This window comes from Dendropsophus ebraccatus, chromosome 1 (genome assembly GCF_027789765.1).
Source record: "Dendropsophus ebraccatus isolate aDenEbr1 chromosome 1, aDenEbr1.pat, whole genome shotgun sequence".
In the NCBI taxonomy this organism is placed as follows: Eukaryota; Metazoa; Chordata; class Amphibia; order Anura; family Hylidae; genus Dendropsophus; species Dendropsophus ebraccatus.
The window spans coordinates 13,505,921-13,646,774 of record NC_091454.1 but is presented as its reverse complement, the minus strand read 5'-3'; the positions used below and the strand labels follow the sequence as shown (position 1 = coordinate 13,646,774).

The window sequence follows — 140,854 nt, the reverse complement described above, 5'->3', positions numbered from 1 at the left end:
ATGTACAAGAATATAACTACCATAATACTGCCCCTAAATACAAGAATATAACTACTATAATACTGCCCCCTATGTACAAGAATATAACTACTATAATACTGCCCCCTATGTACAAGAATATAACTACTATAATACTGCTCCTATATACAGAAATATAACTAGTATAATACTGCCTCCTATATACAAGAATATAACTACTCTAATACTGCTCCTATATACAGGAATATAACTATTATAATACTGCTCCTATATACATAGATATAACTACTACAATACTGCCCCCTATGTACAAGAATATAACTACTATAATACTGCTCATATATACAAAAATATAACAACTATAATACTGTTCCTATATACAGGAATATAACTCCTATAATACTGCCCCCTATATACAGGAATATAACTACTATAATACTGCTCCTATATACAGGGATATAACTACTATAATACTGCCCCCTATATACAGGAATATAACTCCTATAATACTGCCCCCTATATACAAGAATATAACTACTATAATACTGCTCCTATATACAGAGATATAACTACTATAATACTGCTCCTATATACAGGAATATAACTACTATAATACTGCTCCTATATACAAGAATATAACTACTATAATACTGCTCCTATATACAAGAATATAACTACTATTATACTGCCCCCTATATACAAGAATATAACTACTATAATACTGCTCCTATATACAGGGATATAATTACTATAATACTCTTTCTATATACAAGAATATAACTACTATAATGCGGTTCAGGGAAGAAACAGAGTGCTGCACCTCACACCTATGGCTGATACTAGTGCCGCTTGGCTAAATAAAAAACACATCAGAATTTTGTGTATGAATTGATCAAGCCATACTGCCCCATGTACCTCGTGCCGGTATCTGATACACATGGGTCCCTACACTAAGTCCACACCGTGCCAGTCAGTGGCCACCAACCCCGCAGGCGTGCACAGCCAGGGAACGGGGGCCATGGGACGGCCCTGCGACCCCCATGCCACAGGACCAGACCCAAAAACACCACACCAGAACCCGGCCAGCACCGCCGGCGGAGAAGGTCGCCCCCAAGCAGCACAAGTCTGGATAAGGTATTGCGCTCACCATAGCTGCAGCAAACAGAATGGGAAAAAACAGGAGGGATTAAAACCATGTGCACTCAGGTGTCTCCTGCTAATTGCGGTCATGTGGGTCTCACCAGGAGGAGTGCAAAACACGGAGAAAAGAGAGAAACAAAATGCGGTTCAGGGAAGGAACAGAGTGCTGCACCTCACACCTATGGCTGATACTAGTGCCGCTTGGCTAAATAAAAAACACATCAGAATTTTGTGTATGAATTGATCAAGCCATACTGCCCCATGTACCTCGTGCCGGTATCTGATACACATGGGTCCCTACACTAAGTCCACACCGCGGTGGTACACGGGGCAATATGGCTTGATCAATTCATATACAGACACTCTGGTGTTGATTTTTAATATAGGCCTAGCGGCATTAGTGTCAGCCATAGATGGGATGTGCAGTGGTTCCATTCTCTCCAGTTCGTGTTTTACAGTTCTCCCTCTCTGAACAGCTAGCACTCCTTTATAAGACCCACATGACCAAAATTAGCAGGATATGCCTGTGCTCACATATCTGGGTCCTATGTCTTCCCCATTCTGTGAGAGCAGCAATGGTAAGTGTAATACCATATCCATACTTGTGTCGTTTGGGGGCAGCCTTCCCCGCCGGTGGTGCTGGCTGGGTCTTGGTGGGGCTTTTTGGGTCTGGTCCTGTGACATTGGGGTTGCAGGGCCGTTCCATGGCCTCCCTTCCCTGCACGTGCACGCTTTGCGGGGTTGGCGGTCGCTGACCGACACGGTGTGGAGTTAGCGTAGGGACCCGTGTGGACCAGAGGACCTGCGCGGTGGTACACGGGGCAATATGGCTTGATCAATTCATATACAGACACTCTGGTGTTGATTTTTAATATAGGCCTAGCGGCATTAGTGTCAGCCATAGATGGGATGTGCAGCGGTTCCATTCTCTCCAGTTCGTGTTCATAACTACTATAATACTGCTCCTATATACAGGAATATAACTACTATAATACTGCTCCTATATACAAGAATATAACTACTATAATACTGCCTCCTATATACAAGAATATAACTACTATAATATTGCTCCTATATACAGGGATATAATTACTATAATACTGTTTCTATATACAAGAATATAACTACTATAATACTGCTCCTATATACAGGAATATAACTACTATAATACTGCCTCTATATACAGGAATATAACTACTATAATACTGCTCCTATAAACAGGAATATAACTACTATAATACTTCTCCTATATACAGGAATATAACTACTATAATACTGCTCCTATATACAGGAATATAACTACTATAATACTGCTCCTATATACAGGAATATAACTACTATAATACTGCCCCCTATATACAAGAATATAACTACTATAATACTGCTCCCTATATACAAGCATATAACTATTATAGTACTGCCCCTATATACAAGAATATAACTACTATAATACTGCTCCTATATACAAGAATATAACTACTATAATACTGCTCCTATATACAGGAATATAACTACTATAATACTGCTCCTATATACAGGAATATAACTATTATAATACTGCCTCTATATATAGGAATATAACTACTATAATACTGCTTCCTATATACAAGAATATAACTACTATAATACTGCTCCCTATATACAAGAATATAACTACTATAATACTGCCCCCTATATACAGGAATATAACTACTATAATACTGCTCCTATATGCAAGGATATAACTACTATAATACTGCTCCTATATACAGGGATATAACTACTATAATACTGCTCCTATATAAAGGAATATAATTACTATAATACTTCTCCCTATATAGAGGAATATAACTACTATAATACTGCTCCCTATATACAAGAATATAACTACTATAATACTGCTCCTATATACAAGAATATAACTACTATAATACTGCTCCTATATACAGGGATATAACTACTATAATACTGCTCCTATATACAAGAATATAACTACTATAATACTGCTCCTATATACAGGGATATAACTACTATAATACTGCTCCTATATACAAGAATATAATTACTATAATACTGCTCCTATATACAGGAATATAACTACTATAATACTGCTCCCTATATACAAGAATATAACTACTATAATAGTATGTGGAGAGTAAGAGACCTCAGCACAGCCGATGAATATTACACACAACCAGTGGGAATGGAGCACGGATATGGGCAGTAGGAGTAACCCCCTGAAAATAAAGGCAGCCTAGGCGGCGGTGCAGGGGAATTTCTGGGGGTTATAAATGGTATCCAGTGGGAGGCGGGTATGGCCCTTACCTCTATAGATGTGGAGAGCCTCTACACCCGCATCCCCCACGATGCGGGTGTAGAGGCTGTGGATTGGTTTCTGGAACGAGGTGGTAATCCCATGACCCTGCGTAACTTTGTTAGAGAGGCCCTTCTTTTTATTTTGAGAAATAACGTGTTTCAGTTCGAGGGCAGATGGCATCGACAGGAGATCGGCACTGCCATGGGCACGCCGGTCTCCTGTACGTATGCCAACCTGTTCTTGGCCAAACTTGAGCACGACCTGGTGTATGTATCCCATAACCCCTTCATCACATGCATTAAGGGGTATCATCGGTATGTCGATGACATTTTCATTGCATGGGGGGGCTCCTACGATAGCTTCTGTGGCTTTGTGGATTACCTTAATTGTCAGAACAACAGAAATATGTTCTTCACATACAAATACGGGGGCCCCACACTTGAGTTTCTAGATGTGCTCGTTGAGGTGGTGGAAGACGGCATAAAAACCTCCGTGTATAGAAAACCCACTGCGTGTAACTCCCTTCTCCACTTCGCCAGCTCTCACCCTACCGTTGTTAAAAAAGCAATACCGTATGGGCAAATGTTGCGCCTACGGAGGGTTAATAGCCATGATGATAGTTTTAGGGCTCAGGCTGGCGATTTGGAGAAGAGACTTACACACAGGGGTTACCCTAAAGGCATAATACAGAATGCCTATAACCGTGCTGCCAGTCAAGACAGGACCAGACTCTTAAATCCCTCGACCCAAGACAGTAAAAAAACTTTAGAGAATAGGTTTACGTTTATATTCCAGAATTCACCACTCAATGACGTTATTAGACAAGCCATAAATCGTCACTGGTTCCTCTTAGAAAATGATCCTGATTTGAGTACAATAGCAAGTCGTAAACCGTGTATCACGCATAGAAAAAACAGAACGATAGGGGATGCGCTTAGCAATAATTCAGACCGTGTCACTAAGCAAAAAACGCACTGGCTTAATACATCCCTCCCGGAAGGCAATCACAAATGTGGACAGTGTAATTACTGTCCACAGATGCTGAATACGGCATACATCCATTTGGGGGGCAAAGATTGCTTCGTTAAAGATTTTATTACCTGCAGAACCACATACACGGTATATGCCCTGGTATGCCCGTGCAAAAGATTTTATATAGGCAAGACAAAGCGGCCCCTCTGGAACAGGTACAAGGAGCATGCATACTCCGTACGTACAGGTAAAGGGGTACCGCGCCTAATAGATCACATCCGCAAAGAGCACGGAGGAGATACCAGGGTTTTAAAGTTTTTAGGTCTAGAGAGGGTTAATCCCAAAGCTCACGGCATAGACCAGCACCAGACATTACTGAGAAAAGAATCTCTGTGGTTTGCGAGTCTAGAAGCCACGGGCCCACTTGGCCTGAATGAGCGAAATGATCTGACAGTGTTTTTGTAACGTTTTATTGTCTAGACAATCTTTTTAATACCACTGATCACGTGTGTTACCTGTGTCTATTTTACACTCCCCTTTGTTACACGGCGCATGCTCCTGGCTAGACGACAGGCCCGAGAGGCCAGAAACGGCCGTCGCCATTTGAGACACGCCACGCACCCTCCTCCTCCCTGTCTGCACATTTTATGTGAAATAAAGAAACAAGCGTGATTTACTGTTACCGGTGAGTGCTGAATACATTTTCTCGCTTTGGACTATAACTACTATAATACTGCTCCTATATACAGGAATATTCTTTCCAGTCTGACACAGTGCTCTCTGCTGCCATCTCTGTCCATGTCAGGAACTGTCCAGAGCAGTAGAGGTTTTCTATGGGGATTTGCTGCTGCTCTGGACAGTTCCTGACATGGACAGAGGTGGCAGCAGAGAGCACTGTGTCAAACTGGAAACAATACACCCCTTCCTGCAGGACATACAGCAGCTGATAAGTACTGGAAGACTGGAGATTTTTAAATAGAAGTAAATAACAAATTTATATAACTTTATGGCACCAGTTGATTAAAAAAGTAAATAAATACAATAATATACCACTAGTGGGTACTGTATGGCTATATATTCAGAATAGGAGGCCGCTATACAGAAGTATATTTTTATACTCTTAATATTTGTAGTGTGTATGGCAGAGCTATGTGCTGTGTTTGTGGATGGATCAGAAAGTGCCGTGTATTATAACCGGGTGAGGATGAAATCAAGCAAATGGGAGGGGCTTAGGATATATTGTATCTATAGGAACCTAGGGGGAGATTTATCAAACATGGTGTAAAGTGAAACTGGCTCAGTTGCCCCTAGCAACCAATCAGATTCCACCTTTCATTTTCCAAAGAGTCTGTGAGGAATGAAAGGTGGAATCTGATTGGTTGCTAGGGGCAACTGAGCCAGTTTCACTTTACACCATGTGTGATAAATTTCCCCCTAGTGTCTCCTCTGTAGACCAGATATAATGAAGAGAGAGGTAAACGATTACATAATGGTTTATTGTATATACCGATCAATGTTTGTTAATATATGTCTGAGATACAGGACAGATAGTCCATGGAAAGTGCTGTCACCGCTCACACCTGATAATGATTAACCATAAGCACTTATACTGATGATATATGCCCTTATGGCTTGAAAATCGAGTTTATGTGTAAATCGTGAGGTTGTTTCTTCTGCTATAATACTGCCCCTATGTACATAGGTAACATGGCAACGGGTGTGGACACACTGGGCTACCCAACCGGTTTGACCAAGATCTAGGTTCAGGAGTCTAAGCACCCTCTAAGTTGTCACCCTTTATCCCTCTCCGGGATGTGTAAGCTTCTAGAGAATACCAGGCCACATCCCATGTGTGGGTAGCAGGTGGTCCAGCAGGCCATAAGGCAATGTAGGTTAGTATCCAGGTATCCATCATCCATTTCACACCCCTCGCCCTGGCAAAAAAGAGGGTGACGTTTTGATCTACTGCTATCGGACCAATGCTTCTTCAACCCATCTCCACCTATCCCTACCCTCACCTCCATCCGTATCTACTCCCCTTCATTTACCAACCACCAGGCTCCGCAACCAACTTCTTTGACCAATTGACCATTTGGTTATTGCACGTCCTCTCTTCGGACATTCCCACCATCATCATGGGTGACTTAACCAACCCCATCAACACATCCCAAACAGCTGTCTCCAAACTCCTATCCCTAGCCTACTCTTTCACCCTCACACAGTGGTCTTCTATGGCCACTCACACAAAGCACACCTCTCCACATCCCTGACAACAACCTCTTAATATTTTCTTCTCTCTTTTCTCTAACTCCTCCTCAGTACAGAACCTTGGCTACCCTCACAGGAATCTCAAACACCTTAACACTCAAACACTCTCCGACTCCCACCTGCCACTCTCCGGCATATCTCTTCTTATTGACACAGATGTGGCCGCGACCTTTTACGACTCCAAAATTACCTTGGGTCTTGACTATGTCGGCCCTCTCACACACACAACAGAAAACAATGCATCCACAGATAACCCTAACCAACCTAACCAAACCACCAAGGCGTGTGTCCAGGGCTACTGGGAGAAAACATGTTCCAAGGACGACCTCCAGACATACAAGCAAGCGGTCCCTAACTTCAAATCTGCTCGTACCTCTGCTAAACAGGGTTATCATCTTTATCTCACAGCCCCAGACAACAGTTTAATTCCCCTCTTTGCCCCTCCACCCCCAAATCTCTCATCTCTCCTAAGGACTTTACCACTTTCTTCACCTTACAGTCCCCTAACCCCACCCCCCACCCCCCGTTCAGTGCTCTTCCACACTAGCTCCCCTCTCCACCATCACTGAAGAACATCTCTACAAACTACTCTTCACATCACACCTCACCACCTGCGCACTTAACCGAATCCCATCCCACCTTATCCCCAACCTCTCCTTAGCACTTGTCTTAGAACTAACTTATCTCTTGACTAACTACTGGTATCTTTTCTTCTCCATATAAACATGCAACCATCACATTCATCCTTAAAAAGCCATCCATTTACCCTGCCTCCTTATCCAGCTACCGCCCCATTTGACTTTGCCTCGAAAGTGCTCGAACAAAATCTCTACCTTGCCCTCACCAAAGTGGCCTATGGCCAGTAGACCATTCCCCCTCCCAAACTCTTTCATCCCTTGGTGTCACCAGCTCAGCCCTCTCCTTGATCTCATCTTACCTCTCCTATCTCACTTTTGGTGTCCCCCACTCCCACACCGCCTCCTCTGACTCATTGTTGGTGTCCTCCAATGCTCTGTCCTCGGCCTCTTCTCTTCTTCATCTATACATTTGGCTTGGGACACATTATAGAATCCCACAGCTTCAGGTACCACCTGACACCCAAATCTACCTCTCTGGTCGAGATATCCACTCTCTGCTATCCCGGATCCCAGAGTGTCTATCAGCCATATCTTCCTTCTTCTCCTCCCGCTTTCTAAAGCTCAACGTGGACAAAACAGAACTAATCATCTTCCCCCCATCTTGCTCCACCCCTCCATCTAATTTCTCAATCACAGTCAATGACTCCACTCTGTCCCCTGTCCCCCAAGTTTGCGGCCTTGGGGTCACCTTTGACCCTGACCACTTCCTGCCGCCTTCACCTTAAAAACTATTCCCGAATCTGCTCTTTTCTCACCCCTGACTTCACAAAACTGCTGGTACATGGTCTCATTATATCTCGCTTGGACTCTCCCCTCCCTTTGCCTCTGCATCTTTCCTCTGCCAATCCCTTCACTGGTTCCAGTATACTAAATCCAATAAAACACTGTACCAGATAACAAGTAACAAATATAACCACCACATACAAACTGACACCACCACATACTGACTAATACCACCACATACTAATACCCCCACATACTAACACCACCACATACTAATACCACAGCATACTGACTAACACCACCGCACACTGACTAACACCACCGCACACTGACTAACACCACCGCATACTGACTAATACCACCACATACTGACTAATATCACCGCATACTGACTAACACCACCACATACTGACTAATACCACCGCATACTAACACCACCGCTGCTACTGAATAATACCACCACATACTGACTAACACCACCACATACTGACTAACACCACCGCTGTTACTGAATAAAATCCTATGTACACAGATCACTATAGAGGTAGAGCCAGCCCTACACAGGTTCTGTACGCCATATACAGTGCAGTTATATCCGGTGACTCACAGGGGTCGTCTTCTGAGCCACAAACCCACAGAATCTGCCAGACAGACATATTAGGCTCCTCACTCTGGCACCATCCTCATCTCTCTACAAACTGCACATCTGTATTGGCCCCTTTACACCCTCATTTAGTGGATAGGCTAACTGTATGTGACCCCCTTATAGTATATGCCTCCCCCCCTCTGTGTAGCCTCCTTATAGATGGCCCCTTGTTTAGTCTTCCCTATATATGGCCCCATGTGCATATCCTTAAGAACCCCCCTCTGGGAAGTTCCCCTATAGTATATGCCCCCCCCTCTCTGTAGCCCTCCCTTATAAATGGCCCTATCTTTGTAGTCCCCCTTACAGATGCCCCCCATGTCGTCCCCTCTGCCCCTCCTACAGCTGCCCCCCCTAGGTTGTCCCCTCATACAGATGTCCCTCCATGTTGTCCCCTCTGCCCCTCTTACAGCTGCCCCCCCTGTGTTGTCCCCTGTGCCCCTCTTACAGATGTCCCTCCATGTCGTCTTCTCTGCCCCTCTTACAGATGTCCCTCCATGTTGTCCCCTCTGCCCCTCTTACAGATGGCCCCCCTGTGTTGCCCCCCTTATAAATGGCCCCTGGGTTGTCCATCCCCTTATAGATGCCCCCTGTATTGTCACCCTTATAGATGGCCCCCTTGTGTTGTCCATTCCCCTTACAGATGGCCCCCTTATGTTGTATCCCCTTATAGATTGCCCCCCGTGTTGTCCACCCCCCTTATAGATTTCCCCCTTCCGTCTCCCCCTTATAGATTTCCCCTTTATGTTGTCTCCCTCCTTATAGATTAACCTCTTATGTTGTCTCCCCCCTTATAGACTGCCCCCTTATGTTGTCTCCCCCCTTATAGATTGCCCCTTATGTTGTCTCCCCCTTATAGATTTCCCCCCTTATGTTGTCTCCCCCTTAAAGATTGCCCCCTTATAGATTCCTGCCTTATCGATTGCCCCCTATGTTGTCTCCTCCTTATAGATTGCCCTCTTATGTTGTCTTCCCCCTTATAGATGGCCCCCCTATTGATTGCCCCCTTATGTTGTCTCCCCCTTATGTTATCTTTCCCCTTATACATGCCCCCCTATTGATTGCCCCCTTAAGTTGTCCCCCCTTATAGATTGCCCCCTAATGTTGTCTCCCCCTTATAGATTGCCCCCTTTATGTTGTCTCCCCCTTTATAGATTAACCCCTTATGTTGTCTCCCCCCTTATAGACTGCCCCCTTATGTTGTCTACCCCTATAGATTTCCCACCTTATGTTGTCTCCCCCCTTATAGATGGCCCCCCTATTGATTGCCCCCTTATGTCGTCTCCCCCTTATGTTATCTCTACCCTTATACATGCCCCCCATATTGATTGCCCCCTTGTTGTCTCCCCCTTATAGATTGCCCCCCTATGTTATCTCCCCCCTTATACACACTCACACAACTCACCCAACACCTCGCTCCCCCGCCGCAGCTCTCGTGAACGCAAGTGGTCACAAGATTGATAGGACATTAGCGGCGCCTATGGGGAGGGGAGGCAGGGGGAAGCCACCACAGGAGGGGGGCACCGGGCAGCCAGCTAGGGGAGCGCTCGGGCAGAAAGAGAGCTACACAGCTGTCTCTCTGCCTCAGTGCCCCCCTGCTGGCCGGGAGCGTATCCCTGTGCAAGCGCACAGGTCGCACACCCCAAAGGCCTTCTCTGACTACAACATACAATAATAAATAGTCAGGAACAAGCAGAGTAGACATGGTAGGTGGCACAGGTTTAAATAAACCTACTATATAACTACTATAATACTGCCTCCTATGTACAAGAACTATGATGTGTAACTACCAGGCCTGTATCTGCCATGAGGCGAAGTGAAGTCTTCGCCTCAGGCGGCAGATAACACAGCCCTTGAGGGGGGCGGCATCAGCATCCTGTGTCCTTATCATTACAACTAGTTCAGGCTCAGTGCCCGGCCGTGTTTCCTGTCAGTTGCCTCAAGAGAAGCGCTGAGGAGGCACCGGAAGCCTCGTATTCACATCACATAAGACATAGATATAGTGTCTCCTGCTGTTAACCCTTTGAATAATGCAGAGTTATTATACTCTGCATCACTTACACAGAAAAAGTTAACAGCAGCGGGGACGCTATATTATGTCTTCTCTGCACTGCCGACCTCGAGCTGACCTCAGCATAGTGCAAGAGCAGGAGAAGAGGTATCAAAGTAATGTTCTGCTCTGCTGTTAACTCTTTCTGTATTGCAGAATGTAAGTGATGCACAGTAATACTCTACATTCTGCAGTACTGAAAGAGTTAACAGAGCAGCCCGTTTTATGGCTCTTCTCCAGGCTCCTGAGGTCAGAGGTCAGCAGTTGCAGATTGTTGTTTGTTTTGAAGCTCTCAGGGGGCCCATAGTGGCTCAAACAGTTAAAAAATCTGGTCACCGCACACTGTTATCTATAGTACTGTCCCATACACACTGCGATGCTGCACTCTGCCTGTCCTGGATCTTCTCTCCCTGACTATTGCTCTGAGGTCCCTGCAGTTTAGACTGCTGTCAGGTCACAGGATAGGATACTCAGCTGAGGCATTCATCATGTTGAATGGAAGGACCTGGGAGTGCTGGGAGCGCTTTGTCAGTTCTCGCCTCAGGCGGCAGAAAAGCTAGAATCGGCCCTGGTAACTACAGAAAGAAGTAAAAGTTCTGCTCACACACAATGTATATATAATGTGATGCAGGGCTCTGGCTGTTACTGGCAGTAGAGTAAATACATGTCTGATTATATCAGTATAATGGAGGGGTAAGTGTGGTCATAAAACTCCATCCCGGCCTGTGATAGAAATCCTGTTGCACAACTGAGATCCTTATCTTGGGAGTTGAGATTCCTGTGGCGGTATATAGGATATATAAGATACTTGTCTCCTTATATACGGTATATAGTGCACACAACCTTTCTGAGCAGCTGTAAGGCAGATCTGGTATATATTGCCTTTAGACATTTCCCTGCATATGTAGTCAGATTCCTGGAAACTTCAGGAACACGAGGACACAACCCCCGCAAATAGATGAGACTAAGAGCAGCGGAAGATAAGAGAGAACACCGCCCCATGAAGGACGAGCCCGTACCTGTATTACTGCTCCACATTCCTGAAGACTGCAGGTATATACACAGCCCGCCCCAACAGCTCCTCCCCCATGTTTACCTGCTGTGTATATCCCATGTGATCTCTAATTCATCTATCTCCTATCTATCTCCTATCTATCTATCTCCTGTCTATCTATCTATCTATCTATCTATCTATCTATCTATCTATCTCCTGTCTATCTATCTATCTATCTCCTATCTATCTCCTATCTATCTATCTATCTATCTATCTATCTATCTATCTCCTATCTATCTATCTCCTATCTATCTATCTATCTATCTATCTATCTATCTATCTATCTATCTCCTATCTATCTATCTATCTATCTATCTATCTATCTATCTTCTATCTATCTATCTATCTATCTATCTATCTCCTATCTATCTATCTCCTATCTATCTATCTATCTCCTATCTATCTGTCTATCTCCTATCTATCTATCTCCTATCTATCTATCTATCTCCTATCTATCTATCTATCTATCTATCTATCTATCTATCTATCTCCTATCTATCTATCTCCTATCTATCTATCTATCTATCTATCTATCTATCTATCTATCTATCTATCTCCTATCTATCTATCTATCTATTATCTCCTATCTATCTATCTATCTATCTATCTATCTATCTCCTATCTATCTATCTATCTATCTATCTATCTATCTATCTATCTATCTATCTCCTATCTATCTATCTATCTATCTATCTATCTATCTATCTATCTATCTCCTATCTATCTCCTATCTATCTATCTATCTGTCTATCTCCTATCTATCTATCTCCTATCTATCTATCTCCTATCTATCTATCTATCTATCTATCTATCTCCTATCTATCTATCTATCTATCTATCTATCTCCTATCTATCTATCTATCTATCTATCTCCTATCTATCTATCTATCTCCTATCTATCTATCTATCTCCTATCTATCTATCTATCTATCTATCTATCTATCTATCTATCTATCTATCTATCTATCTATCTGTCTCCTATCTATCTCCTATTTATCTATCATCTATCTATCTATCTATCTCCTATCTATCTATCTATCTATCTATCTATCTATCTATCTATCTATCTATCTCCTATTTATCTAGGTGTGTCGTATGGTCATGATCACCCCGGCGAACGTTTTAAACGACCATGTAACACCACAAAATAATCGTTACACTACATATATCGTTCATGTTCCCACGTGTTGTGTTATTGTTCGCTAAAAAAATTGTTTAGTGATCGTTAACGAGCGGTCGTTGGAGCGATTTATGAACGATAATTGTTCCGTGGAATAGAGGTATTAGACTTGTGTGAAAACAGTTTAATTTCCCAGAGGAGAATTCCTAACAAATACTGTGTATATACCAGGCAGCTACACATCAAAGCTGGATATACTACTCAGATAGAGTGGGGGCCGTACAACTATTATCCTGGCATTTCCTGTTTGCAGTCAGACAGGTCTTTCCCAGACATTGGTAATTACGGTTGATGCCATCTGCAGATTTGGTTTGAAGATCTAATTAATATAATTAATGTGAAAAAGTTTTCAAAAAGTTCAGCTAGCTACTGACATCTAGTGGAGAAATACAATATCTACAGGTGGTGCTGCCTACTGTGCAGGTCTCAGAAGAATTTCTATTTTTGTCTTTGTCCTTTATGGCTATAGTTGGGAATTTCTGGCCTTATTTCTATCTCAGTAAAGTGATGGTTAATCTTGATGCCCATTTAGACGTAGGCTCTGTAGACGAGAATATGGCTGGAACGAATCATTTTAATTTGTGAAAGAATTACTCTCTGAAAGGGAATCTGTAGTCTGGGTTAGGAGGATTTTTGCGTGTCAGTCTGTCAGTCAGAAGGACTGATTTGCAAACAGATATAGTTGAATATCCTGGCTTGTGTTGGAGCTTTGGTCTAGGGGTAAGTCTCCTGTCTAGAGACCACCAGCAAGTTTTTCTTTGGTCCGATTCCCCTGATGGAAATGAAATATAGTTATTTATTTATTTCGTTTCTCATCATTGTATCATTTTTAATAGGCTGGGTTCACACTACGTATATTTCAGTCAGTATTGTGGTCCTCATATTGCAACCAAAACCAGGAGTGGATTAAAAACACAGAAAGGCTCTGTTCACACAATGTTGAAATTGAGTGGATGGCCGCCATTTAATGGCAAATATTTGCTGTTATTTTAAAACAACGACTGTTATATTGAAATAATGGCCGTTATTTACTGTTATATGGCAGCCATCCACTCAATATCAACATTGTGTGGACAGAGCCTTTCTGTGTTTTTAATCCACTCCTGGTTTTGGTTGCAATATGAGGACCACAATACTGACTGAAATATACATAGTGTGAACCCAGCCTAAAAGTGCAAAGAATTTCCAATCAGGTTTAAATTAGTTTTTTTTAATACAATGGTGAGAAAAAAATATATATTTTTTAATCTTTCTCAGCATTGTGTTTAACTATTTTGAACTTGATTGGGAATTCTTTGCAATTTTAAAAAGATACAATGATGAGAAAAAGTAAATAATAACTAGATTTTATTTCAATCAGGGGAATCGAACCAAAGAAAGAACTGGTCAATGGTCTCTAGACAGGTGATATACCCCTCTAGCTACAGTTTGCAGATACCAATTGAAAGCTGAGCGAGCAGGAGGCCGGAAGAAGAGGGAAGAGAAAGGAGTGGTTAGGCGTGCATAATTGTGGCACATACATTGAGCCACAACTCCTCTTTGACTCTTTATTACAGTAGGAGACCTGAGATCGCACATAATACACTCCACTAAAAAAATTACAAAAAGGCAACATACTCATTAGGGGACTGCCAGCTACAGCACACTGTCAGCACCAGTGATAGGGCCTGGTTGCTGACAGATTACCCTCAAAAGCAAAAAATTTGGGCTCAGACATTCAAAAGAACAAGCTCTACAATACACATACGCTTTAATTTCTCTCTTCTTACCTTTTGTCGATTCCATGTATCTCCCACGTACAACTGGCATACTACCCACTAACTGTCTGCAGTGGTTGTGCTCTATCCATTGTGACTTACTAATGTGAGTGGTGACCAGTGGACCATATAAACATCAGTGCCCTTAGAGGATTGGGGAGACTGGCACATAATCAGTAAAGTCAAGGTATTGCAAAGTTTGTCATTTTGCAGTTTTTATTACAAATTCACAGATTTAAAATTAAAATAAAAAAAAAAAATTAAGCGAAGATGGTAAACTACCGGATTGGTAAAAATCCCTGACTCTTCGTCAAGCTATTGGTTAAATATACCGTATTTTTCGGACTATAAGGCGCATCGGACTATAAGGCGCACCAGACTATAAGGAGCACCGCATTATAGTGTATAAGTTTGAAAGAACGAAAAACGTAAGTCACCTGCTGATCACAGTACTTACTGAGGCTCCTTACTATGTCACCTACTGATTACAGAACTGTATTTACTGAAGCTCCTTACTATGTCACAGTACTGAGGCTCCTAACTATGGTGGCCGTAATGCACCATGCAGGATAGGCAGAATTCTGCCAGCGAGTCCTGTTGGCAGAATTCTGCATGGAGCATTGTGGCCACCATAGTTAGGAGCCTCAGTACAGTGTTGCTCTATAACTTCCGGCCACTAGGTGGCGCTATTGAATGAAAGTCTATGCCTAAAGCCTATGCCTGAGCCTGTATCCGGGCTGCGGAGAGCAGGGAGAACGTAACAGCGGGAGAGCGGTACAGCGCTACAACGGGAGAGCAGTACAGCGCTACAGCGGGACAGCAGGACAGGCCTGCGGAGCCATGGGCCGGGAGTCCAGGTGAGGGAGCGCTGCGCTGTGCTGTGTGGCGGGGAGATGTGAGCTCAGCAGCCTATCTGCGCCATGGAGGCCGGAGCTGTCCCGGTCCATATATAAGGCGCACTGGACTATAAGGCACACTTACAATTTCTTAGAAAATCATAGTATTTTAAGTGCGCCTTATAGTCCGAAAAATACGGTAGATAATTTCTTAGAATTCAATCTCTTAGAATTATTTTTCATCTTCAATTCTAATGTTAAAAATCTAAAGAAAATAATAAAAAACAGAACTACATTTTAAAATTCATTATTTAATTTTTATTATTTTAACATTCCAATTCATTTTACCCAAAATTTGACTCTGTGCCGCACCATACAAATAGTGGAAAGATCATTTCAATTTCAAAAAAGCAAAAAAAAAAAAAAGAAAATAATATTAAGTGAACAAGACAAATATATTTTGTATTGCGGATTTTCTATAACAGCTGATACATATCCAAATAGTAAGGATCCAACTGGGGACAAATGGATAGTTTACTAGTATTAAAACTCAATGAGGTATTGTGGGTATAAAAGCATAAAATATTTTATACAATTCAGAATTACACAACTAAAAAGAAAAGTTTTGCTTGTTTAAAGGGGTTATCCAGGATTAAATAAAATTCAGCTACGTTCTCGGAAGAACAGCACCACCCTTGTCCTCAGGTTGTGTGTGGTATTACAATTCAGCTCCATTTACTTCAATGGAGCTTAGCTTCAAAACCTACACCTTAACTGAGGACAAGAGTGCTGTTGTTTTTTTTAGGAAAAAATGCCATGTTTTTTCTAAGCCTGTATAACCCCTTTACCAGACAAAAAAAACAGGATGCTTCAATATTGGAAATTCACAGAAATCGAAATTTGAACAAAAAAAATATGTGTTGGTCTCTTTCCTATAATGGCCATGAATAAAACAGAAGCAAATAATTTAATCAAATAAGACTTTTTGAAGATGCTTAAACTATAACTGAATAGTAAACAATATGACAAATGAATATATTTCTGAAATGAATGACACTGTCGACAATTTTCCACGGATCGATTGTAAATTTCATTGGAAAAAAAAGAGCATAAACCAGAAACTAAATACAAAAATGAACACATAAAAATATCAGAAAACAAGTAGGCTGGACTTATTATTTCTCCCGAAATTCTTGCAATGAGCACAGAAATATGGAAATTTATTTTTGAATATTTTGCGATTTCAGAAAACTAAAATTAAATTAAAGTAAAATATTACAACAAAAGTAAAGTCTAATTAAATTACAAAAATAAATAGAACTGTAAATTAATAATAAATAAATTAAATCTGTTACCTATTAGTAATAATTTATAAATAAAGAATACATTAAGATCCACATTTGTTATTGTTACTTTCAAAATTTAGGATAATTTTCAAAAATTTTCTTCCCTTTGAAACCAGATATGTCAGGTAAATGCTTTTCCAATCCTCTAACTACAAACTGCATTTCAAGAACACGTAAACTCTATGGTTTCCTTGGTAAATAACCTGCGTAATACTTAGGATCTTAGGGCTGGAAAAAAATATGAACTGTCATTTTTATTTTATTTTTTCATTTTTAGCATCACAATTTTGGTAAATTTGATGTAGGTCTCCCACCGTAACAGCCTGAAAATGTTTTACTTACAAGCTTGAAGAACCTGAGCCATAGGATGTTGGAAGGTCAGGAAAAAACGGTGGGTGACAGCTTCCATTTATTTATAACCAATTTTACATTTTTTAGAAAAAATTTTATGTATCCAATTTTTCATATTCTTCCCAATATTTGAAAAAGAAAAGTTTACAATAAAGGTTGTACTTACCTGTAAAATCTTACATTAAAGGAGTTTTATGAATGGGACAGCCCATTCCCTACAGTAGGAAAATCTTAATTTTTAGCCTCAGGTCCAAAGGGCCAGCGGCTAAAGTAAATCGACAACCATATAATACATGGCTGGGTCAAATCTGGCAGCATGGGAGCTACTTTTTCCTTGTGGCTTATAAATGGGGGTGATGAACTCCCCTTAATGAATATCCAATTACCTATTCTGGCCTCATATGAAAGCCTGTTGACCCACCATGACATTACGAGAGGTGGGTAGGATAGAATATTGGAATAGTATACAAGATGGCTGCCTGTATGTTGTAGGCAATGGCCAGATGACCCTCCATGACAGTTCCATAAGTACGTAAGATAGTATATTAGAATAGAAAACAAGATGGCCGCCTACATGTTGTTGGCAATGGAGACATCTAAAAGCTCTGTGCAAGTTTTAGCATAAAATATGTTTTCAGATTTCAGAGTTAATGCTATACTTGGTATGGATAGAATCAAAGTTCAACATTATCTAATGTAGAACAAGAGCTTAATGTTCATCCCTGTTATTGCATTGATGAAAATACAACCACCAACCCTTCTCGGGCGATGTAGGTGCCGTAACCATTACGTGTAATACCTTCAGTTTTAGAGGCCACTGCATTGACCATTCAATCTTTTTTTCCAGCCGCCAAAAGAAACTAAAATTACAAAAATTAAGTGGAATTTAAAAAATAAATAAATTAGAGAATGCAAAAGGTCAACATCAACCCATTCTTCTACAGAAATTAAAGGGGAACAACACCAAAATTAATTTCATCACACGTCACGTGGACCCCATATAATTTAGCTCTATAAAATGCCCAAACCACTTTTGTACCATATAAGACCTCAGTCCCAGGGAAGTAGCTATAGGGGGAGAAGAGGTAGTAGTTGCACCAACGTATTAGTGCCATAGAGGGCCGACAGACCCTTTTCCACATAAGAAGATACCAGTAGTATCGATGGCACAATGCACTGGGGCTCAGGAGCTTCCCATTCTACTTTTGCGCATTCCCTTTGCTTAGGGATTCGAGGGAAGCTCCAACCATGGACCATAACAATGTCAGTCAATGAACTTAGGTGGAATTCCCCTTTAAAAAATAATAAATGCCTTAAAAGATATAATTAAAATGGTTTGTTTATTACTCCAGAAATGTCAACACCCATAGGCTGTGTTTGGTATTACATTCACTTGAATGGGGCTGAGTTGCAGTACCAGGCACAGCCATTGGACTAGAGTGGTGTCATTTTTGTTTAATCTCAAACGAAAAAAGACAGAATAGGGAGGTCTTGGTGGTCTCAGGGGCATAACTCCTGATCCACTACATGGCTTTCAGTTTCCTAAAAGGGACAGCCACATGGAAGACCCCTTTATCAGTACCACTAAGAAGGTCAGTCAAGTAAACCCATTGCATATGTTTAGGCCACAGTAGTGAGTGGGAGGCAACTTGGAGAAGACCTACACATACATATTCCACAGTCAGTGAGTGCTATACCATACAACTGGTTTAATGTTTGGGGGTTTTAGATTAAAACTATAATAAGTAGCAATAACAACCTTACAGAATTAAAAAATCAAGTGAATAAACATATCAGTGCATGGAGACAACATGGTGTCATCGACAATCCAATCCACCTCAATCACAATCACATGTGCAGACTATTGTTAATAAGAAAGACCATTGTCTGGCCAAGTATATACTTCTTGATTTAAAAATAAATCTAAACTTATACCTAACTCCTTCAAGAGCAAGGAAAACCTTAAGAAGAAGAGCGACCGCGGTTCAAGAGAGGAGTTCCACCAACTGCAATCCAGAAAAATGGACACAATTATTCACTGATGGCTGGTCAACGTAACTGGTAAGACCATGAAACCGATCCTTAAAGGGATATTAGCACCTAATTTCGGAATAACCCATGATGTAGAATTATTCTGGCAGGTTAAAATATGGGGTCCGCCATATCTAGAGGATGCTCCATTCTATCGTTACTGCATGTCAACGAATAAGGTTTTGTTAGAGCTGGTGGTGCTGTTGCATTGGTGTCTATGGAAGGTGGTGGTCATTGCCATAGTGGCAAAAGGAGGTACTGAAAGTTGAAAAACATTCATTTAAACTGCAGTAACATTTGAAGAAAAAAAAACCCACCCATAACCACCCAATCTTATAGCGATATATAAAGGTGATACCTGTCCTTGAAAGGGGTGTAACAACTTTAGGCAATGGTAATTTTTTGGGTTTTAACATAGTTATTATTGGGTGTGCTTCATATACATCTGTACATGTTTGGAGTAGAGACACTAAAGCGATCCCCTACTGCTTACGATGTTAATTTTCTCAATGTGGGCGGAGTCATGTAAGAGTTCTGTTATGTACTGCTATGTACTCTGAGTTAGTGAAAGTATCAACCTAGTTACCCCCCCCCCTTAGAGATGAGCCAACCTCAAGCACATTGGGGTTCGTCTCGGCACTTGATTACCGATGACTTTAGAAGTTAAATGCAGCCCTAGGGAGTTATGGGATTTTTTCCAGGCAACCCTACTGTTTCAGGCACAGGTGATCAAATGCAGAGAGTTCGGGTTCGGATGAATCCAAATGTGCTCGAGGTTTGCTTATCTCTACTCCTCCTCTCTTAAACACCACCTGAGGCCTGCCACGTGCACCGTTCTACTCAATCGAAACTCTTTTACGGAGCCTATTACACAGCACTGTAATCACGTAATCGGGGCTTCGATCGGGGCACGAACAATCACTAGATCGTTCCCGTTGTATGGGAAGATGTGTGACTGACGGCCAATGATTTCTCAACATGCCCGATGAAGAAGGATTTGTTTGTTTGTTGGCTGTTTTTGGCGTAAACCAACTCTAACCTCTTCCTCTTCTTCTCCCATCCATTGTTTTACACTGGACGTATATAAATAGTGATAGCAGACAACTGCATGGTGAAATAATGTCTACTGAAAGGTAAGGGAAATGCTATCCGCCCCAGGTAAGGTCCGCTTTAAGCGAGTCTAGTCATTTTTAACCAACCAAGAACCACAAACCTATGCTTTATGCTGAACTCGTGTTCTACCCCACCATTACACTAGTACAATATCCCATAGTTATGACTACCTTACACTAAAAGAATTCCAAAATTTTGTCCATTAGACTAACCATACAACGTCCCGAAGAATAGTCCTCTCCTAAAGTGTTTAGATCACAGCAAAGGGTGCAAAATCATATAAAAAAATATAAATAGCATGCTCTTAACGACAAATAAAAATCAACCTATGAAGAGTGAAGAATTATGTCTAACGCGGCTTTATATATTGGCTTTAGTATCCTGGGACTCTGATGATCTTAAGGAGCAGTCCTTTATCTGCATACTTCCACGTCACCAGCATCTTCCCTGGTAGAGGTCACCAAAGAATCGTCCTTCGGTCTCCAGATGTTCCTCCTGTGCTTCTCTTTTTTTTGAATACTGAAACGGTAAAAGTCCAAACTTGTGGTCGCCATCAGTCATCTATTGTCCCACTGTAGCATCTCTTTCGAAGTCTATGGGTCGGGGGGTGTTTTGGAGAGACAGCTGAGAGGGGCGCACTGTGGGCTGGAATGTGGTCTCTCCTCTTGGAGTGCTAAATTAGGACTAAAAGATAAAAAAAAAAATGATTTTAGGAAATAGGTGAACAACATAAGAACAAGTGACAATTTCTAACAAAAGGACTTTGTTAACCAAAACTACTAAATCATGGGCGAAATAACTCAGTTAACAGTAAATATAACTGTATAGGGTAAGTCTAAAGGTGGTGTTAGTTTTTTTAATCAGTTTGTTATTTTTGTAACTATCCACATAAAATAAAATCTTGCTATAGTAGTTTTACCACTGGCAGTAGAGCAGTCACTTGTCAGCTTTGCAGTATAAACTGGGACAGAAAGAGCAGAGTCGTCTCATTATCATTGAACCTGAAAGGTTTAAGGGGTTCTCCAGCCTATAAAACGCTTTTATATACGGCTGCACTCTTGTTAAACATAATAAACATGTTATGCTTACCTCTCCGTGCTCCCCAGGTGTCCCGATGCGGCCTTCACCAGTGTCCTCCTGCAGCTCTGCTACAAACTACGGAAAATTTTTTACCTTGGGTATGACAATCCGCTCACCCAGTCATTGGCTGAGGTGGGAAAGCAATGTGGCTAGTGATTGGCTGAGTGAGCTGTCACTCCCGAAGGAAGTAGCAGAGCTGCCAGGGGAGAGGCCGCATCAGGACATTGGGGGAGAGCGGAGAGGTAAGCTTAACATGTTAATTATGTTTACCAAGAGTGCAGCCATATATAAAACTTCTTAAATAAAGGGATAACCCCTTTAAAGAGATTCTCATGTCTACAAAACTGATGAGTAGTGTTGAACGGATCTGTCAAAATGTAAGAGTTCGGCAAAGCTAGCTGAACCTAAAATTTGGCGTTTGAGTCCACCCGGCTGCAGAAGTTATATGCCGCTCTAGGGCTGCCAGGATATCATGGATACAGTCTATGGCCAATGGCTGTATCCATGTTTTCCTGGCAGCTCTAAGGCAGCATCCAACTTCTGCAGCTTCTAGGAACCAAACGTCAAGTGTTGGGGTTTGGATAACATTGCCAAACTCGAACATTTTTACAGATCCGCTCAACACTTCTGATGAGCTATCCATACAATAGTTCATAAATCACTGGGATCGGAAACTGAGACCATAGTCAAAAGAACCTCGCAATGGATAATAGCACTGACAATAGGCTATAGAGACAGTTTAGCTCCTCCTCGTATTCTTTTCCGAGCGTGCTCACTATACTCTTCTATACACTTCCCTATACAGTTTGGCTCCTCCTCTTCTCTGAGCATGCTCACTGCACTCTCCTATGCAAGTCTTAAAGAGGCTCTCCGAATATTATCCAGAGAATAGTGGATAACTAACTGACTGGTAGGAGCCTGACTGCTGGGACCTCCACCGATCACAAGGTCAACTGCCCCTCGAGTGATTGGAGCGGCAGCATGCATGCTCTGCATCCAACTACTGTAGCCACCGGGAATCAAGCGGCAAGCGTAGGGGTTCAGATAATGTTGCCGAACCTGTTCATTTTGACAGACCCACTCAAAACTACCGATGAACTATCCATACAAAAGGCTATCAATATCAAACAGGTGGGTGTCCTTCTTAGCCAATTGAAGGCACCAGTGTATATATTTTTTTTCTGTAAAACCACTTATGATGTCACACTAAGCACTGATTGGGGCATCTAAGGAGTAAATGTTTGGGTCATGGTGAGACCTACTTAGGTTCTGAGGAGTAACAACTGCTCATCTCCAAAATAATTAAAACAAAACCCTATAGAATTAGCTTCATCTACAATCACACTGTTGCCCGAGCTGTGGTTGGGTTATCCAGCTCGAGCATGGATCGGGACAAAATTCTTTGATCAGAATTTTCTCCAATTCTTGGCATTGCAGCCTCATTCCTGAAAGAAATGGTGGAGAAACAGTGGACTATATATCTGTAGGCTACACTGCTATAAAGAAACTGTATATCCCTATTGTATTGGATCATCTGCTCGTAAAGACGGAACACACTGACCCCAAAGGGTTCTACATATTCCACCTTTGCGCCTGGTCACACTACGGAATCCGCATAGATAAGCTTCGGCAGATTCTATGCGAACTCCCGCTTGAGCATTTGGCTAACCCATAGGCTCCATTCTATGGTCAGGTGGATGTCAATCTTTTTTTGGGCAGATGGTGGAATCTGCCTGAACCCACCGGAGTTTATCCGTAGTGTGACCGGACCCATATAGACCAAAGCCTGGTAAACTGAATTCAGGAGCTACTGCTGTATCTTTAAATAGATTCCCAACCCCTTTGACCCCTTATTTTAATGAGGTAAACAGATGGTTACTATGGCCGGGTCAATGTGTACACCAGCTGTCAGGAATAGTGAGGAGCTGATAATGTTCCTTGCCATGTGAGGGAATGAACCGCTCATTCAGCCAACGCTACTTACTAAGGAAAGTCACGATAGTAAATATAGTCCATGAAGTCAGAAGCTTAAAAAAGCCGGGAGTATTTTTAGCTTTTGCACCTTATGCATCCCTGTCAAGTAAATAACATTATCGTATTACTACGGAGACCTTTTAACTGGGCAGATGTTCATGTTTGGTGGACTTTATTTAATAGGATCCGCCATATTGCACTCACTCTCTTTTATTTCTGTTTTTTTTTTTTTTTTTTTTTAAATGTGTTGAATTTCTGATGCTCGAGTCTAGACCTATGATAAGTCATTGGGATCGGAAACCAAGACCCTGGTAAAAAGAAGTGACAACTGGCTATAAACAAAACTCCTCCACTCCAGTATAGGTATCGGACACCAGTCCAGGCATTGGCAGCTTGTATGAAATAAAATATTTGACAGACACAACGCGTTTCAAAGCCGTTCCTGCTTCTTTTTCAAATGTTAATGACACTGATGACACTTCGGCTTTGAAACGCGTCATGTCAGTCAAATAAATATTTTATTTCATATAAGCTGCCAATGCCTGGACTGGCCAATACGTATACTGGAGTGGAGGAGTTTTGTCTGTAGTCTCGATCCTTTGTTGGATTACATGGGAGTGGCTTGTGCCTCCAGTTCACACAACACACCCAGGTGAGAGCTCCATTTATTCTGTTTTTAACTTTGAAGCCTAGTCTGATCTATACCATGGAGCGCTGTCTTTTTCTTCATTGTCAACTGGATATAAAGACAGTTTGGCTCCTCCTCTTCTCTGAGCATGCTCACAAAATTTTCCTATGCAAGTCTTACTCTCCAATGCACCCCCTTTCACACTCCTGTTTTAATTATGTAAACAGATGTATGGTTACTATGGCCAGGTTTGGTGTGTTATTGGATCAATAAGTCATTGGGATCAGAAACCAAGGCCATACTCAAAATAACCTAGCTATGGATATCACTGAAAAAAATTGCCTATAGAGAGAATTTGGCTCCTCCTCGCCCTCTTCTCTAAGCATGCTCACTACACTCTACTAAACACTCTCCTATAGAGAGAGTTTGTCTCCTCCTCCTCTTCTCTAAGCATGCTCACTACACTCTCCAATAGTGAGAATTTGGCTCCTCTTCCTCCTCTGAGCATGCTCACCACTACACTCCCCAATAGTTTGCCACTGCCTCCTCCTCTTTTCTGAGCATGCTCACTACACTCTCAAATAATGAGAATTTGGCTCCTCCTCCTCTTCTCTGAGCATGCTCACCACTACACTCTCCAATAGAGTTTCCACTGCCTCCTCCTCTTCTCTGAGCATGCTTACTACATTCTCCTATAGCGAGAGTTTGGCTCCTCCTCCTCTTCTCTGAACATGTGCACTACATTCTCCTTTGCAAGTCTTAAAGAGGTTTCCAATATTATCTAGAGGATAGGGGATAACTAACTGATCGGTAGGAGTCTGACTGCTGGAACCTCCACCGATCACAAGGTAAGTTGCCCCTCGAGTGATTGGAGCGGCACCACGCATGCTCGACTACTGTTCCAACCTCAAAGAGAAAGTGTGGATCACCCCTTTAAATAGTAAAACCCATAGACATTCCACCCCAGGTAGAAAGGAAGAGGGGAAGTAGAACTACAGAGAAAAGGAATAAAGGTTGTGAAGGTTTGCTGGACTCTGCATGCAGTGAAGAAAAGATATATATAAGTGGGTTATCTGCATATTACCTGGCGGTCGGGCAGTCTAGCCGCCGGGTTAGTTGTGAGCAGTGTGGCGGTGAGGCAGCAGGCTGCTGACAATCTACAAGAAACTGATAAATTAGACATATATACAGAGAGATGACACGGTCCATGGTTATATAGAAGAGGAAAAGAGAGAAGAAAGAAAGCGTTGTTAACAGAACTTGGGGTTAGATGAGTTGTCCAAGATTTGAATTTTTTTCAACAGCGCCACCCTTGGCTATAGGCTGTGTCTGGTACTGCAACCCAGATAATAGGGAGGAGCTGCAATATCAGGCACAGGCTAGTACAATGGGGGCGCATTTCAAAACAAATAAAATCTCAAACAATCCCATCAAAGTAATAGAGGTAATAATTATACAGACACTAAGACCATTTAGTTAAAGTCGTTACAATAGAAAAAAAAATGCTTTCAAAATTGAAAAACAAAAACTCTGTTTAGACTAAGGCTGCGTTCACACAACGTTTTTTCATCCGTTGTGAATCAAGCCTAACAAAAATTGCATTTTTGACCATAGATTTTTTTTTTTTTAAATTTATACTATAGAACTGATGGGGCAATTCGCTCCTAGACTAAATTAAAATATATATGGACGTACAGTACTCATGTTTAACCGCCTGTATTCACAATGCACCACTGAATGGTGTAGTAAGTTACAGCTGGATATGGAATACAGATAGTTAAGCACAGGTAGAATACACTCTAGATTGCCGCAGTAGTCATTTCACAGAGTGCAGTACCTCCTTCTCTCCTGCAAGTGGCAGCAGCAGCACAGTTTACAATGATGGAGACAGAGTGCCGCATTTCAGTGATAGAATGGATTATAGACAAAGAATAGACAAGAATGACAAACGCACAAGGTTAACACACACGTAAGTCACATAAAGCCGACTCACTGTAGAACATTATAGCTTAACCCCTTAAGGACAGAGCCTGAAATGGCCTTAATGACAGAGACAAATTTTATGAATATGACCAGTGTCACTTTAGTCATTAATAACTTCGGGATGCTTTTACCTATCCGGCTGATTCTGAGATTGTTTTCTCGTGACATATTGTACTTTACATTTCTGGTAAATTGGAGTCGATACTCATAACAAATCTTTATGAAAAAAACCCAAATAAGGTGAAAAAATGTGAAAAAATGCATTTTTCCAACTTTGAAACTTCTTTGCGTATACAGAAAGTGGTTATACCACATAAATTATATATTAAATAGCATTAGCAACATGTCTACTTTATGTTGGCGGCATTTATTAAACTATCTTTCATTTTTTTTAGACGATAGGAAGCTTAAAACATTAGCAGCAAATTTCCAAATTTTCAGTAAAATTTCAAAATCAGATATTTTTAGGGACCTGTTCAGGTTTAAAGTGTATTTGAGGGGCCTGTATGTTAGAAAGCCCCACAAAGCACCCCATTTCAGAAACTGCACCCCCCAAACTCTGCAAAAGCACATCCAGAAAGTGTTTAAACCCTTTAGGGGAGTCACAGAAATAAAAGCCAAGTGTGTAAGGAATTTGAAAATTTTAATTTTCTGTGCAGAGATTTTATTGTAATCCAATATTTTTCATAATTATAAACCTATTACCAGAGAAATGCACCCCAATAATTATTGCCCCGTTTCTGCAGTTTATAGAAATACCCCATATGTGGCCCTATTGCGCTATTTGACGCAACCACAAGCCTCAGATATAAGGGAGCGCCTAGTGAATTTCAACGCCTCCGTTATATTTGGTCATTTTTGACTGTACCACTTCAGGTTGGCAGAGGCTCTGGGGTGTCAAAACCTAAAAAACACCCCTAAAGGGACACCATTTAGAAAACTACACCCCTCAAGGAATGTAACAAGGGGTGCGGTGAGCATCTGGACCCCACAGGTGCTTCACAGATTTTCCGAACAATATGGCGTGAAAAAAGAAAAATTTATTTTTTACACTAAAACGTTGTTCTAGCCTTCAATTTTTCATTTTCTTAAAGGGATAAGAGGCAAAAAAAGACAAAAAATGTGTAGCGCAGTTTCTCCCGAGTACAGAAATACCCCACATGTGGCGATAGAGTGCCAAGGGGGCGCAGGACGAGCCTCCAAAGGGAAGGAGCGCCAATTGGCTTTTGGAAGCTGAATTTCACTGAAAAGGATTTCAAGGGCCATGTCGCATTTACAGAGCCCTCGTGCTGCCAAAACACTGGAAACCCCCCACAAGTGATTCCATTCTGGAAACTACACCCCTCAAGGAATCTAACAAGGGGTGCAGTGAGCATATGGACCCCACTGGTGACGGGCACAAATGTGGAACAATGTGACGTGAAAGGGAAAAATTTCATTTTTTCACTTTCATGGCACAAATGTGCCCGTCATCAAGGGGTCCATATCCTCACTGCACCCCTTGTTAGATTCCTTGAGGGGTGCAGTTTCCAGAATGGGGTCACTTGTGGGGGGTTTCCAGTGTTTTGGCAGCAGGAGGGCTCTGTAAATGTGACATGGCGTTCATCATCCATTCTAGCCAAATCCAACCTCCAAAATCCAAATGGCGCTCCTTCCCTTCGGAGGCTTGCCCTGCGCCCTCATGGCGCTTTATGTCCACATGTGGGGTATTTACGGACTCGGGGGAAATTGCTCTACACATATTGTGTGTTTTTTTCTCTTTTAACCCCTTGTGAAAATGATAAATTCAAGGCTAAACCAACATTATAGTGTAAAAAATGTAATATTTCATTTTCACGCCACATTGTTCCACATTTGTGCCCGTCACCAGTGGGGTCAATATGCTCACTACACCCCTTGTTACATTCCCTGAGGGGTGTAGTTTCCATAATGGGGTCACTTGTGGGGGGTTTCAACTGTCTTGGCAACACAGAGGCCTTTTGAATGCAACATGGCCCCTCAAAATCCATTCCATCCAAATCCAGCCTTCAAAAACGAAATGGTGCTCGTTCCCTTCGGAGGCTTGCCCTGCACCCGCATGGCGCTTTATGTCCACATGTGGGGTATTTACGGACTCGGGGGAAATTGCGCTACACATTTAGTTTTTTTTCTCCTCTTTTAACCCCTTGTGAAAATGATATATTCAAGGCTAAACCAACATTATAGTGTAAAAAATATAATATTTCATTGTCACGCCATATTGTTCCACATTTGTGCCCGTCACCAGTGGGGTCCATATGCTCACTACACCCCTTGTTACATTCCTTGAGGGGTGCAGTTTCCATAATGGGGTCACTTGTGGGGGGTTTCAACTGTCTTGGCAACACAGGGGCCTTTTGAATGCAACATGGCCCCTCGAAATCCATTCCATCCAAATCCAGCCTTCAAAAACCAAATGGCGCTTCTTCCCTTCGGAGGCTTACCCTGCACCCGCATGGCGCTTTATGTCCACATGTGGGGTATTTCCAAACTCAGGGGAAATTGCTCTACACATTAAATGTTTTTTTTATCTTTTAACCCCTTGTGAAAATGAAAAAACATGACAAGATTAATGATTTAGAGTAAAAATTTTACAAAAATTACACTAAATGTTGGTCTAGCCGTGATTTTTTTCCATTTCCACAAGGGGTTAAAAAAGAAAATGAACACAAAACGTGTAGGGTAATTTCCCCTGAGTACGAAAATACCCCACATGTGGACATAATGTGCCATATGGGCACAGGGCAAGTCACCAAAGGGACAGAGCGCCATTTAGAGGCTGGAATGGAGGATGGAGGCCATGTCGCAATTACAAAGCTCCTGTGCTGCCAGGACAGTAGAAACCCCCGACAAGTGACCCCATTCTGGAAACTACACCCCATAAGGAATCCAACAAGGGGTGCAGTGAGCATATGGACCCCACTGGTGACGGGCACTTACGTAGAACATGTGCCGAGAAAATAAAAAATACAATTTTTTTCATTTTCACGTCCCAAATGTGGCCGTCACCAGGGGGCCATATCCCCGCTGCCCCCCTTCTTAGATTCCTTATGGGGTGTAGTTTCCAGAATGGGGTCACTTGTGGGGGGTTTCTACTGTCCTGGCCGCACAGAGGCTTTGTAATTGCATCATGGCATCCTCTAATGGGAATGGCGGCCATACCTATTTAGCTGGGGAAAAGGGACAATTCTAATTTATTTGGGGGTATTAGGCCAATTATTAGTTTATAAGGTTGAAAATGACAGGTGTCCATCAAATTCAACCTGTGTTGATCCAGAGGAAGGCAAAAAAAAAACCCTCGTAAGGCAGACGACAGTAGCCTCATCACAGGGGAAAAATTCCTTCCCGACTCCATAATGGCGATCAGAATAATCCCTGGATCAACGTGACCCCTGAAATAGGAATAAGGGACAGAATTTAGATAATGTAGAACCCCAATGACGTGTGGTGCGCCTTGGAGCGATCCAGTATGCAGAGGCCGGGGTGATCAGGACAGGCGTCACACTGGAAAATGTTGTCCTTCCTGATCCCCCTGTTACACCACACTCTGCACTTCTTCTGGGGTCTCCCTTTCTCCAGTGTGGGGGACGTCACCTGGAAAATGTTGCCCTGGTGCGATACGGGGTCCTTCATATCCAGAAGCGCTGGGTCCGCTCCATGGCTGCTAAATATTAGGGCGCTATTACTACTTCTGATATGTTCGGATCGTGCCGCAAGCTACAGGGCAGCGAGAGACCAGAGGAGGGGGGTGCTGGTATAAAAGTTATCCCTGTACAGGTGGTGACCTTTATCCAGCAGTGGGAAGATCAGTTCCCGGACGATCTTCCCACTAACTCCGAGGATGGGGGGGCATCTGGGGGCTGGATTCGGGTGTCCCTTCCTACATACACTCTAAGGGTACGTGCACACTGCGGAATCGCGACAGATAACCCTTCGTGCATTCCACAGCTGGCACCCACCGGCGGACTGATGCAGGCGCGCGTCTCCACACGTGTCATAGACTCCATTCTATGCACGGGCGGATTCCGCTCTCCGTCCAACGTGTTCATTCTTTGGATGGACGATGGAATCCGCCCGTGCATAGAATGGATTCTATGACACGGGTGGAGACACATGCCTGCATCAGTCCGCCGGCGGGTGCCAGCTGTGGAATGCACGAAGGGTTATCCTTCGCCATTCCGCAGTGTGCACGTACCCGAAATCTGTAAGTGTACCCTAAGGTACGCTCACAGAGTTTGTAGAATTTCACTCCATACCGTCATCTCTTATTGGGACGGTACTGGCGGAAAAGATGTGTCTGGGGGGCAGCGTACGCTACACTACCCCCAGACACGTCACTGGAGGATGAGGATGATGAGGATGAATGGAGGAACGAAGGACCCCCCATTCATCCTCACTGGCTGTTTCGGTGTCGGAGGTAATAATAACGTATCCCTCTGACGCCGAAAACACCCAGGGGGCCATCTTTATACGGGGATTAGTATATGGGGTATGTAGTGGTGTAGTGTCAAACTTTATTCAATGTAGTGTGGTGTAATGTAGTGTTTTTTACGTGTTTTTTTACAGTAAGTATAAAAAAAAAACCTACGCCAACAAAGGAGTTGCTGATAAATGCCGCACTTATGTGCGGCACTTATAAGCAGACCGTGGCAGTAGAATATAGAAAAAAAACACCCTACGCCAAAAAGGAGGAGTTGCTGATTAGCAGCGCACTTTCGTGCGATGCTGATCAACACTCAGCGGCGATAGGGTGCGGAAAATAGAAAAAAAAAAATTTGAAAAAAAAAAATAAAAAATTCTGAACATCCCTGTAGCTGCTGATAAGTGTATTACACATATCAGCCGCTAGAGGGCAGCAGAGCGCAAAATACGGAAAGAGCCGACGCTGGAGCCGAAAATAGCCGAGAGAAGCCGAACGTGACGTCACAGAAGAAGCCGAAGACCCGAACGAAGACGAGGATGCCGCGAACCCGGAAGACGCCGATCAGGAGCCCGGGACAGGTGAGTAATGTACAAATACCTGCTCTGGACCCCTCGGCTGCCTAGCTGAGGGGTCCAGGGCAGGTATTTACTATATTGTGGGACTCTGATCGCCGTGCCACCGGCCCGATCGCCGTGAATGGCCGGCCGGTACCGGCCGGCCGTTCACGGCGATCGGGCCGGTGGCACGGCGATCACCATTACTTTTTACAGTAATGGCGGTCGGTGCCGTCCTCGGACAGCACCGACCGCCATTTTTTTCCGGGTCATCGGGTCGCCGATGACCCGGAAAGGTTCCGATCGCCGCTATTGGCTGATCTGAATTGATCAGCCTATAGCGGCGATCGTAAGCACGGGGGGTGTTAACCACCCCCCGTGCCGTGAAGCTAAGATGGCCTGCTATGATTTATAGCAGGCCATCTTCCCCGACCGCTGTGTGTGAACACGCAGCGATCGGGGAAACATCGGGCGTAAATTTACGCCCTGATGCGCCAAGTACCAGGGCGCGAGGGCGTAAGTTTACGCCCGATGTCGTTAAGGGGTTAAACACATTTGTAATAACACATAATAGTTCAGAAACAGATCAGTCTGCATTCTAAAGATTAGACCTGTAAGTTCTCAATGTCATTTCCATTGCAAAGCATGTTAGTTGCTAGAGATAGAGATAGCTAGGAAACGAAGTAGACAGATCATAGATAGATAAATAGATAGATAGATAGATAGATAGATAGACAGGAAGTAGATAGTTTTACTCTTAGTTTTGCCATTTACCAGACACTGCAACATCTTAACCAGTAATAACCAGCAAACCTAACTTCCACTACACATAGTTTGGTGTGTGTGTGTGTGTGTGTGTGCCTGTGTGTAGTGAGTGTATGTACTCTGTGTGTGCCTGTGTGTAGTGGGTGTATGTATGTGCATGTACTGTGCATGTGCATAGTGTGTGTATGCCTGTGTGTAGTGAGAGTATGTGCATGTACTGTGCGTGTGCGTGGTGTGTGTATGCCTGTGTGTAGTGAGTGTATGTGCATGTGCGCAGTGTGTGTATGCCTGTGTGTAGTGAGTTTATGTATGTGCATGTACTGTGTGTGTGCCTGTGTGTAGTGGGTGTATGTATGTGCATGTACTGTGCATGTGCGTAGTGTGTGTGCCTGAGTGTAGTGAGTGTATGTATGTGCGTGTGCGTACTGTGCCTGTGTAGTGAGTGTATGTATGTATGTGCATGTACTGAGCATGTGTGTAGTGTGTGTATGCCTGTGTGTAGTGAGTTTATGTATGTGCATGTACTGTGTGTGTGCCTGTGTAGTGGGTGTATGTATGTATGTATGTGCATGTACTGTGCATGTGCGTAGTGTGTGTATGCCTGTGTGTAGTGAGTGTATGTGCATGTGCGTAGTGTGTGTATGCGTGTGCGTAGTGTGTGTGCCTGAGTTTAGTGAGTGTATGTATATGCGTGTGCGTAGTGTGTGTCTGTGTAGTGAGTGTATGTATGTGCATGTACTGAGCGTGTGTGTACACGTGTGTGTAATAAGTGTGTGTGTGCCTGTGTGTAGTGAATGTATGTATGTGCATGTGTGTATGTATGTGCATGTGTGTTTAGTGATTGTGTTCAGTACAAGGTTTATTAAAGGGAAAAAGGAGAGTGCTTTGAGGTGCATGGCTTTACACAGTGTAACTTGTCACATATCCCAGTGTCACATGTCTACCTCACCTGACCTGAACGTTCTGATGTCAGACAACAATGAGGTTGTTCAGTGATCTAGAACCATGGACTGTCTGGGCGCTGAAGGTGAAATATGGTTAGGAGTTACCTACAGGCTGTGTGAAGCCAAGTCCTCAAACCGCGTGGCTTTTAACCCACACAAATCTGGCTCGTATAACAGTAACCAGATACAATCAGTTCCGTACCCTAATGTCCTATGCTGTGTGGTCTACTATTGATCACCAAGATAAGGACTGTATACATGTACAAAAGAGCTCAGATTTACTGATTGATGTTTACGTCATTTATGTGGATAAGGTCATTTAAGTGGAACCACTGATATGAACCCAAATATGTTCTACTTCAAAAACAGCATTTAAAATTAACCAGCACTACCCCTGTGAGGATCTTCTATTCCTAACATTTGCACAGTGAAACACCAAAACACCACCGCTATGCGAAGACTCCCAGAGTAGACCGCTTTTTAATGTCAATTTGGGTGGTCTAAAAAAAAAAAAAAACTATATAGAAAAACAAAAAGGGAAGCTTTGAGGCTTCCAAAAATTATCATAGGCCATAGGCTTTAACCATGTTTTCCCAGACTTCCTTGGGCTGCATCCAAACTCTTCAGCCACCAGTATTCAAATGCTTATTTCTAGGAAATGGTTTGGAAAGGTTTTGATTGGCAAACTCAAAAAGGGGTGTGGCCTACAAACTGAAAGGAGGCGTGATTTTTAAAATATGACTCTGGTAAACCAAGTTCTTTCTCTTACAATATAACCAAATATCTAGATTACATGAAACCGAAAAAGATTTGGACAAACTCTCCTAAAAAAACATTGTCTGAAAATAAATGTAGGTTTGAAGGTTCAACCGAAATATTAATTTTACTATTCATGGTTCCATTAAGATGTCTTTTATTATTATGTGACACCTTCAAACCTGGGGTAGCATGTTATACTTGGACTTTACTTTCGATGGTTACAATAAAGAAGCAGACCCACAATGCAGTAATGAAATGTGTGGATATGGCAGAGCTGGGATGAAAGAGATGACTCTGCAGGAATCGTTGTGATGAGGATGCATTATAGGGGCAAAAAGGAAAATTGTGGGAGTGCTTCTTTAAGATCCATTCTGGTGGCCACCAAATGCATTTTTGTATCTGTTCTTTTTAGACAAAATCAATAACCAGTACAATTCTGTTAAAAATTTTGTTAAAGAAAAAACTAAACTAAACAAAAAATGTTTAAAAACGCATTACATCAAGAACAAAATACATAAATATTTCAGATTTACAGGGAACCAGGGAACTGATAATTAGAATTTCCACACAAAGAATTAGAAATGTTTTTGTCATTCTATAATTTTTATGTAGGTTTTTTTTTTTCTACCTTTGAAACATAAATTTTAATTATAATGCTCAGATGATTATCCCCTATAATAAAGAAGACCTAAGGTTTGTGGAAGAGAACCATGGGACAAACATAGGCAACTTTTTTTGACCGGAATAGAATTCTTCACAAACGTTGATAATAAAACCTTTAAAAAAGACTTTATTCAGTAAATAAAATCCCAAAATGAATATATAAATGTCATGAATATAGCCGGATATAGACTATGTTTATTGTCATCATAGCATTCTACAGACCAAATGGACATGAAACAAATAATTTCCGGAAATGAATATTCTAGGAGCCAAACTAGCTCCATGTTATACCTTCGAGTGACATAACAATTTGTGCTACATTCTGCCGGGTCCATGTATCAATGCCCGTTATATTTCATGTAATATTGTGGATTTTTAAAAATTTCTAACCAAAAAATTGCATAATACCTCGTTTTACCATGCATAGAACAGAAAAAAGTAAAAAAACAAAAACAAAAAACTTTATACATTAATTATACTGGGGAATTTCTGTAGTCTATTGTTTTTTAATTGTAGTAGATTTCTTAGATTTCCATTTCTAGATTGGCCTAGAGATGAGGATTTTGACCAGAGCCCTTCTCTCCAGTTAACTCCAAATATTCAATGGACTTAAAGGGGTTTTTCAGCCAAAATAGACTGATGAGCTATCCACAACACCTAGCACTCGAGGCGATCAGCTGTTCAGTGCCTGTGCTACTCGTGAGCGGGGCTGGAGCAGTTTGTCCTGGTTCACTGTGTCCTGGTTAACTGCAACACAGCTCCCATTCAAATAAAGAGAAGCAAAGCTGCAGTTACAGGACACCACAAGAGTTGAGCAAACTTCGAGATTGCTCAGGTTCGTCCGAACCTGAGTGTGCGGCATTTGATAAGTGGTGGCTTCTAAAGGTGGATGCAACCCTAAAGAGTCCTAAAAACATGAATATAACCTGGCTGTATGTATGTTTTCCAGGACTCGATGGGCTGCATCCAACTTCAGCAGCCACCGCTAATCAATGCCGCACACTAGGGTTCGGACGAACCTGAGCAAGCTCGACAAAAACTGTTGGGCCTGTAGTACAGGCACCGAACAGCTGATCGGCCTGGGTGCGAGCTGTCGAAACCTTGTTTCTAGCTCATCAGAAAACCCCTTTAATAAAATGGACAACCCCTTTAATTTTGCTCATCACACATTTACACATTCTGCTGTATGCTCATTTTTACCTAATTTGTCTTGAGAATTCTTTTGAGGAAACGTTTTTTAAAGACCGAACCTTAACATCCCCACTGACATTGACGGATATTTTCAGCCCCATTGTCACCCATGGTGATATTCATTAACGGTATTCTAGATTTTGCTATGATACATAGACCCCAATAAAGTCAGCTATTGATATCCAACAGTCATTTTTGGGTGAATGGAATAACGTTTTTGAGATGGCAATAAAGCAGGAATCTGGGTTGTTGTTTGGTTAATCGTTTCTTCTTTCCAGCTTCGTGTTAAATGGAGAATAAGATGAGAAGAGATAAAATAGTTCTCAGAGTCCATTGCATCTGAATTTTTTTAAAGTTTCTAATATGTAACTTTTTTTAATTTTTAGAAAAGAACCTAATACAGTCAATGGCCTTTATAATACTTCTTGATGATGGTCATTGTTCTTCCTGTCCTCACTTACGTTCTGGAGAACAGATCCAGGAGACAGGCAGCTGAAATGAGATTCCTGTAGTAAGTTATTATGTATTGGGGGCTAAAGGTCTTTTTGACAATAGGCCTTCATCACAGCTGCTGCTTCAAAGTTCATGTAAAATTCCAATTGTTGCATCAAAGGCAAAAGATTGACAATATGTTAGGGATAAAATCAAGGTAAGTAAATAATATTAGTTTCTAAATTGCTCATAACCAGCAATTTAATTAAAGCATATGTATAAATATGGTTACATGTTAAAGGGGCAGTCCATAAATTTAAAAAAATATTTAAACAATAAAAAAAACTGTTAAAACAGTAAAAAAATATATAAATTCAAAATAAATATATATATATATATTCCTTCCCTGTACATTAGTATGAAAAAACATCCACAAATAAATTAGAAATTAGAATAAATTATTTAATAATTTTTTATAAAAATGTGAAACAATTAAAAAAAAATGTGTAAATTTTAAGGAACTATGATGGAGATTTATCAAACTGGTTTAAAGTAGAATTGTCTTAGTTGCCACTAGCAACCAATCAGATCCCACCTTTCATTTTTCAAACAATCTGTAAGGAATGAAAAGTGGAATCTGATTGGTCGCTAGGGGCAACTGAGCCAGTTCTACTTTACGCAAGTTTGATAAATTTTCCCTATATGTTTTATAATTTTTATTATTTTAAATTGTCTATAACAGAAGTTGATTTTTATTTAGTGAATTCTAAGAAGCTTAATAGGATAAACAAATAAATTACTAAAAAAATGCAGTTTATAAATTTAGTTAGGGTCTGCCCCTTTATCGTACAAAAACATAAATTCATTGTTAACTTAACACAACACATATTGTGACACAATGAAGCAGGAGACAGTGAATAAAAAATGGCTATTGTTTTAAATCTAGCGTCTGTAAGATATAAATATATATTTAAAAAAAACAAACATTTTACCCTTTTTCAATTATTTTCTCCAAGCTTATTTAAAAATGTAAAATAGCTATTTAAAAAGTATATTTGAAATTACTTTGTTTGCTAAATTATGAAATCCACGCATGCATCCTAAACTTTAAACCTTAGAATATAATTGGATTTAAAAAAAAAACTTTATAAAATTGTTGATTTTAATTACTTTTATTGATAGTTTTTTTTTTCAATTAGAGTACTGTACATTATCATTTTCTCTTTTAGCCTGGTGTCATATATTTATTGGCACAATAACTATATCCTTTAAAGGATTTACCAGTCTTTTTAAAAAATCACTCGGGGGGAGGAATAAGAGGGGGCTAAAAAAAAAATATATATATAAAGTGCACCACTGGTCCACTCTGGAGTCATTATTTCTAAATGGCAGTTACGCTTTAAGCTGTCGCCATCATTTTAGGGCTGTCACTTCATATTCCCTCAAAAAAATATTCCTGGCAGAAAAGCTCCAATTATGTCCCTGGAAACTAATCATGTGACACTGCAGCTAATCACTGGTCTCACTGGGCACCGGCCCTGCAAAAGACCATTGAGGCAAGTGACTGGCCAGTGTCACATGCTCAGTGTACCTGGGACATCTTGGTCCACAGATTGACGGTGGAAAGGTGGTAAGTTGACAGCTTAAAGGAGTATTTCCATTTTTAGAGGTTTTCTTCTCCTCCCTGCAGCGTAGGGGATATGAAGATGATTTCGGGAGATGTTACGAATACTGGCATCCCTGTGATCTTGAGGACCCCAGACTCCCATCAGGTTGTAAATGTGCGCTACCACTCCATCACTTTTTTATTGGAGGAGCTGAAGGCAGTTCACACATTGTCTTTTTTTGGCCATTTTGGGCAAAATAATGTCAGTTATTCTGAAATCCCAGACATCATTTTAAAATAACAGACGTTATTTGACCCAAAAATGACGGACGTCCAAAAAGATGCCGAAAAAAAAAGAAAAGAAAAGTGAAATTAGCCAAGCAGTGGCTCCATGGCTTCCTTGGGAAATGAAGGGAAAAGTGGTGGGCATATGTGACCCATGGAGGTCCCAGTTCTCTAGATTGCTGAAGGCCCTGGCAGTTGGACCCCTTACGATCAGCTAGTCATCCCCTATCCTGATATAACTTCTGTAGATGAGAATACCCCTTTAAGATTTTTGTATTTTGCTTCCCATTCCCTGCCCCTGGGTAATTGTTTTTTTAAAAAGACTGGAAACACCTAAAAAAAAATTGAAAATTTTAAATATTGGCAAATAGAGAGGAACACCTTTTTTTTTCTCTTCTAGTTTAGTTTTTCATGCTACACAAACATACTGTTCATAACTTAAACATAGCTAATATCATGTTTTCTTACAAATATGGCTATAAATGTTATAGAGAATCATTTTTATTACAAAAAGCTGCTAATAAAATAGTTTAATTAGCCGATATAACATAATAATCATAACAGTAATATTAAAAATACATTTTCTTATAGTATAAAAAAAAAAAAAATAGATGTGGCCATCAAAAAAAAACAAAAACGTAAAAAACAATAATGACAGCTAGGTAATGAGAATGCTGCACAATGGAATGTATTATAGTGTCGCTACAAGGTTACAATGTGATGAAAAACATCATCCATTAAATGCAACCACATCTCATATGGCCTAGAGGTATTGATTCAGCAGACTCATGCCAATAAATCATAGTATCAATTATAACAAGATGATGGTTGTTGGAAGGAAGACATCCAATATATCTGGATAGTCATAACATGCATGCAGATAGTCCTTATAGCAAACAATTATTGGGATGTGGGATATTTATGGACTAATTTAAGGTAATAATCCCATAAATCCCTGATTCTATTTTATAGAAAATTGACAACTAGAGTTGAGCAAACTTCGAGCACAATCGGGTTCGTCCAAACCCAAGCGTGCAGCATTTGATTAGCTGCTGAAGTTGGATGTAGCCAAAGGCCGAACGTGTGTAAAGTTTGCTCAACTCTACACAAGCTGAGATATTCCCAACCTGTATTCTTGAGCTGATAGATGTAACGCCAACAAACACCACCAATAGCTCTTCTCGGTAAACCAACTTGACGCCCAAAAAACAGCATTTACATAACAACCAAGTTGTTTTCTACATTGCCAGAACTGAACACCTATAGGATAAACCAGCGGTGCTACATTTTCATTAGACAAAAGTCGGTCAAACCCACAGATTTTTGCGCGACTGTTGTGTTTGAGGCCTGCATGTAGACAAGGCTTACTTATGTTGGATGCCAACTACCAAATCCTATTATTCTCAGAAAGATAAGCCAGAGAAGTCTGGTAGTTGCTTACTCCTTTCTCCAAGCGCAGCTTGTCCAAGCTGACCGTTAACGTGTATGGAGAAATCGGGAGAGACAGCTGTTGGCTTGTTGACCTTTACTCTAAGGCTGTGTGGGAGAAGTGGGGCATGTGGAGCTCAGTCTCTGAGAAACTAATCTATGATCCCTATAAATATGTATTATAAACCTGATGACCACTGGGGAAAAAAACAGATTTTTTTAAAATAAATCATGTAGATAATCTAGTAAATTATAACAAGGTGTCAAAATAGCAAAAAAATTTAATATTAAAGTGCTAGAGAAGAGAAACCCTTATGGTTGGTATTTTTTCCCAGAGAAAGAAACATTAAATAGACTTCTTGTGTCACAAACTTAAAATGTTTGGTGGTGCCTACTACCTAAAAGGGGTTCTCCATTAGGAATAATGGAAAAAAAGGTATAAAAGCATATATTTACATGCCAATCCTGTTCCAAAGGTGTCTGGGTCCCTACTGAGCTCCACTTTCTGGACACACAGGAAGTGCCTGTCAGCCAATCACTGGCTGCAGAGGTGACCGCCCTCATCCTTGTGTCAAGACAGGAAACAGGAAGTGGTGATCAGTAGGACACATCATCCCTGTACCGGTAGCAGCAAGGGACTAGTGAGTTTTGGACTAGATCTGTTTTGACATTACATTGAAACCTCAGAGATTTTAGTGGGCACCATGTAATACTTCAATTCCCCTGTGCTGGTGCTGCATGAGAACCAAACACTTTTCACCGGTTTGGGGATTCCAGCAGCAGGACACACTGTGATTAGGCTCATTTTGGTAAACTGTGCAAGGTTGAGTACTCCTTGAATGTCAACATACCATAGTCTAACGCAGTAATGGTCGTAACCTCATCTAGACAACTTTCACATTGACAAAAACCAGAGACTGACCTTATAGGATGGAAAGAAGAGCGTCCATAATACTGAAATCCTGGCATTTTGCCATCATTGGCTATGTTGAAATATAGTGGAAGCTTTTTTTTTTGTGACTTCATATTTAAACAAATCTTTTTGAGTACTTGACCTTCTACCTTCATCTTCTACTAGACCAAAATACAATTTTAGTCGTCTGAGGTCGTTGAAAATTTATAGTAAATTTTAAGGAGCCCCTGTTTTCTTAATATGTAACACCAAACGGTTAATAAGACACTGTATATAAGGTCACTTTACAGGCAAACCGCAAACAACCATGTGCTTAACAAACCAAATTCCGAATATTGTTCTCCATACTCATCTAGAACCTTCATATATTTTTGTGCTCTCAAACTTCCCTACAATCCCTACGGTTCTACTTGGCTAATATTAAATTTAAAAAAATTAGTAAAAAAAAAAAAATTAGGTTAAGGTCAATTGCACAGAACATCTATAAATATACAGTTTGTAGACTACCCTGGAATCGTAGAGATTACAATTTTTTTGGCTGACTCGTCACTTTGAAGATGAGAATCACAGAATAAATAATTCATTGGTTTGATTCAGTACTAAATAATCTTTCACTGAGGTCAGTGTGTTCTGTGTAACTGGGCTGTATAAAAGGCCTTGGGGTAAAGACCCTGTTTTCGCGAAGCCTTGATTCAAAGAATGGATAGTTAGTTTGTCGTTCTTGCACGTATCGGGGGGAACACGCAGCAAGCAGAATGTGGTTACCTTTTTGCCTGGAACACATTGCTGTGGAAGTTAAAGAGTGAGGGTCTCTGGTTCTGAGTGGTGGTGGTGATGATGATGATGATGAAGCTGTAAAACTGAAGAGGTTTTTCTGTAGGCGGGAGCTAGAAGATTCCGGACTGTGTGTAAAACTTTGGCTGGAAGCCTGCAGCGGAGAATAGTATTGTGTATTAAGTTGCCCTGTGCTCCTCGAAGCTGACAGCTGGTGGAAGAGAAGTGCAGAAGGCTTTTCTGGGCTGGAGTTGGCTGATGAGGAAGTTCCTGCTGGGACCCTGAGTTGTGGCCTGTCGTGCGTTGCTTGAAATGGAAACTTGGTGCAATACGTGTGAAGCGGGTTTCTTGCAACTGGAGCTGGGAACTGCTGCAAAGACAGCAAACGTGTTACCTGATGTTGGTGGATGGACGACGTTGTGCTCAGAGCTTAGCTGCAGCTACCTGACGCCTGAACTTGGGGTTGCTGGAAATCAATGGTGCTTTTCTTTGTCCCTTCATCTTGTAGCTGCTGCGCTGTTAAGTGTAGATGTAATCTGTGCCTTAAAATATTGAAAAACTCATGGATTACACCAGGTACCAATAGATTCCTAGGTGTTCCCATAGAAAAAAAAAATTGGATACTCTCTGGTCAGTCAAGATTTGCTACACTAGAATAAAAAAAGACTCCTGTCTGATCTTTATGGCGTATTGGTGACTATTATGTCTATGGGATATAAAAATATATTTTTCCACCACTACACAAAATAAAAATGCCTATGAACATTAGAGCAAAGTCTGCTAGAAGGGACTTTTTTTTAGGTGCCATTATTACGTGTAAAAAATTTTACCAAATTTGCACTTGGTGGCCCATGATATTAGGGAAAATTTAACATAATTTTTACCAATTTTGGATTAGGTGGCCCACAATATCTGGCAAAATTAATATAACTTTACCAATTTTGCCCTTTTTACCAGTTTTACACTAGATGGCCCATGATATTTGGCGGAAGAAAAACATGGAATGAAGCACTATAAAAACATCCTCGAAGGATGATATATACATACAATGTTCTTGGGGGGCACACTTTCCTCTAATGTTTTATCCCCTTTAAATTTTTCATCAGAATTGCTAAAAACATATACAAATAAAGAAATAGTAAAAGGTTAACATAAATGGAGAACATATTTTTGGGAACACGGATAGGGGACATGCACTCAATCACAATATAACGTAATAAAAATATTCAAGCCTTTATGGCACTATCCTAATGTCAGTATACCCCCCACTGCCCAACTGTAGATAACACAATTTATTGAGGTATACAATACTAACATAATACTCTTGAACTTCAGATAAAGATAAAATAAAAAAAAAATATTCCTTACGTACGATAATTTACTTCTTAGCAAATAAGAACTTTACAATTATAAGTGATATATGGATCAATCTGTATTACCATTGTGACTAAAACTTCTAAATCTAGGCTTAGAAATCAGTGCTGTTGAAATTTTTCTAAAAACAGTCTACGTAGTTGCAGTAATCATAAAAACATTGGCCCATTAAGGAGCTGCTTGACACCATCACCAATGACAGGAGGTCCTGGTGCCTCAAATACTTCCTTACAGTCTTCTATTACAATATGGGTGAGACCAACCTGTAACGGGAGCCCACTCTCAAGGAGCCCCATAGCGGCTGCATCTTCCTTTTTTTCAAGAGAACAGGAACGAGACATTTGTAGCTTCAAAGTATTTGTTAAGTTTGTCGATCCATGGGTGAACCACATCTATGAGTGATTTAAGCAGCTCTACATAAGTATATTCTGGGGCTTAACGCTTGGCCTCATTACCGTCTCCTGGTGTATATGGCAAATGTACCTCCACCAAAAAAGCGTTTTTGACACCTATCGGCTGATCACTTGCCCTTGTGCACTGGCTGATTATAGGGAACAAGAGGGGTTGGGTCAGATTAGAAAAACATGGCTGCTTTCTTTCAGGAGCAACACCAATCTCTTTCGGCTCCGATCCAACAATACCAAATAGAGAAAGGCGGCCATCTTTTTCTTATGTTATACAACACCTTTAAGCTGGCAAAAACGACAACATAAACATCATAAAATTCATTCTTTTCATTGCAGACGCCCATGCAGAAGAACATGCCACATGTATGTACAAGCTCTATTATATGAGAAAATAGCAAACTGACTCGACATCGGGGCAGATGAACAAAATATCGATGTTCTGTGCAATGATCTTCCATATTTTGTCCAAGTAGAAATAACTCAAAGTGAATAATGTAAGCGGAGCCTACACTGGAGGCAGCCACTCGGGTATTGATCGGGTAGTGATATGACCAAATCAATATTGTCTTTATTTCCCATAAGACTAAAGGCATTTTAAAGAAGGCTGAAACAGTCTGGGGAGGCAAAGGACTCTGCCATTTTTGTGCTGATCATAGATAGATGACGCAGTAAGTCAGTAACGGTATATGATGCTTTATTTCTTTTATCCAATTTCCATTGTCTTCTTATGCAGTATTTAATTTTTTTCCCAATTTTTTTCGACCTAAAGTTTTTGCCATGTATTCTGCAACCACATCTTCCTGTGAACGTGGAGTGGTAACGCCTGGCATGGGCCTTAAAGGGGAACTCCGGATAAGAAAGAATTAAACCTGTTAAATCTCCACCCATAATCTAAGTTTGTGTGTAATAGGTTTCTATTACATGAATTGGTCCGTTTTCCTGCAGCACATCCTGACTCACACCTTGAAACTTCCTGGTCCATTCTGTCTCCGCTTTTTTGTCCTCCCCCTCCCATCTGAGACAGAGGTCACATGATATTTGTCTCTTCAGTTGCCAGGCAAGCTGTAAAATCTCATCTGTAACCCCACCCACCAGGTCACCTGGCCAAGAAACAGCCTCTCCTGAGTAGTACAGGGGAAAGGAAACACTGGTGTTTCATCTCTTTCTCTCATCTATCTATGTAGATGAATATATAGACAGAAAGATACTGTGTTTACTGTGAAAAGTAGAAGCAGATCAAGCCAGTGGTGGGCAGATACAACTGTGTGTATCTGGCAGTTGTCTATGAAATGCAATGTATGGAGGGAGATGTAATTTCCCTGGTGGATGCCATGGTGTAAAACTGGTATCATTTATAAAAATTTAAATCTGGGGCTAGGAGCAGCATAGACAGGTGGGAAAAGTGTCAAACAATCAGTGGGGGATCGGTGATTGCACCTATGTGCTTTTTGTGCATTTAAAGGGGACCTGTCACCCCGGCTGCCGGGGTGAAGCCCGCCCGACCCCACGATGGAGCCCCTTATACATATCCCCCTCTCGAAGTCTCGGTCTCTGGAGCAGTCATTCTCTATGGGTGTCAGACTAATCTCTGGTGAGCACGCACGCGGCTTCCGACTGGGATTTTTTGGTGGAAGCGCGGGGTCCGGGACCGAGACTTTGTGGAAGGGGTAAGTATAAGGGGCTCCACCGGGGGGTCAGGCGGGCTTTACCCCGGCAGCTGGGGTGACAGGTCCCCTTTAATATTTTTTATTGGATCACTGAAGTTCCATTTTAAGTTAGAGTCGGTTTGGTACATCGATGACGTTTATCAGCCTATGTTTTCCTAATGTGAACTAAGTGGAACTTAGGGTGATCCATAAATTATATTAAGTAGTCCATCATCATGTAGATGGAATGGGGAATCCTGGTATGAGCCTTGCATAATTGGTGTTGGGTTCGATACATTGACAACATTTATAAACCCATGAACTGCACATCCCCATGTTTTTGTGGCAGGAGAATTATACAGTCACCATCAAACATAAGGAATAGAAAAGTTTTCAATGTTGCTACTGGGCTTCTTACAGCGATATTGTTTAGGAATCTATTACGTTTTCATTTTCCATATGTATATATTATATGAATATTATGAACACCATCTAAATAAGGTGGGAAGTTGATATATTGTTTGGTTCTAATAGTCTTTAGGATATTTCTTTAGTGTCTTGAGCACTGCTCAGACATTGCTCATGGAACAAAAGGTGAGACGAGAGTAACAGCCCCCTCAGCCAATCACTGACTGAGACGGGACAGCCCCGTAACCAGTGACTGGCTGAACAGGCTGTAACTCTCATCTTGGGAGTGACAGCCTGCTCAGCCAATCACTGGCTGCAGCCCTTTCTCTCTTCAGTCAGTCATTGGCTGAGCAGGCTGTGATGGGAACATCAGAGGCCGGTAAGAGGACACTAAGGGAGTGCGGACAGGTAAGTAGTGATAAGTAAACTTAACTGAACTGCACTAAAACAGTTAAATGCCTGCAATCGTTTGGCTGTTTGAAGCAAAGGTTCAGGCTCGTCCAAACCGAACCTTAAATTAACCGCAATAAAAGTTCAGCAAACCTGCTGAACCAAAGTTTGCTCATGCCTAGTCTATACATTTTCTCTATATATGAATATATTTAAGCTGGTCTGTGCATGCTTGAATTTGGTGGTCGGAGGAATTTTGTTGTTCAAGGAGGAGAGATATTTATACTGGGTGCCAAGCATAATGGTGGCTCCTTGGAACTACTCCCCCTCAACTGCTGTATCCTTGACATATATAAGTAAATCTTGTTCTTGTTTACTTCATTGTGCATTGTGTCACTTGTTGCTTTGTCTGTTTATCTTGGCTTTATCAGCTAAGTAAACCATATCTATTCACTTAGCTATTGTCTGTCTGTAGACCTATTTATTCACACAATCTTAGAATCCTGTTAAGTAGTATTGTTTATTGCGGTTTATATATATGTTTTATTTGTAGTATCTATTTTATTTTAATTTGTATTTTATCAGTGAGAGTCACTCAGACTTTGCCTTCTATTAGCACTCAGTCACTTTGTCTAAAAACCCGCAGACTGGTTGTCAGGAATGTGCAGTAGCCTGGTGTGAACTGGGCCTGGTGTTTGCTTTTGTGTGCCACACCCGATGGCTTCTCAGCTTCCGGCAATGCAAGAGTTAGGGTGGTATTACACGGGACGATTATCGTTTGAAAAATCGTTAAATCGTTCGGCTTTGAACGATAATCATTTCGTGTAATAGCAGGCAACGATTAAACGACCAACGAGAAATCGTTTAATAGGATCCGGACCTATTTATATCGTTTGATCGTTCGCACATCGTTCAGTGGAATAAGAATTCACAGCTGAAATCGTTTCTTGTACTTGGGCGAACGATTTCGGGTCATTTGCCTTAGCGGTCATTTAAGATCGTTTATCGTTAATCGTCGGAAAATTGCTTGGTGTAATAGTACCCTTACACTGACTGCTGCTTGTCATATAGTCCATGCAATGCTCCAATGCAAAAATATTCCCAGTAGCCCTTTTGGAGAAGGAAGAGAGCTTGCTCTGAGGTGCCAACTACTGGAGGTAGCTTTCCTGAAAGTCAATGGTTATCTACTGCTTTAAATCTAAGTTATGGCCAATAGTGCTGTATAATTTTGCAGTCTGCTCAGAATGGATGTGTGTTTGTTTAAAGGGGCTGTCTCATGGAGATAACGGGGGACCTCCAACCCTTGACCTTCGTCTATGCACTAGAGCAAAACTACTTTCAACGATCGCCAAGGTTGGCTTCATTACATGGTAGGACAAACCCTTTACTTAAAGAGAAATTATCAGCAGGTTCATACATACCTGCGTTGGTGATTCTGGCATCGGCCTTCTTTCTTCCCTCGTTGGGGCCCTTACCTGGTAGTTTAACCTGAAGAACATATGTAAATTACTTTGTTTGGTGCACTGTCCTGACCTTCTACATCTTCTCCTACTTATGCATATTCACATATGAATAAGTAGCCAAGTTTACCTATAGAGCGAGAATAGGAGGGGACGAAAAAAACAGCGGACGGGACAGCGCACTGGGGGGCAGAGGAACGCTCACAGTGCACAGAACAGAGTAATTTACATATCTGCTTTAAATTAAACTGGAAAGCAGCACCACTGAGAGAAGAAAGAAGACTTAGCTGGCACAGGTACCTATGTACAAGCCTGTTTATAGTTTCCCTATAGTATTTTAATTAACCCCAGTCAGTGGTTGTAAATTAATATAAAAAATGATAGGCATACCCATATGGTGCACCCCTCTATATCTTGACACATGGACATAACTGCGTCAGGATGTATAAAAGAAAGTTTTAATAGTTTATGTACTAGTCTATCTTATGATGTCTATAGAAAAATGTGCAATGTTTCTTTTTTTTTTTATATTGACTTTTTTATTAAAAAAATTCTGTAAACTATAAACACATTGAAGTGAAGATTTACACCTGGTCAAAGCAAAACGAACGGATGAAAAGAATGGCCAGGTCTATAGACGACGTTTTTCTTGGCAAGTCTTCAGTGACCACTGCTGCTTCATTGACAATGCGTATTCAGTTACGATAACAACACTGATGATTCCCAATTTAAGGTCCTATGATCTGAAAGTCAAGAATTTTTCTGCTACATCAGTTTAGGTGACCCACATTTAATATCACAGTTTTTGCCAAGTGGTTGAGGCAGAAAACGAGAAAATGGACATGTATTATTAAAGCTGTAGTCCAGTGTTTGAACACTTTGTGAAGAATTGAGTAACCGTGATAAATTTTCAAATATTGTTTAAATAATTTTGGTGAAACAGTGAGCTACTTATAAATTATGTAACTGAGAGCCATGGGAGCCATTAGCACTACCCACATTCTTCATAAGATGAGACGCGGAAGACATATATCAATCTAGTAGTGTTGAATTTTCCATATATCAACCTAGACCATCAGGGTAAAAAAATTTTCTCCTTTCGACAAAGTGTTTTTTATACTCGCCCAAGGCCAAAGAGCACCTACTTCTCATTTTCAAGGTCAAGAAGCAAGAAGAGCTGACAAAAATACAAAAGTGCAAAAAGAAGCAAGAAGAACTATGAGAACTTTACTACAAATAATTTTCCTTGAAATTTACTTCACAAAAATAATAGGACTTTCCTTAACCTTTGGCTACATTTCAAAGCCATACACCAGGTTAACCTCCGAAGACAAATGCGTAAGTATTTTTCTGTAACAGTGATGTTTTCTCCAAAGAGTATTGAGATCTACAGGTGAAGTTCAGTTGACCAAATATAGAAACTACTCTGGTGCCTTGGTCTCCTAGTTTTATCCGGTAAGGACCATTGGAATTTTTCCTTTAAGGTGGTAGCAACTTGTGGTGTAAATGCTGCATTAGCATTGAGTGGCCCCATTTATAAAGACTAAAGATAACCAAAAATTGAGGCGTTACCCATATCAGATTCTGTTTTAAATTTTTCCAGTGCAGGTCATAAATGTTTGCCGCACTAGTGTGGTGGTGCCATTAGGTGTATGCATCATTCAACTTACATCCAAAACGGTAGATAAAACACACAACCATATAGACAATGACGGCAGTACACAATAAATGACAGATGGGTGGTTGTACAAACTTGGAAATGAGACGAGACTATACATTAAGAGACATTATCAGCTGGTTTTGTTGATATCTGGTACTGGCTCTGTATGATGGCTAGATGGATACTCGATTATATCAATGACATTGGAGTCCGAACTGGTTGGTTTAGGGGGAAACTGGCTATGTGTTGTGCTAGTAGACTGCTTTAAACTTACTTTGGGGCTTCCGATCTTGCTTTTTCCAGTCTTGCCTTTGGTACGCCAAGATTGCTCGTGGTCAAACTCTAGATCTTCCAACCTTTGCGTGAGCGCTAGCTTTTGCTGGATTGCCATCCTCAACAGAGAATTCAAAGTCTTCTTCTCATCCTCTGCCGCCGCCAGCTGCCTCTGCATTTCATCTAGTTGCGTCACATACTCATCACATCTGCTCAGGCAAAAAACAGAAAAGAGATAGTGACATTTTCAGGGTATCTTTATGCTAGAGAAGACGCATTTACCTTCATATAAATAAGGAGGCTAGTGGAGCACATTTTCATCTTGTGAGCAAAGAGGTGGAGTCTAGAGCCCTAAAGTCAATTACTGCATTGCTAATAAATAGGAATGTTACAATGTCCTCATCTAAGACCAACTCTACCACTATACTGGGTGACAAAATGGGCTCATCCAAGACAAACTCTACCACTATATTGGGTCTACTCTACTCTGTCTACTCTACCCTGGGCTTGCCAAGCCTGAACTACATTTAAGTTCTGATTATTTCCGCTTCATGGCTTCCATTTCTGATGGAACGTTGGTCTGAATTTGTTCCATGACAGAGCCAAATGGCACCTTAAGAACCCTGTTGACCTATAATGGGATTCATTGGGTTTCCACTGTGATTTTCACGCCTGTAATGACAAGAATATTGCTAAATGATTTGCTATGCTTGGTTTCCTCATATAGTAATGGACCCTCCAAGCTCTGTAGGCCATGGCATCTAAAAAGGTTAGCATAATGTTCATGGCGATCAGTAGAGCCGCATCGCAAAGCCCCAACCATGCCTTAGGAGCAGAGACACTTCGCAAAACCCCAACCATCCCTTAGAAGTAGAGACACATGTAAGTATCCAAATATTTCCAATTCGGGATCCTTTAAGACGCCGTTGCCCAACCAATTGAATCTTTGACAGTTATATTTCCCAGAAACTAATGTAACTAGAACCCGTAATTATAATTTCTAAGAGATTATTAAGCAAAAAGGAAAACTCAAGTAAAATTCTTAAAAAATACATTTCTGTATTTCATACAAAAGGTTTCCCGAGTTTGAAGCTTATCTACAGAACCCCTTTAAATAGCTATGAAACACCATAAAATGAGTTTTTGATGCTAGACGTTTATTTGTTTGTACAATAAAGGAGCAGCGCAGTCATTAGGTATTGGCGTTCTCGGCGGGATGAAATTCTTTCTGCTATTTGAATTGATTTTCGGCTGGGAGATATCTAGGCAGATCGCAAGACAACGCAATACAGGAAGATATACAGACGAAAGAGATAAGCAAACCCAATAAACAGGATGGAAGGGTATAAATCAGCGCTTCAGAAGCCAAAGAAGCTATTACAACTAATAAAAGTTAATTATAGATGTAGCGGTCTATGGGCTGGAACATTCTCTTACAGTAAAAACTTTGAACCTTTTCTAAATAAAGCCCCTCTGTCCCTTCATAATTACTTTCCTTGGTTTACCTATTCGGCCATTAATATCTGTGGTTGTACGTAACAAATATCTAAGTTTTGCTCCAGTAAATCGTAAAGCGAATGTACCACCAGATACATCGCTTTGTGTTTTTCACATAAACAGACCAGCACCAGCACTGGAATGGCGGCGCCATGATTCTTTTTTTGAACCGCCCCCAATTCCCGCTCACGGCACTGGTCTATTCCCAAGCACCAGTCAGGCATAAAGCACTGGCGGCGGGCTCGTCGGCCCCAGTGTGACGAAACCCGCTCTGATGGGCCCACCTCCAGTGCTTTATGCCAGACAGGAGCCTGTGCAAGAACTGGGGGGCGGTTTTAAAAAAGGACCACAGCACCGGCATCCTGGCACCAATGTGTTCATGTTAAAAACACAAAACAATGTACCTAGTGGTACACTCGTTTTAAAAAAAGACACCATTGATGGAAGTCATGGAGGCACCTAAGTAGTGGTGCTCTGAGAAAATTGCCACATTTGTTTTTTCTTGATCTTTCACGACAAGCAAATGCAAAATCATGCTAAATATCGATAGATTCCCAAGCTAGTTACCTGGTGGCGAACATGGCTCTTAGTGATGAGAAGGTGGCAGCGTCCTCTTTTAACGCCTTCAGCTCGTTCCGAAGCTTCATCATGGTTTCGGTCACCATTGTCTTCTCATTTTCATACTTATTTTTAAGGTTTGCAAGTGCAACTTCTGCAGTCTGAAACAGACAAAAACAACCTTGGTAGAAGCATGAACTGCATCAAATAGCTACTCGTATATCAGCAAGACTCCACCGGATGTCATAGAGGAAAGCCTCTCTGTAATAGTAGCTCCCAAAAAAGACACCAGAATGGCCACCTTGCAATACTTATTTTATGGACTTTCTTGCTGCCAACAGTGGTTTTGTTGGAGGAGCTGCCTCTAAAACATGCTTAATTGGGACATCCACATACTAAAAGGTAAAGATATAGGGCTGGACGGCACTGTGTGGCTCTGTGGCTCAGGTGGGTGCTTCAACCTCAGTGGACGGACTCCAAGACCACCTTGGTAATGAAATAAACCGAGAAGAGGCAGCACTCCAATATTAATATTGGAGTGCTGCCTCTTCTCGGTTTATTTCACATACTAAAAGGGGTTGTCTGTCCTCATACAAAAAAAAAAAAACGTAGTCGTTGAGCCCGGCCACTCTTGGTCAACCCTTGTGAAAGCAAAGTAAGAGAGTGCCAATCACTGAGATTGACAATTGTAATTGTGGCAATGTCACTATTTTTGGAAGTATAAACAGTGAGAATAAGGCTGGAAAACCCTTAGGTGGTATTCTACAACATAGGAAACCGCAATAAGGCCAAACGCTGATGTTTTAAAGAAACTTAGAAATGGGAGAGCATTTGGGCGATGAAGACGAGAGTCTAAAGGAGGTTCTAACTGTAAATCAATAAGAACATCTAGTATATCTGTATCTGATCACTTCCTTTAGTCACTATTACGTGTTTTAACTGGAAGTTGTATTAGACATGTGTGGTAAGAGACGCTTACTGAGCCTATTACACGGCTAGATAATCGCACATTTTTCAACAGCCGCGCATGAATTATTACACGGAGCGATGTGCGCCTGGCAGCCGATGATTTTTAAACATGTTGACCACCTATTGTAGTCTTTATTACAGGACCATATCTGCCTAATTCGTGTAATAGTGTCTTCACCTCGCCTCTTTTATTGTATGTGCATGGAAAAGTAGCAGAAGTTTTACTAATTATTCTTTAGAAAATCTTGCGGCTATATAATTGTTGACAGATACTAAGGAGAATTAGTCGGGCCAGTAAGTTCTTCAGTGTGTTTCACTATCTCATTCATTTCCTGTTTCACTCTGACTTTTAAACCAATAAAAGTTCTCGCTTAATGTTTTCCAAATTCAAAGGTAAGACCCAAAGTTCAGTCTGCATTAATTTCATACTACATCCCTTATATTAGCTGATTGTGTAGAGTATGTAACTCCTTCATGTACCGTGTTTCCCCGATAGTAAGACACCCCCGAAAGTAAGACATAGTTGGACTTTCGGGGGCTGGGCTAAAGTAAGACATACCCCGAATGTAAGACATAGTACTGTCAGAGGCTCGCACGCGCGCGCACACACACACACGCGCGCGGCCCGGCACGAGCGCTGCACGTCATGTGCAGGGACGCCGGTATTGGTGCGGGAGCTGAAGGAGCAGCAGGGCCCAGGTGACTGCCCGCACCGCCCCCGTCTGGTCCAAGCGACCTTCCCCCCACCCCCCGTGCGCGCACCTGTCCGCCCTCTCTGAGGCCCCGTCCTGCCGCACCGTCCATGCGCCCACCACCCGTCCGGTCCGGCGTCCCTGCTCACTGAGGGGAGTACAGGACAGCCGCCCTCACGTGCTGCTGCTCCTCCAGCTCTGACATGGCCGCCTCCCTGCACACACAGGACAACGTGTGACAGCTGACCTGTCATCTCATCCCCTCAGTAACAGTACAGGATAGGAGGAATAATGGGCTGCAGCAGGCGGGATAACTTATAGCTGTGTGTGTTATCCTGCCAGCTGCAGCACATCCATTCCTCCTATGTTACAGTCCTGCACTGTTACTGAGGGGACTACAGTCATACACCCCTGTCCGCCCCCCTATACAGTCATACACCCCTGTTTCCCCCCCCTATACAGTCATACACCCCTGTCCGCCCCCCTATACAGTCATACACCCCTGTCTCCCCCCCCTATACAGTCATACACCCCTGTCTCCCCCCCCTATACAGTCATACACCCCTGTCCAATATAAGACATACCCCAAAAGTAAGACATAGTGGGACTTTTGGGAGTAAAAAGAATGTAAGACACTGTCTTACTTTCGGGGAAACACGGTAGCTGGCTGTTCTGCTAAATCAAACTTACATTGGACAGTACACTGCTCCTAGCTGTATCGGCTCACTTTACAGAAGCCCACTCTTTCACTTTATTTCCTGTTATATAGGCATGTTGATGATCAGAGGATCATATGAACAATCCAACATGTAACTGATCAACAGTTGTGGCAGATACTATGCATCCATGTATTCAGGAAGGGCAGATCACACAGGATTAAGACATAGAGAAAAGCACAAGAGGAGGGAAGAGTAGTCCTATCTTCTCTCTTACACTGTGTGTATGTGGGGGGGGGGAGGTTTGGGGGGTGTCACACTTTTCACTATCATTTAAGGTGCCTATACACCGTCAATAACTGTTGGCTGCACAATCTGTCATCTCTCCGCCAAACACGTAAGCAGGGAGGGGTAAGCCATTATCAGACTGCCCTGGTGCGGGTTATCTCTACGAGAAAAATAGGGTCGGGCTGTGTAAATCCATTATGCCCAACCCCCTATCTCCACTAACATCATCTGTTGGTGGAGCCTCGGGAGGCCTCCATACAGCAGCAGGTTCAGACGAGTTTAGCATAAATTGTATGGGGACCTTTAGCATCAGTAATGCTTATGGATTAGAACAATCAGTACTAAGCCAGTTTCGAATAGACGTAATATGTCGAGAATTTAGTGCCCATATTATGGCCATAACACCTATCTCCATCGGGGGCTCTAACGTAGATCACCATAGAACCCATTGATTAGTTCAGTTCAGTGGAATCATGATAGGTCTGGGATTTCACAAGTTGCGCCCATGGTGCGGGAGCTAAAGCATGAAGGTATTACGACTGCATAAAATGGACTTTACATAGTGACATACATGACTTTATGTACTCCTGGTGTAGAGGAACCTGGGGTCAGGCTGGAGATATTACCTGTTTATTTGCTTTTAATACAGCTCTAAGGGTTGCTATTTGCTCTCGTTTGGTACTAAGCAGAGACTTTAGTTTCAGAATCTCCTCCATTAAGGCTTCTTTGTCTTTATCGATCATGGGCACTAGTTCCCTGGCGGCGGCTCGTTGACGTGACAGCTGTAAAGACCTGTCCACAGCCTTCTGCAAGTGCTTGATTTGATCCCTGATAATGGCATTGAGGTTGTAGATGTTCATTGGCTCTTTACGAATATCGCTAGAGTCCGACACAGGGGATGAAGGGGGGGCAGTAATAACTGGGGATACAGTAGTGGACTTTTGAGGGGTTGGTTCTTTGCTGGGTTCTATGCTATCTTTTGGTACTGGTTCACATGGACTTCTTGCCTCGACTGGAGAAGCCATACCTCTCCTAGCTAGCCTTGGCGAGAGAAGTCCTCGAGGGTCATCAGGACCTTTCAAGCTTCCACTACGAGTCCCCTTACTTTGCCTATAATAGTCCAACATAACTCTATTTGGTGTTTCATTATTACATAGACAAACATGGTGGTAGAGTTGGGCCAGCTCTTCGCTAAAAGTCACTAGCTCATCTTGAGCAGTATTAAGGGTATTATGGGTTTCATTCGCAATAGCCGTCATGATATGAAGCTCCTTCTCCATAAGAAGTATTTTTTCCCCGCTCTCCTTACTCGCCCTCTCAAGACTCGATACTTGTTCATCATACATCTGGATTCTCGAGTTCAATTTTGACTTCTCCTCCGTGTAGCTTTCTATATGTTTATTGTGTTTTTCTTTTAAGGCTTTGAGTTCAGCTTTGAGGTCTATCACCTCAGTCACGGCTACTTTATACTTGCACTCTAAGATCTCCAATCCATTGATATCCACTTCATAGTCATGGGTCTCCTCTCCCGAAACTTTTGGTTTATCAGAGTCCAACTCTTTGCCACTGTTGAGTCTCCTCATTGTGTTGACGTGTTCTGTAAGTCTATGGACCCGCTCATGTTGCTCGGTTAAGGCTCCTTTTGTATGTTCTAGCTGAGTCTGTGACTCCTGCAGGTTGGTTAGCAAAATTGCCTTCTCTCGTTCCACCTGCGAACAAAAAATGTATCAGTTATAACAATCACTTTATAATACATACATTATTACGAGAGCTCCTGATTAGTGTAGAGGTTTTAAAGATCTCGGGTTCTGAAACTATCGGCACTGTAGGTTACTATTATTTTATTATGGGTATAGCACAATGTTGGTGTGAACTATTACTATTGTTATGTACATAATGAATCGTGCCGGCAGTATTAGTGACGTTGTGCAGCGGGACGTGCGGAGGACATGGGGGCCCATGAACCAGGCTGCCTGCGTCGCCGGATGTGAAGGTCCACGAGGGGATTAGGTGAGTTCTGGCTGGTGGCCTTACTTTCAGGGGGTGTCCTAGTTTAGAGTAGAGGTGCCTTATTTTTGGGGGGGGGTGCTTTAATTTAGGAAAGTTGGTAGGGTGGTTGGGGTGTCTTATTATAGAAGGGCGTCTTATTTTCAGGGAAACACGGTACTTATTTTTTTTACTTAAAAGTCTGAAACGCGTCAGTTTAACCAATGATATTTTTATAGGTTAATATGATATATAATCATTTTTCGTATGTGTTATTGTTGTTTTAACCACGATTAAGGATCATTATTAGTCTGAAATGCTTCGGCTTGACCAGTGATCTTTTTAAAACATTATATAGTTATTTATACTTATTGTCCGTACTTCTTGTTGTTTTTGGTCATTATTAAGGATGAGTAATAATCTGAAAAGCGTCAGATTGACCGGTGATAGTACCTGGCTGTCTATGTCAATCCCATAGAGTTGAATGGAGCAGCAAGACGCATGCTTGACCAGTGCTCTATTGAAACAATGGACTTTCAAGGTCACTAGGAGTCTCATGATCTGCCATCTATGGCTCAACCCATCCATTTCATGGACAGCCTTGTGAATGCATAGACAGTTCTGGGCATTACTAAATGGGTGGCCGGCATATAATACTTTATTTACTCTGTAGTAGTCAATGTTAATGGCTGGAAAAGGGCCATTCCACAACGATCGAATGATCAGTGGGTCAACTTTGGTTAAAAATGGGCCGGTATATATGTGAGAGCAACACCTTATTGTGGAGGTTTTAAGCCTCTAAATGGAAAATGAATGATTCCACTAATTTATACAGTATATTGTCGAGACATTGTATTCTTCACCCAGCGCTCCGTAAGTGCTTTATCACATTTTTTTCCCTCTCAATTCCTTTACCTTACATGAATGATCGAAGCTAAGCAGAGTAATTGTATTACCACCGATATACGTCAGCTGCTATACAGCGCTCACTCCAAGACACAGCTACAAATAGGATTATCAATGGCTGACCCCATAAATAAGAAAAAGGTCACACAAGGTAAATTATATATAGAGAGAATATGTAACTCAGGATCAGTACAGGATCAGTAATGTAATGTATGTACACAGTGACCCCACCAGCAGAATAGTGAGTGCAGCTCTGGAGTATAATACAGGATGTAACTCAGGATCAGTAATGTATGTACACAGTGACCCCACCAGCAGAATAGTGAGTGCAGCTCTGGAGTATAATACAGGATGTAACTCAGGATCAGTAATGTACAGTATGCACACAATGACCCCACCAGCAGAATAGTGAGTGCAGCTCTGGAGTATAATACAGGATGTAACTCAGGATCAGTAATGTATGTACACAGTGACCCCACCAGCAGAATAGTGAGTGCAGCTCTGGAGTATAATACAGGATGTAACTCAGGATCAGTAATGTATGTACACAGTGACCCCACCAGCAGAATAGTGAGTGCAGCTCTGGAGTATAATACAGGATGTAACTCAGGATCAGTAATGTATGTACACAGTGACCCCACCAGCAGAATAGTGAGTGCAGCTCTGGAGGGTGTGGTTACTGGGTGTGTCTGTGTTTGCTCCTGAGCTCCACACATCCAGACTTCCAGGAGGAGAGAGGCTGATTCACCACCTGCTTCCCCAGGAAGGTGGCAGCTTCCTGGGAGAGTTTTCAGCATGGATCCCCTGACCTCCACCTCCCGGTCAAGGCCGGCGGGGGGTGTAGAGAGTAAGCTACCGGCCAGCGCTCCGGCTGGAGGGGTAAGAAGATCCAGTAGGGTTCGCAGCAATGTGGACCCAGCCCTTCCAGCAACGGGTGGGAGCTGCAAGGCTCCTAATGTGGAGGAAAAGCCTGCAAGAAAGGTGAGCGGAAGACGGGGTGCAGGTGCAGCTGCACGGAGGGGCTCCCAGGAGAGTCAGGTGGTGGAGCAGTGGGGTCTCAGGGGGCCCAAAGAGTCTGCAGCCACCTATGGCTCCAGAATAGCTGCAAAGCTTGCTGAGTATGAGCAGCTTGGAAAGAGACTGAAGGGGTTAAGAGACGACCTGAGTTTTGCTAAACACAGAGCCAGCTCAGCCCCAAAGAAACAGAAGCCTGGGCTGTCAGCTAAGGTGAAGTCTCTGCAGCAGGAGATCACAGATGTGGAGCTGCAGAGGATGGTTATCCTGGAGGGCAGCGATGTCTTCAGAGAGAAGCTCCTCAATGAAGACAGGTTTGCCAGGATGAAATCCCCTAAGAGGGAGGAGGAGGATGGGGGTGATTGTTCTGCGGATGGTGAGAGCAGTAGTGAGGATGAGGAAGGTGAAGATATGGAAGCTGGAGAGACCCCTGTGACAGCGAGTCTGGAGGACTTGGCTACAAAATCTTCCAGTGCACAAGGGGTGGATGAGTCCCAGCTGAGTCTACCTGCAGGACAAGTGGCCTTACCAACATCGTCAGGAGAAGGCTCTACAGAGGATGATGATGATGATGATGATGACGATTCTGGAGGAGCTCTGCTTGCACAAATAAAACAGATTGAATCCCCAGTGCACATGGAGAACTTCAGCTTTGGAGATGACCTGGGGATGGAGGAGTTAATTAAAAAGAAGAAAAAAAGCAAGAAAAAGAGGAAGAAGTTAGCAGATCAGGTGAACCTTGTGTATGTTCCCTTTGTGCAGTCTGGGGCGGCTGGAAAGTCGTCTCAGGGTGCAGATACTGGTAATCTGACTGTCCCCGCTTCTGCTACTGTGGAGCGGGGCCAGAAAGCCAGTAAGAGTACAACCAAGATGGCGGAGAGTGCCGGCCTCGCTGGTCAGGGTAGTGAGGTCGGTAATGGTGTAGGAGTGGCCGGGTGGCCGGACAGTTTGGTGGCTGAGGTGACGTGTGCAGGGCGCTCCTCTGCAGGTAAAGGGAGGAGTGTCCCAGTGCCAGCGGCTGGCACATTGCCCGGGCGGTCGGGCATCAAAACCAAGCTTGTGCGTGATCCTTTGAGTGGACCTGGAGCTGCAGGGCGCTCCTCTGCAGGCAAAGGGAGGAGTGTCCAGGCTTCGAGAGAAGGCACAAGTGCCAGCGATAAGACGGAGGTGGGCAGCGGTCGCTGTGCTGCAGGTCACTCCTCTGCAGGCAAGGGGAGGAGTGTCATTAAGTTGCCAGGAGGTGTTAGTGGTCCGATGAGTGTGTCTGCTGTAACGGGGCACTCCTATATAGGCGCAGGGGTCGTCTGTGCCCCCGGAAATGCAGAAACATCTCTGGTGGATCTTACTGCTGGGGAAGGAGCCAGCGATAAAGAGACTGTCACTAAGTCAGGTGCCTGTCTGCTGCCGCAGGTACACACCAATGGACATGGACATATTTCTGACAGCCATATCATTAATGAAGCCATGCTTCAGGCGGTGCAGGAGATTGAGGCAGAGGTGCTGGCTGAGGCTGAGGGCCGGACAGGTGGCAATGCTGCATCTCCCCATGTTAAGGGGAAGACGGTTGCCCAGTCAAATGTGCCCGGGGATGCCAAGGATGCCACTGCTAATGCCAGAGCTACTACTAATATATCCTGTAGTAATGTAATAAAGCCAGCCAGACTACAGGTAGGCCAGTCCAGCCCAGCTAGGCAGGGAATGATTAATGCTGGTGTTAATGTTTCTTCTGTGGTTGCTGGGGGTAGTGGGGATGGTCCGACTGCCCCCCCAGTGGTGGCCGCTCCAGTAAGGAGCTATGCCAACGTCGCTGCTGGGGGAACTAGGGGATCCTCATCTCTTAATCCAGGAGAAGGTAACTTGCAACGACGCCTCCTGGAGGCGTTGAGGAGAGGAGACAGAACGCTCCAAGTAGAGGGCCGGGAGGTCGACCTGTCCTTCTACGTAGAAAGACATGGGCTTGGGGCATTCCGAGAGCATAATGGGGAAGTGGTCTGGTCCCTTCCGACACCCGGGCAGGAGGTGGGCCGTAGGAACGTGGCCCGTCTGGTATGGAGAGGCAGTGATGCGTGCCCATCCAGGGCAAAGGTGGTGGAGCTTCTCTTCCAGATGAGATTCAGGGCGAATGACATCTTTGCCCTGATCCACCCCTACGGTACCTCTGAATTCGACATCAGCTTTGTGAAGCCAGAGGGACTTGAGCTCTTCTGGTCCAATCACGAGTTGGTGAAGGATGAGCCCGTGTGGCGGGATTTCGCTGTAAAGGCGGTATCCCGTCAGAGTTCTGTCAAGAAAGTGACCGTTTTGACGCGCAACGAGTCGCTTTCTTGCTATGACATCATGACCTGGCTAGGCAGGTATGGGGAGGTGACGGACATCCCCAAGAAAAATCTGGATGAGCATGGTATTTGGTCCGGAGCCTGGACGTTTTCCGTTCGCCTCCGTCGTTCAGGCAACACTGTCGCACACATTCCATCTGCTGCCTTCCTCGGACGCGATAGGATCCAAGTCTTTTACCAGGGGCAGCCGAAGCTGTGTCACAGGTGTGGGGATCCCACCCACTTTAGTGCAAACTGCACTAAGCTGATTTGTGCATTGTGCGGTGCGGAGGGTCATCTGGCTGCCGCCTGTGGCCGGATTCGCTGTCACCTGTGTGGTGACCTTGGTCACCCATTTAGCAGGTGTCCACGCTCATTCTCCAATGCTGCGGCCGCCCAAGATGGGGAGAGCCTTGTTGTTGCCTCACCTGGGGAGGGGACCAGCAGAGGAGAAAGGGCACTAGTGCCAGTGAAGAAGGTGAAAAACAAGACCCCCTCTAAGCTAAGGCGAGAGGAGAAGCGCAGAAGGAGCAGGGACTTGGGAAGTTCCCTGGTGGCAGGAGTAGTCAGTGGTCCTGCTCCAGATGCCGGCTTAGAGGGAACAGCTGAGGCTCTAGAGGATATCGAGTTAGATGAAGAGATAAGGAGACTTCGTAAAGAGGAGGCAAAGAGAGCCATTTCCTCCAGTTCCTCCCAATATGAAAGTTTGGATGAGGATGGTGGGAAAGGGCAAAATGAAAAACGTAAGTGTGACAGTAGGAGGCAAAGCCAGAAGGGACCTAGGGCATCTTCTTCTTTGTCCTCCGGTGTTGCGGGCCAAGTGCCAAAGGAAAGCCTGACTGACCCCCCTCTGATCGTTCTGTCCAATAGGTACCAGGCCCTCGGCAAATCCGAGGTTGAGGGACTGATTTTGGAGACGGTGAGGTCTCCAGGAGGTGCCGAGCCTGTTCCTTCTGAGGCTGTTTCCTCGGGAGGTCAGGTGGCTCCTGGGTCAGGAGATGAGGATCTGGGTATGGATATGTCTGCATCTTTAAAGCGGGTTAAAGAAAAGGCAAAAGGATCTTCTTCTGATGGGGAAGGTGGTAAAAAGAAGGGTAGGAAATAAAGAGATAAGGCTGTCCAACTCAATCACCCATGATGGCGGCACTCACCCCATTGACGCTGGCATCCATTAACTGTGCCAGCATTAAGTCGGATACGGCTAGATTCGCAGCCTTTGATTTTCTCGGTCGTATTAACGCCGACATTTTGTTTTTGCAGGAGACCAGGTTGACAGATCAAGCCTTGCTAGTAAAAGCCAAGCGAGAGTGGAGGCATGGACCTTCACACTGGTCTCTTGCGGCTGAGCCGTATAGTGGGGTGGCGGTCCTTTTTACCGCTCCTGTAGAATGCAGACGGGTTATCGAGTTGGAAATGGGGAGGTGCCTGATCTTGGATGTCCTCATGAAGGGGCAAGAGCTCAGGCTCATTAACATCTATGCCCCACAGACTAAGTGGGACCGTAAAAGCCTTTTCATGAGGATTAAGCCCTTTCTTTTTACGAGTCGGCAGGTGATCTTTGGTGGAGACTTCAACACTATCACGAGGTCTCAGGACAGGAGAGGCGCCAAAGACAAGCTGGCTTATGATAGCATGGCCCTGATTAGCATAGTTAGGGAAGCTCGCCTAGAGGATGCCCACATCCGGACACCCTCGGGCCACGCGGGTTTCACCTATCATCGAGGTAGCTGCAGGTCTAGATTAGACAGGTTTTATTTAAAGGAGGAAGCCGTCTCTTCCGCAGTGTCCGTGGTTGAGGTGGAGTTCTCCGACCACTGTCTAATTTTGTTTTCCCTGAATGTTTCAGAGACCCCCCGGATGGGTAGAGGCTACTGGAGGCTGAATTCGTCCCTCCTGGAAGAAGCAGAGGTAAGACAATCCTTTGAGGATTTTCTTCAGAGTCAGGTACCTCTACTGGGCCTATGTAGTAGTAAGTCAGAGTGGTGGGAGATATTCAAGAAGCGGGTTGCGAGGTTCTTCCGCCAGCTCTCGAGCCTCAGATCCCTGAATAGGTATCGTGTGTATCAGGGCCTGAGGAGGAAACTCGAGCATCTCGTCTCGACTGGAGGTAGTAGAGAGGAGATCTCCAGAGTGAAAGCCTTGCTCATGAGGTGTCAGTATGATAGGCACACATCTTTAGTTTTTGAGAGGGATTTCGGGAGGTACCGCTCGCCCGACCCCTACAGAAACTGTAAGATGTCAGTGAATAGTAAGATTGTGACTGGACTGGTTGATAGTACGGGATCTCTGAACCGGTCCAGATCAGGGATCCTGGAGGTCATCAGATCCTTTTACTCATACCTCTTGGGGAGGAAGGATCTAGATCGAGATGTGATGTCGGGTTTCCTGGCTGAAACCATTCCTGAGCCAGGGGTAGACCCCTCTCTTGATGTTTTGGCAGAAGAGATCAGGGAAGAGGAAGTTAGACTGGCGATTGAAGGGCTTGCCCTGAAGAAGTCGCCAGGTCCAGATGGCTTAACATCTGAGTGGTATAAGACCTTCAGGGACCTCTTGGTTCCCCTCTTGACCGAGGTCTTCAATGAGTGTCTCTCCTCGGGCACTCTGCCGAGGTCAATGAGGAGGTCAGCCCTGATTCTTCTGTCAAAGGGTAAAGATTCGAGCCGTATTGAGAATTGGAGGCCCATAGCTCTTCTCAATGCGGACAGGAAGATTCTGGCCAAGATACTGTTTAATAGGCTGGTGAAGTTTGCACCCCGGCTCCTTTCGGGGGCTCAGCACTGCTCTGTTCCAGGCCGAAGCACCTTAAGTGCTGTCCTTAGTGTCAGGGAGGCAGTGGAGCGGAGTAGTGCGGGTCTTTGGAAGGGGTACTTGCTGTCCTTGGATCAGGCCAAAGCATTTGATCGGGTGAACCACGAGTACCTCTGGTCCGTCCTTCTGAGATATGGCCTACCAGATACTTTTGTCAATTGGCTTAAGATCTTGTATGCAGGGGCAGAGAGTTTCCCGCTGGTGAACGGTTGGTCTGGCCGCTCTTTTGAGGTTGGGTCTGGTGTTCGCCAGGGCTGTCCTTTGAGCCCACTGTTGTATGTGTTCGCGATCGACCCTTTCCTTAGGAGGGTTGGTTGTGGACCGTTGGCAGGGGTCGGGATGAGCCTGGAGGAGCCAGAAGCCACCCTGAGAGTGGTAGCGTACGCTGATGATGTCACTGTTTTTGTATCCTCGAGAGGGGAGGCAGATATGGTGATGTCTGAAGTGGAGCGCTACTCGGAGGCATCCGGGTCCAAGATCAACCGGGACAAGTGTGAGAGTCTCTGGCTGGGAGGGGGGGATTCCAGGTTTGATCTCCCGGGCACCCTTCCAGAGCCCCAAGAGTCAGGAAAAGTATTGGGCATCACATTTGGCAAGGGTGATTACCCCACCAAAAACTGGGATGGTAGGCTCCTGGATGCCACTCGGAAGGTGGATCAGTGGAAAGGTTGGTCTTTAACCTTAAGGGAAAGGGTGCACCTGATCAAATCGTACCTGCTCCCTTTGTTTATCTACCTGGGCAGTGTATGTATCTTGCCAGAGGCTTCCTATACTAGGATCTACAGCCTGTTCTTCCAGCTGTTATGGGGGAATAGGCTGAACCTGGTCAAGAGAGAGGTTACGTACCGCACGAGGAGACTAGGGGGTTTGTCTATGGTGAACCCTGTGGTGTTCTTAGTGAACACCTTCTTGAAAGCTAACATCGCAAACCTCTGGAAAGAGAGGGCTCCTCCGTGGGTACTCTCCTGCAGGGAATGGTTTCGGCCTTTCTTCCAGGAATGGGAGACAGGAGGGCGAGTGAAGGACCTTCGTACACCCCATGGATATCTTCCGGCTTACGCTACCCCGACTCTGAAGATGATACATCGGTGGGGTCTGGGAATGTGGGAGATCAGAACTCAGTCAAGGAAATTCCTTGACCAAAGGGTTCTGTTGACCCATTTCCAGAAGCCCCTGGCGCTCAGGGATTGCCCAGGTCAGGATCTGAGGGTTGGGTTAAGTCTATTGAACTCAAAGAGGATCCCCCAGAAGTTTTGGGACTTGGCCTGGCGCTGCTTCCAGGGGAAGCTATATGTGAGGGACAATTTGAAGTGCAGGAGCTCCGATGATCGGGGGTGTCCCCGAGAGGAGTGTGGAAATACGCTGGAGAGCATGGATCATTTCCTGCTTCATTGTCCCTTCAATATAGGGGTTTACACCAGGGTGGGCGCCTCCATAGGTTGGAGTCAGTTAGCCAGCCTCACCTATCCGGAGTGGGCTTATGGGGCATTCAGGAACCTGGGTGGCCGAGATCGCTGCACGTTATTTCTAGTCAGCTTAGTAGTTAGGTACCACACGTGGAACGCACGGTGTCTAGTATCTACACAGCGTAGAGTCCTCTCCGAGGTGGAGGTCTGTAGGAACATCACTGGTGACCTTGGGAAGATCAGGTCTTTGGAGTATGGCAGGCTGGGTACCAGTAGGGCTTCTCTCCTGTGGAGAGGTTTTTCCTTCGCTGTGCCCTAGGTACTGAGCCCACTGGGTGAGGGACCATAATTCTGGTTAGGGACAGAGTAGATAGGGACAGAGGTAGGGAGAGTGTGAGGGTTAGATTAATATTTAGGGATAGTAGTAGGGAGAGGGTAGGGTGAATAGTCAGGGATAGGTTATAAATTATTATGGTACCCGGTCTGCCATCCTCCGATCCCGGTGGGGGGCTGTGCATGACACTTTAGCTTTTTGTTTTAATTTTCTATTCAGTTATAAACAGTAAAGGGCTTACAGGCTACCGAACTTGAGCCTTGTTGTTATGTGTTGTGGTGTTGGTGTTTTAGGTAGTTTGGTAAGTTGAGGGCTGGATAAGCCCTATGGACAATTATAGTTATGGTATATGGTATGGGGTATAGAATAGGTTGGGAGGGGTGATGGGGGGTTTACATCGTATGCTTTTCCTTGGATGGGGTTCTGGCATGGGTCACTGAGGGACAAGAACTGAACTTATGGACCCAGACTCATGTCCAGATTTGGGGTGTGGGTGATGGGGTTTGTAGTTAGAATATTAGATAGGTTTATGTAATTTGATTGCTATAATTTTATTATTATTTGCATTATTGTTTATTAGTATACATTATTATTATTATTATTATTATTATTATTATTATTATTATTATTATTATATTTTATCTTTAAGTATATAAGGCAGCCGGACCTGGTATTCTCAAGTTAGTATTTGATGTTTCCATTTGTACTAACTTTGTTTTGTTAGGTTAGTTTTAGTTGAGGATAGTTTCTTAACTGTTAAAGTTGTCTATTGTGTGTGTGTGTGTGTGGGGGTGGGGGGGGGGGGGTTAGGTGGGAGTTATGTATATGGGGATGGGAGGTTTGGTTGGTGAATTGTGCTGGGGTGTGTGTGAGTGGGGGGTGCTGTGTGTGTGTTGAAGGGAAAAAAAAAAAAAAAAAAAAAAAAAAGCTTTGTGTAGTTTTGGTTTCTTATTTTGTTCAGTTATGTCCAAGCAGGGACTGTATTAAGTTAGAGACAAGAATGGCTCAAACATGTTATAGCTTTTTGGCCCTTGGTCTAAAGTGGCTTTACTATATTATTTCTGTGTGCTGTGAGGTGTGAGTGTGGGGTAGGTAGTAGCGGTGGTGGGGTAGGTAGTAGCGGTGGTGGGGTAGGTAGTAGCGGTGGTGGGGTTAGTAATAGTTGTAAGTTTGGGGGATTTTGGTAGTATCTTATAATGAAGCTGGACTGGCCGGTGAGGCAGGTGTGAGGGAGGATTTCCTTTCCGTAAAGATATTGTTTAAGAATTTATTAATTTGTTGTTTTTGTTATAAGCAGAAAAGCTTTGTATTTGTTTTTGTTCTGGCTGATGTAGCCGCGTTTATGTTTATGCAGTTATACTTGTTATGTTTTATATTTTTCTAATAAAAAGAATTACAGGATGTAACTCAGGATCAGTAATGTATGTACACAGTGACCCCACCAGCAGAATAGTGAGTGCAGCTCTGGAGTATAAGGCTGGGTTCACACTACGTATATTTCAGGCAGTATTTGGTCCTTTTGTCAGATCCTCATAGCAACCAAAACCAGGAGTGGATTGAAAACACAGAAAGGATCTGTTCACACAATGTTGAAATTGAGTGGATGGCCGCCATATAACAGTAAATAACGGCCATTATTTCAATATAACAGCCGTTGTTTTAAAATAACAGCACATATTTTCCATTATATGGCGGCCATCCACTCAATTACAACATTATGTAAACAGATCCTTTCTGTGTTTTGAATCCACTCCTGGTTTTGGTTGCTATACAGCCTCAAATATACAGCCTCAAATATACGTAGTGTGAACCCAGTATACAGGATGTAACTCAGGATCAGTAATGTACAGTATGTACACAATGACCCCACCAGCAGAATAGTGAGTGCAGCTCTGGAGTATAATACAGGATGTAACTCAGGATCAGTAATGTATGTACACAGTGACCCCACCAGCAGAATAATGAGTGCAGCTCTGGAGTATATAATACAGGATGTAACTAAGGATCAGTACAGGATCAGTAATGGAATGTATTAGTACAGTATTAGAAAAATAAACCCTTATAATAAGCCTATATGTATGAAATTTATACACAAAGCTCCAATATCAATGGTATAAATGTAATGTAATACTGAGTAATGGTCACACACACATATGCTTCTAATATGTTTCCAGCTCAGTGAGTACATGTATGCAGAGCTATGACACCCAATCCTCTAGATCAGCTTTCGGCGCCACAGGAATAGGCAGTAAATACTGCTGAGTGTTCCTGTTTCAAGGAGAGGGTAATGGCTGCTGACGTCTTATTTCATAGCTCAGAATGTGTAACTGAAGATCGTAAATATCAAGGGTTAATGTGACGCTATACCTTTACATTCATCTCTGTCATATGCAGCTGTACAGCATCTCTTGTATCATCTTCACATAAAAAATCTTGAGGACACCATTACCAAGCTGCTGTTGACAGATCTGGTTATTATTTGTCCCTGCTTAGTGTTTTGTTCTTATTTATTATATTATTGCTCATATAGTAGAAAAAAAATTAACAGACCCATGTGTATCCATGGTAACAGACTACAAGTAAACCTTGTGTAGACAGGCCCTGATTTTATGTGTCTATTTTTTCCATTTACTGGAAAGGGAGAAGCTGAAAGGGTGGAGTTTAGTCACTGCCTGTTACCATGGAGAAATATAGGTTGGAACAAGGGCTGTATACCCAAAACGGTAGTAAATCGTTAATCAAGACTATAGGCATAGTCACATCTTTTTTCGATTCATGGCACCCGTACAAAAAGAGCTGCAAAGCATACATGACCCCTTGATGTTCTACATTTGTCTCCTATGCAGAATCATGTCTTCATGGCAACAGACTACAAATTAACACTGTGTAGTCAGGTTTTGCTTTTATGTGTCACTCCTTTCCATTTGCTCTCTTTCTCTACTAATATCTGTAGAGAAGGCTGAAAGCGTGGAGTTTAGTCACAGTCTGTTACCATGGAGGAATATAGGTCTGAACAATGGCTGTATACCCAAAACGGTAGTAAATTGTTAATCAAGACTATAGGCAGAGTCGCATCTCTTTTCGATTTATGGCATCCGTACAAAAAGAGCTGCAAAGCATACATGACCCCTTGATGTTCTGCATTTGTCTCCTATGTAGAATCATGTCTATATGGCAACAGACTACAAATTAACCTTGTGTAGTCGGATTCTGCTTTTATGTGTCACTCCTTTCCGCTTGCTCTCTTTCTCTACTAATATCTGTAGAGAAGGCTGAAAGGGTGGAGTTTAGTCACAGTCTGTTACCATGGAGGAACATAGGTCTGAACAAGGGCTATACACCCAAAGCAGTACTAAATTTTTAATCAAGACTTTTGCCAAAGTCACTTTCATTTTTCTATTTTCAATGCGCTGTACATCACCCCTTGAACCCTTAAAGCTCTAAATAGATCTAAGATGATAAACATTACATTAGTAATATAGAATATAGTCTTGTTTAGAAGGTTAAATGAGGCCATTGTATGTTTATCCTTACACACAGTGAATTGTATCCCCCAGTCTATATTTATAGTAGCCGTAGTCCATTATCCACAGAGATCAATAACGTCAGCGGTGAAGTATTGAGCGCACAACACTGTAACCCCTTCCTCCGTCTGTTTTTGCGATCTTCAGCACAAAAAAACAATCACGGACGCAACTGAGATTTATCAACACAGAAAGATACTTTGGGAGAGATTTGGTTTACAAACATGGTGTAAAGTGAAATTGGCCCCTAGCAACCAATCAGATTCCACCTTTTATTCCTCACAGACTCTTTGGAAAATAAAAGGTGGAATCTGATTGGTTGCTAGGGGCAAGTGAACCAGTTTCACTTTACACCATGTTTGATAAATCTCTCCCAAAGTATCTTACTGTGTTGTTAAATCTCAGTTGGGAAAAAACACTTGGAAAAAACATGACTGTAGTCTCGTGACATCACAGGGGTTGTGTGACATCACTGTAGTCCCTTGACATGACTGGTGATATGTGATATGACTAGAGTCTCGTAGCATCACTGGAGTCTTATGACATCGCTGATGTTGTGTGACATCACTGGGGTTTTGTGACATCACTGTAGTCTCGTGACATGACTGGTGATATGTGATATGACTGGAGTCTTATGACAACACTGGTGTTGCATGACATCACTGGAGTCTTATGACATCACTCAGGTTGTGTGACATCACTGTAGTCTTGTGACATCGCTGATGTTGTGTGACATCACTGGGGTTTTGTGACATTACAGGGATCATGTGAGTGTCTACTACCAGAACACCTCTTGCCCCAGACACCTACCTGGATAAGTTGCTGTTTGAGTTTTTGCATTTCCGAAATATTCAGCTCGCTGAAAAGATCGGAGACGGGATGCAGCGACTCCCCCTTCCGCACCGCAGGAGTCCGATAGTCGCCATTCATTTTGACATGAGGGGGGTGGATGTGCCCATTCATTTTGTCCTCATTATTGGACTCCCCGTCCTCGGTGAACTTCAGCCCATCCACGGCTATGTTGATGTGGTTATTATACATGCTGTCATTGATGTTAATGTATTGGGACAGTTCCTTACGGAGATTATTCTTCTGCTCCCTCTCGTTTTTTAAGGTGTCTAGGGCTTCCTCAAGCTGATGTTCGGCGATCTCCTTCAGTCGAATGGCATCTTCCAGTTGACTGTTTAGCAGCACCGTCTCCTCCTCGAATCGCTTGATCTCATGTTTCAGGCCTTCATACTCCACCTAGAAACAGAAAAACAGGAGTCAAATGATGGATATCACAACATGGCTGCTATCATGACTCTTTTGGCTATCATAACTCTTTTGGCTATCATGACTCTTGGCTATCAAGAAGGTTTAGGCTATCCTGACTCTTTTGGCTATCAAGAAGGTTTAGGCTATCCTGACTCTTGGATATCAAGAAGGTTTAGGCTATAATGATTCTTTAGGCTATCATGACTCTTTAGGCTATCATGACTCTTTGGGCTATCATGACTCGTTTGTCAAGCTGTTGAAAGTCAAAGATGTAAACACTTGATGCATTGGGTACATTCGCGTCCAGAACCTTTGCTAAGGTTCCATGAAGCAACTACCATTAACATGTTCCTGCTGCACCATAACTAAGGGGGCCATTACGGTGCGGAGTCCCCTACTGAACGGCTGGAAGTAGACAAACAGCCAATTTATTTTAATATTTATAAGGCTTTCAACTGCCATCAGGATGAGCTACACTTTAACGCCCTAGACCACCAGGATATTACTGCTAAACCCTTCCCCACCCAAGGCCACCATGGTAGTACTGCTAACTCCTATTCCGTCCTAGGCCACCAGGATATAACTGCTAACTAACTCTCCACCCTAGACCACCAGGATATTACTGCTAACCCCTTCATTATACTAGACTACCAGGATATTACTGCTAACCCCTTCATTATACTAGACTACCAGGATATTACAGCTAACTCCGTCATCACCTTAGACCACGATACTAGATATTAATCCCCAACTACCCTAAAACACCTTGGACATTACCAATAACCCCTTTATTACTTTAGACCACCATACTAGATATGAACTTCCAACCACTCTAGTATACATTGGATATTACTGCTTATCCCTTCACCACCCTATACCACCAGGGATATTAGCCATTTGCTCACAACCACCCCAGAACATCTTAAGTATTACAACTAACTCATTCATTATCCTAGGCCAACAGGGATAGTAGATATTAACCCCTTACTACCCCCCAGAACAATGGATACCGTACCACCATGGAAATTACTGTTAAAGGGGATTTCCAGGGACAACCCATTGATGTCCTATCCACAGGATAAATCCTTCACAACCCTAGACCTTTAAAGATTAGTTTTTACCCCATAAAATTTTCACCCTAGACCACCAGGGATATTGGATATTAACCCGTGACCATACTAAAGCACTTTGGATATTATCATTAACCACGTCATCACCCAAGGCTGACAATAATATACAATATTAGTATCTTGAACATTCTAGTTAACCTCTTCACCACCCTAGTCCACCAGGTATTTTACATATTAACCTAAAAAACCCTAGAACACCCCGGATATTACTGTTAACTTGGGGTATCAACCCCTTAACCAATTTTGACCATTAAGGATATAAACATATTATGACCACCCTGTGTAAAATCTGAAATGTAATGCATGTAGGAGCATCACCATTATGGGGTTGGGGGATGTCTCCGCCATAGACCCCCAACAAACCTGGAAACACTTTAAAAGTCCAGGACATATGATCCACCCTTTAAATGAGATATGTAAGAAATAATCGACATACACAAAACCTCCGGAGTAATTCACTTAATGAGACTTCTGTTCTACACAAAGAAGAATCTACAAGGTCGAATGCGGAGACGATGACATCATCTCCCCCGGTAATTACTCCTTGAACTTGGTTTTTATCTCCTGAGAAAATTCTTTCAACTCTTCTACATCCATTCTCTGAGATTCTTCTGGCCTTCAGATTTTTTGTTTTATTTTTTCTTTCTCTATCGATAGGACCATTTGTGAACAGGAGATAATTAGATAGTCGGCGATATCTCCTGGGAGCGGAGTCGTCCCTCCGGGACACAGATACGGGAGGGAATGGGGGATGGGGGTCTGAGGGAAATTTGATCTATCTACTAATTAAACTCTTGTGTGTTACAAAGGGCATCCAGCTGCCAAACACGTTTGTATGCCGGGCCAGGAATGTCTCTGAGTGTTGACCTTGGTAATTCATGACTCTTGGAGACAGAAATTATTTCTTCTGAAAAAGAGTTACTGCCTCTATTTTCTTAGGCCGGGGTTACATAGGCCCGGCATCCTTCTTTTACAGAAACGCATCAGTTGTCATATTCTTTGTTTGCCCTTACTATCAGGCCATACAGCATCGTCTGTCCGGCGGCACCAAATTTGTCCAAGTCTGCTGCCTTGTACAAGGTTGTATCTCCAGTGTCTGACCTTGGCTCTGACTAAAAACCTGTTCTGTCGTCCCCCCAACCAGCTCACACTAGAGACCTTGGTTATATCTGGACTCATCTCTGCTTGTCCACTTAGTAGTTTGTATCAATGTCTCTTGACTTTCACAGCCGACTACCAACCATACTAACCAACAACTCTCAGAGGTTGCGATCTGGTAGACCCCTGCAAGCAAGTCTCTTGATCTGTGTATACTTTCCCAGACCGAGATCTGGAATCCTTCCTGCCTGTCCCTTGTTGGTTTGCATCTGTGCCTCTTGGCCTTCATGGCCCTCCGCCAACTATATTGAGACCAGTCCTAAAGGTAGTGGCCTGGTAATCCCGGCAGCCAAGTCCTGACCTGCTTATATGCTGCCAGACCAAGATCTGGAATCCTCTCTGCTTGTCTCTTGGTGGTTTGTATGAACGTCTCTTGGAATTCATGGCCAGCTGCCAACTATATTGGGAACAGTCCCAGAGATAGCAACCTGGTAGTCCTTGACAGCCAAGTCCAGATCCTAGTACGGGGGTTAAAGAGTGAAAACCAGGGGGCTACTGAGACAACATCCTTGGGAAAGGCATAAAGTTCGGTGTTAGGGCCAAATATCTGTCAAACCAGACAAATATCTGACCAGTCAAAAACGAATCGGCTGTTGCCAGTAGACAATAGATGTTTTGTTTTCGTAAAAAGTGTATCTTATAGTCTGAAATATATGGTAGTTATCTTCCTTCAGGAGGAGAGCCAATTTTCACACTTTTTCCCATGGGGCATTGCCTGAAAATAAACTTCCATAAAACACTAGGTATCTTCAATGATAATCGTCACCTCTCACATCAGGCGCAGCTGTACGCAAAATCATTGTTATATACGAAAGAACATGGTAACGGTAAGGAGAACAAGACAAGTGATGTGAGGCAGGAGGATCAATGTGAGGAGGTGTAAATGGCTGGGGACCCTCATAGATGTGTGTTATAGTGTCCTGTAATTCAGATCTCCTCCATGGCTTTGATGTCCCAGAAGGTCAGTAGGGCACATTCCTCTAGTGATGACATAAATCCATGAACACGTGTTCCAGTCTCTTGTGTCAGACGTTGTGGTGATAGTGTACTCCTGGACTCTCCTGTCGCCATAACAACATCTAATGCTAGTATGTTCATCTCTGTGATATTCTGGCGGGGGCTACAGGGTGGCTTATCACAAGAGGTCATCCTCATCCTACGTTTCTGCCCTATTTAATCTACATTAAGACCCCAAGTTGGACATTAGTATATGGAGACCCCAAGTTGGACATTACTACATGGAGATCCCAAGTTGGACATTACTACATGGAGACCCCAAGTTGGACATGAGTATATGGAGACCCCAAGTTGGACATTAGTATATGGAGATCCAAAGATGGACATTACTACATGGAGACCCCAAGTAGGACATTAGTATATGGAGACCCCAAGTTGGACATTACTACATAGAGACCCCAAGTAGGACATTAGTATATGGAGACCCCAAGTTGGACATTAGTATATGGAGATCCCAAGTTGGACATTACTACATGGAGACCCCAAGTAGGACATTAGTATATGAAGACCCCAAGTTGGACATTAGTATATGGAGATCCAAAGATGGACATTACTACATGAAGACCCCCAGCAGGACATAACTACATAGAGACCCCAGTAGGACATTACCAGATGAAGAATCCAGTGGGAGATGACTACATAGTAGGACATAACTATATGACCATAACTATATATATATATATATACCCATATATATGACATAACCAGTAGGACATAACTATATGGAGACCCCCACTAGTGTATAACTACATAGAAACCCTAAATTGTATATTACTAAATGGAGGCCTTATTATTACATAGAGACCCCAGAATGACATGACTAAATAAAAGTCTTTACTACATGGCCATCTCCAGTAGGACGTTACTACATAGGAACTCTCTATAAGACATAACTACATGGAGACCCCTAACTGGGCTATCTTACATAGACACCCCACACTGGACATTGCTCCGTGAAGACCCCAAGTAGGACATTAATAAAAACTTCCTGATGTTGGGAATCATGAGAAATTTTCATGACATCACAGGATATAAGAAGTATCCGAGAAATCCCAAAATCTAAAGAAGTTTATGGATTTCTCTATTGTTTCAAACCAGCAACAACTGTTTAATTTTTCTACAGCGCTGCCCCCCGTCCCCCCCCCCCCCAAAAAAAACAACTACAAAGTATGGTTGAAAATTTATATTTATCCATCAAGTTCAACCGAGGGAAAAGGAGAGGATGTGGATAAGAGGAATAGAAGATGTGGGGGACATAACTTAGCATTTGTCATTTATATATTGTACCTACCCTTAGCAAGGCAAAAAGCCCATAAAACATAAGCCCGACTACCTAAAAAGAGATAAATCTCCCCCACCCTATGTTTCCCACGATACTTAGTCCCTTAGGAGAGGCCTATGTTCTGCACCATTAAGCTTATGGCCCAGATTCATGTCTGGTATGTCCATTATGGTGAAGTGGCTGCTGATACACAGTTCAGAGGTCGGATTCTTGCGTAAACCAGTCCATATGTCCATTAAAACACAACAATATACTGCTGGCCTTACAGGCAGCTTACTGACATTGTGCTGTTATTTAGTCCAGGCTCTACCTAGGACTTTCTTTTATCCCAGTTTTACTTTTCCCAGGACATATGGGGCCTGCAGAGTATCAGGACCATTTATGTGTGGAGGACACTCAGCATGACAAAGTCACCTTGTAATTTAGAAGATACTGTAAGTCAGAGTTATCATAGGGGCGCAGTCAGTGTCGGATCTGGGGCCCACCAGAGGGAATGATCCTGGGGGCCCACCAATGAAGAACCAGTGAGAAAAGACATGTCAGTCAGTGTTAGTGCAGGCTCTACAGCTGGGGGCCCACCAGAGGATCCTCCGGTAGGCCAGTCTGACACTGGGCATAGTGTGAATATATTATCAGTATGTGCTATCGACTTGTATACATTGATACCTGGTTTTGCTTTAGTGTAGACACTAATTTCTGTAGGGTGATGTTCTCTTCTTCCAGCTCGGTGTAGTCCTGGAGGAGTCTGGACTCTCGGAACTTATACTCTCGGATTTCTTCCTTCATCCTCATTCTCTGCAGCTCCAAGATTTCATTTGTCTACAGAACAAAAAGGAAAGTATTATAGTATAGTATATCAAAAAACAGCAGAGAGTATTTAGGATAGATATATACTGGGTTCTATTTCCAGTCTCTTATAGACATAAGCTGACACCATACTCCACAATGGATGTATATAATATGGGGGGGGGGGGGGGGGGGGGGGGGTGCAGACTGGGAAGTCACCGGGGTGGGACAGGTTGGATTTTTACTGATTTTATTGGTTTTTTATGTCAGTGATCACTCTGGTGAAAGGATGGATGATGTCTGGTACAGATGCAGGGATGTATTGGACTCTAGGACTGGTTCTGGGATTGGTTTGGGGGTCTAGTATAGTCTGGGACTGGTGCGGGATCTGGTACTCTTTAGGAGTGGTGAGGAGTGGTATAGTCTATGACTGGTGTGGGGGTCTGGTATAGTCTATGACTGGTGTGTGTGGGGGGTCAGGTATAGTCTGGGAATGGTGCGGGAGTCTGCTATAGTCTGGGACTGGTGTGGGGGTTCTGGTATAGTCTGGGAATTGTGCGGGAGTCTTGAATAGTCTAGGACTAGTGTGGGGGGGTCTGATATAGTCTGGGACTGGTGCAGGGGTCTGGTATGGTCTAGGACTGGTGCGAGGGTCTGGTATAGTCTGGGACTGGTGCGGGGGTCTGGTATAGTCTGGGACTGGTGTGGGGGGTCTGGTATAGTCTGGGACTGGTGTGGGGGGTCTGGTATAGTCTGGGGATGGTGCGGGAGTCTGGTATGGTTTACAACTGGTGCGAGGGTCTGGTATATAGGATGGATGATGTCTGGTACAGATGCAGGGATGTATTGGACTCTAGGACTGGTTCTGGGATTGGTTTGGGGGTCTGGTATAGTCTGGCACTGGTATGGGGGTCTAGCATAGTCTGGGACTGGTGTGGGGATCTGGTATAGTCTGGGACTGGTGTGGGGCTCTGGTATAGTCTAAGACTGGTGTAGTCTGGGACTGGTGCGAGGGTCTGGTATAGTCTGGCACTGGTCCGGGAGTCTGGTATAGTCTGGGACTGGTGCGAGGGTCTGGTATAGTCTGGGACTGGTGCGGGAGTCTAGTATAGTCTGTGACTGGTGCGGGGGTCTGGTATGGTCTAGGACTGGTTTTAGGGTCTGGGATAGTCTACGACTGGTGCAGGGGTCTAGTATAGTCTAGGACTGGTGTGGCGGTGTCTGGTATAGTGTGGGACTGGTGTGGCGGTGTCTGGTATAGTGTGGGACTGGTGCGAGGGTCTAGCACAATCTGATACTGGTGTGGGGGTGTCTGGTATAATCTAGTGTCTGATTCTGTGCACATTGCTTATTGATCAGGCTTCAGGCCTACATTGCATGTGCCGTATTCTCTGCCAGTCTACAATCACCTTGGCCCACTTCTCCTCCAGACACAGTTATTATTATTCAGCCTATACAGCAGGGATACCATAAAGGAAGCTGCCAAGAAGCTCCGCAGCAGCAGGGGACATACAGGAACCGCTACTGTATCAGAAACTTCCATCCCTAAGGTTTAAAGAAATTCCCAGGCTAAAGATTCTAACTTTTTTCCATACCCGTAGTCATTATCGTCTCTGTATTTTGGCGCTCAAAGTTCAGCGATGCGGAGAATAATTGGCGTCGGGAGTTCTCATTAAAGAAGAGGATTACTGGAGGGAATCCAGAAGTGAAACTGCAGTACCTATAGATGGTCAAGTGGGGGAGCCAGAGTCCTGCTAGGCATTCTATCTAGCCATGTGATAGTCAAGAGCAATAAAATGTATTTAAAGGATTTTACTGCAACAAATCAAAGAACTGAATGCATCTCCTATCCCGTTACTGTGTGCACAAAGGCCTCCACAGGCCTCCTGCACCGTATGGTAGTACTGTTTGCATGATGGCCTCCACAGCCCTATATCCCAATATATCACTACTTCCCTAATACCATAGGGGGGCTTTATGTATTGTCACCATCACTCCTTCCCGACCCTCAATACTAAAGTCCTGGACCATCTCCACCATCTAGGTCCTGCCTCATTCACCATATGGTAGTACTGTTTGCACGATGGCCTCCACAGCCCTATATCCCAATATATCACTACTTCCCTAATACCATAGGGGGGCTTTATGTATTGTCACCATCAATCCTGCCCCGACCCTCAATACTAAAGTTCTGGACCATCTCCACCATCTAGGTCCCGCCTTGTGCACCGTATGGTAGTACTGTTTGCACGATGGCCTCCACAGCTCTATATCCCAATATATCACTTTTTCCCTAATACTGTAGGGGGGGCTTTATGTCCTGTCACCGTCAATCCTGCCCCGACCCTCAATACTAAAGTTCTGGACCATCTCCACCATCTAGGTCCCGCCTTGTGCACTGTATTGTAGTACTAATGCCTCTACAGCCCTATATCCCAATATATCACTTCTTCCCTAATACTGTAGGGGGGGCTTTATGTCCTGTCACCATCAATCCTGCCCCGACCCTCAATACTAAAGTTCTGGACCATCTCCACCATCTAGGTCCCGCCTTGTGCACTGTATTGTAGTACTAATACCTCTACAGCCCTATATCTCAATATATCACTTCTTCCCTAATACTGTAGGGGGGGCTTTATGTCCTGTCACCGTCACTCCTTCCCCGACCCACAACACTAAATCCTGGACCATCTGCACCATCTAGGTTCCGCCTTGTGCACCGTATGGTAGTACTGTTTGCACGATGGCCTCCACAGCCCTATATCCCAATATATCACTTCTTCCCTAACACCATAGGGGGGCTTTATGTCCTGTCACTGTCACTCCTGGTCCGACCATTTCCAGGGATGATATGTATCGCGTCCTATGTAACATCCTATCACCTTATACAGATGGGAGCAGCATTGAAAGCCTGGTGTGTAAATCTACAAGCCTAATTCTGTCATTGGTCGCATTCAGCTTCTCAATAATCTCGGGAAAGGAAACAAAAGCCACGTACACAGCTCCCCCTCCTCCTGGCGTCACACTGCAGATGTTGGATCTTCTTCACAGACCGCATCCTCCATCTGTAGGGTCTCCCCCTATACACAATGTATACCTACTATATTCCCTCCGATATCCTATACTACAATAAAGTGACATTAATATATATTAGACACAATATAAAACTGGTAAAAACACCAACTTCTACAACATAACTGAAAACAGCCACTACTTAAAGGGGTCCTCCGGCAGAAAATCTTTTATTTTTTTTATCAACTGGTGTAAGGAAGTTATACAGATTTGTAATTTACTTCTGTTTAATAATCTCCAGTCTTCCAGTACTTATCAGCTGCTGTATGTCCTGCAGGAAGTGGTGTATTCTTTCCAGTCTGACACAGTGCTCTCTGCTGCCACCTCTGTCCATGTCAGGAACTGTCCAGAGCAGGAGAGGTTTTCTATGGGGATTTGCTGCTGCTCTGGACAGTTCCTGACATGGACAGAGATGGCAGCAGACAGCACTGCACCACCTCCTACAGGACATACAGCAGCTGATAAGTCCTGGAAGACTTGAGATTTTTAAAAAGCAGTAATTTACAAATCTATATAATCTTTTCTTTACCAGTTGTTTTTTTGCTGGAGTACCCCTTAAAAAAATGAGTCTGGGTATGACAGGTGTCAAAGTCAAATACACTGTGGGCCAAAATTAAAAACTTGGACAAACTTGTGGGCTAAACAAATTTGCTTAAAGCGGTTATCCAGGGTATAAAAAACATTGCCGCTTTCTTTCAGAAACAGCACCTCCCTCGTTCTCAGTCTGGGTGGAGGGTTCTGCGCCTTGGATCCATTGAAGTGAATGGAGCTGAACTGTAATACCGCACACAACCTGGGGTGGGGTGGCACTGTTTTTGTATTTGTGAACAGATATTTTTTTTTTAGGAACATTGTGTTTTCTTTTTTATTAGGTCTATCGGCAGTAACTAGTCACTGTGGAGAGAGAAATAGTGACTACGTATAAGAAAGTGGGATATAAATTATCTCAAGTATTCAGGTCCAAAATGTGTGATAATGCAGTGATGTGTGAGAGTGGTGTCCCTGGTGATGTGTGAGAGTGGTGTCCCTGGTGATGTGTGAGAGTGGCATGTGACGTTCCTGGTGATGTGTGAGAGTGGCATGTGACGTTCCTGGCACTGTGTGAGAGTGGTGTCCCTGGCACTGTGTGAGAGTGGTGTCCCTGGCCCTGTGTGAGAGTGGCGTGTGGCATTCCTGGCCCTGTGTGAGAGTGGTGTGTGGCATTCCTAGCACTGTGAGAGTGGTGTCCCTGGCACTGTGTGAGAGTGGTGTGTGGCATTCCTAGCACTGTGAGAGTGGTGTCCCTGGCACTGTGTGAGAGTGGTGTGTGGCATTCCTAGCACTGTGAGAGTGGTGTCCCTGGCACTGTGTGAGTGACATGTGGCATACCTGGCTCTGTGTGAGAGTGGTGTGTGGCATACCTGGCACTATGTGAGAGTGGTGTCCCTGGCACTATGTGAGAGTGATGTGTGGCATTCCTGGCACTGTGAGAGTGGTGTCCCTGGCACTGTGAGAGTGGTGTCCCTGGCACTGTGTGAGAGTGGTGTGTGGCATTCCTGGCACTGTGTGAGAGTGGTGTCCCTGGCACTGTGTGAGAGTGGTGTCCCTGGCACTGTGTGAGAGGGGTGTGTGGCATTCCTGGCACTGTAAGAGTGGTGTCCCTGGCACTGTGTGAGTGGTGTCCCTGGCACTGTGTGAGAGTGGTGTGTGGCATACCTGGCACTGTGTGAGAGTGGTGTCCCTGGCACTGTGTGAGAGTGGTGTCCCTGGCACTGTGTGAGAGGGGTGTGTGGCATTCCTGGCACTGTAAGAGTGGTGTCCCTGGCACTGTGTGAGTGGTGTCCCTGGCACTGTGTGAGAGTGGTGTGTGGCATTCCTGGCACTGTAAGAGTGGTGTCCCTGGCACTGTGTGAGTGGTGTCCCTGGCACTGTGTGAGAGTGGTGTGTGGCATACCTGGCACTGTGTGAGAGTGGTGTCCCTGGAACTGTGTGAGAGTGGTGTCCCTGGCACTGTGTGAGAGGGGTGTGTGGCATTCCTGGCACTGTGAGAGTGGTGTCCCTGGCACTGTGTGAGTGGTGTCCCTGGCACTGTGTGAGTGGGGTGTGTGGCATTCCTGGCACTGTGAGAGTGGTGTCCCTGGCACTGTGTGAGTGACATGTGGCATACCTGGCACTGTGTGAGTGTAGCGTGTGACTTTCCTAATACTCTGTTATATGAGCATACCACATAGCTGGCATACATGGTTGGTCTCACGAGAGGGAGAACCGTCCGTCACTGTCAGCGCATGACTCTGCTGAATGACTCGGCACATGGGCTGTAGGAGGCTCCTTGATTCCTCAATGGCGAATATGGATTTCCATCTTTTGGATGTGGATAAATACTGTAATGCTCCTCTATATACACCCGATGTGCACCCCTAACTACTCCAACGGGGGCATTAGAGTAGTTAGGAGTGCCCATCAGGTGTATATAGAGGATGCATAAGACGTATGTGGTCTGGTGTACTTGTGGTACGTTCCCACGGGCTAGGTTAGTAGGTTTTCTCATCGGGCCAAATATAATCAAACCATGGGCTACAGTCTGACATCCTTGCACTTCTACGTTACTGAAAACACTATAAAAAAAAAACACACACTAAGAAAAAATCACTACTCACTACTTTTCATTCCTATTTATGGTGCATTTTATCTCATACATGTTACACCTTATTAAAGGGGCACGCCGATGACAACTGGTGTCAGAAAGTTATACAGATTTGTAATTTACTTACTATTTCTAAAATCTCCAGTCTTCCAGTACTTATCAGCTGCTATATGTCCTGCAGGAAGTGGTGTATTTCAAGTTACGCAAGTACACGTTTCGGCATAGCAAGCTGATGTAGGCCATGTCTGGGCTGAAAAGAGTACTTGATGTAACGTAATACATATTGCTCATATTCATCTGGTGAGTGCCGGATTCCTTCTATACATACTACTGGGACTTGAGACCATCTATAGGTCTCCCAAAGCAGGGTAGGTGACCCAGTATACTGCATGACCACGGCCTACTGTAATTACTTTCTGGGCACATCCAAATGTGCCACCAATGAATAAGCCCAGGCCTAAGACACAAGGTCTAGCCCCTGTGTTTTTGCACCTGGTGGCACCTTTATAGGAGAACAGGGCCTCTAATATTACACTTTTGCCCCGTCTTTTTTTGGCCTTTTTACGGCCATCATTTGCATAAAATAGTAGCATTTTAGCGCCAAAATAAAAAAAAAAAAGCAAAAAAGATGTTGTGTGAACATAGCTGAAAGAGCATAACTTGTGAATGGGAATAATTCCTTCTTTCTACCATGTGGCTTCAGCCACGCACTAACCCACTTCCTGCTAGCAGCTCCTTATATAAGGCTCCCTATTTTCAGCGCCATCTAGTGACAACAGAAACACCATTAACTCTTATATAAGAAATTACCTTCAGACAATCACAGAAAATAACCCATGTACGTAGTCGAACACTGACAAAGGGTTTAATCTACCAAATGCCCCCCTTCGTTTCCTCGGCATCATGACTTCACGCTTCCCTTTTTTCTGCTTTAGTTTTTCTTTCTATATAAGCTGGCCCTTATTTCCCGTATACTTATTCTGCTTTTCTCCCCGGAGGCGGCGTCCATTGAATTCCGTCATTCTTCTCCCTCATTACAATTCACAACATGCAGGAATACATCACTGTTCTGGTAATTGGTGCGAGGATGGCCTTACACTTGGCTTCCTCTATACCCACAGGAATGTGCTACGAGCCGAGCCAGGAGCAGTCCTGCCACGAAGTATCCATAAGGGCAGGGATTACACAGCAGAGATGAGTTTGTCTGTGGAGTGATGCTATAACAGGAAGAGTCAGGCTGCTGCGTTGTTACTTTGCGTATACCTCTTAAAGGGGGTGTACACTTTTTCAAGAAAATTTTTTCCAATGATAAAATAATGTTGCAAAGTCAATGTCCAAGTCACATAGACAAGTGAGCGCAGCCTAAGCAGTATATCTACATGGACAGGTAAGACTCCACGGCCCAGAGCTCGGCCCCTGTGGCCGCACGTACACATGGAAACTATTGCCAACACTAGTGCATTTCTGTCAAACTGAAGCTTAACTGTGGATTTGACCATCACAAAGAAAGGGTTATATTCTGTCTGACCTGCCAGTGACTCTCTGCCCTCTGCACTGCCCTGCGCTCAGACCTAGCATGCTCAAGTGTAAACAGTCATAGATTTTAAAGGGATAGTCCGAGGAATAAAATTAGTTATATAACTTTGAGATATTTAAATAGTAGAAAAGGGTCTAAATGTCCTAATACACTCAGGATATATGGGGGTCCCAGTGCTAAGACCCTTATCGATCAGATACTGATCAACGGTGATAAATTATTATCATAGGTGATAAATTATATTCCTTACATATCCTCTTTCCATGGGTCTGAAAAATTAAAGGGAATCTGTTAGCACCTGGGCCCTGTGTTTATTTCAGACAAAAACGACCTACAGCGGACCTTTTATGTCTGAATCTCCAAATCTAACTGTTGAAGCTGTGGTATAGGTGTAAATCACCAGTCTAAAGACCAACAAGAGTTTTTTTTTTTTTTTTACCTGGGATCGATTCCCCTGACATTTATTTTATTTATTTTTTTCTCATCATTGTATAAAAAAACTGAATTTAAAAACTAACTTAGACCTCATAGGGAATTCTTCGCACTTTTAAAAATAATACCATAATTAGAAAAAAAAATTCAAAACTATATTTCATTTCCATCAGGGGAATCGAACCAAGGAAAATAGAACCTGTTGTTGGTCACTAGATAAGTGATTTACTCTTAGACCATATCTATACAGTTAGGCTAGGAGATTCAACTCTATCTGATTGCAGCGCAGGCCTCTGTAGGCAGTTTATCACTGAACACTCAGAGGCTCTGGCTGACAGCTGGGATTATTTATGAAGGAGAGGGAGAAGAAGGCAGTAGTGACAGGTCCCTTCAAGCAACATCAGGTGTCGCCAATCACTGCCATCCAATGGTGCACACTCAGGCCAGGAAATAGTAACCATCTTATATACCCCTTATGTGCGTCATTAAAGTAAGCGGTTACAGATGTGCTTACACATCTGTAAGGCATCACTCAACCTGCTGGAATGTCATCCAATTTCTACTGGATAATTTCCCAGAAGGAATACGCTTCCCAGAACATGTCAAGTTTGACAGAGTGCACATATGATACCGTATCCAAACATGACCTAATACTGAGTTGAAATTAAGGTTACATGTGGACCTAGGCAGGGGTAGGGGTGGGCCTTGGTCTGGTGGTTTATGGAGGTCAGACCCTCCACGATCTCTAATCTGTCCTGTGGGTAGGGGACAAGTAACTTTGAATTGGAGAACCCCTTTAAGCAAAATGCTAAAGACAAAGCTAAAGGTGCCGAACAGAAACAACACATCAGACTATAAAGTAGGGATTAGAGATGAGCGCAACTCACAGGCTCCAGTCCGATCATTCGGCATTCAAATACTGGTCGCTGAAGAAGTTGGAGGCAGCAATAGTCCATAGGCTGTAACCATATTTTCCCAGACTCCCCAGGGCTGCATCCAACTTCTTCCACCAACGATATTCAAATTCTGAATGATCGGACTCGAGTATGCAGTTCAGTATACATTCAGTGAACCGGGGCAGGTGTCTACTGCGCGTGCCTGGCAAGATATACAAAGAATTACGGAATGTGGCCTTGAAGCAGGGAGCTAACGTGGCTTGGAGCCCACTGTGGAAATAACAGGATATACCTCGTGTCTACCAACAAAACTGAGAACAAAAATAAGATCAGAATAAAAACTAAACAGAGAATTAACCCTTCCATACCCAATGGACTATCCATCAATTTCAGATAAGTGGAGGCGGTCGTTTCATTGTTTACTAAGTATAGCGCCATACTTTTAATAGTGGCTGTGACTGGTATTACACGTCAGTGAATGAGACTGAGCTCATGGCATACATATGTCCGGCATAGGGCCTACCTCAGCTTACTGGAAATTCTGAACCATCGGATTCTAGACTAATGGAGTCTCACTTTGGTTTTATTGCTGCAACGACCCAGGAACCTTTTTAGCGTCTCCTAAACTCGGTTAGGGCTGCAGACAGTCAGGACTCTTTGTATTGATTTTCATTGCATTAGAACAGAATGACTTCTAAAAAGTCAGGTCATGGTGGCGTGCCAGCGCCCGGGATTATCTGACATTATCTGCTGTATGGCGGATACTTATAATCAGTGTCCAGCGCCAGGATCAGTGCTGCACATAGAGGAGGAGAAGCAGCACTGGGGATCAGTAACAAGAGCAATGTGCTTTATATTAGTATGGTCAGCAGTGTGATGTGGTTTACCAGGGGTCTCAACCAAATCAACTGGGACCAGAAAGTTATATAGATTTGTAATTTACTTCTATTTAAAAATCTCCAGTCTTTCAGTACTTATCAGCTGCTGTATGTCCTGCAGGAAGTGGTGTATTCTCTCCAGTCTGACACAGTGCTCTCTGCTGCCACCTCTGTCCATATCAGGAACTGTCCGGAGCAGGAGAGGTTTTCTAAGGGGATTTGCTGCTGCTCTGGACAGTTCATAACATGGACAGTGGTGGCAGCAGAGAGCACTGTGTGTGAGAATACACCACTTTCTGCAGGTCATATATCAGCTGATAAGTACTGGAAGACTTGAGATTTTTAAATAGAAGTAAATTACATATCTATATAACTTTCTGACACTAGTGGATTTAAAAAAAAAAAAAAAGAAAAAGAAAAAGTGACATAGTTTTTGTTGTCGGAGAACCCCTTTACGTTCACAGAACTTGACTAAGGGGCCTGTTCCACAGGAGCGATAATCGGCCGAATCGGCCCCATTCGGCCGATTTTCGCTCCGTGGAATAGAGAGAACGATCTGCCAATGATCGTGTCATCGGCTGATCGTTCATTTAGGTTCAGACCTAAAATCATCGTTCACCACCAGCGCATCGCTAGGGTTGAATAGCGGTGCGCGGCGGCAACCGACGATTTCAGCAGAACCATACATTACCTATCCGGTCGCAGGTCTTCTTCTCCCGTCCCGCGCGGCAGCATCGGCTTCGGAGCGGGGCTGTCTGAACTGACAGACTGCTCAGCCAATCACTGGCCGGGACCGCCGCGGCCAGTGATTGGCTGAGCGGTCTGTCAGTTCAGACAGCCCCGCTCCGAAGCTGCTGCGGCTCGCGGGACAGGAGAAGAAGACCTGCGACCGGACAGGTAATGTATGAAGCAATGGCTGCAAGGGCATCGGTAACGATGTTCCTGCAACCCTTGTTTCACGATCATCGGGGCCGTGGAATAGGCCCAGTAAACGAGCGCCAATCGTTTACGTTGTTTATCGGGCCCTGCTCGGCCCGTGGAATAAGGGCCCTTAGCTATGTACATAGATCTCTGTACACCATAAAGCAGAAGCATTTAAAGGACATTGAGTGGAGAATATAATCACCTGACCAACCACATCAAATAGTACATGGGTCACCATGCCGGACATCCTAACCTCATCTAGTCCCCACTGTCTGAACCTTGTGCCAGTTTTCTATTTATCCGCATTTTATTTGTTTGTTCTTGGTTAATACATAACCTTACTTTCCCCTGCCTAGGATACCTAGGATGTGATTGGAACCGCAACGTAATACTGCAGTATGTGTTTGGAATCGCAACATAGTACTGCAGTACCAGAAGCAACACATGGGTGGCACTATTTCTTGGAGAAGTAAGCCATATTTTACCTTAGAAGTTAGCTTTTCTTGCTTGTAGAAGACTCGCAGTAATGTTCATGTGCCCTAATAAAGTGTATTTACATGGGGGGGGGTATGAGAAAACCCCTCGAAACGTTACCTCCTTTAAGTCCTGGACAAGGACATTGAGACGCTCGTTCTCTCCTTGGACGTTGGTGATCACAGCTTTGCTCTGCCTCATGTCGTTCTGCATTTCCAGTATTCTACTCAGGTAATACTCCTCCTTGGTGGCGGACTCCTGCAGTAAAGTCTCCTCCCGGGTCTCGCCATCTTCAGCGACTTTGCGGTGGACGGTAAAGGACTGTCCAAAGGCCTAGAAAAACAACCGTATAATATGTTACGGAAATCGATATACTAGTATCTTAGTATAGTCATATATAGTCTTATGCATACCACCAGGAGGTATCGGACAATATTAATCCATCCAATAGATGGTGAATTATAAAAATAAAAAATGCCGCCAGATGTCACCATATAATAGTAATAGGCATAGAATTGATTGTATAACAGTATCGGTCATAAATTGGCCATAATTATTGTAATATATAGAAGCCAATTAAAAAATGAGGCTATATAAATCCATACAATAGTAATAGACATAGAACTGATCGTAAAACAGTAGTAACCAAAAATTTATATTGGCTCATTAGTACATTAGATAGCAGCAGGTTACAAAAAAAAATACCGCCACATAAATCCATATAATAGTACTAGACATTATATAGCTGACTATATAAAAGTACCAGCCAAAAGTTAATATTGGCTCATCAATACATTAGCAGTCGGCTAGGAAATAAAAAATACCGCCACATAAATCCATATAATAGTACCACACATTATATAGCTGACTACATAACAGTACCAGCCACAGGTGTCCATGTAATAAATAGTACTAGACATATAACTGATTGAATAACAGTACTATCCAAATGTTAATACTGGCTCATCAAGGTTAGAAAAAAAAGTACCGCCACATAAATCTATATAATAGTACTAGACATACAGCTGACTATATAACAGTATCAGCCAAAAGATAATATTGGCTCATCAATACATTAACAGCCGGCTAGGAAATAAAAAAAAATACCCCCACAAGTGTCCATATAATAAATAGTACTAGACATATAACTGATTGTATAACAGTACTAGCCAAAAGTAAATATTGGCTCATGAATATATTAGATAGCAGCAGGTTAGAAAAAAAAATACCGCCACATAAATCCATATAATAGTACTAGACAATATATAGCTGACTATATACGAGTACCAGCCAAAAGTTAATATTGGCCCATCAATACATTAGCAGCCGGCTAGGAAAAATACCGCTACAGGTGTCCCTGTAATAAATAGTACTAGACATATAACTGATCGTATAACAGTACTAGCCAAAAGTAAATATTGGCTCATCAATATATTAGAAAAAAAATATACTGCCATCTGTCCAGATAATAGTACTAGAAAAATAACTGATCACAGAAGTATCATTATATTAGTACCAGCTAAATGGCCACATAAGTATTACTATCACAGCTCTGGTTGCAGAAACATACTACTACTATACCGATAAATACATGTTATGTGTTATTATATTGTCATTTATATAGCTGGTAATGTCAGAGTGGCACTTACCATATATAGCTGGTACCACCAGTATATGATCAACTATATACGGTATACCTCATACTATTATACGCACACATGTGGCGGCATTTTTTTAATGGTCCTTTATCTGTTAGATTATTTAAAAAAACATTTTTTTTTTTATTTGTTACAGTAGTTCAATAGGCAATGTACAATATCAGTTAATGGCTGGTACTGTTATATAATGAAATGATTTATCAAGTAGTATTATACAGACATATGTGGCAGCATTTTTTATTCATTTATTTTATAGAAACAGTTTTTTTTATCTGTTAGATTAATCCCATAGGCAATATACAATATTAATTAATGGCTGGTACTGTTATATAATCAAATTATATGTCTAGTAGTATTATGCAGACATATGTGGCGGCATTTTTTTTTTTTTTTTTTTAAATTGTTCTTTATTTGTTACAGTAGTCCAATAGGCAATGTACAATGTCAGTTCCACAATGAAAAAACAGCAATTGGCACTATCGCAGTATGAATAAAGTCCTATGGGAATATCCCATTGGTATTGTTGCCCACAGTCAAAAAAAGGAGTTAGGGGTGCTCCTCCCCGTGAGATGCAGTTCCAGTATTATAAGATAGGTACAAAAGATGATAGGGGGCACTCACCATAAAACTTGATTTTTATTGTAATTCCATTAAAATCAATCCATTCTATCCGGGCGAGTAGGACGCCAGCACCATGTAGTAAACATACGTGACAGCTGTTTCGCGTGTGTCAGCACGCTTCTTTGGCTTCTCTGGAGAAGCGTGCTGACGCACGCGAAACAGCTGTCACGTTAGTTTACCACATGGTGCTGGCGTCCTACTCGCCCGGATAGAATGGATTGATTTTAATCAATTCACTGCTCATTATCAGGAAATCTCTACTCTTTTACATCAGTCGGGTCCTGTGTAACCTATGACTATGTTCACACTACGTAAAAGTACGGCCGTACTTTGTACGTTGTGGAACAATACCTATTGTTCTATGGGATCCCGTGCGGCGCCGCAAAAAACTGACATTTTAGTTTTCTGGGGCCGCAATTCAGTGAATTGCGGCCATAGGAAACCCTGTCAGTTCACACAATGAAGCGAGCGCATCAGAACACTACGGCCATAAAGATCATCTGGCCGGTACTGCCGGTACTCTGATCTGGGCAGAGACCGGCTGTTCCATGACCCGGCCGGGGTCACGGAACGGCCGGTCGTTCACGTTGTGTGAACATAGACTATGGAGAGGGGAGGAGGGAGATTAGTCGGCAGCAGAGAGCAGAGAACCAAGGATTACACAGTGGGAGCTGTGTGAAAGTCGGTATCCAGAGGTCAGTGCTGACTTCAGAGGAGATAGCCGTTGATGTAGCTGTAAATTAACTCTTTGTTGTCCTGTTTTGGTGCATCATCTCCCTCCACCCCTCCCCTCTCCATAGAAAACCATGAAGACAGGGGAGAGAGCTTTAAACCCTGTCATTTCAGGGTCATTTTTCTGAAAACAATAAATATCTACAGTACAAGAAATTTTAAGAAACTCTGTAATAGGTTTTATTTACCAAAAGAGTTTCCTTTTGTACTGAAAAAGCTGTTTTCCTAGCTCCCCCCGACTTCAGAAGAAGCTGGATTTCTGTGTCCATTATACTCTATGGAGAGGGGAGGAGCTGAGAGGAGTGAGTGAGCACGTAGCAGTCCTGCACAGCAAAACACCCTGCAATCTACTCTCAGCAAGTTCCTAGATAGGCACTGACCTTTCAGACCCCTGAATCAGGCGCTTTAGGTGCCCAGAGAGTCTACAAACAGATGACCTTCTTGTCTCTTCTCCCTGCTCGCTTATCTCCCTCGGCCCCTCCCCCCTCCATAAGATATAATGGAGACATGGCTTCTCTGTAATGAAGACTGCTTTGCCTGATAATGAACACATAAGAATTGAGGGGGAGAGGCTTGGAAATTGCTTTTTGAGTACGGAAAGAGGGTTATTTTTTGGCTAATAAACCCAATTACAAAGTTTCTTAAAATCGCCTGTATTATTGATTTCTGCAAAAAAACATTTAACATTTTGGCTCACAGTTTCCTGTTTTCCTTACATAGTTCTGATGACGGACTCATTTTATTCTGGTAATCTATAAATCCACTGTAAAACCGACGATGTGATGTGATGCTGCCCGACATCAGAATGTCAGAAACAAAATACCGCCATACCGCCCTGTCATTATTTATTACAGTCTAAATAAACTTGTCCCGAGAAGATGAAGCGACGAGCCGAGATATAATTGAAGATGAGTCCTGCAGATAGTTTTTGGCACAAGCAGCGACAGGCGCAGGAACGTGCATTGCTTACACTCCATAGGACATAATGGCATCCTGGGGAAGAACCATCCACACAGCATGAGGCCCAATTAAAAAGTAATGGCTGATATGGAAATGAATGCTAATGTATCCTGACAGGAGACACGACTGCAGCAGAGTCTGATAAAGAGAGGATAGCACTGTGAGCGCTGCGCAGGTATAGCAGAGCCAACCACTCTACTATTCATTGTCTATGGGAAAGATAGCAAAAGATCACCATTGTGGCCAATCCCTTCCCCCCATAGTATCTTCACTCAAAGGTCCTTATAGTAAGGTCAATATACTGGAAATATTCTGGAAAATAACTAATATTCTTGCAGTTTCTGCCTTATAACATCCCCCCCCCCCTCATATACTTTCCTGTGTTGGCAACTATGGGGATGGTACTGTTATATAGACACTATACAGGCACATAGAAGGCTGGCACTGTATATAAACATATAGCTGGTATTTCTCTTTAAACACATAGGACTGGTACTGTTATACAGACACATATGGCTGGTATTGTTATATGGGCACTTATATGGCTGAAACTGTCAAGTGGGCACTTATATAGCTGGTACTGTTATACAGACACATAGCTGGTGCTATTAAAAAACATGCACATGGCTGGTAGTCATGTGGGCACTTATATGGCTGGTACTGTTATATGGGCACTTATATGGCTGGTATTGTTATACAGACACATATGGCTGGTACTGTTATAAGGGTACATATATGACTGGTAGTGTTATATGGGCATATATATGATTGGTACTGTCATATAGACACTTATATAGCTAATAGTTATATGGGCACATATATAGCTGGTAGTGTTACACAGACACTTACATGGCTGGTACTGTTATATGGGCACATATATAGCTGGTACTGTTACACAGACACTTACATGGCTGGTACTGTTATACAGACACTTATATGGCTGGTACTGTTATACAATCACTTATATGGCTGGTACTGTTATATGGGCACCTATATGGCTAGTACTGTTATTCAGAGAATTATGTGGCTGGTACTGTTATTCAGAGAATTATATGGCTGGTACTGTTATTCAGAGAATTATATGGCTGGTACTGTGCCCGCTAATACAGTAATCAGATGCAGCTGTCAAAGTTGACAGCTGCATCCAATTACCGGACGCAGCGTCATCCATGGTGTATAGTGGGGAGATCGCTCCTCCGGGATGTTATCCCGGAGGAGCGATCTCCGTAACTGAAGCCGGCCGGGGACCGTTCCAAGATGGCGCCTCCAAGATGGTGCCTATCTCATGGATCTCTGCAGCATATCTATGCTGCAGAGATCTCTATGAGAGATCAGAGCACTTATACTAGAAGTCCCCCAGGGGGAATAACCCTAACCCCAGGGGGAATAACCCTAACCCCAGGGGGGAATAACCCTAACCCCAGGGGGGCTTCTAGTATAAGTGTAAAAGTTTAAAAAAAAAGTGTTGTTTACAGTAAAAAGCCCCCTCCCCTAATAAAAGTCTGAATCACCCCCCTTTTCCCAGGTTATTAATAAAAGTAAATAAATAAACAAACATGTTTGCTATCGCCGCGTGCGTAATCGCCTGAACTATTAATTAATCACATTCCTGATCTCGCACGGTAAACGGCGTCAGCGCAAAAAAATCCCAAAGTGCAAAATTGCGCATTTTTGGTTGTATCAAATCCAGAAAAATTGTAATAAAAAGCGATCAAAAAGTCGTATATGCGCAATCAAGGTACCGATAGAAAGAACACATCATGTCGCAAAAAATGACACCTCACACAGCCCCATAGACCAAAGGATAAAAGCGCTATAAACCTAGGAAAGGAGCGATTTTAAGTGACATATATTTGTTGACAATGGTTTGAATTTTTTACAGGCCATCAGATACAATATAAGTTATACGTGTTATATATCGTTGTAATCGTAACGACTTGAGGAACATGCATAACCAGTCAGTTTTACCCCAAAGCGAATGGCGTAAAAACACATTTCCCCCAAATAAACAAAATGCGTTTTTTTTTTTCAATTTCACCACACTTTGAATTTTTTTTCTGGTTTCGCAGTATACTTTATGCAAAAATTCAGCCTGTCATTGCAAAGTACAATTAGTGATGCAAAAAATAAGGGTTCATGCTGGTTTCTTGGTGGAAAAATGCAAGTGCTATGGCCTTTTAAGCACAAGGAGGAAAAAACGAAAACGCAAAAATCGAAATTGGCTCTGTCCTTAAGGGGTTAAAGTTCAACACTTAACCCATTATATACCTCCTCAGTAACATAGTATACATGTCAATTATGTATATTGCCTCTATAAGCTTCTCAATACTTAGGATTGGGCGCAATCACTTAAGTTTCATTAGCGCATAACTATTCTATGAATATATTTTAGTATGATTAACCTATCAAATATACTGGTTATAAGAAAATAAGTACAGACATAGAATTTTTCTAACAAGCACTTATATGGCTGGTACTGTTATATGGGCACTTATGTGGCTGGTACAGTTATATGGGCACTTATTTGACTGGTACTGTTATACAGACACTTACTGTATATGGCTGGTACTGTTATATGGGCACTTATATGACTGGTACTGTTATACAGACACTTATATGGCTGGTACTGTTATATGAGCACTTATATGGCTGGTACTGTTATATGGGCACTTATATGGCTGGTACTGTTATACAGACACTTATATGGCTGGTACTGTTATATGAGCACTTATGTGGCTGGTACAGTTATATGAGCACTTATGTGGCTGGTACAGTTATATGGGCACTTATATGGCTGGTACTGTTATATGGGCACTTATATGGTTGGTACTGTTATATGAGCACTTATGTGGCTGGTACAGTTATATGGGCACTTATATGGCTGGTACTGTTATATGAGCACATATATGGCTGGTACTGTTATATGGGCACTTATATGGCTGGTACTGTTATATGGGCACTTATATGACTGGTACTGTTATACAGACACTTATATGGCTGGTACTGTTATATGAGCACTTATGTAGCTGGTACAGTTGTATGGGCACTTATATGGCTGGTACTGTTATATGAGCACGTATATGGCTGGTACAGTTATATGGGCACTTACATGGCTGGTACTGTTATATGAGCACGTATATGGCTGGTACTGTTATATGGACACTTATATGGCTGGTACTGTTATATGGGCACTTATGTGGCTGGTACAGTTATATGGGCACTTATATGGCTGGTACTGTTATATGGGCACTTATATGGTTGGTACTGTTATATGAGCACTTATGTGGCTGGTACAGTTATATGGGCACTTATATGGCTGGTACTGTTATATGAGCACGTATATGGCTGGTACTGTTATATGGGCACTTATATGACTGGTACTGTTATACAGACACTTATATGGCTGGTACTGTTATATGAGCACTTATGTGGCTGGTACAGTTATATGGGCACTTATATGGCTGGTACTGTTATATGAGCACTTATGTGGCTGGTACAGTTATATGGGCACTTATATGGCTGGTACTGTTATATGAGCACGTATATGGCTGGTACTGTTATATGGGCACTTATATGGCTGGTACTGTTATATGGGCACTTATATGACTGGTACTGTTATACAGACACTTATATGGCTGGTACTGTTATATGGGCACTTATATGACTGGTACTGTTATACAGACACTTATATGGCTGGTACTGTTATATGAGCACTTATGTGGCTGGTACAGTTATATGGGCACTTATATGGCTGGTACTGTTATATGGGCACTTATATGACTGTACTGTTATACAGACACTTATATGGTTGGTACTGTTATATAGACACTTCTATGGATGTGGCTGGTGGCAGGCTTTTTTCATCCAGATTTCCTTCACCATATATAAAATACAAATCCAACACGGCTGCTTCCTTTCTAAAATAATAATACCACATCTGTCCACTGGCCGTGCCTAATATCACTATGCAACAACTCCACTGAAGTGAATGAGGCTAGGCTGCAATACCACACACAACCTGAGAACATATGTGGCACTGTTGTTGTTGTTTTTCAATTGTAGCTACGTAGTTTCCTCTCTTATTACGATGAACACAGGTTACATACGAGTACAAGGGTGGTGGCGCATGGTGGTTAATCAGCTGTAGTTTATGCATAAGACATTAATCATTACATCGGATTTCCTTTCATCTGTCAGTATCAGGGTCAGTATGCCTCCAGTCAGTAGCAGTCATTCCATTAAATTATTTGTTTCTAGTTAATCAATAACTTGGAGGATATCTAGAAAGCATCAGGTCACCGCAAAGCTCAGCCTGCCCCTGTCAGCTGTTTCACTCAAAACTTGACCACTTAGATGCCGCAGTCACTAGTGATGGCGGCATCTAGGCGGTTACACAAAGGAAGTGGACTCCTATTGCCAATCATTGCAATTGAGGCGTATGTTGGGCTGTTATATAGGTCCTCAGACCTGCCATCTAGTGTTCCTACCCCACCATGCTACAAGCAGGGTACAATAGGAAAAACCATACAAACTATTAAAATAAGTTAGTTATCCCGTACAGTAAAAGTTAGGAGAAAAAAATCCCAAATAATTTTTATACTCAATTCCAGAATTGCTGTTTTAAGTTTATTTCACAACCCAAAAAGTTATGGAATAAAAAGGAGCTATTGGATGAGCTGAAGATGATCTATTGGCACCGAGTCCTAGTACCTTGATGATTTGGTGAGGCTTCAGCACCAGAATGGAACGCAGATCCTAAGTATTAATATTAGGAGACGGCCGTCATGCCCCTTGTTGACACCAATGGCGTCCCTACCGGACGCCATTGCTATCCTGACTACGAGTTTGAGTTTGTCTGACTTGTCCTCGTTTTGTGTTACACCTGTGCAGGTCGACCAGTTATCTGCTGCCAGTTAGGGCAGTTGAGGTAATCAGGCAGGGACAGCAGGGCGGGTTTCAGTGCTAGGGCATTATTTGATTCGTGTCTGTGAGTCCCCTGTCCTGACATTTAGCTTAAATTAGCTCACTTACACATGCACACACTCAGTTTGGCCAAGTGTGTATTTATTTTCACTAGAGTGAAAGAGAAAAACAAAAGGATCAGGCACTTGAAACATGTCTGATCCTTCTCTCCCCAACATGTGCCATGGGGGTGGAGTCAACAGGCCACCACACACATTAGGCTCGGTACACACTACCAGCTTGGAGCCTCTGGTGGTAGATTTATAACTTTTGTTGAGAAGAAAAAAAAGTCCTATTCTCTCACAATGGACCCAAAAGAACCCCACTGGTGTCTGTATTTGACGGGTCTGATACTGCAATTGTGGCATCTGTTGCAACATGAACTGTAACACCGGCACAAGCAGAGCACTGGAAGGCCTTGTGGTCCTGCCAAAATCAATCGGATAGGCCGACAGATAGCAGATGTCCCATAACAACATATAGTAAAACTGGACATTTAAGCCCCACCCCTGAGGCTGCCCATATACGCCCACCAAGAGCTCGCTTTTTGGCAGGTTTACATAAACCTTGCTTCTTTTACCTAATTTCAGGATCTGAACTGATAGTAAGTACACCACCGGCGCCCTGCAGTGCGGCGTACACACCGTTTACATCAGTACTGACCACACTATCAAAGGCATTAAAGGCCATTATTAGCCAGGATTAGAAAAACATTGCAGCTTTTGTCCAAAAAGAGGTTGTGTCAGGTCATTGGTGGTATTATAACTCTGCTCCATTCACATCAATGGAACTGAGCTGCAATACCACAAACAAACTGGGGACAAGAGGGGTGCAGCCATGTTTTTTTTTTTTTTTTTTAAATAATAATGGGATTTATTTAAGCCAAAAATAAGGTAAAAGTTACAAAGAATTCAGCAGAGCGTAAACATAAAAGAAGAGTGTAGATAAGGAAGAAGAAATGTGACAGTCTTGGGGGAGTAGTATGGGGGAGAGGGGAGGAGGGAATGCAGCTGTTACGGGTTCCGGCCTCCTCCACCACATGAGGTGCCACTGATATAAGGGGTATAGGGGCAACAGTCACATCTGGTGGGCCCCGAGAATGTTGACACCTGGTAGATGGAACTCAAGGTATGTCTCCGTAACCATAAGGAACTCATATCTTTACATCCAACTAATTCTACAAATAGAAAGCCGCCAAGGACTAAACAACATGGTTACCAAGGAACACATCACCGTCTCATGGTACAAGAAGCTAATGTACAAACCATACGTGATAATTATAGAATGTATGAGTCAGCTACACCTGTCAATGATGACAGATGTCCTTCATACATAGACTTATACTGGTAAGTGAAAAGGAATTCAAGGGATGGTCCACCTCTGAAAAATATTTAGTATTTTTACATAAATAGGAAAAATTTATTTTACTATTTTGAGTTCCGGGTAATTCAAAGAATAACCTAACAAAATATATAAAAATTTCAAATTTGACTTTGAATTTTAAATATAAAGTTGACCTTGTCTTGTCCTTGCACGGCTATAGTTTGTTACAATGTATCCAGTCCCTTCTGTTATGGAATACAGAATGTTATCTACACTGATACATTGTAACCGGTTACAATTTGTACGTCGTATTGTGCATACAGCTCCTATGCAGATCAGCGCTAAACTACAAAAATCCTACATACGGTTTCCAAAAATCCATAAGCTTTAAAAATCTAAACAAGGCTCCATGCATGCCGGATTAAAGGAATTTAACTCTGACTTAGAGTAAGGGCCCTATTCCACCGGACGATTATTGTTTGCATAATCGTTAATGATTAACGATCTCAAACGACCGCTATTGCGAATGACCTGAAAACGTTCACTCATTTCCATGGAACGATAATCGTTACTTATGATCGTAACTGCGGTTGTTCGTATCTATTGCGAACGACCAAACGATGTCTTATTCAATGCGAATGTTTTGCGAACGAGCAACGATAAAAATAGGTCCAGGTCTTATAAAGCGATCAACGATTTCTCGTTTGGTCGTTAATCGTTAACTGCATTTCAACCGAACGATTATCGTTTAGATTCGAACGATTTAATGATAATCTGAACGATAATCGTCCGGTAGAATAGGGCCCTAACTTCACTATGGGCGGACGAGGATTTCCCCCTTTTTTTTAACACCCATCCCATCTGGGGGGCCACAATCTGTTAGTCTGTATGGGAATATATTACAGGACAAAAGAGAAATCTAACGACAGATCTAACTGGAAGTGACCTTGAAATACAATAAGACGGAAGGTAAAATCAAAGGAAGACGTGTGTCGGGGGATGACATGACCATCTGCTGTAGAATTCTATACTCTGATTACTCACACTGCTATGCACCTATTCACATGGGGCAGACGGCTTGGTATGAAGATGAAAATCCAGGACAAATGGCTTACAGGAAACTCTATATGTATTATGCATGATGGGCGGATCCCGTGCCCGCGCCGCATGACCGGGCTCTCGTACTCCGTCTGATGTCAACATATTTCGGCTTCGGGGTATGCCACGACTTGGATGGAACAGAGGGAAAGGATGGGATGTAGACCGCTCAGCCAATCAGTGGCTGTAGCAGTGTCCCGTCCCAGTCACTGACTGGCTGAGGGGGGCATCTGCCAGCCAGGTCGTGAAGTAGCAGGGGGGAGATGCTGATGGTTGCCCTGGAGCAGGATGGAGCACTGCGTGGGCACTGGGAACGGTATATATGTATATATGTAAATATATGTGAGTGAGAGGAGGATCAGACTACACAGGGTTAGTTTGTAGTCTGTTACCGTGGAGACACATTGGCCTACATACTGTTAATATTGTATAGACACAAAATGATGGGAGATTTTTACTGTACTTTAGTGTAATATACAAACAATCAAACGATTACTTGTACAAGTGCCCCAAGGAGTAAAAGTCAAATGCTGCTGCCAGACTGCTCTGGTGGTGGCTTTTCTCTCAGAGAACAAAGGGGTCAAGCTGTGAAAATCTATCTAGTCCAACCCCTATCTCCACCTAAATAATCTGACAAACTTTAAAAAAAAAAAAAACATTCAAACTGTTATATCGGAAATCATACAGACCCCTAGAATTTCTGTGTCCATGTCACTTTATGACAATGACCCTCACAAAAGGGTGCAATTGTATTTTTTTCTATTTCACCCCATAAATAATTTTAGCATAGTATATTAAACGATAAAATAAAGAATGTCATTAGAAAGTACAACCCGTCGCCCAAAATATAAGTCCTCATATGGCTATGTGGAAAGAAAAAAACAAAAATGATGGGAAAGGGTTAACTGGCAAATGTGTAGATATACAGTATATACGTAACCTTTTGTTCTGGGAAGAAACGCGCTGTAGGTTAGATCTTCGCGATTAAACCTAATTGGCGTCTGGCAGAGAGATTAGTCCCTTAAATGTCACATGAAGCCGTTATAGGCATCAATTACACACTTATATGAGGGGGGAGTGCTGGATCATTGTGATTGCCCCCTACTGGTGTGGTCTCACATGAAGCCGCATTACTGAAAAAAAATTGTCGGGGAAAAAAACTTGAGTTTGAGAAACCACATTTAAAGGGAATGTGTCGCTTAGATTTTTTTTTTTTTTTTTTTTACCAATACCTGGTTTTTTACATTATTATAGGGGAAGACATCTTGTCTGAGCTGTTTTTACCAGCATTTAGTGATATGCTTTACAGCAAGCCTCAGGGTGCCCTCACACATCATTTTTTGTTTGGCGTTTTCAGGCGCCAAAAAATGCAACAAAAACATCAATGTGGTGCATGGTGTTTTTTTTATGCGTTTGCATTTCTCTGGCATTTTTTCTTGTGTTTTTGTCTTTATGTTTGAATGATCTTTTTTGTGTTTAGGCATTTTTGTGCACTAAACTTTTTCCCTCTGCCATCATATGACCCAACTACAGGACCACAAAAAAATGACAAAAATGCCAGGAAAAATAAAAAGCCATACACACAGCAATGCTGTTCTTGAGACAGTTGGAACAATCCCATTGAAGTCTATGGGAGAAAAAAAAAACACCACAGTTTGCTGAAAAAAAACACCACCCCTCAGCATGCTGTGTTTTGGAAAAACTGCCACAGAGCCTCAAAAATGCCAAAAACAAGAGAAAAACACCCCACCCAAAAAAACGCCATGTGTGTAAGGCCGATCATAAACTTTCATTGACTTCCATTGACTTTTGGTTTGGCCAAAAAAACAAACAAACACACCATGGCGTTTTTCTGAAATTTTACATCAGTGTGATGCCAGCCTCAAGGATATGGATGACAATGGATAGGATCATTATCATTGACATAAATGGCAAACATTACTGGGCATACAAACTCTGTGACCTACACAAAGGTCATTCACAGGGAGGGGGAGGCTGAGCTCTGAGCTTCATCTGCTGTCTAAATATATAATGAGGTCACCTTTCACTGCACAGATCACTTTACAGCAGCCTCCTCTTTATCATCACAGACACAACAGGAAGTCTCACTTTTAGGCCTAGTGGTAACAAGGAAAACTAAAAGATTTCAGGATTGTTTTATAATATGGACAGTTAGGAAAAAAAAAAATTACCAAAAATTCTTAAAAAATAGGTTTAACATAAAACAATAGGTCATTTTCTGGTGACAAATTCCCTCTAAGTCAACCTGGCACTGAAACCAACAATGGAGATTGGCTACAGTCTCAGATACAGTTAACAATGACTAGAGACTTATGTAAACCTGCAGATAAAGAGCTGGACAGAATACAACTGGTGTCTTATCTGCTGTGTGACCTTGTCTCTGATAAAGCTGGGACATTTATGTATTCCCATAGCATACTGGCTACTCTTCTTATCTTGTTGTTGTTGTGTAGTCTGTACACCGGCTGTCCCTGGCTCTATCGTCTTGCTCTCTGCCCCCGTTTTACAACTCACTTTATCTGTCAATTTGCTTTTAACTTCTGGAGAATGATCACTTATTACACAGAAAATCTTCCATCTTTTAACTATAATAGGATCAGACATGAGAGAACAATAGAAACATTTACTGCTCCTCCTCCCCTATCGCAGCAGAAGTATCACAGACAGAAACTGCAGCTGCATCCCCCTCCTCTCCCTTCCTAGTTAATATATTATTCTAGATGTTTTTTTTTTTTTCATCTGAGCAAATATAAACTGTGAGAGTAGACGATATAGTGAATAAGTCCCAAGTACTGGTCCCAAGCCTCACATAATACATTACCGAATATACTCTTGATAGGTTATTTCACGGTGAGGCTGAGCTATAAGCTTCTTCTATTTTCTTCACTATCTACCAATGTTACCTTCTACTGTAATACGGTACGGATCACTTTAGGGCTGTCCCCTCCTTATCATCACAGACAGAACAGGTAGTGTCATTTTCAGGCCTCGTGGTGAGAATGGAAACCACAAGATTTCAGGACGGTCCCAATCCTCACATAATACACAAACAGAGGATAACTTTATTTTTATTCTTCCATTTCAAGGGTGTAACCGTTGACTATAATATAATTGATATATGGCATTTTCACCTTCCACAGGCTCTACCTGTAGGGTTAAGTTCTTCACCTATTGGGTGATACCTAACCTCTATGATGTCTCCAAAACACTGCACACTATAGTACGCCCCCAAAAGCAGCAGCATGAAGGACAGTGTAGAGCAGTACTGAGCAGGATTAGCTGTGAATCAAGCACTAGAATGAGATCTAATACTTACTTTCAGCTTCTGTAGTCTCTGTTCTGTCCAGCTTAAGTTCTTCACCTACTGGGTGGTACCTAGCCTCTATAATGTCTCCCAAACACTGCACACTATAGTACACTCTCAGAAGCAGCAGCATGGAGGACAGTATAGAGCAGTGCTGAGCAGGATTAGCTGTGAATCCAACACTAGGATAAGATCTAATACTTAATTTCAGCTCCTGTAGTCTCTGTTCTGTCCAGCTTAAGTTCTTCACCTACTGGGTGGTACCTAGCCTCTATAATGTCTCCCAAACACTGCACACTATAGTACGCCCTCAGAAGCAGCAGCATGGAGGATAGTACAGAGAAGCACTCAGCAGGATTAGCTGTGAATCCAGCACTAGGATGAGATCTAATACTTACTCTCAGCTCCAGTAGTCTCTACTCTGTCCAGCTACTCCTCTTCTGTCTCTATGTAAGGCTGGTACCTAGCCTCTATAATGTCTCCCAAACACTGCCCACTATAGTACGCCCTCAGAAGCAGCAGCATGGAGGATAGTATAGAGTAGTACTCAGCAGGATTAGCTGTGAATCCAGCACTAGAATGAGATCTAATACTTACTCTCAGCTCCTGTAGTCTCTGCTCTGTCCAGCTACTAATCTTCTCTCTCTATGTAAGGCTATGTTCACACAACGTATATTTTCGTAAAACCATGGCTGTTTATACGAAAATATTCGTGCCATTGCTGCCTATGGAATCCTGGCTGGAGCGTATACACATAGTATACGCTCTGACCGGGATCCCTAGCGGCGCCGCAAACAACTGACATGTCAGTTTTCTGCAGTCGCTTTTCATTGAATAGCGGCAGCAGAAAACCCCAGTCAGTGCACTCTTTGGAGCGAGTGGCTCCAGACGCTTGCTCCATAGTGTGCTGTGAAGAGTTCTGATGCGGGCGCGCAGGGATGCGCCCGCATCAGACCCCTAGCGGCCCTAAAGATCATCCGGCTGGTACTGCAGTACCAGCCAGGATGATCTTTTCAGAGACCACCCGTTCCGCGACCTGGAATGGCCGATCTCTTACAAAGTGTGCACATAGCCAGGGCCGCTTTAACCAGAGGGCACATGGTGCACGTGCACCGGGCCCACTGGTTAAAGGGGCCCCCCGAACAGGCCGGCCGTTGCTGTGTGCGACCAGTGCGGTCGCACAGGGATCCGGACACCAGCCTGTCAGGGGGGAGCGCCATGGATGGGTAATCTACTTACCCCTCCATGGCGCCCCCTGCAGGGCCCCCCCGTCCGCCGCTGCCCCCCTCCGCTCGCTGCTGCTGCTGCGCTTCAGCAGCAGCGATACTGACAGAGAGAGAGCCATTGGCTCCCTCCCTGTCTGACCCTTATGTGGCCGCACTTCCTGTGGTCACAAGAGGCGGCACTCTCCCTCTAGCGCCCGACGTCACTGGAGCGTCGGCGCAAGGGTAAGGGGAGTGCAGCCTCTTGTGACCGCAGGAGGTGCGGCCACAAGAGGGAAGAGAAGAGGAACGCGTGGACCTAGGTGAGTAAAAGTGTTTGTTTTTTTCAATGTTATATGGGAGGGGGAGCACATATACTATGGGGGAGCACAGGGGGCTATATACTATGGGGGAGCACAGGGGGCTATATACTATGGGGGAGCACAGGGGGCTATATACTATGGGGGAGCACAGGGGGCTATATACTATGGGGGAGCACAGGGGAGCTATATACTATGGGGGAGCACAGGGGGCTATATACTATGGGGGAGCACAAGGGAGCTATATACTATGGGGGAGCACAGGGGAGCTATATACTATGGGGGAGCTATATACTACTGGGGAGCACAGGGGTCTATATACTATTGGGGAGCACAGGGGGCTATATACTATGGGGGAGCACAGGGGGCTATATACTATGGGGGAGCACAGGGGGCTATATACTATGGGGGAGCACAGGGGGCTATATACTATGGGGGAGCACAGGGGGCTATATACTATGGGGGAGCACAGGGGAGCTATATACTACTGGGGAGCACAGGGAGCTATATACTATTGGGGAGCACAGGGGGCTATATACAATTGGGGAGCACAGGGGAGCTATATACTATTGGGGAGCACAGGGGAGCTATATACTATTAGGGAGCACAGGGGAGCTATATACTATTGGGGAGCTATATACTATTGGGGAGCACAGGGGTCTATATACTATTGGGGAGCACAGGGGGCTATATACTATTGGGGAGCACAGGGGTCTATATACTATGGGGGAGAGCACAGGGGGGCTATATACTATTTGGGAGAGCATAGGGGGTCTATATTTTATTGGGGCGAGAGCACAGCGGGGCTATATACTATTGGGGGGAGAGCACAGGGGGGCTATATACTATTGTGGGAGAGCATAGGGGGGCTATATACTATTGGAGAGCACAGGGGGGCTATATACTATTGGGGGAGAGCACAGGGGGGCTATATACTATTGTGGGAGAGCAGAGGGGGGCTATATACTACTGGGGAGAGTGCACAGGGGGGGCTATATACTAATGGGGGAGCGCACAGGAGGGCTGTATATAACTGGAGGAGCACATGAGGGTCTATATACTACAGGGACACCTTAAAACTATGGAGGCACCGAGGGGTGTAACTATATAGGGGTACGGAGGGGTGTAACTACTATAAAGGGGTACAAGGGACCTAACTACTGTATGTGTTGGAGCCTTAAATATTTGTCTGGCAGATTCTGGAGAGAAGATTCACAGCCAGGAGAAGACTTCATGGTGGCCCAGGCTGGATGGAGAGAAAAAAAGAAAAGGTGACAGACTTTGATCAGAGAAGACGCCCCCGGTGAGTCACTGGATGTAACTGCACTCTGTTATAGGGTTGTAGTGTTAGGGGTCATGATGTGGCGGTATTATGTAATGGTATCATTGGTGATATCTTTCTGTTTTGTTTAGTGCAGTTTTTATGTAATATGTAATCACTGTATGGTGGTAGGAATGTTATAAGGTAACTACTGTATGTATTGGGGCTCTTGATACAGTGTGGGGGCAAATTCAGTACATTATACAATGTGCTGAAAGGGAAGGGGGGGGCACTCTTGAGGGTTGTGCACTGGGCCCACCAATGTATTAAAACGGCCCTGCACATAGCCTAAATGGGTATGGGCAGCATGCAACCCAATCCCTCAGTAAGCTAACAGTTTGTCTTACCTCTTACTGATTTGAGCTTTCTTTCATTGTAAGTGATGATTTGGGGAGAGGGGGGGAAGCCTGATAGGGAGATGAAGAGATGAGGAAGTATTTTTCAAAGTTAAATTGTATTACAACACTTCTTATATTCGCTTGTACTGCTGATTTATGCAGTTTGTGGCTATTTAATATTACACATATCCTCTTTAGGACAATGAAAGGTAAGCGATAAGCTAAACCACATGTATGAACAGTGAGACAGAGGTGAAAGGGAAGTAAAAGGGGAAGTGTACTGGGTGATAAAGCTGACACTAACCACACCCAACGTGCTTTGTACAATCTGCACACCATCACTATGTCATGTGACTTCCTGGGTATTCTGGCTTTTTAAATAATTTTTACATAAGTTTTACACATAACTTTTCTGTAGTTGGTATTTGAAGACGAATGTATATAGGTTAGAGGTGAGAGAATCCAATTCATTCCCAATATATCTTTGTGAAACCTTTGAAACTGGTTTTTGACAATTTTACGATGGAAACCACTACTACTAACCCCATACAGCTATACATCTCCTGCCCTGTCCACCATGTTCTATACTGTACTACTACTCCTACTCCCAGTACTACCCCTACACAGCCGCACATCTCCTGCCCTGTCCATTATATTCCATACTATACTACTCCTACTACTACCCTATGCAGCCACACATCTCCTGCCTTATCCATCATATACTACTACCACCCTATACAGTCGCTCATCCCCTGCCTCGTCCATCATGATCCATACTATACTGTTGCTTCTGGAATCCCAGGTGACCTGAGTGCTCGTATGTGATGTTTTGATATTTTTGGATTTGGGACTTTCGATTTGGACCAAACGTATTCAAAATCCAATTGAATCTGATAGAAAAGTCTAAAAAATTAGACCCAAAGTAGGGTGTTTTGGGTGTTTCCCTTATCTCTCTTAATATTTCACCAAACCCCAATGGAGCGATATAAATCTTTAGATCCAGAATAAGCAGAGGACCCTTTTAGATCTTGTGTTTATAGTGGGAATATAACCCTAATGATGATTTACTATCCGTTCCTCCTCCTAGATTCTTATAGGACTCTGTAGAATCTGCTGAAGTAAATCAGGGAGGGAAAGGAAGAGCTTTGTGAATGGGATTATGACGGCAATCTGTCTTCTTACCCTGGGAAACAAAACGCTGGATTACCACACTGTGGAGTCCACTGATCCATAATTTCTTCTTCCTGTGGAATTTTGAAAATGATGGCGGAACTTTGACTGGCCTAAAGTGAACCGCGGTAGAGCCCGCCTGACCCCCCCGGTGGAGCCCTTGATACTTACTCTTTTCTGGATGTCCCACTCCTGGTCCCGGTCTCAGGATGGGGATATCGCCGTCGGAAGCCGTGCGCTCGCTCACCAGGGATGAGTCCGACGCCCATAGAAAATGACTGCTCCAGCCATTCTCTATGGACGTCGGACTCACCTCTGGTAATTAGCATACAGCGTGCGCTCGGCTTCCAACGGAGATATCGCTGCCCGGGGACCGGGTCCAGGAGCAGAACTTCCAGGAAAGAGTAAGGGTCCTATTCCACAGGCCTAGCAGGGCCCGATCAACGACGTAAACGAGCGCCGATCTGCTAGATTGGCGCTCGTTTACTTGGCCTATTCCACGGCCCAACAATCATTTAGCGAGGGCTGAAGGGACATCGTTACCGATGTCCTTGCAGCCCTTGTTTCATACTTTACCTGTCCAGGCTGCAGGTCTTCTCCTTCTCTTGGTCCCGCGGGCCGCAGCAGCTTCGGAGAGGCCTGTCTGAACTGACAGACCACTCAGCCAATCACTGGAAGTGGCGGTCCCGGCCAGTGATTGGCTAAGCGGTCTGCCAGTTCAGACAGACTGCTCCGAAGCTGCTACGGCGCGGGACCCGGTGAGAAAAAGAAGATCTGCAGTCTGGACAGGTAAAGTATGATGTTTGTGAAATCGTCGGTCAACCGCCGCGCCCGCTATTCCATGTAGCGATGCACCGATGGTGACCGATGATTTTAGGTTTGAACCTAAATGAGCTGAGTGTACTCCTTATCCCACGGAGCGATAATCGGCCGATTATCGCTCCGTGGAATAGGCCCCTATATATCCATGGCTATGTATCCATGTATAAACTGACAAGTGGGTGCGACCATTCAAGTGTGTAGGGTCAGGCTTATTTGACTAGTAAAATAATAACACCCAGTCTATTTATACATTTCCAGGAGGAATAAGAGGGCAGCAAAATGCTGAATACTAAGAAATACTAAAAAAAGATATTATGGCAAAAGCAAATTTCCAAAATAAAAACCTATTATATAATATAATAACCAGTCGTGACTGTTCATTATATTATACAGCCCCAGGATGTTTTTACATAGTCTATTTCACATTGTTATGAGATTGACTGACATAGACGTAATGATATTTGACATCCCCGTTGGATATGTTCACAGTCAAAAAATTATGACGACGGCCTAACCTGACACGGTCACATCTCATTGCCGTCATGTGTCCCGGACTCATGACTTGTACTGCGGTAAACAATATAAAACAGAGAAAACAGAGGCAGAGTATATATAAGTTCACACAATTCATTCCCACTACAAATGTCGAGGCGAATGTGCAGCGTACTCTCCGAGAAGCTACGAGTGCTACGTGTAAACTGCCCCATAGACTTTCTGCAGATTTATGACATACTGAGTACAGGGGGGGCAGCGGAGAGCTGCGGGGGGGGGGGGGGGGGCTGCCCGGGTTATCACTAGATAGTTTGCTGCCACTACTCCTATTCCACGGAGCGACAAGTTGAAAGACAAACGACAGCAACGATCAGCCAACATCGTTTAAGTTGGCTGATCGTTGCCTTCTATTAAATGGAACAATGACGTAACGGCCGATAATCTTTCAATGTAATAGGGCCTTAGGAGACGCACGCCTCATAGTGAATCCGGCCAGCTGGGCATTGGGTGTAGATTTGGATCATGATTTACTACTTGCCGTGCACCCCCTGTGCTCCCTCTTCCTGACCATCAGGCGAGCGGGGCACACCGCCGGTGTACACGAGGGAAAAGGGGTGAATCTGCGTCTTCTCCCTGCCATACGCCCTTGCTGTACTTTTCATAAATGTCCCCCTATACATCTTCAATTTATCAGTACGTATAAAGCTGACCACTGCTTTTAGAGCAGAGTGGTGGTAACCTAGAAAATGAGATGTCAACAATGGGAGGGAAAGAGCGGCATATCAGGAGAAGGAGGCAAGTTTGCTAAATGGGTGTATCGACAAAAAATATTTAACTTGACAGGTATAACTTTGTTAGTTGAAATGGAAAAATCCCTTTAAGGAGAAACACTGCCCCTTTGGTCCATGGACACAGACCGCTGTACTGATGTGGGCCAAGAACCCCGAAAACAGCAGTCTACATATGGGTCACTAATACTTCTGGGGAAGTTCTGACTTAATAATATAATAACTTTTTAGAGAAGCACAGACATTGACTTGAGGAGAATGATACCCCTAAAAATGAGCCCTTCGGTCCCCAAAGGCCCCTTTGAAGCCAGACAGCAACCTGTCCAGTACTGATAGGGGGAAATAACCATGGAACAAGTGCAGACGCATAACTTAGTGTTGAGTGGAGAGGCCAAACTGCTAAGGTTCTACAAAGGTCCTCCGAACCCGAATGCTTGGCATTTGACTCCCTGCAGTTGAAGACGTTGGATACAGTCCTAGGGAGTCCTGGAAAACATGGATACGGCTTAAGGCTCTCTAGTACTGCATCCAACCTCTGCAGAGAGTCAAATGCCAAACACTTGGGCTCGGAGAGTGTTGCCGAACCCGTACAGTTCAGCTTTTCCGCTCAACACTAGTCACTTCTCCTTGAGGAAAAATTTTGGCTTGACATTCCCATTCATGTACTGAAACACTGACTTTAGGGAACGCTACCTGCAGAATACCCCGATAAAACAATCCCTAGACTCCTAATGAACCATATGATTGGGTGGCATGCACTTTTACGGTATATTAAAACCATATTTAGCTACATTTTGTAACTAAAATTTTGTCACTTTGCAAATTTTCTTCTCTTATTTTAAACTTAGACTCGGGCAGTTTTACGATAGTATAAGAGGATTATATTGACAGCCTCTATGCCCTGAGCGGTTTACAAGAGTCTGGAGAATTACAAGACAAGAAGTCATTTCCCTTCTAGAAAACTTCAACTTAATACCTATTTTTAAGAGAAGCCAATGAAGATGCCTCCAGTCTGTCACAATGTATGAGGATCAGTCAAAACACTAAGGGGTTGTCTGGAATCTTACCCTTTCACCTTCGGCACAAACTGGTAGTATACCTTCCAAGACCAGTGGGGCGGGTTCCAAGTCACGGTTATTGCGTGTGGGCTAAACCATACCAGCATGCGATGATCATGACTTTAAGTCTACCCTCTTGTAAAGAATACTTCCAAGATGTGCTGGGGCAGAAGTCAAGTGTAGGGGAGCAGAAGAATAAGACCTTTTTAGAAAATTTCTTTAAAACCAACAGCCTAAAATTATATACTCCTACATAACAGCTTGTATATTCAGACATCTTTCTATCACAGTCGACAGGAACTTTTTCAGCAGTTCACTTTACAGCAGCTCTTTTGTGCAATCGGACCAGATGGGCTAGCCTTTACTCCCCATGCACATCAATGACCCTTGAACATGCGTGACCCTGTTGCTGGTTCACAGGTCGTCCCTCCTTGGACCACATTGATAAATACTGATCACTGTATACCAGAAACACCCCACAAGACCTCCCACTTTTACAAGCTTTCACCAAGTAGTCTACCCATCACATTCTGGCCCTTGCTGAAGTTGCTCAGATCCTTTTAACATCAACTTTAAGAACTGACTTCATTTTCTGCCTATTACATCTCCCCATGATAACTTATTTAGAAATATAATGCTGTTTTGTGTACCTATCTCCTTTGCAGACTTATACATCTCCATGGATACAGACTACAAACAAACACTGTGTAGTCTGACCTTACCTATTTCATTTTGTTTCTAATTTGTGTTCGTTAAATATACTTGAACATATGGAGCAAATGGGAGTATGATTGTGGAATCACTGTTATTAGATACTGAGAACATGGGGTCATCAGCTAAGAATACAGACAAACGCGGGCATTTATGAAGGGCTTTTTGCCTATTCTTTGGCGAATAAGTGTTAGTTGCGTCCATTTTTGGTCTAGGTGATATTTATGAATCAGTATTCGACATGAAAATAACTACTAGATACATATTTTTTTTATAATTTGACTGTTTTGTGTATTCAATTAAATATCTGCATAATCTTGCATTTGCTTCTTATTTATCATGTGCCCAAAAATGTAAAATTCATAAAATTATTCATTTCACTTGTTTCTTGTGCGCAATTTTTGAGAAATACAAATGGCAAAAATTTGATTTAAAATCGCAGCTATTAAATTTCCCTCAAACAAGGGGAAGCCAATGGGGGGGATTTATCAAGACCAGCGTACTCATACACCAGTCTTAAATTAGGCCCCACCACCTTTTCCCGGCCGAATTCACGAAGAGGCGTACGCCTCTTAGTGAATGCGACTGGCCAGGCGCCCAAACCTGCGCCTGAAGTAGCAAATGCAGGTGTAAATCATGATGAGTGCTGTGCGGGAGGAGGCCAAGCCTCCTCCCTGCCTTGCCGCGCCCCCCAAGCCCACCCAGCGGGCGAGTGGGAGATCCGGTAGGCGTATGCCGGGGAGAAGGGACAAATCTGTGCCTTCTCTCTGGTGTACACCTCGGGCGGACCCTTTTCAAATGTCCCCCAGTGTGTCTATGTATTACACAGACACCCTACAGATTTTAATGCAAATCATGTAATGCCTCCTTCCTCCTGTGGGAGTGCTGCAGGAAAACTGATCAGTTGCTGTCAGTTTCCCCTGCAGATTACAAGTAATGACTGATCATAACCTTCTTTCAGAAAAACAAGACAACTTGATTATGGAAGCCATTAAGGCAAATACATAATTTTTATAGTTCTCAGTACCCCTTTTAAAGATTCTGTACAGAAGTCATATTATTTTATATCCAGCTTTCCTGCTGTAACTTATAAATATGTTGATAGAACATTTATGTAGCATAAAATATTTTTAGACGATTCCCCGTAAGGGACGTTCTGGCACAAGAGAAGACGCCGATACTATAAATAGCACATGGTTTGGTGGCGGTTCTTTTGCAGATTTCGCATTGGGTCCCAGGAGTTTCCAATTAAGCCTCAGGCTTAGCTGAGATGATATAGCTTAGACAGCGGACTATGGAGACAGGCAAAGACCCCATCCTGTTTTATTGGTGCCGTAAAACGGGAAAGATCTATAACAGTGAACCATTGTAATAAACAAGCTGGACACAGTACGGACTTATGGTGCATTAAAAGGTCACAGCCTCATATTCTAATAAAGGAAAAGTCCTTCTGACAGCTAACTGTTTCTAATCTGGAATCTTAACTCTTACCAGATAGGGATAAATTAATTAAATTTTAATTAGTTTTTTTTTTACTTTTGTTTGCTGACCTAGTCCATAGCACTAAACAGTATTAATAAAATAGGTCCCTGGCAGGGCTCACAATCTAAGCTCAGTGTGCTTTTCGAGGACTTGAATACAACCCACCAAACAAGGGGAGATTCTACAAACTCCATGAAGATGTTGCCCCAGGACAGCAGAACTGTAGATAGATGATAAGATGGTCACGGTCTGATACGATCCCGCTGGCACTCAGACTCATTGACTGAACTGGTGGTGCTGCTACTATTCTATTGGACTAGATAGATAGATATGAGATAGATAGATAGATAGATAGATAGATAGATAGATAGATAGATAGATGATAGATAGATAGATAGATAGGAGATAGATAGATAGATAGGAGATAGATAGATAGATAGGAGATAGATAGATAGGAGATAGATAGATAGATAGATAGATAGGAGATAGATAGATAGGAGATAGATAGATAGATAGATAGATAGATAGGAGATAGGTAGATAGATAGATAGATAGATAGATAGATAGATAGATAGATAGATAGATAGAAGATAGTAGATAGATAAGAATTTCAGAATGAATACAGCACTCGTGTAGCAATAGATATGGTGCCAAGCGGTATATACCAGCGACCACCCGGTATAGGTAATATAAATCAGAAGATAGATAGATAGATAGACTGATAGATAGGTAGATAGATAGATAGATAGATAGACTGATAGATAGATAGATAGATAGATAGATAGATAGATAGATAGAAGATAGATAGATAGAGAATAGATAGATAGATAGATAGATAGATAAGAGATAGATAGATAGATAGATAGATAGATAGATAGATAGATAGGAGATAGATAGATAGGAGATAGATAGATAGATAGATAGATAGATAGATAATTGATAGATAGATAGATAGATAGATAGATAATAGATAGATAGGAGATAGATAAATAGGAGATAGATAGGAGATAGATAGATAGATAGATAGATAGATAGATAGATAGATAGATAGGAGATAGATAGATAGGAGATAGATAGATAGATAGATAGATAATTGATAGATAGATAGATAGATAGATAATAGATAGATAGGAGATAGATAGGAGATAGATAGATAGATAGATAGATAGATAGATAGATAGATAGATAGATAGATGATAGATAGGAGATAGATAGATAGATAGGAGATAGATAGATAGATAGATAGATAGATAGATAGATAGATAGATAGATAGATAGATCTTAACCTAACATCTGGCTGTAATGATAATGAATTATATATAAATCCTATACATATTCCATAGTAGCAGCTGAAGGTGCAGCCTGAGCATAGAAGCATAAATCTGCATTATCACTGCCGGGAATATTGGTTAGAAGCTGATGGAACTATCTAGAAAACCCTCTCTGGTTAAAACATGTCAAATATGGATGCAAAAAACAGCTAATCGTATACATTATGTGCATCGATTTCCTGTCAGATCTTCCTCTAATATTCCACAGGCATAAAACCAGGACTGCTTTACATGTGTCTGGAGCCTGGTATATGAGACGAGGAGGAGGGTGTCATATATCAGATATATATATATATACACACTCGCCTACTCCCGCATGCCCTAGGTCTGATACTCAGCATTGTAACATAAGTGTAATATAGATCACAGCTTACAAGGAGAAAGACTACAGATAAAAGGATAAAAAAATCACATGGTGCAACAATAACATTGCAAGCAATGCGGAGAGAAGAATGAATGGAGAAAGAAGATGAAAGGACGAGGCTGTCGAGAGGTTCAAAGGCCTCAGTATTGGGAGAAAGGCCCCACTGTGCCGGGTATTCAGTATTCTCTATTCGGTACTTCCTATATGTCTTGAGAAGGAGGACAAGGCTCCCGCTGTGTCCACATGGCTCTAATAAAACTTTATATATGATATTATATTGTGTCAATTTGTATTCTGCTGCTGGGTCCCAAGCTGGGACTAGATGATGCCCAGACTAAAAGGGGTTATCCAGCGCTACAAAAACATGGCCACTTTCCCCCTACTGTTGTCTCCAGTTTGGGTGCAGGTTTTGAAACTCAGTTCCATTGAAGTAAATGGAGCTTAATTGCAAACCGCACCTGACCTGGAGACAACAGTAGGGGGAAAAGTGGCCATGTTTTTGTAGCGCTGGATAACCCCTTTAAGGCCCTATTACACGGGACGATTATCGTTGAAAAAAACGCTAAATCAATAGATGTAATAGGTGTAAACGAGCGAATGATGAACATAAAATGGTTATATTCTCACTCATCATGATCTTTAGGGCTGTATTACACGGGACGATTATCGTTCGAAAAATCGTTTGGATTTAAACGATAATCGTTTCGTGCAATAGCAGACAGCGATTAAACGACCAATGAGAAATCGTTGGTTTTTTGATAGAATTCGGACCCATTTTTATCGATTGATCGTTCGCAAATCGTCCGGTGTAATAAGTCATAGCTGAAACGAACACAATAGCGAGGACAAAATGACCTCAAGAATGATCATAAGTAACGGCCATTGTTCAGTTTTAGGCTATGTTCCCACTACGTAAGTCTCCGGACGTAGCCCGTTCTGTGAATAAGCGGCCGGAGACTTACGTAGTTTGCGTACAATGGAAAGTATACGATGTACGGCGGCACAGTTCACACTACGTACGAACTTACGCCCGGATCGTACGCAGCGCGTAAAAAAAAAAAAAACAGACCATTGTTTCCGAACGGAAATGCTGTAACTTACGCCCGTAGCGTAACATGCGGTCCCGTACGTAGTGGTGATTTCTTCATTTTTCAAGCTTTTTGTGCCGATCCAAAAGGTTCTGTGGGGTGTCCGGGGCTAGCCGAAGATTTCCAAGTAAAAGACTACGCTACGTAGGGCGCTCGGGAAGCGTAAGTAGACTGCGGGCGTAAGTTCGCACTCCGTACGTAGCTGGCCGCAAGTAGTGTAAATCCCCGGCCGGAGAATAACGCGTATATGTCCGGCCGCGAAAATATGCGGCCGGACATATACGCAGTGTGAACATAGCCTTATTGGGCAAACGATTTTGGGTCGTTTGCCATAGCGGTCGTTTGAGAACGTTTATTGTTCACTATAAAATCGATCGCCATCATTAGCAATCGATCGTTACGGCGAATCGCTAGGTGTAATAGAGGGGCTTTAGGGTCCTATGAGACAAATCAATTTTTAACAATGAACGATCACAAACAAGATTGTTTATCGTTAACCTGAAATCGTTCACCGTATTACACAGCACGATAGTCGTTACTACAATCGTTTACTCCATCTGATCCCGGCAAAAGAAAGAACGATGGGCGATTACACGATTAGTGAACGAATCTGGAATTACAGCGAACGATTAACAATGATTTTAGGGTCAGATCTAAATCAAAGATCAATGACTCATGAACAATTTTCCCACCGTTGCCTGCAACTACATAGAACGTCTGTTCTCCATTTTTTTTTTTGTTTGGTCTCAAAGTAAGACTAGAAGACAGGCTGGGTTCACAATACGTCTGCAATCCGTTTTTTCCATCCGTTTTTTGCAAAAAAACTGATTAAAAGAATGGATGCATGTGTGTGCATCCGTTTTTCCACTGAATTCCATTATAAAAAAAAAAAACTGATCAAAACGTATCCTTTTTTTTTTTTAACGGACACAAAAATGAGGTTGACTAAGTTTTTGTGTATTTTAAAAAAACGTATCCGTTTTGATCTGTTTTGTTTATAAAGGAATTCAATGGAAAAACTGATCAAAACGGATGCACACACGAATACGTTTTTTCCATCCGTTTTGTTGCAAAAAAAAACTGATGAAAAAAAGGGATCGCAAGAACGTAGTGTGAACCCAGCCTTAGAGCCCTATTACATAGGACAATTATCATGCGAACTATCATTTGAATCGAAATGATAATCGTTTCTTGTAAATGCAGGCAGCGATCAATCGACCAATGAGAAATCGTTCATCGTTTGTTTGGTGCTGACACCAAATTCATCGTTAGTCGTTCGCTGTAATTCCATAACAATCGTAACTAACGACTTTGGCTCTGTGTAATATGGTGAACGATTCCAGGTTAACGATCTTGTTTGCGATCCTTTATCGTTAAAAATGGATTCATTTGATAGGACCCTTAAGGACATTTGCTCGCTCCCTGTTCTTTATCCTTTCTTCGAACTATAGGGGGCAATAAGGGCGCAGTACGTTTACGGTTGTGACCGGTTACAGATACGGTTGTGAAATAATTTCCCATCACCACTTGACACTATTGTTATATGAATATAACGTTCTAGGTCACTTTCAATATGGTGCTTGTGCCAACATTGAGCATCAGAGTGGCATGGACGTATGGGTACCATGTTAGGGTTCTATTACACTAAGCGATTTTTAACAATTACCGACTAACGATAAGCGATTGCAAACGAGATTGTCCAGCAAAACAATGGACAATGTGCAATTACACTAAGGATAAGTGAATAAACGCGAAACTACAGCGAACGAATGTGGAATTACAGTGAACGATTAGCGAACGATTAACGATGATTTTAGGTTCAGATCTAAATCAACAATCAACGACACACGTACAATTTTTCAATCGTCGCCTGCTATTACACAGGACGATTATCGTTTAAATTCGAACGATATAACGATTTTTTTCACGATAATCGTCCCTTGTAATAGGGCCCTATTAGACTAAGAGATTTTTAACGATTAACGACTAATGATAAACAATGGCAAACGAGATTGTTTATTGTTAACCTGAAACCGTTCACCATATTACACAGAACGATAGTCGTTTTTGCATGATAATCGTTCCATGTAATAGGGCCCTTAGGGTCCTATTAGACAAAGCGATTTTTAACGATTAATGACTAATGATAAACGATGGCAAACGAGATTGTTTATCGTTTACCTGAACTCATTTACCATATTACACAGAACGATGGTCGTTAGTTACGATCGTTATTATAATCGTTATTGCGATCGTTACTATGATCGTTTATTCCTTCTGATCACAGCAAAACAATGGACAATGTGCAATTACACTGAACGATTAGCGAACAAACGCGGAACCTGAGCGAACGAATGTGGAATTACAGCGAACAATTTAGGTTCAGATCTAAATCAACTATCAACGACACACAATTTTTCAATCGTTGCCTGCAATTACACAGGACGATAATCGTTTAAATTCGAACAATATAATAATTTTTTTCGTCCCGTGTAATAGGGCCCTTACTCTAGTGGGGGCACAGTCTTCAGTCAGTTCTTCTATTGGGCATCAAGGACATCAAGGGTTAAGTCTTTACCGAATTGTTTGGGGTACTCCAAGATAAAGTGAAGGACTCTGGTACTTGATTACCAACATGCCTACCGATCCCCCTTCTGCACTTCCCTCCACTCTCAGCAGACAACTTCCTGGGGGTGTGTCCTATAAAATGGGAGTGGCATATGTTAAAATAGTGTGCGGTGCACTACATATTCCATGCATTATCCTAGAAAATATTTATTTCTGTAAATAACCTTATAATTAGATAATCGAGGGGGATTGCTATGGATGGCTGGAAATATTACTTACAAGATAGGACACTAAAGAACACAGATAGAAGAGATATTATGTGGATAGAAAGTGGTAATATGATAGATGGATAGATAGTGGCAATTGAAAAGTTAAAGGTTTAACAGGGATTATAGAACAGCGCCACCCCTGTCCTCAGGTTTTGTGTGGTATTACCATTCAGCTCCATTCACTTAAATGGACCTTAGATTCAATACCAAACTGAGGACAAGAGCGGCACCGTTTCTGGAAGAAAGTGAATAACCCCCTTTAAATCTAGTTAAACTATTTAGAGGTATAATTTGTTAGGACGGGATAGTGGGAGTCAGCATGAGAAATCCAGAGCAGGAAAGTACTGAACAATTCCATATATCCCATATCTACATCCCCAGTATACAACAATGTAGGAAAACAGCAAAGATAGATGGGAGATAGATAGATAGATAGATAGATAGATAGGAGATAGATAGATAGATAGATAGATAGATAGATAGATAGATAGATAGGAGATAGATAGATAGATAGATAGATAGGAGATAGATAGATAGGAGATAGATAGATAGATAGATAGGAGATAGATAGGAGATAGATAGATAGATAGATAGATAGATAGATAGATAGATAGATAGATAGATAGATAGATAGGAGAGATAGATAGGAGATAGATAGGAGATAGATAGATAGATAGATAGATAGGAGATAGATAGATAGATAGATAGATAGATAGATAGATAGATAGGAGATAGATAGATAGATAGATAGATAGATAGATAGATAGGAGATAGATAGATAGATAGATAGATAGATAGATAGATAGATAGGAGATAGATAGGAGATAGCTAGATAGATAGATAGATAGATAGATAGATAATAGATAGATAGGAGATAGATAGATAGATAGATAGATAGATAGATAGATAATATATAGATAGATAGATAGATAGATAGATAGATAGATAGATAGATAGAATGTAGATGGAGGTAGATATCACTGCATACACCACTGCTGCTTTATGACTTGTTTTGATCATCTCAGGGTGGAGCGGAAATATCCGATCAATAATGAATCCAATAATTAGATACTGTGTATTAGTTTCCCCATATACAGTGTCTCATAAACCTCGTTCCTGGAAGCAGAATATATATGGCAGATGTGGTAAGTGCCAGGAACCTGCAGGCTGTCTAATAGCAGACAGGCCTCTAATGGAACAGACTGCAACCACCCAGCATTAGAGCGCTGCAGATTCCGGGAGAGGTCGGTGACGGCAGCCATGATGACATCAGGCCCTGCAGGATATCACATATCTGTAAGGGCCAACCTGTCTAGGAGAGAGCGGCCTCCTCTGCTATCACACAAGGTCTCACTTGGAATCCTGACTCCTGGCTCAAACAATGGTGCGTCAACATAGCTTTGGGGCTCTATTACAGTGCGGGATGATAGGCTGAATAAGTCATCACCCGGCAGATTTGGGTCGTTACTAGCCATGTAATAGGGGACGTGCGGCCAATGAGTGGTAGAGCCATAGGGCTCCATGAATGATCTGGTGTGGTGGTCACGCCTTACAGTAGGTTCTGTAAACAAGCACCGATCTACAATATTTAAGCATGGTCCGGGCCCTCTAAGAGTCCTTACAGAGTTCACAAAAGGTTCCTATTTACCACCTGTTTCTTTTACACCTTGGTGTGCACAAATTTTCATTATGTTGTTGCTCTCTCTCGTGCTTGTCTCTTGTACGTTTTGTTTGCTTTACTTTACGTATAACAAAAGCCTCTCCAGGGATCAAAGGTGTAAGGACCATCGAGGTGGACCATGCGTCTGTTATGGGGTCTTTTGTTATTCCATCCCTTTTCCAAACCTGAGTAGGACGGACCCTGATCCCCCCTCTTCCTGTATAAAATGATTTGTCGGTAAACAAGAGGGGGCACAATTGACCCATAAAAAAGTCGTGAATGTGGTAACAGCAGGTTCTTCTGTCCCGGGTGGCAGGACCATACCCCATTTTATTCTTTCCTTTGAGACCCTTTTTCTTTCACAACATTTGACTTTTAGTAAATTCCCCACAGGGGCCAAAGTAGCTGAGATCCCAACATGGGACCTAAAGGCCATATTAGACGGCCCGATATGCCACGTAAGCAAGCGACCATCTGCTAGATTGGCACTCGCTTACACAGCCTATTATATGGCTTAAATACCCTGCACCAAGGGATGTATATATATTGATAACAATGTCTGGGTAGTCCCTGCTTTATATAGTAAAAAAGAAAGTTTTATACTTACCTGTCCTTCTAGCTTTTCTCCGCCATTGAAGCTTCTATACCCATTGGTAAACTGACAGGCGGCTCAGCCAATCCCTGACCGAGAAGGGATAGAGCAGTGGCCAGAGATTGGCCGAGTGGCCTGTTAACTCAGCGACGGGTGTAGAAGGTTCAGTGGTGGGGAAAAGCTAGGAGGACAAAAGTAAGTATAAAACTTTATTATTTACTATATACTTTAATCAGCAGCTGTCTACGCACCTCCTGCTGAGCGATGTCTGGCCAGTGGCCGATAATTTTATAACATGCAGAAAGACAATGCAGATAATTGGCTCCTCGGCTGATTGTTGTCTATTGCAGGGGGCCTGATTGGGCAGATAATCGCCGGGTGTAATAGAGCCCTAACAAAACACATAGCAGAGTCAATAGGTAATAAACATTATCTTTAACCCTTATCTTGTTAGTAATTTCCACAATGTGGTCTTCAAGCCTCATGACCTTATAAGTGGAGATCCTCCAGAATCTACTCTATGGTCTTCAGGCTATTCGTGGTTTCTGTGATAGTCCAAGAACAGGATAAGGATCTAAAACCAAAATGTAAAGTCTATTTTTTATTTTTTATTTTACAGAATGAACGGTATCCAACAAGGATAGTTGCAACAACCTTGAACATCTGGTAGGAAGCATTCACCCTACGGGGTAACTAAAGCATTACACAGCTCCTATTGAAATGAGTGGGTTTTCTGTTTATTGTCCAAATTTTCTAGGTTCCACACAGCAAGCGTTCAATTCCCCTGCAGTGCCCCTACAGGAAAAGAGAAGTATTACACAGCACCTATTGAAATATGTGAGCTGTGTATGTAATGCTTAAACATTCCAGGGTCTACACGACACTTGGGAGATTTCCGTGCAGTGGAAGAAGCTATGCTTACCTCTCCATCCTCCTGTAGTGATCACTGTAGGCTTCCCCACTGACCGCAGCCACCAACAACACTTCCAAACCCATCGTCCACACAATTATCCCAAGTCCACACAAAGGACCACACAAACGATCCAGCTCATGGAACCTCGAGTGTCTTTTAATAGGCTGATCACCCAGATCAGCACTCATGTGTTTCACTTGTTTGATAAGACCTTAAAGGGGACCTGTCACACCGGCTGCCGGGGCGTCGGACGGCTTCCGACAGGGATTTCTTGGCGGCGGGATGAGGTCCGGAACTGGGACTTTGAGGAAGGGGTAAGTATAAGGGGCTCCACCGGGAGGTCGGGCGGGCTTCACCCCAGCAGCCGGGGTGACAGGCTTCCTTTAAGTTCTCTAATTCACAAATACCACAGTACACACAAAATTTCTGTGTTGATATGTTTTGAACCACGAAAGATATTGCAAATCTGATTGGGGCAATGGATAACTGGACAATTCTGGTTTTGATATGCTACAAGACCACCTCCCCATTGGAAAAACTCACGCTTGCCCTTGATCTTTTCAGATTTTTGAGAGTTTAAGATGGCGGCCATGTTCTGGCTATAGGCAAAAAGATAAGTCCCCTCATCCATTACTTGCTGGGACATTCAGGTGTAATTTTTTCTTTTCTGAAATGAAAGGGTGTCCTAAAGCTTTTGACATCCCCAACATGTAAATTGGCCTGTAAGGTATGTAACCTGATTGTAAGGCAAGGTATGTAACCTGATTGTAACCTGCCTCTTTGATGTAACCAGTTGTTCCTGTCGTATCAAAAGGTATAAGCCTTGTCACTACAAAGCATGACCATGGTAGCCACAAAGCAACCACTAGATGCCATCTAGGATAACAATCCCAAAGTAATTTCCAATGTCAACAAACAATAAATACTTCAAAGGTGCTGGACACCCAACAGCATTCCATTACCTGGAGTCATGTTCTCCATATACATAGGTAAAGGGGACAGACACCACTTACATTTGGGTCACTTTATCGAAGTGAAGACTAAAATTGGTCCTAGACGTAAAGATTTTTCCTTGAGTGTCTTGATAGTGGTAATAACTATTTTGCTTTATCGTAGCATACATTTTTACTGATTTCTTCTACTTTTTTATAGGTTATGTTCACACAAGGAAGTCTTTTGTAGACATAGACTTTTAAAAATAAAATAAAAAAAACTACTTGTTCTAGATTGGTTTTTAAAAAAAAATCCTTTTTAACCCTTTGAGGACCCGACCCAAAGAGTGGACCGCGTCAATTTTCATTTTTGCGTTTTCGTTTTTTTTCTCCTCCCCTTCTAAGAGCTCTAGCACTTTTATTTTTCTACCTATAGGGCCATGTAAGGGCTTGTTTTTTTCAGGAACAGGTGTACTTTGTAATTGTGTCTTTCATTCTACCATAACATGTATGACAGAACCCCCAAAATATTATTTATGAAAATATAAATTGGTGAGATTGGAAAAAAAGAATGCAATATGGTAACTTTTGGGGTGTTTCTGTGTCTACGTAATGCGCTATACGGTAAAAGCGACATGATATTATTACTCTATAGGTCAGTCCGGACACAACCATATTTACACAGATTTTCTAGTGTTACATTTTTTTTTAATGAAGTCTTTTTTTTTTCAATTATTAATAAAATGTGCCTATTGTGGCGCTTATAACGGTTTCATAATAGGATTGGTAAAATTGGATAAATATACAGTCTATACTTCCATGCCCAGGCCACTTATAGTACATTGCAAATTCTACAATACAGAGTGAAGAAAAAAAAGGAAGGTCAAGGGGATTATCCAGAATTAGACCTGCTAGAAAGTGGTGACCGCCCCAAATTAGGCAACGTAACCACGCCGAGAAAGACGGTATACAGGACTCGGTGCTGAGAATTACGGCCTAACAAATCTGACGTTGCATTTTCCAATGTGCTGTGAAAATGTCTTCAAGCTTCAGTGTAATCTTTAAAGCATTTTATTCTCTTCGGGGACCCATTATACGCTCAGCCAGAATCCTGTATATTATAGTCAGTACACTCAACAGTACAATGGCAACTAACACATGTCCTACAGTAAGAGCAAACCTATTAGAGAGATGGATGGATGGAGGGATGGATAGGTAGGTAGATAATAGATAAATACTGTAGATAGATAGATAGATAGATAGATAGATAGATAGATAGGAGATAAATAGATAGATAGGAGATAGATAGATAGGAGATAAATAGATAGATAGGAGATAGATAGGAGATATATTATAGATAGGAGATAGATAGATAGATAGATAGATAGATAGATAGATAGATAGATAGATATTATATATGAAGGATATAGAAGATGAGAAATGTGCACAGGCTCAGCCATCCATTGTTTTCCCCCTGGTAATCGGAGACTTGGAGTAATAGCGGGAGGGGCGGTGATATAGCAGTCATCCATTTTTCATGTAGTGGTCACTTAGCGTTATAAATAGACTAGAACGCAGGGTTGTTTAGGGCGAGGGATGTATTGTCATAATGCAGAGCACACATCAAGTTGTAAAACAACAAAGAAGGGCAAACAATGGCGCTCCCGCATGGAAACAACAGCATGCCAAAAGTGGAGGTCAAGTTGACCGCAAAGAAGTGGAGGTCAAGGTGACCGGTGAAGCCATTTATTATAAGGAGGGCAATGGACGGTGAAGCACTGTTGCGGTATGGATATGATAGAACTTTGGACGTATGATTATGGAAGCATTTTGTGATCAGACTGATTCCCTCTATTTGTCTCGATAACCATAATTCATCCATCGTACCTGCATCGACGCTGCACTTTCCAGCTCCGGGATAATGTACTGTGAAACCTGAGAGCAGCATCAGCAGTGGACAGCTCTTCTCTACTAGCATTACTATAGTGCTGCAGCTGAATCAGCACCACCGAGCAGGGTTACCGTCCCCCTTCCTAAGATCTATTCTGGGGTTGTAAGGTGTCACGGTGTTTTCAGGGTCCCTACAGTTACAGAAGGATATAGGCCGAAACACACCCTGCTGATCTTGTCCATGGGGAGTGTCAAATAAACTCATTATATTGATACTACATGAGAACTGCTATACGGTGATACTACATATGTATTGTATGGCATTGTTTCTTATTGCTGTATAACGATCTGCAAAGTGTGAGCGAGTACTATTCCTAAAAGTACCTACACACCTTCAATAACTATCAGCTGAATACCGATCCTGTCTTCAGAACAATCCCTCCAAAAACAAAATGGTTGGACAGTGAAAATCCACCACACCCAACCTCTATCTCCACCAACACCATCTGTCGGGGGAAAGTTGGGAGGCCCACATACACCATATACTGTCAGTCCAACCTGTCACCAGCATTAGGCGGTGTATTGGAGCCTAAAGTCTAGTGTCTATAAATAAAAAAAATTTTAACACCTGAGGGTACGTACACACTATGGAAATCACACAGATAACTTGCTGTGGATTCCGTTGCTTGTCCCCGCATACTCCAGCTTTACTTTCGACCGGTCCCATAGGCTGCATTCTATGGTCAGGTGGATTCTGCCATCCACCTGAAGAATGAACCTGTCCATTCTTTGGGCCAATGGCGGAATCCGCCTGACCATAGAATGGAGCCTATGGGACCGGCGGAAATTCAAGTGGGAGCGCAGGAGGAGTGAGCGACCCTAAGAATACGTTCAAACATTATCTACAATATTTGTTGTCATCACTGTTATATAATAGAAACTTTTTATTTGAGTCTTTTTTACATATATCAGGATATTGCACAAAGGTCATATAGGGTTAAGTCTCGCTTATATGGATTTCTGTGCCGGTAAGTGTCGGCTTTGCCTGTACCCAGATCTTGTGGGTTGGCAGGTGCTTCCTGATTAGATATATAAATATTATACTCAGACCTGATAAAGCTCTATAACTACAATTTGATTGCATTAATAAACTTATTTTTTTATTGTATTTGAGGGTGATCTTTAATTCAGTGATTCCCTTAAAGGGACTTTTACAATATTAGAAAAACATGTCAGTGCCCTTCCATTCCTGTCCATGGTACAGCAGCTCAGCTCCACTGAAGCAAATACAGCTACAATGCCAGATACATCCCGACACAACTTCTACTCCACACTTGATGGTCTTCTATGGCACTACATCCGCTATACTACTACAGGCCTTCCCGTACATCCCTACTTTCCAATACTCCAAATGCGACCTAAAGAGCCACCTCTCGAGATGTTATGTAACGTTTCATAAATTGTAACTCAGTACCACTTTGGCCGATTCTATATGGATTCCCACCTACTGTCTTTTTACTGTGGAAGAGTGGTGGCAGAATGTCTGGCCAGAGAATGGCAATCAACTATAAGGGTCATTTTACACGGCCCTATATGGGGCAACGCAATGTCGCAAACAAGAACCGATTAGCGAGATCGCAGCTGATATCGATAACTTTTGAAGTGATCAGCCAAAGAGTGGGCGTTTTCCCTCTTCTCAGCTTAATGCTGCCACTTTTACACAGGTCATTATTGGATGAAGGAACATTTTCAACATTGGCCTGTGTAAAAGAGTCTTTTGTCCGTAGAACAGCAATCAATAACAACTAACTAGTGTATGATAAAAAGACAACTATACATCAACCAACCAATAAGTTGCCTATACACCTTTAATAACTGTCGGTCAAATGATCGTTTGATAAAGGTCCCTGTCTCCCCATACATGTGGCCTTGTTCAACATTGGGAAGGGGTTAGCTGCAGCCAGAAAGCTCTGCCAATTGCTTTTACCTCCAAAAACAAAAAGCTCAGGCAGTAAAAATCCATCATGACCAAACTTTCTCTCCTCCGATATCATCTACAGGTTGTCGAGGTGCCTTCCCAAAGAAGGCCTACTGTTGTTGGCTGTTTCCTAATTGAGTTGGAGAATGGGTCCGGATCCCCTCTCCCACACCATGCACTTAGAATGAGGACACAGAGGCCTTAATGTCACACCAGACCCGTCCAACCTATTCACGGCCAACTATACCCCCCTATTAGCTAAAATTCGGCAGCTCTTGCACAACCTGAAGATCCCCTTTATATCCTGGATGGGCCGCAAAAACTACTTGAAGACATATATACTACCCCGCTTTCTCTATCTCTTCCAATCCCTCCCCATTCCGGTGCCCCGTACATATTTCATAGCTGCCCAACGTATGCTCTCTCAGTTCCTGTGGTCCAACAAGGCACCTAGACTGGCGCATAGACATCTGATCATTAAGCGCAGAGATGGTGGGTTTGGTCTTCCGGATCTGCAAACCTATTATAAGGCCTCTATCCTGACCAGATGGTGCGGATTGGTAAAATCCTATGGAACCAACACATCTCTATGGACAAATATGGAATTGGCACTATTGCCTCGCGCCAGCCTAGTTTGCCTGTGGAAACAAGGCCCAACCCCGCCGGACCTCCTCCCACATCACCCCATCTTGAACGCCACGTTTAAAGTAACACATGCAGTGTTTAAAGACCTATCGCCCGTGCCACTCCCATCCCCTGAGATGCCAATGAACCTGGTTCCAGCATACATAACGGGAAATATAACTCAACACCCTCCACTGTGGAATCACCTTCCTACTGACCCCATGGGGTCCTACCCAACCCAAGTATTTACTAACTTAGAATCCCTTATACCCTCCACTCTTGGGAAACTGATAGCCCACGCAGTAGCTTTAGCCGACCTCTCAGCCATTGGTAGACATTTTGCAACCCGTTACCTACCATGTCGCACCCAAAACTGGTTAGACAGTCTCATCTCTCGCCCCACACTCCCTAAAAAACTACTTTCAAAAATTTACTCCTCTTTGATCGGCCCCCCGACTACTGCTAAACCTTCATATATCCTGGCCTGGGAGAGGGAGTTGGGACGATCCTTCACCCCGCAAATGTTAACTGCTATGGCGGCAAGCTCCCATGGATACTCTTGCTGCGTTAAAACTCAGGAGAGCTCTTATAAGCTCTACACTAGATGGTACAGGACTCCATCCTTCCTCTTCCGGGCAGGCATCACCTCCACTGATGTATGTTGGAGATGCCATCAGGGCGCAGGCACATACAAACATATATGGTGGGAGTGCCCACTCATCGCCACCTATTGGGAGGGTATAAAAAATAGAATTGAGCAAGTGGTCAAGGCGAAAGTGGATTTATCAGCCTCACTCATTCTGCTCTGGGAACCCACTCCCACCCTCTGCCCTAAGCACAACGACCTTATAACTCACCTACTGACGGCGGCCAAACTGTTGGTTCCGCTATATTGGAATTGCACGGAGGCACCCCCCATAGCAGAATGGCTTAATAGATGTGACCAGCTAGCCAGATTGGAGGAGCTAAGAGGGTGGGAGAGGGGAACTAGAGAAGGTTACCTGAAGACATGGAACCCCTGGCTGATCTATCGCAAGCTCATCTGATAATCTGGATGATACCCACAGACCTCCCCTTATCTTTTGTCTTCTTGACAGACGGACCTCTTATATAGCAGCCCCATAACGCGAGAGGTTTGAAGACATTAGCAGACTAGTAGACCCCCCCCCCCTCCCTACAAGGGTCCTTCTACTGAGATGTGATAAGTGAGAAATGACTCCGGTCACGTGATATGTCCAGCGGATAATAGTCAGTGTACATTGTTGTTATTGTTACTGTTAATGTTTTGGTCTGTTACCCTCCCCTAACCCCTCTACCCAGTGGAGTTATCACTCTCCCTGCATTATCACAGGTTGCATTAACTACACCCTACATGTGAAAATATACGCTTCATATTTCTGCTACTGTATATTGATCAAATGTACTTGTACCTGTATTGCTTTCCGCTCTGTACTGGTTAGTTGTACCCTGTACTTTTCTGATAAAATAATAAAACTTGATTTGAAAAAAAAAATAAAAAAAAATAGAATGAGGACACAGACTACGTATCTTGCAAACAAGTCTGGTGTGTTCTGCTATCTCTGAGAACCCACCTTTATTTATACAGGAAAAAACCAATGGATATGAATGTAAAATGCAAAGTCATACACTATGCAAGTCATCAACTTCAAAAGAACGAATAACTACAGATATGTTTTGACAGATATGGATATACAATAAGATTAAATGTTCAATTAAAAATTGTTTACATAAGGATGTTGATACATGAACATTTGTTATCTTTCCTTACAAAAATGTGAATAATAAAATAACATTTATTATCTGCTGGAAACAGATGGTGAAACAGCTGTATGTCCTTGAAGGTCAGTCATGTAGGAAAGTTCATTTAGAAAAGAATTTATTTTTCTTCTTATTTCTTTGGATGGATTAACTCATTCCTCTCAGGTGGACAGTCAAGAGGCCCCTCTTTATGATGTCAGCTGAAACAGCCATGAGCAAAGGGTTCAATTGACTTTAGTATAAAATTTATGGGCCCCTTTAGACCTTGGAATGACAAGCAAATAGTAGACTTCAGAATGGCAAAGAAAGATTAGAAGTTAGTTTGGCAACGCAATGGTAGACCTTAGAACAGAGACTAAATAGAATACCTCAGAACAGCAACCAACCATTGGGTATTACAATGTCAAACAACATGTAGTCCTTAAAAAGGCAGCCACCCAATACACTAAATGGTATCCAACTGGTAGACCTCAGAGAGGCAACTAAATAGAGAACTTTAGAAAGGAAACCAACAATGTTAGTATGGCAACCTAAGGCCACGTTCACACTACGGAATTGGCAACGAGATTCCACGCAGAAGCCCCCACACACGGACTCGGCGCAGAATCCTGCCTTCAATCTCTTTGAATGGGAGGGTTTGCGCACCTCCACTTGAATTGACTCGTCAATTCTTTAAGCAGAGAGACACAGAGAGACAGGGAGAGCGGAGGCGCATGGACCTTCCCATTCAAAGAGACTGAAGGCAGGAATCGCCGCTGAGTCCGCGTGGATTCCGTAGTGTGAATGGGGCCTAATAGTAGACCTTGGAACAATGGCCAAACAGGACACCTTAGAATGGCAACCAACCATTAGGCACTACAATGTTAACCATCATGTAGTCTTTATAATAGCAACCACTGATTGGTAGCCAACTTTAAGACCTCAGAGAGGCAACTAAATAAGGAAATTTAGAAAGGCAACCAACGATGTTAGTATGGCAACCAAATGGTAGACCTAAGAACATCAACCAACCCGAATACTTAAGAAATGCAGCCAAGCAATACAACCTACTGATAGACCTTAGAAAGGAAGCCAACCGGACGCTTCATGACCAGCTGAGCAGATAGCCATCTGTGGTTTGGTTGACTGCTGATGATTTTTTAGCAGGACACCATGGTCGATTGTTTGCTTATTCGTTGACTGCTCACTAGACCTAGTACACAGGAGCATATCGGCCTGTCTGGCTCATAACAACCCTATGAAATAGGGTGACCAACTATTACAGCTTAAAACGGTGAAATAGTAGCCATGATTTTACAGTTGAACATCATTAAAACTCATTTGCCCTTGCTGTGCAATGATTAACCTAGTCTGTGATTTTAATCAATAATTTACATTATCTAAACATTACATTGTAGCCAGCAGCACCTTATCCTGATTGTAGTTTCATTGGCCTTACAATCTAGTTTATTTTAAGTACACAAATACTTTTGGTATTAATGGTAAGGTGTATGGTTCACTCTCAGATTCCATTGGGCTCAGAACATTGTGTAGCATGGCGCTTTACTGCACAGCCAGACCAAATGGAGACCTTAGAACAACAATCAATAATAGACGTAAGAACAGCAAACACATGGTAGACGACACAGCAACCAACCACAGCACGATAGAACCTCAACCAACAGACCTTAGAATGACAACTACGGCTACACCTCAGAATGGCAACAAAGTAGTAGACATTAGGAAGGCAGTCAACCAAGAGAACTTAGACCAACCAACTAGGGATGGTCCAAAACCGCCGAGGTTCGGATTCGTATGAACCCGAACGCTCGGCATCAGATTCCCACTGTCTGCCCGCTCCGTGGAGCGGGTGGATACAGCGGAAGGACCGCCTGGAAAACTGGGATACAGCCTATGGCTATGGCTGTATCCCAGTTTTCCAGGCGGTCCTTCCGCTGTATCCACCCGCTCCACGGAGTGGGCAGACAATGGGAATCATCACCGAGGGTTTGGGTTCGTACGAACCCGATCCGAACTCGGTTCGGACCATCCCTACAACCAACCGTTTGGCCTTAAAATGAAAATCTACCTTGGACCAAGGCCCAGTTATACCATCACGCTGTTTTTCTGCTGAATTCTACACAACCAACCAGGAGAACCTGGACCAACCAACCATTAGACCTTCGAAAAACAACCAAGCAGACCTCAGAATGGCAACCAACTTGTAGACCTTAAACAAGGCCCAGTAATTCTTAATGTTTGGCCATCAAGCTCTTTTTACAGTAACTTCTACACAACCAATCAGAACTTAGACCAACCAACTATTAGACCTTAGAACAACAAGCAGGCAGTTGACCTTAGAATATTAACTAAGTGATACATAGTAAAAAGCCAGCCAACCATTAAACCTTAGAATTGTAGCCATATAGTAGGCCTTGGGACATCAACCAACCAATAGACCTTAAAATGGCAGTTATACGGTAGGCTTTAGAATGGCAACCCACCAGAAAACCAACCTTAGAATGACAACCAACCAGTAAGTCTTTGAACAGCAACTAACCGTTAGATCCACCAACTATTAGGCCTTGGAACAGCAACCAAGAATGGCGACCAACCTGTAGACATTGGAACTGTCAGGGAAGAGAGGTTTTAATATAATTCTGGAATACAGAAAGGATAGAGTTAATATGATTCTAATAGACACATGAGTTTCGAAATGCTGACGTTGTTTATGAAGTTGGGTCAGGCTGACCTACCAAGAGGACACCTAGCAATAGTTTTGGTCTATAAAACATTGATAAAGAGTTGCACTAATGACACATTGCTCAGCTTCAAGCAACTAATAAACCGATTTGCAGGGAAATGATCAATAACAACCTTTTTATTAAAGTATTGTATTGCCACCCAAAAGTTATACAAATCACCAATATACACTTATTGCGGGAAATGCTTATAAAGTGTTTTGTTCCCTGCACTTACTACTGCATCAAAGCGTCACTTCCTGGATAAAATGGAGATGTCACGACTCGACTTCCAGAGCTGTGCGGGCTGTATCCAGGAAGTGAAGTCTTGATGCAGTAGTAAGTGCATGGAAAAAAACACTTTATGTGCATTTCCCGTAATAAGTGTATATTGGTAATATGTATAACTTCTGGAGGGTAATACAATACTTAAATAAAAATTTTGCTTATAACGCTTTTATCCTTTGGTCTATGGGGTTGATTGAGGTGTAATTTTTTGCGCCACGATGTGTTCTTTCTATTGGTACCTTGATTGCATATATGCGACTTTCTGATCGCTTTTCATTACAATCTTTCTGGATTTGATGCGACCAAAAATGCGCAATTTTTGCACTTTGGCGGGACTTTGCCCTTACGCCATTTACCATGCGAGATCAGGAATGTGATAAATTAATAGCTTGCGTGATTACGCCGCGGCGATATCAAACATGTTTATATATTTACTTATTTATTTTTATTTATAAAATGGGAAAAGGGGGGTGATTCAGACTTTTTTTAGCGGAGGGGTTTTTTTTATTAATAAAAACATTTTTTTTTTAACTTATACAGTAATTAGAAGCCCCCCTGGGGTTAGGATTATTCCCCCTGGGGTTAGGGTTATTCCCCCTAATACAACTACACTGATCTCTCATAGAGATCAGTGTAGCTGTATAACACAGCACCGATCCATGAGATCGGTGCTCTATAGCTATGGTCTGCTGCAGACCATTGCAATAGAATACCGAGCCAGGATCAGCATCATTCCGACGCTGAGGTCCGGCCCGGTAAGACCAAGGGATCCCCTCTCCGTGATCGCATCGCGGGGGCGATCCTGCCCCTAGACACCAGGGATGGGCTGCAAATAACACTGGTGTTAATTAGCGGGAGCGGCGATCGGCCCACTCCTGCTAATAGCCGCTGTCCCGTGCTGCAGATAGCAGTCGGGATCGCGGCAGTTCAGAGCGGGCTCACGGCGCGGCCCCCCTTTGAACTCCTCTTCCGGACATATGCTGTACGGGTACGGCATATGTCCTTAAGAGGTTAATTTCCCTTATTCTGCAAATAAACTGTCTAGTTATAGTGGTCAAGAGGCGCATGACCGGATGCAAACCACATGACTTCATTTATGGAAAACACCTTAAAGTCTTGTGTTAATGTTTAATCAAGTATACGCCTTGCAAGGGGTATAAAGGAAGATGATTTTCAGTCAGTAAACATGCTTCTGCTCAGATTCATCCTGTTTCTGTGTTGATTGCATCAACGGTCCGGACCATTCCTATTAATTTGGTTACCATCCAATGAATCTTAAGGGACCACCCTAACAGAACGAAGCCCGGAAAACCTTGATGTTGGGCCATCATGATGTTTTTCTGCTGACTTGTACACAACCAACTAGGAGGACTTAGACCGACCAAAAAATTGAACAACAACCAAAAGGTATCCCTTAGAATGAGGCAATTCAAACCTTGATGTTGAGCCATCAAACCATTTTGACTGCTGACTTTTACACAGAACTAGTAGGCATGGGTAGTAAGGCTTATATATTTTGAACAGGACAGGGTAAATGGGAGAATTATGTCATCATGTGTGAGTAACAGATGCCCCCCCCCCCCTGGTCCCTGGTAGACCATCAAATGCAAAAAGTTCAAAAGTTTTATGAACAAAAACTTCTACGAGCTGTGACTTGAAGTCAAAGATTCATTTCACAGCATCACCTACTAAGAGCCTTGATGCTTTTTAAGGCCGGTGACCTCTTGATTTCCATATCTCCACTCCGGGTAAATACATTAGCTGTCTCAGTCCTGCATCGAGTGCCGTAATTGATGTTCTTTGCAGAGGGGCTAATGCAGTAATTGTTGTCAGAGGCACTTTGAGCCAAATGTCCTATTAGAAAAGACTGTACATTTCCAATAATTGAGTAAGTGGTTTATTTTAGACATGACTGAAATCGGACCCGGCTTTTCTTTCCCCGCCTATGGAGGAAATATTTTTGAATTGTCACTATGACAGCTATACCTTGTAATGAAGACATACAGAGAGCCGGGTTATAAATATTTGATGGCGGCATTAAATTACTGCACTCTGCATGTCGGCTTATCATCTTCTCATTCCAGTATACAGGGAAACAGATGAATTATTAAGTAAGGCAATGTCCAATAGGACTGCGGCATTAGGTAAGAGGTCGCCATTGTCATCTTCTGTAGGTCCATGTAACCTCCCATTTTATAACCGTGCCAATGGCAGCCATAGACCTTGCCAATCATTCAACTTTACCAACATGTAGACGCAAGAGGTAGTCTGGGACTAGAAAATAAGTCCAGAAACAGCACCACTTTTGTTAGCTGGCTGTGTCTGGTATTGTTCCATTTATTTGAATATAGAAGAGCTGCAACACCAGACACGACCCAGACATGATTAAGAGACATGGCCTCGAAAAGCGTCAGCATGTATTTTCACTTTGTGTTCTTACTATTTTTTAAGATGTTCTAAATAAATTATTTTGATTTTATATTTGGAGCTGTGGACCTACTCTTTATCTTGGTGCATTGACTGTACTACTCCTGCACTGTATATGCACTCCAGCAATCTTATACAGTATTGTATGTGAAGCCTTACCAGTGCTAAACTCACCATGTACAACCCACCATCCACGCTCGCAAAAATGTTCTGACAGTTTTGAATTCCGAACGTTACTTCCCAAAAAAATTTCCTTCAAATACAGAATGGTTCAAATCCAAAAGCTTTCAAAAAATGAGGTATTACTGTATTACTATCTCTGGATGAAAAGGCACATCCTTTTTATAGGCCAACCTCATGAAATGAGACTGAAAAATTCTTAAAATTTCAAGTTGGGGAGTGTTTTCTACAGTTTTAGAATTATCTAGAAGACTGCATAAGCAATATAGTGCAACTGACATAAAGGCGTTGCCACGGATTAGAAAAAAATATCGCCCCCTCTCTTCTTCATGAATTGTGTGCAGTATCGAAGCACATTCAAAGGGACGCTCACTTAAAAGTTTTGATCGGTCAGGCTCATAAGCCATGTGACCAGGACCCACTCCCAATGTAGGTCTATGGGATCGTCTCAATCAACTGCGGTCTGAACACTTAGACCCCCAAGTGATAAAAACTTTTGAAATGTCACTAAAATGTAAAAAGTTTTTTCTAAACTGACAGGTACACTTTAAGTGAATGCAAAAACAACCAATGGATAAATGTGGCTATGCTGATGTTTCTTTTTTAGTCTTTTGATATCCAGAGAACCCTCAGGACTGTGTATGTCACCATCCCTATTGCAACGGGGCCTGTTTGGCCAATAATGGCCCTGCGTGATAGAGTCCTTATTTTTTTCCACATTCAGATCTGAAAACTCACGGTGGAAATATATACACCAGATAAAGTACGACACAGAAGATAACGGGACATGGATTGGCAGTGGAATTTTAGAACGGAATACACAAGGATCCTGCATTGAAATAATTTAAGGTTCTTTTACACGACTCGATATGCAGCTGAGTAAGACTGCACACGAGCGTCCATCAGTAAGATTGTCACTCTCTTTTAGACGAACAAATGCACAGCCGGGTCGCACCAAGGATCGCTATATGGTCTGTTACGCAGAGAGATGTGTGCCCAATAACAATTATTTTACCAGCCACACGAAAAGTTGGTTTACTCACTCGTCAGCTGATCTCTGGCACTTTTACACTGACTGATTATTGGCTGAATGACGTTTCCTAGGAATACTCGTTAACGATAATCAGCCAAGGATCCTAAGGGAAAGAAATTTCTACAATTTCCCTTCTTTATTTTGGTCTCTGTCCCAGTAGACATCCAATTCAGGTGGAATTCCCCTTTAACTTTAACAGTGTTGTCTAGCTTACAAAACTAATTTCAGATAAAATATCCGACTCTTCTTGAAGCAGAAGTTCCAAAATGTGGCAGCCGGCAGGGGGGAAATTGGATACAAGAAGGAACTTACATCTCCCCGTGCACATGGTGAGCAGCGGGACCAGCCTCAGGACCCCCGCCGGGCTCCGGGATCTCCAGCGTTGACGCGTCAAGACCCAGTTGATGGACTGGCCATTCAACCAGTCAGTGACACCACTCCAGTCACTGACTGGCTGTGTCCAGTCCATCAGCCGCGACAGGCCTTTTCCCCGTTGTCACAACTCCAGCGGGGGCCCCAAAGCTGGTCCCGACGCTCACCACGGGCAAAGGGAGAGGTAAGTTTGTACTTGTTATCAAATTCCTCCCTGCCCCAGACTTCTCCTTAAAGGACCCTCATCTATTTATCGAAGAACAGCTATAAAGAGTGACCCTGGAGAACCCAGAATTTTTGTTCATTAATAGAGATGAGCGAACTGGGTTCGGGTTCGAGTCCAGCCGAACCCGAACGATCGGCATTTGATTAGCGGGGGCTGCTGAAGTTGAAAAAAGCCCTAAGGCTATGTGGAAAACATGGATATAGTCATTGGCTGTATCCATGTTTTCCAGACAACCTTACAGCTTTATCCAAGTTCAGCAGCCCCAGCTAATCAAATGCCGATCGTTCGGGTTTGGCTGGACTCGAACCCGAACCCGGTTCACTCATCTCTATTCATTAACCAAAATACATTAAAGAACCCAATTTAAGATTTACTTCCAGCTCTGGAAACATGTCTGAAGGAAAGAGAAGAATTAATATAATAAAATGATACTGGGAATTCCATGAATTTGCCGACAATGATCAACATTTTAGCATCTCTATAGCCTTTATATTTCCTGTAGTCCTTCAGTTTCTGGTTAGTTTCCCAGACAGGGCATGGCTCCACCAGCCTCGTCCCCCTTACATATGTTTATTACCTTTTCACACCTCAATGACAAATGTACTCTTGTAACCTCGCAGCTACTAATTGAGTAGCCTTGTATTTGTTAACATGTCTTTACGCGGTGTTGACCATCACGTCTTAAAGGCTTAATGAGGATCAAGGACCTATTCATGCTCCTTCTTCCAAGAACTATCCAGAGCCATAAAGTCATACTAAAGCAAAATAGATCTACATGGGGGGGGCAAAAGATAATTCTGCTGTATAAGGACCCTATTACACAGGACTTTTTTTTTTTTTAAGTGCGCGCTCATGCAAGCTGAATACAAGTCTGTAAAAGTTAAATACAAAGGTTAGAAAATCAGATAGGAAGGCAGTTCATCAACTCTCAAAAGTATTTTGGGCGATTTGTGGTTCACGTAAATCGTTAATCGTTTTGTGTAGATGCAGGCAAATGACCAACGAGTAATCGTTCATCGTTCGTTCAGTGCTGACACTGAAATCATTGTTAATCACTTGCTAATCGTTACCTGTAATTCCGCATTTGTTGAATTATCGTTCACTAATCGTTCAGTGTACGGCCCCATTCACACTATCTGTGCCGCGATCCGGAGGAGGATCATCACGGCACGGATCCCCTAGCAGTGCAGCCCCATCCCCCCCCCCCCTGCTGCCGGGCACGAATCCCCCCACCGCCAGGCAGCAGAAATGACAGGACAGCATATATGTGCTCCTGTCATCGCATCTGACTACTCACCTACTCCCCCGTGGGTCGGCCCGCCTCAAGTGCTTTAGCCATGTCGATCCGAACCCGAACTTTCGGCATTTGATTAGCGGTGGCTGCTGAACTTGGATAAAGCCCTAAGGCTATGTGGAAATCATGGATATAGTCATTGGCTGTATCCATGTTTTCCAGACAACCTTACAGCTTTATCCAAGTTCAGCAGCCGCCACTAATTAAATGCCAAACGTTCGGGTTCGGGTCGTCTCGAACCCGATTCGCTCATCTCTAGTGAGGATGTAACGTCAGATATAGGCCCAAAGATGCATATAAAGTCACACACTTTTTTCAAAATGCTTAAATTTAAAGGGGTTGTTTTTTTCTTTTAAATCAACTGGCGCCAGAAAGTGACAGAGATTTGACTTTACTTCTATTAAAAAAAACCTCCAGTACTTATCAGCTGCTGTATGTCCTGCAGGAAGAAGTGTTATTTTTCCACTCTGGTGAGGAGAGGTTTTCTATGGGGGATTTGCTACTGCTCTGGACAGTTCCTGACATGGACAGAGGTGGCAGCAGAGAGCACTGTGTCACACTGGAAAGAATATACTCCCCTTCCTGCAGGACATACGTCAACTGATATGTACTGGTAGACTGGAGTTTTTTTTAATAGAAGTAAATTACAAATCTTTGGCAATTTCGAGCACCAGTTGATTTGAAAGAAAAAATTTTCATATACAGCTCCCTAATGTTTATAAGTTTAAATTAAACTGAACCTGAACCTGTTTCTTACACTCTTTCGAATAAACATTCGCTAGGTTACCTGGATACTGGGTAGATGTTAAAGGGATATACCCGCCTGGGAGGCTTGTGGCATATCCTGTGTCCTAAATGGGTATACCCCTTTAATAGTGTAATAAAGATGTGCTCATACATTACCTCTCCGGTGTTCTCTTTGATTCTGCCCGCTCCTGCAGCCGCCGATGCAACTTTAGAGCCGGTCTATGAGGTCACAGGCTGCTCAGCCAATCACTGGTCGGGGCAGGACCGCTGCGGCCAGTGATTGGCTGAGCAGGCTGTCACTTCAGAGACCGGCACTGAAGTTCAATCGGCGGCTGCAGAAGCGGGAAGAATCGAAAAGAACACCAGGGAGCATAGAGAGGTCATGCAAGGGCTGCACGGACATCCCTACACACACACACATATATATATATATATATATATATATATATGGTGTGGCGCTGGGAGGAGGCACAGCGCACTCTCCCTGCATTATCCATGGAGGCACCAGAAATACCTGAGTGCTCTACTGTATATCAAGCAATCCTATAGGCAATGCTCAAAGTATGTGCCAACCCAGCAGGGAGAGTAGGGGCCATGTTGTGAAGGTCGGACGACCGACAAACAGACAATTATTAAAAGGGTATTCAAGCCCATATAAGCTTATCTACTATTCACAGAATAGATCCCCTCACTATGGGGATCAGTGAGGGGTCCTAGCAGTCAAATCCCTACTGATCCGATATCCTGGCTGTATTCTATTACTTTGTAGGTTGGGAATACCCCATTATGAAAGTAAATAAGGAGTCCTATAGATAGTACCCGAAATATGTTTGGTGCAGCCATCAAGTGATCCAGACTAAGGGTCCTTTTCTGGAGCAGGACCCGATCAATGACGTAAACGAGCGCAAAACTGCTACATCGGCGCTTGTTTACTGGGCCTATTCCACAGCCCTGATGATCGTGAAATAAGGGCTGCAGGGACATTGTTACCGATGTCCTTGCAGCCCTTGTTTCATACATTACCTGTCCGGGCGCAGGTCTCCTTCTCCCGGTCCTGCGCCGCAGAAGCTCAGCCAATCACTGGCCGCGCCGGTCCCAGACAGTAATTGGCTTAGCAGTCTGTAAGTTCAGACAGCCCCACTCCGAAGCCGATGCTGCCGCGCGGGATCGGGAGAAGAAGACCTGCGGCCCGGACAGGTAGTGTATGGTTCTGCTGAAATCGTCGGTTTTAGGTCTGAACCTAAATGAACGATCAGCCGATGACATGATCATCGGCTGATCGTTCTCTCTATTCCACGGAGCAAAAGTCGTCCGAATCAGGCCGAATCGGCCGATTATCGCTCCTGTGGAATAGACCCCTAATGGCGTGATCCTCAGCGCTCTATTGGATAACAAGTACGAAGGCGACCTCTCCTATGGTTTCGAAATGTTCACCTACTGGTGATCAACTACGGGTCCAGCAATCGACTGTTATAGCTGAAGGTCGTTATAGTCGCGTTGACTTCTTCAGAAGAAACTTCCTTAAAGGGGGTATGGGCAGGGGTTGTCCTAATGGGATTTATTTATCACAATACAAGAGAAGGAAAAGGGAAGCTGCATTGACCCCAGCTTCCTGCAGCTTCCCTCCCAGACGATCGGTAGGATCAAACTGACCCCCACATGAACCTCAGCCTGCGATCCCGGTCCATATATAAGGCTGCTGAAGAATATTATAACCAGGACCCAACAGAACCTTCATCCAGGCCTGACACCGGTGACCTCTGTTGTGATGTGGGGCAGCGGGACCCTGCTAATCCCGGCTCACACACACACAATACCTGACCTTCCCCTGATCCCGCAGGCTGAGGTCACCGCTCAGTTTACCCGCTGTCCCGGCCAAATCCACTCCAGTATTAGCATCACTGATACTATTTTTCCTAGGAGACAAAACAGCTGAAGGGTAGGGGGGGGGGGGCACTACGGAGAATTATCCAATGGAAAACGGCGGCGTATTGATGTAGCAGAGCCAACTTATGATTTACATAGGCTTACCTGCAGTCCTGTGTAAATCCAAATAATAAATGAGGGTTGTGATGGCAGTATAAACTTGGAGGACCCTAACCAGACATGGCTACTGGCTATGGTCATCCACAATAGCCACCATTGTACATTGTATCATGTGGCCTCTGCGGGGTCTGGTTGTATTGTATCTGGAATATCGATGGTTAAGGATGAATACAATGCTGCAACCACTACTTCACCCACATACAGTATATCCTATCATATATAACCATAAGGGACAGTAGAGTACAGCTCCCAGCAATATAAAGACACGGGGTAGGCCCCAAACCAACCGTCCCAGACCACCAGACTCCTGGTCACCATGTAACCACCATCTCCTCAAGTACACGGCCGGGCAGAGACGTCCGGATAAGAATCCCGGATCCTGGCTCCCGGCCGCAGTAAAGCAGGTGCTGACGCTGCACATAGCACAGAGGACACAGCACAGGCCTCCACATTCTTCTGCCTATTACTCGGGCACTTGTCTTTGTCACCAGATTGTGGAATAATGTCATAGACATGCTGCTACACGACAGGACCGAGCGAGGTTAACCCTTCTGATACATGGAGAGGGCGGGAGGGAGAGATAGATAGATAGATAGATAGATAGGAGATAGATAGATAGATAGGAGATAGATAGGAGATAGATAGATAGATAGGAGATAGATAGATAGGAGATAGATAGATAGATAGATAGGAGATAGATAGATAGATAGATAGATAGGAGATAGATAGATAGATAGATAGATAGATAGATAGATAGATAGATAGATAGATAGGAGATAGATAGGATAGATAGATAGATAGATAGATAGATAGATAGATAGATAGATAGATAGATAGATAGATAGATAGATAGATAATAGGAGATAGATAGATAGATAGATAGATAGATAGGAGATAGATAGATAGATAGATAGATAGATAGGAGATAGATAGATAGATAGATAGATAGATAGATAGATAGATGATAGATAGATAGATAGATAGATAGATAGAAGATAGATAGATAAATAGATAGATGATAGATAGATAGATAGATAGATAGATAGATAGATAGATAGATAGATAGATAGATGATAGATAGATAGGAGATAGATAGATAGATAGATAGATAGATAGATAGATAGATAGATAGATAGATAGGAGATAGATAGGAGATAGATAGATAGATAGATAGATAGATAGATAGATAGATAGATAGATAGATAGGAGATAGATAGATGATAGATAGATAGATAGGAGATAGATAGATAGATAGATAGATAGATAGATAGATAGATAGATAGGAGATAGATAGATAGATAGATAGAAGATAGATAGATAAATAGATGATAGATAGATAGATAGATAGATAGATAGATAGATAGATAGATGATAGATAGATAGATAGGAGATAGATAGATAGATAGATAGATAGATAGATAAATAGATAGATAATAGATAGATAGATAGGAGATAGATAGATAGATAGATAGATAGATAGATAGATAGATAAATAGATAGATGATAGATAGATGATAGATAGGAGATGGTGCAGGTGGTGACACACTGGTTGCTCTCTGGTACCCTGTGCTGCTTCTGGTGCTGATGCGGCATATGGTGCCAGGTCCCCACACTCAGTGAAGTCAGAGAAAAAGTTTAAGGACGGGGACCTGATGTCACCAATACATCATCTATATACATGGTATGTAACATATTATCTATATACTGTACACTGTATATAACACAGCATTTATATACACTGTATATAACACAAACTACTATACTATATATGACATTGTATACACTACTATACTATATATATGAAATTGTATATCACACATACACTACTATACTATATATATATGACATTGTATAAACCACATACACTACTATACTATATATATATGACATTGTATAAACCACATACACTACTATACTATATATATATGACATTGTATAAACCACATACACTACTATACTATATATATGACATTGTATATACCACATACATTACTATACTATATATATGACAATGTATATACCACATACACTACTATACTATATATATATATATGACATTGTATATACCACATACACTACTATACTATATATATGACAATGTATACACTACTATACTATATATATGACATTGTATATACCACCTACACTACTATACTATATATATGACAATGTATACACTACTATACTATATATATGACATTGTATATACCACCTACACTACTATACTATATATATGACAATGTATACACTACTATACTATATATATGACAATGTATATACCACCTACACTACTATACTATATATATGACAATGTATACACTACTATACTATATATATGACAATGTATATACCACCTACACTACTATATAGATGACATTGTATACACTACTATACTATATATATGACATTGTATATACCACCTACACTATTATACTATATAGATGACAATGTATATACCACCTACACTACTATACTATATAGATGACAATGTATATACCACCTACACTACTATACTATATATCACCCAGACAATGCTGACACAAGCTGCAGTGACCACTACTCCTTCACAAGCCATTCAAAACCATGCCAACTTTATCTATAAACCCCAGCTGCCAGTCACTGTATGGGCCAGCTGGTGAGAATGGCAGGCACTGGGGGGCATTAGTGGTGCCCACACCCTTGCCCCCAGCAGGCCCTGGCACCCACCTCCTTGAGTTGCTCCAGCTCCTGCTTGAGGGAGTCATACTCAGCCTCCAGCTCATCATACTGCTGCTTGAGGGAGAGCTTCTCCTCCAGGACCACCAGCCCATACTCTGCAGCCTGGATCTTCTCCTGGGTGGTCTCACTCAGCTCCTTGGTCAGTCTCTCTATCTCAGCCTTGTAATCCTCCACAGTCTGCAGCACCTCCTCAGCAGCCATAGTCCCTTGTGCTGGGAGTCAGACTGGATGGACAGATGGGTGGGGAGGGGAGAGAGGAAGGGGGATGAGCAGAGATGGAGGCTGCTCTCTGGGTATCAGATCTGCAGCATCATGCCAAGCACAGGCGCAGAAGCCTGCCCCCCATGCCATGCAGTGTGTGCCCCCTGGATGTATACCCGCTATATAGCCTCCCTATACAATGACCAGGCCTTTCTGCTTATTCATAGCCGGGAAGACAAGGAGGAGGCAGCGCCATGTCTTCTGCAGTGTGAACTTTCCACCTGCTCACCCCCCCTCTGCAGGCTGCAAAATGATGCAGTCTGCCAGGAGCCGGCATCTACAGCCCGGGCCCCGGGAGCGCACATGTCAGGTCACGGGGGGGTGAGGGGGGGGGGGGCAATGTCAGTCAGGAGCTCTGAGGGGAAAGCTGCTGCGGGATGGGCACACACTGGGGTATAGGTGGTACCCTGTCACCTGGAGAGGGAGGAGGACTATGCAGGATGCATCATCTGTGTACATGTATTTACCTCATGTGGTATCTATAAACATATCACATCTATCAATCATCTATCTCCTATCTATCTATCTCCTATCTCCTATCTATCTATCTATCTATCTATCTATCTATCTCCTATCTATCTATCTATCTATCTATCTCCTATCTATCTATCTATCTATCATCTATCTATCTATCTATCTATCTATCTATCTATCTATCTCCTATCTATCTATCTATCTATCATATATTATCCATCTATCTATCTCCTATTTATCTATTATCTATCTATCTCATTTCTATGTATCTGTCTATCTATCTATCTATCTATCTATCTATCTATCTATCTATCCAGGGGCGGAACTACCGCCGTAGCAGCCGTAGCGGCTGCTACGGGGCCCCGCCGCATCAGGGGGCCCGTGGCGCGGGCCCCCGGAGCTGACATAGTCTGCAGCACCCGGCGGCTGAGCAGGCCTCCCGGGTGCTGCAGCTGTTTGGGGTCCGGGGGTGTCCTGGTACCTGGGGGCAGCACTGGTAACGGACTCAGCATCCGCCCGGGCTAGTACTTCCGGGTCACGGAGCGTCTGTGCCAGAAGTACAGGCCGGGGGGCGGACTTGTCATCCAGTCCTATCCCCGGCAGCACAGGTACTAGAGAGTTCAGAGTCCGCCCCCCGGCCTGTACTTCCGGCACAGACGCTCCGTGACCCAGAAGTACCAGCCCGGGCGGACGCCGACTCCGGTACCAGTGCTGCTTTGGAATCCCCGGGACACCCCCCAGGAAGCCCCCTGGGGAGAAGCGGAGAAGACAGCCGACGGGGGAGTTAGGTGAGTTGTGTTGTTTTTTTGTTTTTTTTAATCTGCTTTGCAAAAAGGGATGATACATCTATGTATCATCTATGG

General features: G+C 42.9%; 1 protein-coding gene across 3 annotated transcripts; it reads right to left on the bottom strand.

The window, feature by feature from the left end:
• Window positions 1–19,397: 19,397 nt before the first annotated feature.
• BICD1 (BICD cargo adaptor 1) lies at window positions 19,398–139,724 on the bottom strand. 3 transcript variants are annotated; one of them, XM_069967764.1, is made up of 9 exons: window positions 139,245–139,724; window positions 84,955–85,167; window positions 73,879–74,031; window positions 68,179–68,613; window positions 53,702–54,784; window positions 50,480–50,631; window positions 48,417–48,624; window positions 25,144–25,226; window positions 19,398–21,061 (listed from the first exon to the last, which is right to left on the bottom strand). In XM_069967764.1, the coding sequence occupies exons 1-9, from the start codon at window positions 139,455–139,457 to the stop codon at window positions 20,971–20,973; spliced, it is 2,631 nt and encodes an 876-aa protein (XP_069823865.1). In that variant the 5' UTR covers window positions 139,458–139,724; the 3' UTR covers window positions 19,398–20,970. The 3 variants fall into 3 exon arrangements, with proteins under 3 accessions (XP_069823865.1, XP_069823851.1, XP_069823858.1); XM_069967750.1 differs by lacking the exon at window positions 25,144–25,226 and having other exon boundaries at window positions 20,982–21,061; XM_069967757.1 differs by lacking the exons at window positions 19,398–21,061; window positions 25,144–25,226; window positions 48,417–48,624; ... (3 more) ...; window positions 73,879–74,031; window positions 84,955–85,167 and adding an exon at window positions 117,812–117,884.
• Between the last annotated feature and the right edge of the window lie 1,130 nt (window positions 139,725–140,854).

What these genes read in the sequence shown, in the direction of transcription:
- BICD1 (XM_069967764.1), bottom strand. Translation starts at nt 139,457, where the DNA reads ATGGCTGCTGAGGAGGTGCTGCAGACTGTGGAGGATTACAAGGCTGAG. An exon ending in CTACACTAAAGCAAAACCAG is followed by an intron (nt 68,614 to 73,878) that starts GTATCAATGTAT and finishes TTCTGTTTCTAG; the next exon opens with GTGGAGTATGAAGGCCTGAA. An exon ending in GCAAGATCGGAAGCCCCAAA is followed by an intron (nt 25,227 to 48,416) that starts GTAAGTTTAAAG and finishes CTAATTTATCAG; the next exon opens with TTTCTTGTAGATTGTCAGCA.